The sequence below is a fragment of the Heterodontus francisci genome, unplaced genomic scaffold (assembly GCF_036365525.1).
Source record: "Heterodontus francisci isolate sHetFra1 unplaced genomic scaffold, sHetFra1.hap1 HAP1_SCAFFOLD_66, whole genome shotgun sequence".
Lineage (NCBI taxonomy): Eukaryota > Metazoa > Chordata > Chondrichthyes > Heterodontiformes > Heterodontidae > Heterodontus > Heterodontus francisci.
Window position 1 is genome coordinate 9,360,660 of NW_027140986.1, and position 144,179 is coordinate 9,504,838.

The 144,179-nt window shown below is 43.8% G+C and overlaps 4 protein-coding genes across 4 annotated transcripts; 1 reads left to right on the plus strand and 3 right to left on the minus strand.

Annotated features, from left to right (window-relative positions):
• Nucleotides 1–40,535: 40,535 nt before the first annotated feature.
• On the minus strand, nt 40,536–56,083 carry LOC137361652 (scavenger receptor cysteine-rich type 1 protein M130-like). The gene is made up of 8 exons (XM_068026361.1): nt 56,021–56,083; nt 55,615–55,932; nt 55,421–55,462; nt 54,910–55,020; nt 51,793–51,900; nt 50,724–50,775; nt 40,800–40,881; nt 40,536–40,712 (listed from the first exon to the last, which is right to left on the minus strand). Exons 2-8 carry the CDS (start codon nt 55,823–55,825, stop codon nt 40,536–40,538), a joined length of 783 nt encoding a protein of 260 aa, XP_067882462.1. The 5' UTR covers nt 55,826–55,932; nt 56,021–56,083.
• A 120-nt stretch (nt 56,084–56,203) lies between these two features.
• On the minus strand, nt 56,204–62,821 carry LOC137361661 (scavenger receptor cysteine-rich type 1 protein M130-like; the record flags this gene model as incomplete). Its single annotated transcript, XM_068026370.1, has 3 exons — nt 62,739–62,821; nt 57,634–57,948; nt 56,204–56,502 (listed from the first exon to the last, which is right to left on the minus strand). Coding segments are annotated over exons 1-3 (639 nt in total), but the record flags the coding sequence as incomplete, so codon positions are not given.
• A 2,488-nt stretch (nt 62,822–65,309) lies between these two features.
• LOC137361653 (scavenger receptor cysteine-rich type 1 protein M130-like) lies at nt 65,310–90,730 on the minus strand. The gene is made up of 5 exons (XM_068026362.1): nt 90,601–90,730; nt 83,440–83,472; nt 82,102–82,416; nt 77,377–77,691; nt 65,310–65,707 (listed from the first exon to the last, which is right to left on the minus strand). Exons 1-5 carry the CDS (start codon nt 90,644–90,646, stop codon nt 65,310–65,312), a joined length of 1,107 nt encoding a protein of 368 aa, XP_067882463.1. The 5' UTR covers nt 90,647–90,730.
• Nucleotides 90,731–123,853: 33,123 nt separating this feature from the next.
• On the plus strand, nt 123,854–126,520 carry LOC137361655 (probable G-protein coupled receptor 139). The gene is made up of 2 exons (XM_068026364.1): nt 123,854–123,920; nt 125,625–126,520. The coding sequence occupies exons 1-2, from the start codon at nt 123,854–123,856 to the stop codon at nt 126,518–126,520; spliced, it is 963 nt and encodes a 320-aa protein (XP_067882465.1).
• Nucleotides 126,521–144,179: the final 17,659 nt, after the last annotated feature.

Here is a 144,179-nt window from a genome sequence, read left to right on the forward strand (position 1 = left end):
AAAGAGGAGCTGTTCAGATCTTCAAAATTAAGTGAACAAAGTGTGTTGCATGGAGACGGGGCCCGTTTATGCACAGAAAAATCCCATGAGCACATCGTTCAGCTTTCCTTTTTTGCTGCTGGTGTTTTTTCTTGACAGCGTTAATGGGGAATTTTCTTTCTGAATCATCTGTTGTGCAGTTGTGTGGGGATTGCCAGCAAGGCCTAGCATTTATTTCCCATCTCTAATTCCCATTGAGAAGGTGGTGGTGAGCTGCCTTCTTGATCCGCTGCTGTCCATGTCGGGTGGGTACACCCACAGAGCAGTGAGGGAGGGAGTTCCAGAATTTTGGCCCAGTGTCCGAGTTATTTGATCCACCAGGACACTGGGGTCCCAGCTCGGTATAAGTGGAGCCCGTCCCTCATTGGAACAGCCCCCTCTTTCCCCAGTACTGGTGCCTGTGGCCCAGGAAGTGAAAGCCCTCCCTGTCACGCAACTCTTTCACTCTCACTTTTAACCTTCTAACCTGGTTCCCCATGGTGTTAATTGGCCACTTGCTGAGGCTGCGACTTCAGTTGAAAATGTCCAAACTGAGGTAGATAGATTTTTGTTCGACACGGGGATTAAGGGTGACGGAATGATGCAGGCAGATGCGTTCAAGATCCAGAACGGCTGACATGTCCTTGAATGGGGAACATGATCAAGGAGCTGAATGGCCTCCTCCTGTTCCGATAACAGAGAGAGAAAGAGAGAGACAGAGATAGTGAGACAGCAGCAGAGAGAAAAAGTGAGGTGGATAGTTGGAAGTGGTGGAATTTGTGTGTTTCTGCTGCATTGGGAACAATGTTCACCATTAATAAAGTGCTCTGTTCCAACACATTCCTGCTGATCAATAAACACGGATCTTAGAAAAACAACTGAAATCACGTCCCAGTGAAATGTTAATTTTTGACCTCTGCTTAAAAAGTACAATGCTGAAACCTGCAAGCTATGACACCACCATCCCTGCAACACCCTATTTCAATGTTTAATGTTTTTAACAAGAAGGTGCAATACATCTTCACAATGCTTCATCACCGAACAATCCAAGAATGATACCTTGCACAGGGAGACCATTCAGCCCAACCTGCCTCTACTGGCTCTTTGGAAGACTATCCAATTTCTCCCACTGGACTCGCTGTTCTTTCCCCATAGACCTGCAAATTCTTCCTGTTCACAATTTAGTAGTCAAGAAGGCAGACGGCATGCTTGCCTTCATCGGTCGGGGGATAGAGTATAAAAATTGGCAAGTCATGCTGCAGCTGTACAAAACATTACGGCGGCCACACTTAGAATATTGCGTGCAATTCTGGTCGCCACACTACCAGAAGGAAGTGGAGGATTTGGAGAGGGTACAGAAGAGGTTTAACAGGATGTTGCCTGCTCTGGAGGGCATTATCTATGAGGAAAGGTTGGATAAACTCGGATTGTTTTCACTGGAACGACGGAGCTGGAGGGGTGACATGATAGAGGTTTGCAAATTTGTGAGTGGCATGGACAGAGTGGATAGTAAGAAGCTTTTTCCCAGGGTGCAAGAGTCAGTTACTAGTGGGCATAGGTTTAAGGTGCGAGGGGCAAAGTTTAGAGGGGATGTGCGAGGCAAGTTCTTTGCACAGAGGGTGGTGAGTGCCTGGAACTTGCTGCCGGGGTAGGTGGTGGAAGCAGGTACGATAGCGACGTTTAAGAAGAATCTTGATAAATACATGAATATGATGGGAATAGAGGGATATGGGCCCCGGAAGTGCAGAAGGTTTTAGTTTAGGCAGGCATCAAGATCGGCGCAGGCTTGGAGGGCCGAATGGCCCGTTCCTGTGCTGTACTGCTCCTTGTTCTTTATACAGTTACCTTGTGAAACTTGCTGTTCAAATCAGCAATTCAGGAGAAACGTTTTTCCCCAGAGAGTGATGCGATCGAGGAACTCACTACCACAGGGAGTGATTGAGGTGAATAGTACCGATGCATTTAAGGGGAAGCTGGATAAACACAAGCGGGAGAGGGAATAGAAGATATATAGATGGGATGAGATGGCGAGTGGTGGGAGGAGTCTAGTGTAGAGCATTAACAACAGCATAGACCAGCTGGGCCGAATGGCCTGTTTCTGTGTAATTCCATTGAACCTGCTTCCACCGGCCTTTCAGGCAGCGCATTCCAGATCACAATAATTCACTGTGAAAAAAATCTCCTCATCTCCCCGATCACTGCCCCTTTGACCAATTATTGTCAAGAGCAGACGAAATAATATTTTTCAGCCAGCACGGACATGCTTCGATGCGAAAATGCTTGCATGTTTCTCTGTTCAATCTCTGTCCTCTCGTTGCTGAGAAAGGTGAAGGTAAGAGACAGAGAGATCTGGGAGAGATTGATGGAGAAATTGAGAGGATCATAGCTTATTACTCCCCAGTTGGCCGTGGAGCTGTTCAGTATTAAAATTGGAATAGTCAACTATTTGAAGATGAACGGAAAAACTGAACTAAACGCATTAAAGCTCCAGAGAGATCTGAAGGTAACACCACCAGTTTCCAAAAAACCAATACTCTAACCCTGCTCTATGCAAGGACTTAACTGCAGGAGCAGGACATTTCCCAGTTAGTGCTGTGTGGTGGAAGCATGAGATGGACGTCAGAGAAACACCGATTGCCAAAAAAATCAACGAATTCTTGCAGCGCAGAAGGAGGCCAGTCGGCCCATCGCACTTGTGCTGGCTAGCCAAACAAGCAATTTAACGAGTGCCAGTCCCCTGACTGCTCCCCAAAGACCGCCAGCATCTTCCTTTTCAAATAACAAACCAATTCGCTCCTAACTGCTTCGATTAAACCTGTCTGCATCACACTCTCAGGTAGTGCACTGTGGAGGTGCAAGAACAATAGACCTACTCAGTCACTTTCCCTGTTCAGATACTTTAATGAGATACCCACCCAGTTACTCTCCATGTTGAGATACTATAATAACAGACCCACTCAGTGACTCTCCCTGTGGAGATACCATAATAACAGACCCACTCAGTGACTCTCCCTGTGGAGATACGATAATAACAAACCATCTCAATGACTCTCCCTGTGAGGAATCTATAACAACAGACCCACTCAGTGTCTCTCCCAGCGCATATACTATAATAATAAACTCACTCAATGTCTCTCGCTGCGGATAGACTATAATAACAAAACAAATCGTTCACTCTCCCTGTGGAGATACGATAGTAATAAACCCACTCAGTGTCTTTCCCTGCGGATATACTTTAAGAACAGACCCACGCAGTGTCTCTGCCTGTGGATATACTGGAATAACAAACACACTCACTCACCCGCCTTGTGGAGATAATGTAATAGAGACCAAATCAGTTTATCTCCCTGTGAGGACACTAAAATAACAGACCCACTCAATGTCACTCCCTGTGGATATACTACAATAACAAATCCACTCAGTCACTCACCCTGTGGAGATCCTATAATAAGAGACCCACTCAGTCAACCGCCCCGTGGAGATAATATTCTAACAGATGCACTCAGTTTATCAGCCCGTGGAGATACTATAACATATGAACCACTCAGTGACACTCCCAGTGGAGATACTATAATAACAGACAAACTCAGTCACTCTGGCTATGGAGATACAAAAATAACAGAGGCACTCAGTCACTCTCCCTGAGGAAATAGCATAGTAACAGACCCAATCAGTGACTCACTCTGTGGAGATACTATAATAACAGAACCACTCAATGACTCTCCCTGTGATGATACTACACTGACAGACCCACTCAGTGGCTATCCCTGTGGAGATTCTACCAAAACGGACCAACTGAGTCACTCTCCATGTGGAGATAATAAGATAACAGTCCCACTCAGTGACTCTCCCTGTTGAGATTCCATTAAAACGGACCAGCTGAGTCACTCTCTGTGTGGAGATAATATAATTACAGTCCCGCTCAGTGTCGCCGCCTGTGGAGATATGACAATAACAGACGCACTCAGTCACTCTCCCTTTGCAAATGGGCCTCCTGCTCAACTGCAGCTTCTGACTTGCTACACAAACTCTAGCATTTATGCCGTGATGCAGACGAAGTTGAGAGGACATTTGAAGAACGTTCTGAAATATCCCTTCACTCCAATTGGTAAATTCATTCAATGAGGAGAAGAACTGAATCGCAGACAATTTCCCACCTTTTTTAAAGTTCTATATCACGTTAACGACAACGGGGCGCGGGGCCTGGTAGCAGAGCGGATATGGGGCCTGCCGATACGATTACAAAGCAGGAGTGGGGCATTCCGATATGGTGACAGACTGTGGGTGTGTCGCTATTGTAACAGATTGGTAAGTGTGGCCTGTTGCTCCAGGGACTGAGCAGGGACAGGGACAGTTTATCTGGTGACAGGGCGGGGGTGGGATCTGTTCCCCATGGTGATGAAGGGTGTCGAGTGTGGGCATTTTCCCCATGCTGATGGCAGAATGGGCAGCGGGCGGTCCTGGCGTCCAAAGGTACCATCCACCGCTCTCACCATTGCAACAGTGAGAAAGCATGTTGGACAAGTGTCAAAATTGCATTTAAAATATGTAACACTTAAAGGTCATGTTTGCTCTTTACAATTATGGAAGCATCTTCACAACACTTTATATAGAGGGCGAGAAGGCTGGAAAAGAAGCGTTCAAATCTCTGAGAATCAGATACTAGATATATACAGGAAGGGAGAGAGGGAAGCTGGATAAGGAGCATTAACAGTTCTGGGCTCCAGATATTAAATAGCTAGAGGAAGTGCGGGTGCAATGCTAGATGAGGAATGTTGCCAGCTCTGGGTATCAGATGCCAGATGTATGCAGAAAGGCAACGAGTCTGGATTAAGAGAGAGTCTCCAGGACTTGACAGCAAAATCAAGGCTGACACTCACGTGCAATACTGAAGGAGCACACTCCAAGAGTAAGAGCTGAGGAGTGCTGCACTGTCGGAAGTCAGAAATTAGAGGGCGACTCCTAGTCTGAGGTTCAGTACTGAAATAGTATACAAAATTGATAGAGCAACAAAGAACAAAGAACAGTACAGCACAGGAACAGGCAATTCGGCCCTACAGGCCTGCGCCGATCTTAATGCCTGCCAAAACTAACACCTTCTGCACTTCCGGGGCCCATATCCCTCTATTCCCTTCCTATTCATATATTTGTCAAGATGTCTCTTAAACATCGCTATCGTATCTGCTTCCACCACCTACCCTGGCAGCAAGTTCCAGGCACTCACCACCCTCTGTGTAAAAAACCTTGCCTCGCACATCCCCTCTAAACTTTGCCCCTCGCAACTTAAACCTCTGTCCCCCAATAACTGACTCTTCCACCCTGGGAAAAAGCTTCTGACTATCCTTTCTGTTCATGCCGCTCATAACTTTGTCAACCTCTATCATGTCGCCCCTCCATCTCCGTCGTTCCAGTGAAAACAATCCAAGTTTTTCCAAACTGTCCTCATAGCCAATGCCCTCCAGACCAGGCAACATCCTGGTAAATCTCTTCTGTACCCTCTCCAAAGCCTCGACGTCCTTCTGGAAGTGTGGTGACCAGAATTGCACGCAATATTCTAAGTGTGGCCTAACTAAAGTTCTGTACAACTGCAGCATGACTTGCCAATTTTTATACTCTATGCCCCGACCGATGAAGGCAAGCATGCCGTATGCCTTCTTGACTACATGATCCACCTGCGTTGCCACTTTCAGTGACCTGTGGACCTGTACGCCCAGATCTCTCTGCCTGTCAATACTCCTAAGGGTTCTGCCATTTACTGTATACTTCCCACCTGCATTAGACCTTCCAAAATGCATTACCTCACATTTGTCAGGATTAAACTCCATCTGCCATTTCTCCGCCCATTTCTCCAACAGATCTATTTCCTGATGTACCCTCTGACAATCCTCATCATTATCCGCAACTCCACCAAACTTTGTGTCGTCCACAAACCTACTAATCAGACCAGCTACATTTTCCCCCAAATCATTTATATATACTACAAACAGCAAAGGTCCCAGCTCTGATCTCTATGGAACACCACTCGTCACATCCCTCCATTCAGAAAAACACCCATCCACTGTTACCCTCTGTCTTCTGTGACCGAGCCAGTTCTGTATCCATATTGCCAACTCACCTCTGATCCCGTGCGACTTCAACTTTTGCACCAGTCTGCCATGTGGGACCTAGTCAAAGGCTTTACTAAAGTCCATATAGACAACATCCACTGCCCTTCCCTCATCAATCATCTTCATCACTTCCTCAAAAAACTCAATCAAATTAGTAAGACACGACCACCCCTTCACAAAACCATGCTGTCTCTCGCTAATAAGTTCATTTGTTTCCATATGGGAGTAAATCCTGTCCCAAAGAATCCTCTCTAATAGTTTCCCTACCACTGACGTAAGGCTCACCGGCCTATAATTTCCTGCATTATCCTTACCACCCTTCTTAAACAAAGGAACAAATTTGGCTATTCTCCAGTCCTCTGGGACCTCACCTGTAGCCAATGAGGATGCAAAGGTTTCTGTCAAGGCCCCAGAAATTTCTTCCCTTGCCTCCCTCAGTATTCCTGGGTAGATCCCATCAGGCCCTGGGGACCTATCGACCTTAATGCTTTGCAAGACACCCAACACCTCCTCCTTTTTAATAATGAGATGACTGAGACTATATGCAATCCCTTCCATAGGCTCATCATCCACGAGGTCCTTCTCCTTGGTGAATACTCATGCAAAGTATTAATTTAGCACATCACCCATTTCCTCTGGCTCCATGCAATGCATGCAATGCCGCGAAGATTGGCAAATGTTTAGAAACCAGGAAAGGGTGATGAAAACAAGAAAAAGAGGGATAATTTGGAGTATGATAGATAACAATCAATAAATATAAAAACAGGCAGTGTAATCTTCTGCAAGTATATGGTTACAGAGCCTGGGTAGCTAAAGTGCGCATTGGTGACAGAGTGGGTCAGAGTGGTGAATTAATAATGGGAAACGAGGAAATGTAAGAGGCTTTGATCAATGTTTTTATATCCATCATCACAGTAGAAGGCACAGAAAGCGTCAACGAACAGTTAAAAAATAGAGGCAAAAGAGAGGGAGGAACTTTAAAAATAAAGCATTATCATGAGAGAAAAAGTAATGATAATACTGATTGGAATAAAGACTGACATATCGCTGGATCTGAGGATCTGTACCCAAGGGTCTTAATTGAAGTGGTTGCAGAGATAGTGGATGCATTGGTTGCAATGTTCCCTGGAGTCTGGAAAGGTCCCAGCGGGTTGGAAATTCGCAAAGGTAACAACTCTGTTCAATAATGCAGGGAGACAGAAAACCGGAATTATTCGCTGGTTAGGCTAACATCTTTCATTGGGAAAATATTAGCATACATTATTTGAAAAAGGTATTAGCAGGACATTCGCAAAATCAGAATATAATCAGAAAAAGTCAACGTGGTTTATTGAAGGGAAATAGTGTTTAACAAACGTAGTATAGTTTTTACAGGAGGTAAGAAGCATGTTGCAAAAAGGGGAACCGATGTATGGATCTCCAAAAGGCATTTGATAAGGTGCCACATAAAAAGGTTACTACAGACGATATGAGCACAATGTGTTCATTGAATCACAGAATGTTTACAGCAACAGAAAACGGACACTTGGCCCCCGTGTCTGCGCCAGCTGAGAAACGAGCCACCCAGCCTAATCCCAACTTTCAGCATTGTTTCCGTAACCTTTCAGGTTACAGAACGTCAGCTGCATATCCAGACATCTTTTAAATGAGTTCAGGGTTTCTGCTTCTACCACCCATTTGGGCAGTGAGTTCCAGATCCCTACCACCCTCTGGGTGAAAATAAAATATACTCATATCCCCTCTAATCTTTCTCCCAATCACTTTACGTATATAATAAAAGCAAAATAGTGCAGATGCTGGAAATATGAAATAAAAACAAGAAATGCTGGAAATATTCCGCAGGTCTGGCAGCATCTGTGGAGAGAGAAACAGAATTAACGTTTCAGGTCAGCGATGAAGGTTCTGTTGAAGGGACACTGAGCTAAACATTTAACTCTGCTTCCCTCTCCTCAAATGCTGCCAGACCTGAGTATTTCCAGAATTTCCTACTTTTGTTTCACTTTACATCCATGCCCCCTTGACACTGACTTCTCTGCGAAGGTAAATAGGCCCTTCACATACGTTTATCCAGGCACCTCAAAACTTTGTAAATCTCAATTAAACCTGCCCTCAAACTTCTCTGTTCCAAGGAGAACAGCCCCAGCCTATCCAATATTTCCACATAGAAGCATTTTTCCAGTCCTGGCAACATCCTCATAAATATCATCTGTTCCCTCTCTACTGCAATTAAATCCTTTCTGCAATGTGGTGACCAGCACTGTACACAGTACTCAGGCTGTGGCCTAACCAATGACTTATATAGTTACAGTATAAGCTTCCTCCTATTCTGCACATCGGCTAATAAAGGAAACGTATGCCCTATGTCTTCTTAACTCTCTTAGAGACCTGCCCTGCTATCTTCATGGATCTGTGAATATTCACTCCAAGGTCCCACACTTCGTCTACACCTCGAAGGATTCTCCCATTAATTGCGCATTCATTTGCATTGCTCTACCTCCCCATATTCATCACCTCACACTTCTCTATGCTGAATTCCATTTGCCACTTTTCCGCCGACCTGACCAGTCCATTAATATGTACCTGCAGTCTGCAGGTATTCTCCTCGCTATCAACTACACGGCCATTTTTTGTATCGTCTGTAAACCTTTTGATCATGCCCACTACATTTAGGTCCAAAACCTAAATATATAGCGCAAAAAGCAGTGGACCTGATACCGAGCCCTGTGGAGCCCCATTGGAAACAGCCTAACAATCGCTATATCAGCATGAAAAGAGGATTGGCTAAATAACAAGAAGCAGAGAGTCGGGATCAATGGCTTAATTTAAGGGTGGAACGCTGTAAATAGTGGAGTACAACAGGGATCAGTACTGGAGCCTCAAAGTTTTGTGATTTATATTACTGACTTGGATGAAGTTACAAACACTCTTGTAGCCAAATTTGCTGAGGATGCAAAGATTGGTCGGAAAATTGTGAGGAGGGAGCAGATAGCCCGGAAAGGGAAATAGAAAGGTTAAGTGAATGGGCATAAATGTGGCAGATGGAGTATAACGTTGAGTACGACCTGAGGTTTCAACTTTGGTGGGAATCACAGAAAAGCAGAATATTATTTACGAGGTGGGAGACTGCAGAATGCTGCGGTATGAGAAACCTGCGTGTCTATGTGCAGGAATCAGAAAATGTCAGCATGTAAGTGCAGCAAGTAATTAGGTAAATGGATTGTTGGTATTCTTTACAAGGGGGGTGAAGTATAAAAGTAGTGAAGTATTGCCACAATTGCACAGGCCATTTGTGAGAAGGCAGCTCGAGTACTGTCTACAGTTTTGGCCACCTTATTTAAGGAGAAATATACTTGCAATGGAAGCAGATCAGAGAAGGTTTACTAGGCTGAATCCTGGGATGAGAGGATTATCTTATGAGGAAATGTTAGACCATTGTGCCCATACTCATCAGAGTTTGAAGATTGAGAGTTGATCTTACTGCGAAGTATAGGATTCGGAGGAGACCTGACAGGGTAGAAGCTGTGAGGAAGCTTCTTCTCGTGGGGAAATCTAGAACTAGGGAGCACAGTTTCATATTGATGGGTCTCCCATTTAAGTCAGACGTGAGGAGGAATTTCATCTCTCAGTCTGTCGTTAGTATTTGAAATTCTCTCTGCCAGCGAGCAGTGGAGGTTGAGTCACTGAGCCAACGCCAGCGAGCAGTGGAGGCACTGTCAGAGGGGCAGTACGGTCAGCGGGGAAATTTTAGTGGAGGGCCGCACTGTCGAAGGGCCAGTACTAATGAAGTGTTGCAGTGTCGAAGGTGCATTTTTTGGGATGAGGCGTTAAACTGAGCCCCCTCTCTGGATATAAAAGATCCTAAAGTACTACTTGGAATGCGAGCGGGGACTTATCTATGGTGTACTGGCCAATATTTTGCCCCCGATGATGATCTGTTTATTATCACCTTGCTGTTTGTGATATCTTACTGTGTGTCAATTAGCTGCTCTGTTTTCCACATTCCAACAGTGACTCCACATCAGAAACACTTACATCGCTTTAGGGCACTTCGGAACGTCCACTGGCTCTAAACAACGCAATGCAAGTGCAAGCCTTTCCTTCTTTCCTTTCCTTCATGCCACTAAAGAAAACTGCAGCAAATATCACTTCAACTGACCACCGCAAATATCTCTTACAATGGCCACAGCAAATATCAAAATATGATTTTAAATGACCAAAAATACATAGCACATAAAAGGGACTCAGGGTACGTCACTGAAAACTGCCACAGCAAATATGTTGTAATCACATTGACCTCAATATAACTGAAACCGCCACAGAAAATATCACTTAAAATGGCCTCGCCATATTTCACTTAAAATGACGACTATGCATGTCAGCTGAAATGGCTACAAATGATATCACTTAAAATGGCCGCAGTGCTTATCACTTAATATATGTACCTTGCATGCCACTTAAAATGGCTCCATTGCATATCACATAAAATGGCAGCCATACATATAACTTTTAAATGCCTACTGTGCTTGTCATTTAAAAGAGCCAATCGGCATATCACATAAAATCACAGCCGCCGTCATAAATCACTCAAAATGGCATGGTGCATCAATCGCATTTTCAAATGCCTGCTGTGCATTTCGCTTCACCACGGAACTCATTGAATTGCCCGAAAAACAAGCATTGTCCTGGAATTATAAGAAATCCTATCACTTCTCACTGATGACTAATCGGATTATAGGAAGTTGGAGCAGGAGTATGTCATTCGGCTGGCGAGCCGACTCTGCCATTCTAGCAGTGCCGTTCAAACTGATCATGGCTGATCATCTCCCTCTACGCCATTTTTACCCACTATCTCCATATCCCTAAATATTATTATTATCCAGAAATCTATAGATTTCTGTCTTGAACATGCTTACTGATTGAAATTCCACAGCCCGATGGGGTACAGAATTCCACAAATTCACCACCATCTGAGTAAAGAAATTCCTCCTCATCTCGGACTGAAATGGCCTACCCCTTAATCTGAGACTGTGTCCCTTGGTTCTAGACTCACCAGCCAGAGAAACATCCTCCCCACATCTACCCTGTCACACCCTGTAAAATGTTGTAACTTTCAATGAGATCACCTTTAATTCTTCAAAACTCTAGCGACTACAGGCCCAGTTTCTCCTCATAAAATAATCCCGCTATTCCATGGTTAATCTGCTGAACCTCCGTTGCACTCCCTCTATGGCAACGATATACATCTAAAAATGAGGAGACCACAACTGTATAGAATACTCCAGGTGAGTCTCACCAAAGCTTGCTGCAATTGCAGCACAGGGGCGCAGTGGTTAGCACCACAACCTCACAGCTCCAGCGATCCGGGTTCAGTTCTAAGTACTGCTTGTGTGGAGTTTGCAAGCTCTCCTTGTGACCAATTGGGTTTTCGCTGGGTGCTCCGGTTACCTCCCACAGCCAAAGGCTTGCAGGCTGATAGATAAATTGTCCCAACTATACGTCGGAGAATGGTGGGGATGTGGTAAGGAATTTGGGATTAATGCAGTGTTAGTATAAGTGGGTGGTTGTTGGTTGGCACAGACCCAGTAGGCCGAAGGGCCTGTTTCAGAGCTGCATAAATAAATATATATACAACATGTCTTCAAATGCTATTGTAATGGAGGGCAACATACCATTTGTCTTCCTAAATGCTTACTGCGTCTGCACACTAGCTTTTACTGAGGCATGAACCAGGACACCCAGCTCCCTGTGGACATCAACACTTCCCAACTTCTCACCATTTAAGAAATGCTCTGCCTTTCTGTTTTTTCTTCCAAAGTGGTTCACTCCACACTTATTCACATTATATTCCATCTGCCATGTTCTTTCACATTCACTAAGCCTGTCCAAATGCCCTTAAAGGCTCCTTGCATCCTCCTCACAACTTAATTTCCCACCTAGATTTGTGACATCAGCAAATTTGGAAATATTCCATTTGGGCCTCACATCCAAATCATTTATTTAGATTGTGAACAGCTGTGGCTGACGCAGTGATGCTTGTGGTACCCTATTAGTAACAGCCTGTCATCCAGACAATGACCCATTTATTCCTACTCTCTGCTTTCTTTCTGTTAACCAGTTCTCAATGCATCGCAGTATGTTACTACCAATCACATGTGCCCTAATTCTGCTCATAAATCTCATGTGCGGGACCTTATCAAAAGCCTTCTTAAAATCCAAATCTCTAAGATTGGGAATTAAATATTACTGGATACTTGAACTTTAAAAAGAAGAGGCACAATGGCGCAGTGATTAGCAACGCAGCCTTCCATTTCCAGCAATTCGGGTTCAGTCCAGATCAGTCTGTGTGGACCTTGCAAGCTTTCCCTGATCCGTGTTGGTTTCTGCCGGGTGCTCCAGTTTCCTCCCATTGCCCAAGACTTGCAGGTTGTTAGGTAAATTGGCCATTGTAAATTGCCCCTGGTGTAGGTAGATGGTAGGAGAATGGTGGGAATGTGGTAGGAAATACGGGATTAATGTAGGATTAGTATAAATTGATGGCCAGCACAGACTCGGTGGGTCAAAGGGCCTGTTTCAGTGCTGTATGACTCTATGACTATGAGCACACCCACTGTTTCTCCTTTCTCAATGCTACAAGTAACATCCTCAAAACATAACTCCAACAGGTTTGTCAAACATGATTTCTGTTTCATAACTCTACGTTGACTCAGCCCGATTGTACCATTTGTTCAACGTGTCGTGTTACTGCATTCTTTTTAATAGATCATAACATTTCCACTACTACTGACGTCAAACTAACAGGTCTGCAGTTCTCTATTTCTCTCTCACTTCTTAAATATTGGGGTGACATTTCCAATGTGCAGAAACCCTTCCAGAATCTGTAGAATTTTGAAAGATAACCACCGATGCATCTACTATCTCTAAAGCCACTCTTGCAATACGCTGGGATGTAACTAATCTAGTCCAGGGGATTTATTAATTTACAATCCAATTAATTTTGCAAGTACTACCAATTTCTTGAGACTAATTTATTTCAGTTCCTCATTTTTATGAGTCCCTTTGTTGGTTTCTAAATTGCTCCCAATCCTCTGGCTTGCTATGTTTCCTGGTGACCTGACAAGGCTTAGAAGTTTGACATAATGCAATCTTTAACTTGTTTTGTTAGCCACGGTTGATTCACCTTTCGCGTTGGGTTTTTGTTTCTTCTAGGAAAGTACATTTGTTGTCAACCATGAAATAACTTCTTTAACGACCAGCCATTGCCTGGCTACTGTCAAATCATTTAATGTATTTTACCAATACACCATAGGCAACTTAACCTTCATAGCTTCATAGTTTCCTTTGCTCAGATTTAAAAGCCTAGTTTCGGAATGAACTATATATTTTTCAAATGTAAAATTCTATCATATTGCAGTCACAATTTCATAATGGCTCCTTTACAGCAAGGTTATTAATTAGCCCTTTCTCATTATAAAATACTAAATCTGAAGTAGCTCAAACCCCAGTTGGTTCTCCAACATACTACTCCAGGCATCCATCTCGGACACTTACTAGGAATTCATCCTCCACAGAATTAGTGCTAATTAGGATAAGACAATCTATCTGTAAATTGAAGATGCCCATTGTTACTGTATTGCCCATGTTACATGCAGCTGTAATTTCCTGATGTTTACCGTGTCCAACTTTACCACTGTAGTTTGGTGGTCTACAAAACATCTCCCACCAATGTTTGCTGCACATTTCTGTTTCCTAGCTCCACCCAAACTGATTCTACATCTTGCTCCTTCAATCTAAGATACTTTCTCACCAATGTACTGTCTCGTCCTGCATTAACAGCGCTATCGCACCTACTTTTCCCCTCTGCCTATCCTTCCTAAATGATTGCATCGAGGATTAACATGTTCGTCTCGTAATGACGGGCCAGGCCCAAATTAACCAAAACTTTAATCCATTTAAAAAATCAAGGACCACAATACAACAGCTCACGTTGAAATGAGGGATCAAAAGCCAGACACAAATGCAGGTAGACACATTGAATCCTGCCTCTGGGTGAAGGACACTGTCCAAGGCGGATGGGCAGCGTGTCCAATAATATTCCTCATCCCATAAACTCTCTCACACTCTTCACATGTTGTCATGATAGCTTTCAAAGTAAAACAAATGCCCCCAGGGGTAGAGAAGTACAATAAATTAAACTGGATAATTCAAATCAAAAGATTCTCAAGAATAGGTGCAGCAAGTTCCCAAAACTGTTTTCTCTCAGTTGTACTGACAACCTCTCAGCAACATCCCAAAACAAACAAAAGCTGGTTGGAAAAAGGATCAAAAGTGATATCGATTGAGGCCACAATGCGAACACACAGCCTACACACACCAGACTGAGGAATATCCCTCCCCCTGGAGAGAGAGGGAGGGAGAGGGTTTGGGATTTGAACTGGGACTCCTTAACACCCAGTCACAACACAGCTCAGCAATTTGCTTCACCAGTGAATATGTTGCAGGTTGGGATGTTATTCGATCTGTTCCTCAGGGTCCTGTCATTGACATGTTTATTCAGCACAATCGAGGACAAAACCGGTTTGATCAGGGACCAGTTTTTTTGCTGTTAAACATTTAACTCTGAACCGTTGGCGGGAACAACCGTGGGGCGGCACAGTGGCGCAGTGGTTAGCACAGCAGTCTCACAGCTCCAGGGTTCGATTCTGGGTACTGCCTGTGTGGAGTTTGCAAGTTCTCCCTGTGTCTGCGTGGGTTTTCTCCGGGTGCTCCGGTTTCCTCCCACAAGCCAAAAGACTTGCAGGTTGGTAGGTAAATTGACCATTACAAATTGTCACTAGTATAGGTCGGTGGGAGGGAAGTATAGGGACAGGTGGGGATGTTTGGTAGGAATATGGGATTAGTGTCGGATTAGTATAAATGGGGGGGTTGATGGTCGGCACAGACTCAGTGGGCCGAAGGGCCTGTTTCAGTGCTGTATCTCTAATCTAATCTGATCTAAATCTATTACTGCAGTTTGAAAATGTCTGATTCCCCCTTACAGGACCCAGACAGGGATTGGAGAATGTTCGGGAGGCAAAGACACATGACAATTCCAACCGCAGCTCAAAACCCACATTGAACAAATACCGATCCATCTGCCTGTCTTTCTGTCCATGTCTGTCTCTCTCTCCCTCACGCACATTGTCCATCTCGCTCTATCAATCTCACTCGCTGTCTGCCTGTCTCTGTCTCTCTCATGCTCTGTCTGTCTCACAGTCACTCCCTCTCTTTCACTATGTCTGTCTCTCTCCGTGTCTGATTCACTCTCTCATTCCATGTCAGCCTCTCTCCCTTTCTTTCATGCTCTAACTATCAAACTTTCATTTGCCCTCTCTTTCTCTCTCTCACATTCTCGCTCTCTCTCGTTCTCTCTCATTGTCCTTGCTTACATGCCACTCTCAACCAATCACTCTCACTCCCTGCCGGTCTGTCGTTTTCCATGTCAACCGCGCTCTCTTTCATGCTGTTTGTTTCACTCTCACTCTCTCTCTCTCTCTGCCTCAATCTCTCATTCTCTCCCCTCTCTCTCTATCTTTCTCTCTATCTATCGATACCTCCATCTCTTTATCTCTCTTCTCTTGGGTTTGCACTCGGTCGGACTCAGTCTCACTTCCGTTCTCTTTCTCTCTCTTTCTCCCTCATTCTCTTTCTGTCTCTCGTACATGCTCCATCTACCTATCTCCCTTTTTCATTCTCTCTCTCCACATCTCTACCTCACTCTGTTTGGTGCTCCGTATCTTTCTTCTTCTCGCTCTCTCTCTCCCTTCATTCCTCTCTCACACTCCAGGTTTGTATTTCTGTATCAATCTGACTGCTTCTATTTTTCTCACTCTCTGTCACTCAATATCTTTCATTCATACAGTCTCGCTCTTTCTCTGTCTCTCTGTCTATCTATCTATCTATCTATCTATCTATCTATCTATCTATCTATCTATCTATCCATCTATCTATCTATCTATCTATCTATCTATCTATCTATCTATCTATCTATCTATCTATCTATCTATCCATCTATCTATCTCTTGGTTTTGTGCTTGGCTGACTAACTCTCACTCCGTTTCATGTTCTGTCCCTTTCTCCCTCTTTCTCTCTTCCTCTCTCTCTCACACTCTGTGCTTTTTGCCTTTCAGCATTTCTTCCTGGATTGGAATGTATTCTGAAATACTCAATTATTTAAAGCAAGTACTAATCACATTTTTTTTGTATTTTTAATGTCTTATATATTGCAATCGGGGAACAAATCGTACTGGAGCCTGGGAACAAAATCGTTTTTTTTTTTGTTACCCATACATTGCCACATTATAGATCTGCCTTTTCCCTGGGCCAGAGCGAGAAGCTCCTATTGTACAATGCACACTATAGAAGTTTACCACTCACCTTTTGGAACTGCGTGTTTTCTGGGCGAGAGAGAGCAGGTCGCATAGTTAAATGGAGATTGGGGATATGTTCATTCCCACATTGTGGAATTGTTCTGTTACTGGACAAGAGAGAGAGGCTGGGATGGCTTATTGGAGATATGGGAGTTGTAAGTTGTTCATTCCCGAATTGTGGAACTGTCTGTTATCTGGTCCAGAGAGAGGAGCTGGAACTGATCATTGGAATTCGATGTTACGTTTATTGTAACAAAGGTATTATTCTGGCTGGAGGGCTTAATATTAACAAGCAAACATCAGTTCTTGGCTAATTGATCTCAAACGTTGAATCATTGAAACAGAGTCATAGAAAGTTTAAGGCACTTGGCCCATTGTGTCTGTGCCAGCCGAAGAACTATCCATCTATTCTAATCCCACCTTCCAGCATTTGTTTCGTAGCCCTGCAGATTACAGCACTTTTGAAGGATCTGAGGGTCCCTGCCTCAACTGCTCTTTTAGGCAGCAAGTTCCAGACCCTCATCAGCCTCTGGGTGAAAAGGTTTTTTCTCATCTCCCCTCTGATTTGTTTTACAATCACTTTAAATCTATTACCCCCAGTCACTGACCTCTCCGCTAAGGCGAATAGAACCTTCACCTCCATTCTATACAGGCCCTCAAAATTCTGTACACTTCAATCAAATACGTTCCAAGGCGAACAAGCTCAGCCTATCCAACCTTTCCTCATAACTGCATTTTTCCAGTCCCGTGAGCATCCTATTGGATTCTTCCCCTACTCTCTCCACTTACATTCTTTCTATAATGCGGTACCAAGAACTGCACACAGTACTGAAGTTGTGACCTAACTAATGAGTTATACAGTTCCAGCATCACCTCCCTACTCTTATATTCTATACCTCGGCTAATAAAGGAAATGATTCCATATGCCTTTTTAAACACCTTATCGACCTGTCCTATTACCTTCAGGGATCTGTGGACATTCACTCCAAGGCCCCTCACTTCCTCTATACTTATTAATATTTTCCCATTAATCGTGCATTCAGTTGTCTTGTTTGATCTCCCCCAATGCATCACCTCACAATTCTCTGAGTTGAACGCCATTTGCCACTTTTATGACCATCTTACCAGATCATCAATATCTTCCTGCAGCCTACAACTATACTCCTCACGATCTAAGACAAGGCCAATCTTTGTGATGTCTGCAAAGCTCTTGATCATGCCCCCTACATTTCCATCCAAAACGTTAATATATACCACAAAAAGCAGGGGACCCAGTACTGAGCCCTGCAGAAGGCCACTGGAAACAGCCCTACAGTCGCTAAAACACCGGTCAACCATTATCCTTTGTGTCCTGCCACTGAGACACTTCTGTATCCACATTGCTGCAATTCCCTGGATGCCATGGGATTTTAATTTTTTAACCAGTCTGTCATGTAGGACCTTGTCAAAAGCCTTGCTAAAATTCTTGTCGACCAGATCAACTGCACCACACTCATCTATCTTTCTTGTTATTTCTTCAAAGAACTGAATCAAGTTGGTCAAACAAGATCTACCCTTAATGAATCAATGCTGACTATCCTTGATTAACCTTTGCCTTTCTAAGTGACAGTTTATCCTGTCTGTCAGAATATATTCCAATTATTTGCCCACTACTGAGGTTCGACCTACTGGCCTGTAATTATTCGGCCTATCCTTCGCTCTCTTTTTAAACAGAGGTACAATGTTGCCAGTTCTCCAATCCTCCAGCACCACACCCGCAACCAGTGAGCACGGGGAAATGATGGTCAGACCGACTGCTATTCCTCTCTTACTTCATTTAGCAGCCGAGGGTACAATTCATCGGGCCCTGATGAGCGATCCACTTTCAAGGATGCTCATTCCATTAATAGTTCCTCCCTCTCTATGTTTATCACATGCAATACTTCACATTCCACCTCCTTAACTGCAAGATCTGCATCATCCCCCTCTTTTGTGAAGGCAGGCGTAGAGTATTTATTACGAACCACACCAAAATATTCTGCCCACCACATAGGTTACCTTTTGGTCTTTTATGGGCCATACTCTCTCCTTCGATACCTGTTACTCTTAATGCATTTCTAAAACATCTTTGGGTTCACGTTGACTTTGTTTTCCAATATTCTTTCATGCCCTCTCTTTGCTTTCCCAATTTCCATTTTAATTTCATCCCTCCATTTTCTACATCCCTCTCGGCTTTCTGTCGTATGGACCAGGATTGAGACCAGTGAGTCTCACGTCAGCGGTAGGGAAACTATTGGAGAAAATTCTGCAGGATAGCATCTGTCACCACTTGGAGAGGCAAAATTTGATTAGGAATAGTCAGCATGGCTTTGTTAGAGGGAGGTCATGCCTAACAAATCTGATTGAATTTTTTGAGCATGTGACCAGGTGTGTCCAAGAGGGTAGTGTAGTTGATGTAGTTTGCATGGATTTCAGCAAAGCCTTTGACAAAGTCCCACATTGGAGACTGATCAAGAAAGCAAATGCACATGAGATACAAGGTAACTTGATAAGGTGGATTCAAAATTGGCTTTGCTGTAGGAGACAGAGAGTGATGACAGACGGCTGTTTTAGTGACTGCAGGTCAGTGTCCAGTGGCGTACCACAGGGATCTGTGCTGGGTCCCCTTTTGCTTGTCATTTATATAAACGACATAGATGACTAGGTGGAGGGTAGGATCAGTAAGTTCGCGGATGACACAAAGATTGGCCGAGTGGTTAACAGTGAGGTAGAGTGTCTTGGGTTACAGGAAGATATAGATGGGATGGTCAAATAGGCAGAAAAGTGGCGATGGAATTTAACGCTGAAAAGTGTGAGGTGATACACTTTGGGAGGAGTAATGTGACACAGAAGTATTCAATGAATGGCCTGACAATGGGAAGTTCCAAGGAACTAAGGGACCTTGGCGTGTTTATCCAGAGATCTCTGAAGGCAGAAGGGCAGGTTAATAGGGTGGTGAAAAAGGCATATGTGACACTTGCCTTTATCAATTGAAGCATAGATTACAAAAGCAGGGAGGTCATGTTGGAGTTGTACAGAACTTTGGTAAGGCCACAGCTGGAGTACTGTGTGCAATTCTGGTCGCCACGTTATAGGAAGGATGTGATTGCATTGGAGGGGGTGCAGAGGCGATACACCAGAATGTTGCCTGGGATGGAACATTGAAGCTATGAAGGAAGGTTGGATAGGCTTGGGTTGTTTTCACTGGAGTAGAGAAGACTGAGTGGTGACCTGATCGAGGTATACAAGATTATGAGGGGCATGGACAGGGTGGATAGGGAGCAGCTGTTCCCCTTAGTTGAAGGGTCAGTTACGAGGGGTCACAAGTTTAAGGTGAGGGGCGGGAGGTTTAAGGGGGTTTTGAGGAAGAACTCTTTTACCCAGAGGGTGGTGACGGTCTGGAATGCCCTGCCTGGGAGGGTGGTAGAGGCAAATTGCCTCACATCCTTTAAAAATTACCTGGATGAGCACTTGGCACATCATAACATTCAAGGCTATGGGCCAAGTGCTGGCAAATGTGATTTGCTAGACAGGTCAGGTGTTTTAATGCATCGGTGCAGATTCGAAGGGCCGATGGGCTTCTTCTGCACTGTATTATTCTGTGATTCTGTGATTCTGTGAGTTCTCAGCGCCAGACATAAGCTTTCCTTTTCTACCTTTTCTTACACTGTAGGCTCCCTGACATCCATGGGGCTCTAGATTTCTCACCTTTTGTCTTCGTTGGAACCTTTGCTCTGAACCCCTTGAATCTCCGCTTTGAATGCCTCTTACTGTTCTGACATCAATTTACCTTCAAGTAGCTGTTTCCACTCCACTTTCGCTAAATCATTCCTCAGTTTAGTAAATTTGGCTTTGCCCCAATTGAGAACTCTAACACCTGCTCTATTTCTGTCCTTTTCCATAATTATGTTAAAACTGACTGAATTATGATCACGACCATCCAAATGCTCTGCGACTGCCACTCCTTCCACCTGCCCAGCTTCATTTCCTAAAACGAAGTCAAAAACTTCATCCTGTCTTGTTGGATAAGCTGCATGCTGGGCAAAAACGCTGTCCAGAATGCGTGTCAAGACTTCTGCTCCCTCAATTCCTTTCACACTAAAACGATCCCAGTTAGTATTGAGTTATTTAAAATCCCCTACTATTGTTGCCCTATTGTTCTTGCATTTCTCAGAGATTTGCCGACGTAACTGCTCTTCTATCTCCCTCTGACTGTTTGAGGGTCTATAGTACAATCACAGCAGTGTGATTGCATCTTTTCAGTTCCTCAGCTCAATCCATATGGTCTCATTCGATATACCTTCCAACATATCATCCCCCTCGCAGCTGTAATAGTTTCTTTGACCAAAGTTGCCACCCCCCTCCTTTCTTATTCCCCTTCTTATCGCGTCAGAACACCTTGCAACCAGGAATGTTGAACTGCCATTTTGTCCCTCCTTCAGCCATATCTCTGTAATTGCTATGATATCATACTACCATGTGTCTATATGTGCCCTCAGATCATCTGCTTTATTTTTTATACTCCTTGCATTGATATAGATACCCTTGAATACAGTTTTTTTCGAACATTTATTTCCTCCGACTTCCAGTATCATCGATTAATATTCTGCCTTCCATTTTCATTTCTGATTTTGTCCCAACTGAGTTTATCTTCAGGTCCCGATCCCCCTGCCAAACTAAATTAACCCGTCCCCAACAGCACTAGGAAAACGTCCAGCAATGAACTTCATCCCGGCTCTATTCAGGTGCAACCCGTCCAGTCTGTCCAGGTCACATCTCCGCCAGAGCTGTTCCCAGTGTCCCAGGAATCCAAAGCCCGCCATCCTGCACCATCTTTCCAGCCACGCATTCATCTGTCCGATACTTCAATTTCTAAACTCACTTGTGCCTGGCACTGGGATTAATCCAGAGATTACTGCTTTTGAGTCCCTGCTTGCTAATTTCTTACCTAGCTCCCTAAATATTGACAGCAACACCACATCCCTCTTTTTACCTATAACATTGGTTCCGATGTGGACCATGACTGCTGGCTGTTCGCCCTTCCCCTTCAGGATGTTAAGGATGCCACTCAGTGACATCCTTGACCCTGGCGCCAGGGAGTCAACACATCATCCTGGATTCATGCCTGTGATCAGAGAAACGCATGCCTGTTCCCCTGAATGTTGAATCACCTGTCACGATAGCTCTTCCAGTCTTCATTATACCCCCCTGTGCAGTTGAGCCATCCGTGGTGCAATAGACTTGGCTCTGACCTCGCTCCCCAGGTGAAGAACCACTTTCCACAGTATTCAGAGCTGAATGCATGTTGGAGATTGCGATGCACTCAGGGGTCTCCTGCACAACCTGCTTGATTATTTTTGACTGCTTGGTGGCATCCCATTCCCTCTCTCCCTGCATACTATTTAGCTGTGGGGTGACTACATCTATAAATGTGCTATCCACGTTACTCTCATCCACATGAATGCACAACAGTGTCGGAAGCTGCCACTCAGGTTCCAAAACCCAGAGCTCAAGCTGCCGCAATTGACAACACTTCCAGCACAAATGATTCTCCAGAGTACGGGAAGTATCTTGGAGCTCCCACATGGCACAGGAAGTGCACTCTGGTGGTTGAAGCACCCCTGCCATTCCTTTATTTAATAGGGGACCATTTGTTACTGCCAAACAAGAACCCTTACTAATACTACCACACCTCAGAATTATTAATAAAACCTTACTAGTTCTGGTTAACCAGACTAAAATTCAATGCAGTACACTAAGTAAAATAAACCCTATTCAAAAGGATACTCACCAGCTACTTACTCTCTAACCCTTATATAATTTTAAAGGCCTCGATTAGTTCAACACTCATTCTTCAGTTATCGACATAATAGATCCACAACATATCCCAATAACTATAATCTCCCAGTTCTGGTTTTATTTTTGTGAAGAACACGTGCACCGGCTGGTTACCCTGGATAGCTTTATCATGTATAGTCCAGAAGAGTACACATTATTGATGTGTTTAATCACCACCTTTCTAATACGTTATTATGACACTTTTCTTTTAATGATATTCCTGTAGAAATAAATGTCTGTGCTTTGATCACATTTGCATTGAAATATGAAACTCCCTTTTCACTGTCACACAATTATACATCAGAGGGAGTGGTCCAAGATGTATGAGCGTCACCTATCCGAGGGACTGGTTCGAGTCAGGGATGGATTTCTTCGACCCCAGGGAGTGATTCGAGTCTGGGATGGGTTCCTACAGTGGGAGTGTTTGGAGAAGGGGTGCAGTTCTCCAGTCTACCCATTCTTTGGCTCCTAATTGCTACATTTGACGAGTTGACCAGCGTCCGGTGAGCAGGGTGCTGCATGTCCCCTTCCACAATTTGTTAAATCTGGAAGTGCTGGTGTTGGAGGCAGCTTGAGGTCATGGGCCCGATCTGACTGGATCCCAACCCACACCGTTTTCGTTCTGAAACCCTTCCTGCCTGGCTTAAGAAGTGGAGAATGTTTTTCAGTAATTTACAGCCACTTCTCCCTTCTCTACTTTGCAGTTAATTTAGTGTCAATTGTGATCCTGTCCAAGGGCAATTGCGGACTCTCCACCTGCACCACCCGCTGCCTGCTGGCCATGTCAACGTCGGATCTACTGGTCATTATCACTGAGATCATACTCCGGAAAATCAATAGGATTTATTTCCCATTAAATTTCCAGGACCTCACCTCTGTGTGTCGCTCTCGTTATTTCCTGATCCGTGCAGCCATCGACTGTTCCGTCTGGTTCACCGTCGCTTTCAAATTTGATCGATTTATCACCATTTGTTGCCAGAAGCTGAAATCAAAATATTGCACCAGGAGAACTGCGGTGGTGGTTCTATCAAAAACTGGCATTCTGCTCTGGCATTTCCCTTTCCTTCCTCGACCATATTGCCTCTATTTCATGGATTGGCTATCCACGAATATCTACAATAATCCAACCAACTCTCACAGCTACCTTGATTATCTTTCCATCCACCCTAGAACGACACAGTGTCAGTCTCCCAGTTTCTCTATCGCTATTCCATCTGTTCCTATGATGTTACCTTTCACACCAGTGCGTCATTAATCGCCATCCAAGGATTACCCTCCAGAATGGGTAACAGGACCTTTCATCGTGTCTATCCTATTTTCCGTGTTACTGCCTTCACCCATACCCCTCCCAGCCAAAACCATCATAATGTTCCTCTTGTCCTCAATTTCCACCCCACTCGCATCCGCAATGAACACACCATCCTCCAACATTTCCACCATGTCGGTTTAAGTCCAGCACTCAACATATATTTGGCTCCTCTTCTACCACCCTGTTCCCTGCACCAACGTCCGTTGCACAGTTAACCACAATATCAGATACATTTCCCTGTCACCTTCCCATGCAAGGGCAGGAGAGGCAACAACTCCCTTTTCACCTCCTCCCTTCCCTGTATCCAAGGCCCCAAACAATCCTTCCCAGCGAAACAATTTGCTGTACTATTTACCATTTAGTAATAGTATTCAGTACGCATGGTGAAGTCGGCTGGTCATTGGGACAGGAGCAAATGCAGATTGGGTGATTGCATTGCATGACTCCCTCGTTCAGTCAGCAAGCATAATCCTGACCTTCCAATCACTTATCACTTTAATTCTACACTTTGCTCCATTCTGACCTCTCTATCGCCGACCATCTAACCTCTTCCATTGCAGCTCAATTTCGAATTGGTGTTTTATTGCATCTCGGGTTCAACATGGAGATTAAAATATTCAGATAATAAATATTGCTTTCACTTTCTCGGACAGCCTGTGCTGTTACTGGGGGAAAGTGACACCAGAGTCAGTCAGAGGAGAAATGGTGTAGGGATTCTCTATTAATTCACAGCTGGTGGGTTTACACACCATTCTGTGTCACTTTTCCAGGCTCGTCTTTGCCAGATTTCGCAGGTTCCTCCCTCCTTTTGTAATCTGCTGTAACCATTTCAACCACCCACTTTTTTAATCCTCTCCCTTTTCTTTGTCCCATTCGCCATAATTTTGCTTTTCTTTGCATCATTCCTGCCCTGCAACTGATCACAGACCTTCCCCATTGTTCTTTCCTCTCCCATACCAGACTTTTCACAGACTCTATCATGACTTTAAAACTGTTCATCTCTAATTTGGCCGAGTACTGGAGAAAGCCTATCAGATTGAATCGTTAACTCCCTTGCTATATCTACAGATTTTGTCTGCCCTGCTGAGTGTTTTCTTTAATTCTTCCACGGGATGTGTGTGCTGCTGGTCAGGCCAGCATTGATTGGCCATCCCTTATTTCCCTCGACGACTGAGTTATTTGCCAGACCAGTTCAGAGGGCAGCTAAGAGTCACCACATTGCGCTTGGACTGGCGTCACATGTCGCCAGATTTCCTTCCCTAAAGGACATTAGTGAAGCAAATATTTTTTAGACAACAACAATTGCTAGTATCATTCCACCATTAACTTTCAATTCCTGCTTTTTGTTGATTGGCCGTCTTTATTAATTCCATTGAATTTAAATTCCAGCAACTGCCGTGGTGGGATCTTTATCGGTGACTCCGGGGCATTAGCCTGCCCCTCTTGACTACTAGCTTAGTGACACTACAACACCTTTTCCTCTTCAACATTGTCCTATTTTCAATCAGATTTACAGCTGTGTTAATATTTTGTTTTCTCTTTGGTCTGGATATTAACGGGTGAGTGACATAGGTGGGATAGGTGTTCCAGAGTTTTACCTGCATACATTAAGCTTTTAATCCTTGACAGGGACCCCGCCTGATGTCACACTAACAGGCTTTGCTTCCAATTGGGCAGGGAGGAGTGTCGACCAGATCGTAGGACCAGGGCTGTCCAAATACGGACCCCGGGGTTTGGGAGTAACTGCCTGACATTGGGGGCTCCAAAGGCTAACTCTAGAGCGGGACAGAGTATTGAAATGTCCGATCACTGGGTTGCCAATCCTGAAAGCAGGGGATGGGGCTCCTATCCTGAAGTGTGTTCTCAGGCCAGGGAAGGATGGGTACTGGAGAGTATGTTATCCAAGAGACGACGGATGGTCTGATCAAGGGAGAGGGGTCCAATCCTGGAGGGAATTCTGATCCCGGAAGGGCGGGTCTAATTCCGGGATGTGGTGTCTAATCTCGCCGTTCGGGGTCCTGTACTGGTGGGGGATGGTTAGAATGGCCCAACCCAACTTTCTTTGTACATGGCATTTCACATGCAAATGTTCCCGATAATAACAGGGAAAGCAGGCCGGCCAGAGTTAAACCTGTCAAACGCATAAAATGAGAAATTTCCAGCATCAGTAAAATATTCCAATTGCTAACCTGCCTCCATGGAGCGTTGGTCTGCCCATCCCCTGTCACAGCTTCGGTCAGAGGTGGGTTGTGATCGGAGTTGAAATTTTTAAAATTTTAACCTCTGTCACGCCAGCAACTCACCTATCTGAGGTGACAAAATCCTGCCCTTACTGTCTGTAAAATGTTGATCATTAATTCCCAGTCATTGTTCCCCTTTCTCTCTTCCAGTTAATTTAGTGGCGTTTGTGATCCTGGCTCGGGGAAAATGCGGCCTCTCCACCTGCACCACTCGCTACCTGTTGGCTGTGGCAATGGCGGATCTACTGGTCATTATCACTGACGTCAAACTGTTTTGGATCAGTACTTATTATTTCCCAATTTCCTTCCTGAAAATCACCCCTGTGTGTAGTGTTAACATTGTCCTGGTCTGTGCAGCCGCAGACTGTTCTGTCTGGTTCACAGTCACTTTCACCTTTGATCGATTTGTGGCCATTTGTTGCCAGAAGCTGAAAACAAAATATTGCACCGAGAAAACTGCGGCTGTGGTTCTAGCAACAAACTGCATTCTGCTCTGTTCACAAAACATCCCCTACTACTTTATCCCTGAACCTCTATGGATAATGGACAATGTACCGTGGTTTTGTGTTATAAAAGTAAGCTATTATACTGATAATGGATGGGTGGGATTTGACTGGTTTAATAAGCGTTTAACCTCATTGCTCCCATTTGCTTTAATTCTGTTGCTCAACGCTCTGACAGTCCGACACATTTTAGCGGCCAGTCGAATCCGTAAGGGACTGAGGCGTCAGAGCGAGGAGGAGAATCGCTGTGACCCAGAGATGGAAAGCAGAAGGACGTCTGTGATTTTACTCTTCACCATATCAAGCAGCTTCATACTTCTGTGGTTAGTGCATGTTGTACATTTCTTATATTATAAAATCACAGTATCTGATCCCAGGGATTACAACAGTTCTGAATCTATATTTCGACAAGTCGGATGGATGTTGCGGATTTTAAGTTGCAGCACAAATACATTTATTTATGGGGTGACTCAGTCCAAGTTCAGAGAGCAGTTCAAGAGCGCGGTGAAATATCCAGTACATCAATTATTCAACTAATGAATAAACATTACAACTGGGAGCAGTCCAAGGCAGGTCCAAGTATTTCCAGTACTTGAATATAATATTTATCCACCATGAAAAAGATGTGACTGACAGCGGGTTGACCCACAATACATTGGTGGGTTGGGGTTATGAAGAGACACTCGCCAAAGAGCAGTGCAGCAGCAGAGAAGAGATGACAGACAACTCGATGCCAAAAACCACTGGTGTTGGGGGTTGTCACACACACCAAAGGGCAGCTGGGCACTGTGCCAGAAGTGAACAGTTGGATACCGGAAATACACTGACCGGTTTTGGCGAGGTCGATGGTTGCACATGACAAATAATACTTTGCTGGTGGGCAAGAATTGACCTTCGGAGCACCGGACAGAAAAGGGGGAAGATAGAGAGTCAGAGTTCCCTCTGGAGAATATGAAGGGAAATCGCAATCACAGTCTCCCCTCAACTTGCACTAGTTCCATTCTCAGTTCATCAGTGCGACTCAGCAAACAAAACTTGGTCAGAGACCAGCAAAATGCTGCAGATGGTGGAAAGCTTTTTGTGTCAGTCATTGTTATGAATATTATTTGTTCATATTTTGTGAACACTTTCTTGATTCCAACTCCCTTCCATTCCCCCCAACCTGGTCACTGCTCTCTCTCTCTCTCTCACTCTCTCTGTCTCTCTCGCGGGAGAGATTAAACTGATAATATTTTTAAGAGCCACATGGGTTACACATTTACCCCAAACCCCGCTGAATGTGACATGCACATAAGTCCAAACGCGCAGTCTCATTCATAAACACCATCTCAAACACACACATACCAATTAAAACTCGCCATGTCATTCTCACGAGCAATTATACACGGGCAATGAATGCTGGCCCAGCTAGCCACGTCCACAGCCCATTAAAGAATCAAAGCACACTCACATTGACACAGACAAACACTCACATATACACACACGCACACACACAAATACACATGCACGCACCGCCCCCGCCAGACACACACAGACACACACACAATCCAGTGTGAGTCTTGTGGCAGCAGGAACTGACTTCTCGTGGAAAAAAAATGTTGCTGGGAAGAGAATGAGGGGAATTGAGGAGGAGAGGATGTTGGAATTAATGTGATAATCGTAAGTAGCAGAAAAATCTACTGTGAGGCTGCAAGTTTATCCAAAAATAAATGATTGTTCATCATTCCTTGCAAATAATAACGGGATCTTATCTTCTCAGATTAGTGTTCTTACTACTGGTATACATATAATTAACTGGAAGCCATTCAGCCCTCAAGTTTGAACTTCCATTTAGTGACATCATAGCAGATCTGAATCTGAACTCCATAACCCACCTCAGAGTTCATATTCCTCAATCCACTTGGCGAGAAAAAAATCTATACATCTCAGGTTTAAAATTATTCATTAAGCTCCAGCATTTCCTGAATTGTTTTCATGGGAGAGAGTTCCACACAATCAATATTCTCAACATGATGCACTGTTTCCTATCTTCCACCATCAATGGCCTGCCTTCGACTTTAAAGGTCTGACCTTGAATTAAACAGCAGCAGGAAAAGGCTAATGTCCACACAATTCTTATTAATTCCTTTCATATCTGATAAAACTTTAATCAAAACCTACGCTACTGCCCCTCCTATCTCTGTAAACTCCTTCACTCCTACAACCCTCGCTATGTCTGTAATCTCCTCCAACCCTAAAACGCTCCCTAACTCTGCAAGTTACTGAGGCCCTGAGCTCTGGAATTCCCTCCAGATCCTGCAACTCTCCGTATCTCTGAAAACTCCTCAAGTCCCTGCACTCTCCATATCTCTGAAAACTCCTCCAGCCCCTACACTCTCCATATCTCTTAAAACTCCTCCAGCCCCTACACTCTCCATATCTCTTAAAACTCCTCCAACCCCTACACTCTCTGTATCTCTGAAAACTCCTCCAGCCCCTACACTGTCCATATCTCTTAAAACTCCTCCAACCCCTACACTCTCTGTATCTCTGAAAACTCCTCCAGCCCCTACACTCTCCATATCTCTGAAAACTCCTCCAGCCCCTACACTCTCCATATCTCTTAAAACTCCTCCAGCCCCTACACTCTCCATATCTCTTAAAACCCCTCCAACCTCTACACTCTCTGTATCTCTGAAAACTCCTCCAGCCCCTACACTCTCCATATCTCTTAAAACTCCTCCAACCCCTACACTCTCTGTATCTCTGAAAACTCCTCCAGCCCCTACACTCTCCATATCTCTGAAAACTCCTCCAGTTCCTACACTCTCCATATCTCTGAAAACTCCTCCAGCCCCTACACTCTCCATATCTCTTAAAACTCCTCCAGCCCCTACACTCTCCATATCTCTTAAAACTCCTCCAACCCCTACACTCTCTGTATCTCTGAAAACTCCTCCAGCCCCTACACTCTCCATATCTCTTGAAACTCCTCCAACCCCTACACTCTCTGTATCTCTGAAAACTCCTCCAACCCCTACACTCTCCATATCTCTGAAAACTCCTCCAGCCCCTACACTCTCCATATCTCTTAAAACTCCTCCAACCCCTACACTCTCTGTATCTCTGAAAACTCTTCCAGCCCCTACACTCTCCATATCTCTGAAAACTCCTCCAGTCCCTACACTCTCCATATCTCTCCAACGTCCTGAAGCCCCAACAATCCTACCAATTTCTGTAAGATCCTCCTGCGCCCTAAAGCCCTCCCTATCTCTGTAACCTCCTCCAGACACTACGTCCATCGAGATTTCTGTAATCTCACCAGGCCTGAGAAAAATAATCCGACATCTGTCATCTGCACCAGCCTCTATAACCCTCCCTATCGCTTCAATAACGTCTGAAACCGCTAGCCCTGCCTATGTCGCTGACGTCCTCCAGTCCCTACAGCTGCTCCCTATCTTGATAACATCCTCTAGATAATACAACCCTCCCTATTGCTGGAACATCCTCTAATCCCTACAAGGTTTCTCCGTCTCTGTAATCTCCTCAAGATGCCAAAAACCTTACTATCCCTGTAATCTCCAATAGCCCCGACAACCCTCACTACTTCTGAAAACGTCTCCAGCCCCTACAAACCTGCCTAACTCTGTAGGCTCCACCAGCCCCTGAACCCTCATAAATCTCTACCTACTCCAAGCCCTATAACCATCATAACTCTGTAACCTCCACCAGACCCTGCAGCTCACTGAACCTCTGTAACCTCTTCCAACTCCTCCCATGCCCTGCAAAATCCTGCAGCCTCAGAAAACCTCCTTATCTCTGTAATCTCCAGCAGCCACTCAACCCTCCCTGTCTCTGTAACCTCTCCAGCCACTAAAACGTTCTCTATCTCTGTAGCATCCTCCAGCCTTCAAAAGGAGTCAACCGTTTCAATGGCCGCATCAAGGCAAAACCAGGGAGGGAAGTAATAATAAATATATATGTGTCATTGTTAAATTCATTTCTAGATACAGAAAAGAAGACTATGTGTTTGCAGGGCTGATGGAAAAAACAAACAAATGCTGGAGATGCTCAGTATTTCCAGCACTGTTTTTATTTCAGAATTCCAGCATCCGCAGTATTTTGGTTTTGTGTTTCGGGGGTCTGTGGATTTTTTACCACAAGGGAGGGGGCTGGAGGGAGCTCTGAAGCAAATAGTTTGGGAAGCGCTGCTCCAGAACAGTCAATGTTATCCCGTAGATTTCCCTCTCTCCATCGCTTGCTGCAACTTGTTCCCTGCACCTTCCTCCTTGTTCCTATCTCTGTTTCTTCACATCTTTAAATCCCAATCTCTGTATCTCAACATCCTTTCTATCTCTGCCCCTCTCTGGAGTCTCACAAGTTTTCATTTTCATTCTCTTTCTGCGACTCTCTGCGTCTTTATCTGTCTTTCTCTCTCAGTCCATTTCTTCATTCACTCACTTCCAAATACCTGAATCTTTCCATCTCTGCTCCTCCTTTCTTGCAAGATTAGCTCTACATTTCCCCCGACGCCCCGGGAAACCCCTCGCTTTTCTCTAAACACGTCTTACTTTGTATCTCTGCCCCTCCACATCTTTACGTCTCTGCGTCTCTCAATATTTACATCGCTGCTGTATTCGCTCTCTACACCTCCAACTCTCTCTCTGTCTCTGTCTCTCTCTCTCTGTGTCTCAATTTCTCTCTCTCTCTCTGTCCTTCTCGGTATTTCTGACCCTCTGTTCTCAGTTTCTCTCTCACTGGTTTCTGACTGCCTGCATGTCATTCTCCATCTCCCTTTCCATCTATTTTTCTCTCTCCATGGTCTGTCCTAACTCCGGATTCTGTTTTCTGTGTCTCTATCTCTCTGTCTGCGGGTGGATTTGAACTCGCTGCCTTGGTGTTGTACAGGGTGTTTGTGAACCGGGATCTTGCTTTTCATCTCTCCCCAGTTTTGCTCTCATTGATGTAAAAATAGGGCAGAGTTGCTGAACGGGCAGCCGATTCACAACCACCCTCCTCCCCACCACCCTGGTTTGCAACATTGGCACCAAGTCCGAGTCCAGCCCCGAGTTTCATTGTCTCTCTGTGTGCATGCTCCCCGACTGTCTCTGCCTGTCTTCTTGTGGGTCAATGAGGGAAGGGACAGATCAGCCATGATCTAACATGGGTGGGACAGGCTCAAAGGGCTGAATGGCCCCCTCCCGTCCTTGTGCCAGTCAGTGTGTGTGTCTGTGTGTGTCTTCCTCTGTTTCCATCCCTGAAGGTGACGGGGAGAACAGGTGAAAAGCCTTTCTGCAGAGAGGGATGTGTCTGGGCTGGGATCTTCCTGTGCGTTAAAGGTTCAGAATGCCGTTAGCCTCTGGGGTGTTGGTCATTGCTCTATGCCCGGCCCTGCCGTTGGCCGTACATGAGTTAAAGGTGCCGGGCGTCTGGGAGCCAGTTGATGGAATTCCAGTGGCTTACCCAGACCTGGAATTAAAGTGAATTAAAGATTGTCGGGAGACGGAGCCACACCCAGGAAAGGGATGGAAGTTGGAATTACACGGTGGGGGGCGTGGGGGGCTGTTAACTGGGATGGAGGTTACACGGGGGGCGGGGGGTGGGGATGCTCACGGGCGCGATGGCACAGGATGGGAATTAGTAGAGTGGAACCTTTACAGGACAGGCCGGGTATTTAGAAAGGGTTGGTGTTTACAGTTGGAGCAGAGGGGAGAAATAAAGGGCAATATTCACACAGGGAATTAGTTATGCTAAAATTGGAAAGGGAGGATTCTCCAGGTTTATAATTGGAGGGGGAGGATTCTCCAGGTATAAAATGGGAGGGGATGGGCAGATTCCCTAGTCTGTTCATGGATTGATTTGATGTGGGACTTTTGACGGGGAGGGGAGGGATTAATTACATGGGTGGACTGTTCACAGCAGGGGCATTAGATCGGGGTATTTTCACAGGGGGTTTTAGATGGGACTTTGTTCCTGGGGGTATTTAGATGGGAGTCTGTCTCTGGGAGTGTTTAGATGGGAGTCTGTTCACAGGAGGGGTATTTAGATGGGAGTCTGTTCCTGGGGGTATTTAGGTTGGAGTCTGTTCTGGGGGTATTTAGATGGGGGATCTTTTCTCAGGAGGGGTATTTAGTTTAGATGTGAGTCTGTTCCAGGAGGTATGTAGATAGAAGTCTGCTCCTGAGGGTATTTAGATGGAGGATCTGTTCACAGGACGGGTATTTAGATGTGAGTCTGTTCCTGGGGGTATTTAGATGGGAGTCTGTTCACAGGAGAGATATCAGATAGGGGCCTGCAGGCGAGGGGTAACTAGATGGGGGTGTCTATTCACGGGGTGGGGGGAGATTTGCCGTGCGGGAATTTTCCATGGGGAAATGTTGCCGTGGTTAAACTTTGAGTAGGGAGAGGAGGAAATTTGCGGTGGGAGAGAAATAATTTGCGGGGGTGGAATACATATTCGGGGGGAATAAATTTGCAAGGGGAAAATTGTGACGAGGGAATTTGCTGGGTGAATTTTCAGCATTCTGAATGCACATCTTGACTTACTGTTCCATCAGTAAAAACACCCACTCCCCTTCTAATGGCACCTTCCCATGCAAATACTGGAGATGCATCACCTGCCCTTTCACGTCCTCTCGTTCAATCATCAGGGCTCCAAGCACTCTTTCCAGATGAAGAAGTAGCTTATCTGTACTTGCACAGTGGTGTCGTCGTTAGCACCGCAGCCTCATGACTACAGCGATCTCGGTTCAGTTCTGGGTATTGCCCTTGTGGAGTTTGAAAGTTCTCCCTGTTACTTTGTGGTTTTCCGCCGGGTGCTCTGGTTCCCTCACACAGACAAAGACTTGCATGTTGATCGGTAAATTGGCTGTTGTCAATTGCCCTAGTTTAGGGAGGTGGTAGGAGACTGGTAGGGGATATGGAGTTTATATAGCGTTAGTATGAATGGGTGGTTGTTGGTCGGCACAGACTCATTGGGTCGAAGTGCTTCTTTCAGTGCTGTATCTCTGAACAAATAAATATCACATTAACAATCATTGTCCTTTACACTGAGGAAACCAAACACATATTCTGCTGCTGTTTTGTTGAGCATTTCCAATAAGTCTGCAAACGTGAAGCTTAGCTTCCGGTCACTTGCCATTATAATTCCCTGCCCCATTCCCATGCTGACCTCTCTGTCCACGGCTTGCTACACGGTTTCAATCTTCCGGAATCAGCGTCAACTTCAAAAACGCATGTGATAACTACTCCTCCATTTGTTTCTGACATCGAGCGTTGGAAATGATTCCGCTCTCCATTTAATCATTACTGCCTTCCACCCTATCACAGTTATTCTCTTTAGCTCTTTCATTCCTTTGCTCTGTTCCCCTTTTCCCAGCCTCTGTTCTTACTTGAATACTGCCGCAACAGAACACTGTGTAGTTCTGAAGAAAATTCAGAATTATAACTCTGTTCCTCTTTCTAAAAATGCTACCTTGCCTACAAGGTAGTTCCAGAACTTGCTGTTAATTTCCCAGCTTCCCAGCATCCGCAGGATTTTGCCTTTTTACAGAAGGAAATGTCATGAATAAATGAAGAAGTGAGGTTGCAATTGAATGTAAAGAGAAATAAATACATGCAACAGAAACATGACTTTGGAGAGGCTGGCAAAGAGGGGCTTTGAGGGGATGAGGAAAGTGATCTCTTTAGAAATACATTTTGTAACTTGCTGCCTTGATGTCGAGGGCAGCCACCTCGATTACCATTACCACCATTACCAGCAATCGAGCCATCACTGTGTTTGTTGCCCAATTTTGCTGTATAATCCCACTGTAGAGCGGCAATGTGTTTCTGAATCGTTCCTGTCAGAAATGCAGCACAATTATACTCCATATAAGCACTGTGTAGCTTTCGAGGGTAACTTGCCAAATCATTGAGGAAACGTGATCACTCAGTGAGACTGTCCAGAGAATCAGATCACAAAGACACACTGACTGGTAATCAGAAGTTCCAAACATTCACCATCGTTGAACTATGCAGGGAGGGAAGTGATGTGTTCTTTGTTAGGATAAAGGAATGCGTTTTATAAAAGGTGATCACTTGGAATCAACAAAGAATTTCCATTACCGAAATATATGAAAAGCAGCGCACAGAACCTCAGAACAGTCACTGTGTGTTTTGCTGTTCTGTTGAACTGAGAGGAAGCGCCTGACATTGTGATAATTTCTGTGATATCAACATACCGCTGCAGGACATTTCACCTCGGACTTTGAACCTAGCTGCATAAAATCCATAAGGACAAAGTATCGGGGGAGGAATGTTTGTGCAATATCGTTGATCATTGGAACAATGTGACAGCTCAGTGATTGCAAATAAACTGATCTCTTATTACAAAGACTGACTCACAGTACAAAGATACGGTAATCTGTGTACACTTTCCAAAATGTAAAACACAAAATATCAACAGTTCACGATAAATGACTAAGTTCAAATCAATCAGCAAAGTTAGGTACAGCAGGAGCATCAATTCTCCCTGTTGTTTTAAAGTAAAATAGATGAACTCGTGAAATGTTCAGGCTTTTTTCTCTACCTGCATATATAGGTTAATGAAACAGTAATACTGTTAATAATCTAGTCAGGCGAGTGAGGCTGTGTTACTGTAAACGGTCAACTCGTTGTGATCCAATCAACAGGAATTTAGCGTCTATCAATGTCAGTTATTAACTCACTATTATTCAATGCAAAGATGGGAGCTGAAGGTAGATGGTTGTTTCAATAAACTCTCCACTGTAACTCAATAAATAAAAATTAATGTCAGTCTGATACATCCGGGAGTGAAAGTAGAACTGGAGAATGAAAAGATCCTGAAGATCTAATGCTGATCAATAAATTAGCACAGTTGAGGTGTCTCAATAAAGTTGCCACAAGTAGAAAACCTTGAAATAAATTCATTCCCGGATGCAAAACAACAACTCTCCTGAAATGGACATTTAACCAATGAATTCACAAATTGTATTGGAACCAGGCTAATGACCCTTATAACTTTGCCATCCACTCACTGGTTTCTGCAGGGGTATCGGGTTCTGTCACAATCTGATAGGTTCGTCCCCCTGAGTTATGTTTTGCAGATATCAAACAGACTTACAATACAGTAAGTATGAGATATGGGTGTTGACAGCAACTTGAATTAGTCGTACATAACGATGGAGGTTTAAGATGTTTGGTGTGGGTCTCTTGTATCTGTGAGAAGCCGGCCAATCTTGTAAATCATGACTACTGGTACGTTATTCATTTAGAGATACAGCACTGAAACAGGCCCTTCGGCCCACCCAGTCTGTGCCGATCAACAACCACCCATTGATGCGAATCCTAAATTAATCCCATATCCCTTACCTAAACTCGGGGAAATTTATAATGGTTAACTTACCTGTCAACCTGCAAGTCTTTCGCTGTGCGAGGTAACCACCGCACCTAGCAGAAACCCACACGGTCACAGAGAGAACTTAGAAACTTCACACAGGCAGTACCTGGACCTGAACCCGGGTCACTGGAGCTGTGACGCTGCGGTGCTAACCACTGCGCCACTGTGCCGCCCTGCTTAGTCATGATCATCCTGAAAATGGTGCAAGTAACGAAGGAACATCCAGTAAGCACTGATATTCGGATGAAACGTATGCCATACATGCAAGATCCTATATAAACGTTGAAATCCGAGGATCTCCTTGTCAACACGGTAATTTCCGAGTATCTCTGTCAATAGATAACATTAACGGGACACAATAAATACTGACAGTTGCAAGGTCTCCTGTAACGAAAATCTTATGGACACAGAAGATATTACCAGACTCCCAGAGATTCTTTTCAAATGTTGCCACTTCAATGGACAAATTGTATTCATTGATAAGCAATCCCAGAACTGTCTGTCGATAACATAAATCCAGAGGTCTATTTGTAAATGCTGAGAATGCCCTACGATTCTGTGAAAACTAGTACATAGTCTCACTCCCAGTATTCTCTTGCAAATAAATTCTCGCACCCGAGGGATCCCCTGCACACACAACTCGCAATCCAGGAATGTCATGTAATTGTTCAAATGGCGAGATGCACTTACCGCCAAGAGCCGCGAATATACGTTGATAAATGATAAAACAAATACAGTAAAGCATGCTTCATACAGTTACTAACTGCATATCGTAGTGTTTTGAGAATTGTATTGTACATATTGTTCATTTGAGGCTACCATGCACACACGAGCCTGAAGATGGAACTGAAAGAGAAAGTGAAAGAAAACAGAGTAAAGAAGACTCCATTATGTTCAAGAGTTTGCTGACTCGGTCCTCAGTCTTTTCATCATATGTCTTACTAAACTCTGCTAAACCACAGGCCAGTCCAGAGACCATCAGAGCCATTGTTCCTTACAAGGAACAGGCAGCATTAATGAGGTTTTTAATGAAACAAAAAGACAGTAGTTTAAAGAATTAATAGTTGGAGATGGAAGCTCACCAGGAACAAACGAGCAGAGGTAGCACAACCTGTGGACACTCTGAACTGCCATATGTATCATAATTTCGATATATACTATATGGCAATTTGAATATACACATTGAAACTCCCAGATCATACGCTTCCAGGCTATTGTTTGCAGATGTTGATCCATTCTCTCCCTCTTTGTAAAGCTGCAGGTGACTGTCAGTCATTGACGCAATAGTAGAGTAACATTGCAAGGAGAATCTTATTGACATCAAAGAGAAACCTTGCAGTGGCACAAATAGGTCCCTTGGAAAGTGCCATGAATCACAGTCACTAAACAAACAAGTTCAGCAACATGCTTTCTTCTGAACACGCTATATGTCAAACAGTGTACTTGCCCAGATATTGCGCAGACATGAATTGAAACTTCCCAAAGCCCAGAATATAATTTGATTGACTGTTCCACTGTTGAAAACTGCACAGCGCAATAGTTATATTGGTATAATACTGTCCATATCTGCCTGTGGATTCTGAACGGTGTCATGCTTGCATTTAAACAGTACTGCCTCCCTCTGCTGGTGAATACTGCACAGTACAATTGTTGCATTGATACAGTAATACCTCCATTATTTTGTCGATATGACAGTGCAGTATTATATTTATATAGTAATGATGAGTGCAGAGGCTAAAATGATATAGTAAAGTCTACCTCATTTGGTGAATACCAGCTTACACCTCTGGTGGGGAAGAGTAAAGAGTGCACTGGCTACATTTTCACAGTGATATCCTCGTCTCTTTGGAATACAGAATAGTGCATTGCTTATTGTTACGATCAGGTGACGAGGGGTCACACTACACACCAATTGTCCTTCTTCTCATTTGACCGCAGCAGGGGTTATTCCTTTCTAAACACTGGATGTACTTAACACTCCAGTGAGTGTTTTATCTTTATCCTTTGTTGTGATCGCAAAAGAACCAATTGGACAAGTTTTCTTGAGTTTAAACAAGGAAGAGGTGAGTTTATTATACTTAATAATTAAACGTTTAAAGTCGGTTGCCAATCCATGAATTTAAAAAAAATCCCCTTTTTGTAGCAGGTTTTCTTGACATTATGTTTAATATCATAATGCTTACCACCACTGGTAGATCCATTTCCATAAACTGCACCAATGGCTCCAACTGATGCAATATGTGTTTATCCAGTATTTCATAACTGTTTCATGGTCAAGAAATTAAATGTGCACGGCATCTATAGAATGGCACAATGAACATCAACTGGCCACTAACCATAAACGGACAGTATTTTCAGAAACTGACCTCCTGCGGACAAACTGAACAAGTTCAAATAAACTGACCCCGACCCCACATCTAAACTATTCAGAAAATGCTGCGTGACTCACTAACTTAACAGGTCTCCAAAGCGGACACATCGCAGCAAAATACATAACCATCGACATTGATTTGTTTTGTGAAAGGTTCTCTTCTTTTCTTCTTGTGTTCGATATGCATCTCTTTAAGGGAACTACGGCAAATTGTAGTTGCCTCTCCACTCTGACAGATATGAGGTTGCTTAGCCTGCCCAGTACTCATATTTCGCTTTTACTGTCTCTGCTGACAGATTCTTCTTCACGACTAGGCCCTTCAGAAGCAGGAGAACCAAGCCAGCAATACCAATCTGAAGAGTCACCCCTCTGACTTCAACACGCACCAGTTCAGCGTTTAGCACAATGCATGGGAATGATGGTGAGATAGCACAGTCTGTGCAGGGTGAAGTTCACATTGCAAGTGAGTAGCACGGGTAGTGGTGAAAGGCACAGTAGAGGACAGAGGAGGCAGGCGAGTGCGCCCTGACCCAAACATTGCTGAAGAGTGTGGGGAATACCAATTCAATGCCTGGGTCTTCACGCAAAGGAAATTGGAATAGTACCAGCAGAGAACGGTTGTGTGGGTAACCTGTCAAATACTTTCAACATCATGGATGAGAACATGGAGGAGCCAATAGTCTATGAATGGCACCCAGACGTTCCTGTTCATGGAACGAGTTGCCTGTGTTCTCTTATGAAGAATGTGCTGTCCTCTACGGAAGCTTACTATGCTAGATCCCTGGTAACCACCAAGGCAAGCTTTGATTGAAACCCAACCTGCTGCTATTGGGGCTTTGGTTTCTACAGTGTCTTCCAGCCTCGAAAAGTAGAGATGCAGCGTTAACAGATTTAGTGGTTCGAATGGAGAGGAGCTTTGATCGGATCAGTGGTGTCCTTTAGTTTTCTCTCATGCAGCTCAGTGAGAGATAATGTGCAGCCCCATGGGATCAGACTGGCGTTACCGCAGCTGCAGATAGTGTCCTCTTTCAAGACGGAAGTACATCTGTGCCCTTGACAGACCCTCGTCCCATGCCCATGCAGGCACCAGCAATGTAGTCCAGATGCACCAACCTGAAGCCAGTCCCATTCTCGGTCGCACCGCCGAAAATGCCGGTTGTAAATATCTGCAGTGCCATTTTTACGACAGCTGCAAGCGTCCACCACGCTGAACTCAAAGGGGCAGCTCTATAATTAGAAAATACCAGCCTTCAAGGAAACACTATTAGGTGGCACATGAATGAATATTAATTTGAGTGCAATTTATTAACGTAATATTAGTCAAACATTTATCCATGTCAATTTGTGCAAAATGTTTGATTAATAACTTAGGGCCCTCACGGTGTGTGGGCATGTGAATGCCTCATGCAGGGATTTTCTCTGTCCAGGTGCAGTGCAGATTTGACCTAAATGTCGCGGAAGAATCATCTTCGTGGGTCACTTGGTGCAGGGGTGGGAGGAAGGGGTGTGCGTAGCATATCAATACAACCGATATTTAATCACTTGTGCTCAGACTTCACATGTTACTCGTTGCTTCACCGTGCAATGCCAGGCACCACGTGGTCAGCTTTCGGTGTGGTCTCCAATTCTGCTGCACAATGACAGTGCAGTGACTGACACGACAGAGCCATCTCTCAGTGTGGGCTCCAGGTCTGGCTGCTGATACATGGCAGTGGGAGGGAAATATGAAATAATTGTCAAAGAGGACCACATATCTGCCAATATGATAGGAAAGAGGAAGGTTGATTCCAGGGTAACTGCTACTATTGTTAGCCAATAGGGGATGCGGACACCGAGCACGAACCCATACTTCCTCCAATTCAAGTTGCTCGTCCATTACCAATACCCGCTATTCAAAAATACAGGAGCACTTTTAGGGCTGAAAAGTGCTGATAGAAAGTTGACGTGTTCATTGAAGCCTCATCGAATCGCCATTTGTTCTCAACAGAATAGACTACATCGTGAGTAACGAATACCATGTATTCAGTTCGAAGTAAGTACAATTAGATGCTTGTTTCATCCAGAAAGAATGTTTGGGACGCTCTCTGTGAAAAGGGAAGAGGGGAAAGAACAGGTGCCGCATCATTCAACACTTGCATGCGATATTTTTTGTTGCAAGAGGAGTGATTCTGGGATTGACAGAGGACTAACCAAGAGCTTTACAGAGGGAATAGTGCCTTTGGATTGTTGAAAGGGGAAGGGAGGGAATGATGCCTTTAGTGGTCACATGGCGCTCGCGGCTGAAATTGCAGAAACCTGTTGAATATGTAGGTGTTGCTGTGGCAAGTGAGGACAAGGCGAACTGAATCATGGCTCTGGTGGTGACGAGAAGGGATGAGGGCGGAATTGCAGGTTATGTGCCTGAAGAAGGGAACTCTTCAGCCGAGCAAAGACAGAGGCCAATTCGGAAATGATAATGTGGAAGGTGGCATCATTGGAACTGCTGTAACAGAGATGTAGATAACTGGAGAAGGCAATAGAGACCTGACGCGAAGCAGGATGGGGGAGTTAGGGGTGCATAATCGAGCTAGGTCTCTGGGTTGGTGTCTACAGATAGACATTGTGAGCTACCTGCCGATCCTCAGTTATGGAAATAGGATTTCGAGGAATCGAATTGGGGATGGGTCGTGTAAAGGTAAAGTAGGGCCGGCAACTAGAAGCAAAGTTAATTCCTGTCAGCTGAGAATGAGGTCAGGAGACTTCAATGAAATGGTCATCAAAATACCCAAACAAGATGTCGTGTGCTGGTGGGACGTAAAGGTGTCAAACGACTGGATGGCGAGGCGAGGGATAGCGATGCAAAGAAGCTGCACTTCCCATTCAGAGATACAGATGTAGGTGGAAGATACATCCTGGTGAAAGATGGACTGTAAAGTGACTGGACATCCCGGTGTGGGATGGAAAAGTACACACCTGAATATTTTGAATGGGCTAAGTTGTAGATGGTTTGAACATCCTGGTAAGAGATGGAAGTATTGAGGTTATGGCCGTCCTGATGAGGGATGGACTTGTCGGATCCGAATTTCCTGAATGGATTGAGTTTTAAAGGGATTGATCGTCCTGGTGTGAGATTGAGATTTAGCAGAATTACATGCTCCAGAGAGAGAAAGAGAAATATAAAGGGAATGAACATCTTGGTGAGAGATGTAAATGTAGAGTGGTTGGACGGCCTGGGGAGAGATGGAGTTGAGGGAGTCTACATGTCCTGTTTACAGTGTTGGACTGGATGTCCATGGTGAAAAGGAAACATTTCTGGACAGAAAACCAGAGCAGCTAAAATCGTGGATGGCTACAGAAGAAGACAAGGGGACAAAGTGCAATATAAAGAGTTAGGATCCATCGGAAAGGAACAGATTGAAATGTTGAGTCTAACGATATAGCCTTGTTTGTGGATGTTTGGAGGATTTAGAAGGGGCTGTGCGCGGTCACAGGCACGGGGTGAAGATCTCAAGAGGAAATGAGTTCAAAGATAGTATGGGAAAGGATGACATGATGTTCAGTGATGGACTCATGGTCTGGGGGAAGTGGAGCGATATGTCAGAGAGATCGTGTTTAGGCTCCCCAAGGTAGAGGTCTTTTCAACAAACAACAACAGCGATTCCATTGTCAGCAGGTTTAATGACAATGTCAGGGTTGAGAGAATAAAGTGCTGCACATCACAGGGAGATAGATAAGAGAGAGTAAAGGGGGCGGAAATCATTTCATAAAACTTGCCTCCATCTGAACACAAACCTTCACTCTTTTACTCTCTTCAGTCCCCCTTTTTCCGTGGTCCTGTATTTGCTAAAAGTAATTAATCTCGACGAATGTATATTTCTGAAGAAATCGCAATTACGTTCAAAGCTATTCCTGTGTCTCTCGCCACAGATGATATCTCAGCTGTTAAGTGTTTCCAGCATAATTCGTTTTCAATTCAAATGATGTTCGCCGTCTGCTGGTGGAAAGGGGTATTTCAGTGAGCCGACGAATCACAAAAATCACAATTTTCTGGAGAGAAATGCATGGTGTAGCTGCTCTCCCGGCAGTGTAACAATTGCGCCCTGCTGATGACTAACTGAAATGTTTAAAATTAACGGCAAAAACGCATAAATTTCTGACCAGTTTCTCCTGCTCTCTCACCATACTCTGGGATAGTGCAGCGCAGGAAAACATTATATTGTATCTAGAAATTGGTGTATATTTAGTACTTGAACCATAATACAGTCGTTAATATTGACAAAGGCACAAATTCCAAGTGCAACATTGAATAAATCATTTTAATTATTTTTGAAGGTTATTCCCATTGCACATCAACACTTACATTAGAAACTGCGGTAATTTGTCCATATCGAGTATGTGGTGGTGGAGGAAGAAGTTACAATAAATGCAGATTAAAGAGACAGACCATTTATTTGTCACCTGACGTGTTCTAAACCTTTTTTTTAACAGGATATGGAAAAGTGAATCGGTTACAAAACGAACTTTGCATAAACTCTTCATTAATAAGCAATGGTTTTAATCTCTGTAAAAGTGTTGGTAATTACATGCGGAGTAATATATCTCAGTATTTGTACAGACAGAGAAAGGATCCGAAATCAATTCTGTTTGGTATTTTAATTAAACAGAAAACAGGCACCTTCAGACAAAATAAAGAGTAAAGCCAAATCTAGTTATTTCAACACAATGTAAAATGATGGTTGATAAAAATAAAGTGATGTTGATATCGTAAAACAAAGTACAATTATCATGTTCACACTGTTGGGAAAGTAGATGCCGTTCCTTCAGATTTAACACAGAATAACACGTCAGTCTGTGATCCACCTCCAGACATCATACACTGGATTTGAGGCTGACTTTTACCTGAAAGGACAACAAAAACGACTTGAGAGGTTTACAGCAATGTAAACCACCAAACAAATACATCAAATACAGTATATGATCTCCTCAGAATATTTCTGCTTCAATAAGCCTCCTATTTTTTTAGTAAGTACAGAAAATGTTCTCTTTTTATTAGAGATACAGCACGGAAACAGGCACTTCGGCCCCCCGAGTCTCTGCCGACCATCAACCACCCATTTTTACTAGTCCTACACTGATCCCATATTCGTACAAGATCCCCACCTGTTCCTACATTTCCCTACCACCAACGTCTACTAGGGGCAATTTATAATGACCAATTTACCAATCAACTGCAAATCTTTTGGTGGTGGGAGGAAACCCAGCGAAAACCCAGACACAGGGAGAACTTGCAAACTCCACACAGGCAGTACCCAGAATTGAACCCGGATCGCTGGAGCTGTGAGGCTGCGGTGCTAACCACTGTGCCGCCCATCATCTTTCTGATACTTTGGAATCAATATCGATATTCTTAATATCGGAAACAGCTGGGACTGCACACTGTCAGCACAATACACGGAACAAATTATAAAACATTGGTCTGACCAAACTGATGGAGATGTAAGATGTTGAACCACACAGTCAGTGCCCATCTTTGGTGTAATGTCTGCTATTGTGAACGTGTCACAGTGAACATCCTCATTGTTTTCAGGAATGGAGGGAGGCATCAAAGCGGGATCAGTGCGGGTCTGAGAGCTGTATACTGCGGAGGGAAAGATCATGGATTAATGATTGGACTGAAAGCGGGATCAGTGCGTGTCTGAAAGCTGTATACTGTGGAGAGAAAGATTATGGATTAACGATTGGACTGAAAGCGGGATCAGTGCGGGTCTGAGAACTGTATACTGTGGAGAGAAAGATTATGGATTAATGATTGGACTGAAAGCGGGATCAGTGCGGGTTTAAGAGCTGTATACTGTGGAGATAAAGATTATGGATGAATGACTGGACTGAAAGTGGGCTCAGTGCGGGTCTGAGAGCTGTATACTGTGGAGAGAAAGTTTATGATTTAATGATTGGACTGAAAGCTGGTCCAATGCGGGTCATCTATATACGTATAACGTAAAGGGGACTGGAATTTGTTGGCCTCGGAATGTTTTCCATCTCCATTCACCGTGTTGTTTTTTTTTTACCGCTGGGTGATAGCAGATGAAATGGATCAGCTCAGCCTGAATCAGGGTGTTCAGATTGAGCACCTGGAAGATTTCCAGTCAAAGTGTTAGCAAGAGAGATATCACATACCGAATAACATAAGGGTGTCTTTTCTAAAATATTTCAAGCACTGTTTTGTCTAATTTCCTTTCATCACAACATGTATTTCCCGGCGGAGCAGCAGGAGAAGGTAGCGACTCTTCGTTGGGTGAGTGAAGGCATCAGGAGCTGTGTTTTAAAAGTAAGTACTTACTGTTTTACTTACTGTTTTCCTTGTCTTTGAGTTTCTTTTGGCGCCGGAGGAACCGGAAGCTGGTCGGCAGCGAGGACTCCTGGGTAGGTATTTTCCTTAAAGGTGCGGAGCTGAGTAAACCCGAGGCACTACACATGTAGTGTCTCCCACCCATCCTCCTCCTCTAACCTAATAATAAGACCCTTTTTACCCTCCTCCTCTAACCAAAAAGGACTGAGCAGGTAAGCTATTTACTGTTTTTGTTAATATCTATAGTTGTACTTAACTAAGGGGTAATTGAATAAAAGAAATGGCAGCCAGTGTAGTGTATTGCTCCTCCTGCAGAATGTTCGAGGTGAGGGGAACCTCCGGTGACCCTGCCGACTTCACCTGCTGGAAGTGCATCCGTCTCCAGCTCCTATCAGACCGTGTTAGGGAATTGGAGCTGGAGCTGGATGAACTGAGGATCATTCGGGAAGCTGAGGGGTTGATAGATAGAAGCTACACGGAGGTCGTTACTCCACAAATCAAAGGCAGCTGGGTAACAGTTAGAGGTGGGAAGAGGTCAGTGCAGGGATCTCCTGTGGTCGTTCCCCTCAACAACAAGTATACAGTTTTAGATACTGTTGGGGGGGACGGCCTATCGGGGGCAGGCTGCAGTGACCGGGCCTCTGGCACGGGGTCCTGCACTGTGGCTCAGAAGGGAAGGAGGGAGAATGGGAGAGCACTAGTCATCGGGGACTCGATGGTGAGGAGTACGGACAGGCGGTTCTGTGGGCGCAGGCGAGACGCACGGATGGTTTGTTGCCTCCCTGGTGCCAGGGTCCGTGATGTTTGTGATCGCGTCTTCAGGATCCTTAAAGGGGAGGGGGAGCAGCCAGAGGTCGTGGTGCACATTGGCACCAACGACGTAGGAAGGAAGGGTGGCACAGATGTTAGAAGTGAGTTTAGGGAGTTAGGCTGGAAGCTGAAAGCTCGGACGGACAGAGTTGTTATCTCTGGTTTGTTGCCGGCGCCACGTGATAGTGAGGCTAGGAATAGGGAGAGAGCACAGCTGAACACGTGGCTGCAGGAATGGTGTAGGAGGGAGGGCTTCCAGTTCTTGGATAATTGGACTGCATTCTGGGGAAGATGGGACCTGTTCAAACAGGACGGGCTGCATCTGAACCAGAGGGGCACCAATATCCTGGGAGGGAGGTTTGCTAGTACTGTTCGGGAGGGTTTAAACTAGTTTGGGAGGGGGATGGGAACCGGACTTGTAATCCAGGGACCAGTGGGTCCACTCAGAAAGACAAAGAGTGTAGTGAGGTATTGGGGAAGGTAGCACTGTCACAGAGGACAGATGGGCACGGAGAAGGGTTAAAGTGCGTATACTTCAACGCAAGAAGCATCAGGAATAAGGTGAGTGAATTGAAGGCGTGGATGGGCACTTGGGACTACGATGTTGTGGCCATCACTGAAACGTGGATAGGTGAGGGGGAGGAATGGTTTTTGGAGGTACCTGGTTATAGATGTTTTCATAAGATTAGGAATGGTGGTAAAAGAGGTGGGGGGGGGTGGCATTGTTAGTTAGAAATAGTGTAACAACTGCTGAAAGAATTTTCGAGGAGGATCTGCCGACTGAGGCACTGTGGGTTGAGGTCAGGAACAGGAAAGGAGCAGTCACCTTGATGGGAGTTTTCTATAGGCCCCCCAATAGCAGCAGGGAGGTGGAAGAGCAGATTGGGAAACAGATTTTGGAAAGGAGCAGAAGTCACAGGGTAGTAATTATGGGGGATTTCAACTTCCCAAATATTGATTGGCAACTCTTTAGATCGAATAGTTTGGATGGGGTAGTGTTTGTGCAGTATGTCCAGGAAGCTTTTCTGACTCAGTATGTAGACTGCCCGACCAGAGGGGAGGCAATATTGGATTTGGTACTAGGTAATGAACCAGGGCAAGTGATAGAGCTGTTGGTGGGCGAGCACTTTGGAGATAGTGATCACAATTCTGTAGCATTCACTGTGGTAATGGAGAGGGATAGGTATGTGCAACAGGGCAAGGTTTACAATTGGGGGAAGGGTAGATATGATGCTGTCAGGCAGGAACTGAGGAGCATAAGTTGGGATCATATGCTGGCAGGGAAGGGCACGGTCGAAATGTGGAACTTTTTCAAGGAGCAGATAGTAGGGGCCATTGATAAGCATGTCCCTGTCAGACAGGGAAGGGATGGTCATGTGAGGGAACCGTGGTTGACAAGAGAGGTTGAGAGTCTTGTTAGGAAGAAGAAGGATGCGTATATAAAGTTGAGGAAAAAGGGCACAGGCATAGCTCTGGAGGGATACAAGATGGCCAGGAAGGATCTGAAGAAAGGGATTAGGAGAGCTAAGAGAGGGCATGAAAAATGCTTGGCGGGTAGGATAAAAGAAAACCCCAAGGCCTTTTACGCGTATGTCAGAAATATGAGGATGACCAGGGGGACCATAGGTCCGGTCAAGGACAATAGCGGGAGACTGTGTGTTGAGCCGGAAGAGATAAGTGAGGTTTTGAATGAGTACTTCTCTTCGGTATTTACGAATGAGAAGGGGTGTATTACTGAAGAGGACGGTGTGAAACAGACTGGTAAGCTCGAGGAAGTGCTCGTTAGGAGGGAAGATGTGTTGGGGTTTTTGAATAACTTGAAGATAGACAAGTCTCCCGGGCCTGACGGGGTATATCCAAGGATGTTATGGGAAGCAAGGGATGAAATTGCAGAGCCGCTGGCAATGATCTTTTCATCTTCTCTGCTGACGGGGGTGGTACCAGGTGATTGGAGGGTGGCAAATGTTGTGCCCCTGTTCAAGAAAGGGAATAGGAACAACCCTGGGAATTACAGGCCAGTTAGTTTTACTTCGGTGGTAGGCAAGTTGATGGAAAAGGTGCTGAGGGATAGGATTTCTGAGCATCTGGAAAGACACTGCTTGATTCGGGACAGTCAGCACGGTTTTGTGAGGGGTAGGTCTTGCCTCACAAGCCTGATTGAATTCTTTGAGCAGGTGACCAAGCAAGTGGATGAGGGTAAACCAGTGGATGTGGTGTACATGGATTTTAGTAAGGCATTTGATAAGGTCCCCCATGGTAGACTTATGGAGAAAGTCAGGAGGCATGGAATAGTGGGGAATGTGGCCAGTTGGATTAAGAATTGGCTAACTGATAGAAGGCAGAGAGTGGTCTTAGATGGTAAATACTCAGCCTGGAGCCCAGTTACCAGTGGCGTGCCGCAGGGATCAGTTCTGGGTCCTCTCCTGTTTGTGATTTTTATTAACGACTTGGATGAGGAAGTCGAAGGGTGGGTCAGTAAATTTGCAGATGATACAAAGGTTGGTGGAGTTGTGGATACCGAGGAGGGCTATTGTCGTCTGCAGGGGGACTTGGATAGGTTGCAGTGCTGGGCTGAAAAGTGGCAGATGGAGTTTAACCCTGAAAAGTGTGAGGTCGTCCATTTTGGAAGGACAAACATGAATGCAAAATACTGGGTTAACGGTAGGGTTCTTGGGCATGTGGAGGAGCAGAGAGACCTTGGGGTCTATGTGCATAGATCATTGAAAGTTGCAACTCAAGTGGATAGGGCTGTGAAGAAGGCATATGGGGTGTTAGCGTTCATTAGCAGAGGGATTGAATTTAAGAGCCGTGAGGTGATGATGCAGCTGTACAGGACCTTGGTAAGGCCTCATTTGGAGTACTGTGTGCAGTTCTGGTCGCCTCATTTTAGGAAGGATGTGGAAGCCTTGGAGAGGGTGCAGAGGAGATTTACCAGGATGTTGCCTGGAATGGAGAATAAGTCTTACGAGGAAAGGCTGAACATTCTAGGCCTCTTCTCATTAGAAAGGAGAAGGATGAGGGGTGACATGATAGAGGTTTATAAGATGATCAGGGGAATAGATAGGGTAGACAGTCAGAAACTTTTTCCCCGGGTGGAGCAAAGCGTTACAAGGGGTCATAAATTTAAGGTGAAGGGTGGGAGATATAAGGGGGATGTCAGGGGAAGGTTCTTTACCCAGAGAGTGGTCGAGGCATGGAATGCCTTGCCCGGGGAAGTTGTTGAGTCAGAAACTTTAGGGACTTTCAAAAGGCTTTTGGATAGGTATATGGATAAAGGAGAATGATGGGGTATAGATTAAATTGTCCTTGACAGAGGACAAAGGATCGGCACAACATTGTGGGCCGAAGGGCCTGTTCTGTGCTGTATGTTCTATGTTCTATGTTCTATGTTCTATGTATTTAAATCAACCAGCAGTCTGTGACATCGCCGAGTGGAACGAAATTCAAAGTAGTGACAGAGAGCTGGTGACTGTGGGAGTTTAACTCACCGAGAGTGGAGAGATCACCGCCGGCACTTGTGAAGAGATCATCAGGACTACTGTCCAGCAACAAGTGACCATCCTGAGTGTCAATGGCTCCAGTCTCAACATCATCATAATCACCCGGAACCAGACCTGGGAGGAAGTAATGATTTTCACTGAAATTAAATGGTAATACTGAATACTTAGAATTATATTATTAGACGTCAGTCGACAGGGGCCAGCCAGGGTAAACTGTGATCTTCAGCCGTCGTGAGATTAGAGGCTGGCGAATGATGGGACCGTGTCGTGTCACGATAGGCGAGTCATAGCTCATGCTATGTTTAAAATGCAGCCTGTAATCGATTGAAAGGAAGGGCCAGTGTAGGATATTGGTTGGGAGACTGACAACCTGCATGTGTGGCAGATGGCAGCAGCCAGAGCAAGGTTGGCGCCCAGGTTTTCGCATGCCTCCATGGAAGTGCTCCACCAGGCAGCAAGGGCAAGGAGGGAAGCGCTTTTGAATCGCGACCGGAGGAGGAGGCCAGCGAGGCAGGTGGGGAGGGCATGGCAGGGGATTGAGCAGGGAGTGAGCAGCCGTGAGGTAGTCCCATGTAAGAGGTTTCAGTGCAGGAACGGGCTCAATGCCCTGATGTAGTATGACAAGGTGAATGCAGTGCCTAACATTAATTTGACAGCCTTAAATGTCACAAATGATAAAAATTAAATTAGAGAAGGGGTGCCCCACTCATTGGTTCAGATGTTCCTACACTATAGAGCACAGCTCAGTGCCCACCTTCTTGGAGAAGCACAATCTTCAGTGACACTGCTGTTCCGACATTTGCAGGAAGCAGAGCCTCTGATGGTAAGCCCTCTCTGGTGGGTAGCATCTTCTGCACTCAAGAAGCTGGTTGCGTGCGGCTGTGTGCCCTGCTCATCCACACTCTTTTCCAGCCTCATGATTATTGTCCCTGTCTGGGTGCTGCAGCCCAACTCCTGGGGACTGCAGCTGCTTCCATCTCTCATTCTCCTCCACAATGGGAGGCCTCAACACCGGAGTGGCTTAGACCTATTGTAAATTGCTGCACTCACTTTTCAAGGTCTCCATTCTTTTTACTTGGTGCAGGTAGGTTTCAAGTCGGAGAGGATGCTCATCCTAAATACCTCTGTTATGATCGCCAAGATAGGTCAGCCTCCAGATTGCCAATACCGCGATGCAGTATCTCTCCCCCTCTCTCCAGTGCCACAATGCTTTTCACAGCCAAAACTGACCTTCCTCTGACCTTCCCCCTCCTTATAGATGGCGAGTCTCTGAAAACTGATGTTCTGGCGCGCCTTTCGCTAAATTGTGAATGGTTTGGAAAATTGCCATGAATTTCCTGTTTATTGACTCAATTGCCTGCCCAGTGCCTTAAAGTGCAGCCTCCGCCCACCAGCTCGGCCGATTCCATGAATATCACTTAACAGAGTAAATACGTCGGGCTTCCTTTGCACTGCCATCCAGCGGCAATTTCCCTCCCAGTCTGTCGCCACTGTGTGACAAAATCCTGCCCTCCGTTTTAAAGTCACATCTGTCCCATTGAATCACTCATTCAACAAACACACAAATGTCACATTTCACCGCCCACACAACAGTGTCAGAAATCACAAGAATTGAATGTTTCATTCCATTAAAGTATTGGTTGCAATCGGTATTATTTTGCAGACATCCAAATTATTTCTCCTTTCTTAAAAACTAAAATCCCTCAGCAAATCCCCATGCATTCAGCAGCATCATTTCACAGCGATTAAGTTATGATTTATTTAGTTGTTGATTTTAGATAGCAGACTGTTTGATGGATTAAAAAAACGTGATGGTAACAAATAAAAATGTACCCACCCTGAATACTGGAGGAGTTCCCTTCAGGATTTTCTAATCCAGGATCCGTATCACCCAAACTGTGACTGGTGTAATATTCAATCTGATTGAGGGACTCAATGGAATCAGTAACTGTTAAACACAAACATGTATGGTTATTGGAGAGATCGATTGGGACGTTCCAGCAAATAACATAATACCGTCATCATCTGGTGACAATGTCCTGGGACTTTGTATCTGACACGGTTGTGAAACATTTATCACAGGGACTGCAATGGTTCAAGAGCAACTAGGAATGGACCATGAATGTTGGCTCATCCAGCGAGCAGTTAAAACAATGCACAGTACAGCTGGTGGGTCAGATTTCAAACATCAGAGCAGAAACAATAGTGTAAAACATAATCAGTTAGCACATTTTCTTAACCCAGAACCCTTCCATCCTGTCCGCGTTTCTTTCCATTTCAGAGTCTCAAACGGATGGTGGTGGCTTTAAAACTGAACCCAACCCCGGATAATGGGGCAGAAAAGTGTAAAGAGTGCAAGGAGACGAATAACGGATTTGTTCTTTCCTGGTATTTTTTGCAACCTGAGAAATTAATCTCAATGGTTAAATTGCCCTCCAAATATATCGCAAGACAAAACTTTTATCGATTAGCCAGTGTTGTTGCCCCAGTATTGTGAAACAGAATTTGTAGATTAATGTTAAACTTCAGAATACAAAGTGTTAGGATATGTTTTTTGGAGAAACCACCGACTTCAGTTTAGGAGTTCCTGATGGAAGCGTGTTTCTGATCCAGAAATCCAGTCACTTAGAGAAATAAACTCTGAGTCAATGTGACTGTCTCCTCCTGAGAGCAGTGACTATTTATGGTCTAGCTTAAATGGAATAAAATGACGTGATAGTTACAAACAAACAGAAATCACGTTCTTTAAGCAGTAGCAACGGGCGGGAATCTTCCCAAACCCATTGCTAATCTTGCGATATGCACAGATATAGACACACTCGCACTGTGATATGATTCCTTCACCTGGGGATAGCGAGCGGATTTCTGACAGTGTTCAGTCAGTACACTGACCATTAACATGGGGTAACTAAGTGGAAGTGACATTTGTCTTGTGAACATTCGGCATGAAATATAAAACACAGACCTGAACGCCGGATCTGATAGGAATCCTTGCCAGGTGGAATATTCCCAATCTCTTCATAAATTGCTTGGTATAAACCAGCCGGTGAACCCTTGCCACTCTTGACAGAACCTGTCAGATGGAGGGTGGGAAGATTAAAGTTTAGTTGCAACCCACGAGCGTTGAACAGTAAATTATCTGCGAACACATCCAAATCACAGAGACGGAGAAAGTAAAGGGACAAAGTCGGGTATAGTGAATGCGGAGTAGTTTTGTTGTGCGTATTTTCGTGCATGTCTGTGTGTCAATTTTACTGCATATCCTTATGTTCACCTGCAGCAGACTGAGGACAAATGTGTTGACAGAGGAAAAAATTTCAATCAAGTTTGTTAGAAACGATCTCTCCCTAACAAAGCCATGCTGACTGTCCCTGATTAATGCCTGCCTCTCCAATTGGAGATTAATCGTGTTCCTCAAAATTGTTTCAATATTTTCCATACCACTGACGTTAGATTCACCTGCCTGTAATTACCTGGTTTATCCCTGCTACCCTTCTTGAATAATGGTACGACATTCATTGTCCTTCAATCCTCTGGTACATCTCCTGTGGCCAGCGAGGATTTGAAAATGTGTGTCAAAGCCCCTGCTGGATCTTCCCTTACCTCACTTAACAGCCTGGGTCACATCTCATCTGGGCCTGGGGAGTTTTCCATTTTAATCCCGCTAAAACAACAAACACTTCCTCCCTTTCAATGCTAATTTGTTTAAGTACTTCACAACCCCGCTCCCTGATCTCTATACCGACATCGTCCGTATCCATGGTGAACACAGATGAAAAGTAATCCATTAAAGCCGCATTTACGTCCTCTGCCTGCACATTGCAGACGGCCATTTTGATCCCTAATCAGTCCCACTCTTTCCCTGGTTATCCTCTTGCCCTTGAGATACTTTTTAAAAATGCATTGGGAGTTCCCTTGATCTTCCTCACCAGTGTTATTGCATGCCCCCTCTTCGCTCTCCAAATTCAATTTTTAAGTACCCCCTATACTTTCTGTACTCCTCTCGGGAGTCCGCTGTTTTTCAGCGCTCTGAACCTGCCATAAGCCTCCTTTTTGCTCCTTATCCAATCCTCCATATCCCTTGACACCCACAATATCCCTGGACTTGTTCATCCTACCCTTCAGCTTTATTGGAACATATTAGCCCTGAATGCTCACTATTTCCCTTTTGAAGGTAAGAGCCCATGGGATCCAGGGCAATTTGACAAATTGGATCCAAAATTGGGTGAGTGGTAGGAAGCAAAGAGTAATGGTCGAGGGTTGTTTTAGTGAGTGCAAGCCTTTGACCAGTGATGTACCACGGGGATCGGTGCTGGGACCCTTGCTGTTTGTAGTAATCATCTAAACCTGAATATAGGAGGTATGAGGAGTAAGTTTGCAGATGACGCAAAAATTGGTGGTGTCGTAAATAGTGAGGAAGAAAGCCTTAAATTACAGGATGATATAGATGGGCTGGTAATATGGGCAAGGGAGCGGGAAATTGAATTTAATCCTGTGAAGGGTGAGGTGATGTATTTTCGGTGGAGTAACAAGGCAAGGGAATATACAATGGATGGTAGGACCATAGGAATTACAGAGAGTTAGAGGGACCTTGGTGTACTTGTCCATAGATCACTGAAGGCAGCAGCATAGAAATATAAGGTGGTTCAAAAAGCATATGGGATTCTTGCTTTTATTAGCCAAGGCACATAATATAAGAGCAGAAAGGTTATGATGGAGCAGCATAAAACGCTAGTTAGGCCACAGCTGGAGGACTGTGCACAGTTCTGGGAACTGCACTGTAGGAAGGATGTGATTGCACTGGAGAGGGTGCAGAGGAGATTCACCAGGATGTTGCCTGGGTAGGAGCATTTCAGTTATGAAGCGAGACTGGAAAGGCTGGGGTTGCTTTCTTTAGAACAGAGAAGACTGAGGAGGGAATATGATTGAGGTATACAAAATTATGAAGGGTATTGATAGGATAGATAGGAAGAAAACTTTTCCCTTAGTGCAGGGGTCGGCAACCAGGGGGCATCGTTTTAAGGTAAGGGGAAGGATATATCGAGGTGATTTGAGGGGAAAAGTACCACCCAGAGGATGGTTGGAGTCTAGAACACATTGCCTGAAGAGGTGGTAGAGGCAGGAACCCTCACAACATTTCAGAAGTATTTAGATGAACAATTGAAATGCCATTGCATACAACACCATGGGCCAAGTGCTGGAAAATGGGATTAGAGTAGACAGGTGCCTGAAGGCCGGCAGAGATACGCTGAGCCGAAGGGAATGTTTCAGTGCTGAATAACTCTATTAATCTATGACTCTGTGACCTGATCTCCTGCTTGTGATCGTTTGTAAACGACTGCCTGTCTAGTGAGGTTACAAGGCTCGATCTTATCAGCTTTCGGACTGTCTTGTTACAGAGCCTGTTCTGGTCGGGCCCTTGGCAGCGCTAGGCGCCTATGCTGTCCCAGCTACAGAATCTTTCTTTAGAGAGAGAGGTCTATTTCTATAGGAACTTTATATTATTATGAAAAGTGTCATTTATTCAGCGTCCCATTTCCTATAATAAATCAGGAGTGATTTGGATGGGTGAAATATGAGTGGAAGCGTCGTTTTGGAATGTTGAAGCACCGCAGGTGAAGACAGAAGGTCCTATACAAGTATCACCTGTCAAAATAACAGTCAGACACGGTTAGACAGCTCGATATTGGATGCCCAGAGCCGGAATCTGAAAGGCTGGAACTGATAACCAATGGATGAAGGAAGATTAACAGACAAATAAATAGTTGAATGCACAGCTTAAAAAGTTGAATTAAATTTCCGGATCCTTTGTTACAATAAGCAAATTCTTCCAGAGTTTCATGTATGATGTGCTGAACTCTCACAGTGAATGTGGACACTTCAAATCACTCTCCATTTTAAATGCCACATTTTACTAAATCCAGAGCACATTGAATGGAGAAAATCAGCAAAAAAAATAAAATGTGTTTCTAACAAGGCCACTTGACAGTCCATAGAAATCTGCAAGGAACGAGAGTTTTGCATGCATCTGACACAATATCTGGGACCTTTCGTTGGATCCGCGTGAAGATATGAACCTCACCTCTTCTGATTGACTTTTTCTGTATAACCACGATCAGTGAGATCAACACACAGAATAGCAGGACTCCGAAGCAGACCGCAACTAGGATGGAAGTAGTTTTATATCCCTGTTCTTAATGACAATAATACAGAAAGGTTTAACACATACACAGTCCGTCTTGCACAATAACATATTTACAAGAGGGAGTTAATAATTATATCCACTGCTTCCGGGCAATGAGTCAGGCTGAACATTCCGCAATATGTGTGGTGCACATTGCACCAGAGGGAAGTGTGAGCCAGTCTAAATTACAGAGACAGTGCCCCCATGTTTCTGATGAGAACACGACAGTTCAGATACAGCCAGAATGTGGAATTAGCTAAATTTCAACCAGACCATTTTAAATATGCGGTGAGGAAAATATATTCCAGTCAGTGAGAAAGTGCTCATCGCATCTTGAGAAAATGACTACAATACCAATTCAACTAATTCAAACCCTAACGCTGGCGAGGATACTAATAACGGTAAGTACCTGCAGATGTGGACGGGACAGCAATTGGAGGCACATCGAGCCCTGTGGAGCATATTGTACAAAAAGTTCAGGAGGATGAAATTTCAGCACTTTCCATTTAAATGATAAATACTGTTCTTAATTTCCCGAACTAGTGAGTCAATTTAACAAAACAATGAACCCTAACCCCACTCTCCAAACTCTGTCACCCTCACCGGAACAAATCACACTGGCATCTTTCTTGTGATCACAGTCAGACTGAGCCGGCGATGAAGAAGGACAGTCGGCCAGAGAAGATTCGCTTCCAGTGCATTTCACCTCATCCAGCCAGATAACACCGTCACCCTGGGAAAAAGTAGCTCCTCCTGGGGCCAAAAGAGCGTGACCACAATCCAGCTGTCTGCAGACAACATTGGCATCGGCCATATCCCAGGAGTCATCAAACACCGTGCCCCAGCTGTTATTGCACAATATCTCAACTCTCCCGGAGCAGTTGGTGTTACCTCCAAACAGGCGCAACCAATGTCCAGAATCTGGCAAAGAGAATCAATGGTTATTATTGATGTAGTATAAGAAAGGAGTACATGTCAGATAGTTGGTATAATAAAGAGGAAGTAGCACCTGGTGAAAGCCCACGTTTACAATCATATTCTCGAATGCAGTCCTTTGATCTGTGGTGCTGCTCCTTAGTTACTTTTGCTTCTGTTTAGAAGAGAAACATGCTGACTGTATCAGACACCAATGTTTGAAATGACACTCGCACATTTAGAGGTTTGTTGTGTTACCTGAACAAACAACACCAGCATCCTCCCTGTGTTCACAGTTGTGTTTACCCCACGGTTCTTTTTGACATTGCCAAAGGAACGATTCGTGTGAAATACATTCCATCCCATCAAGCCAAATGGGTCCGGATCCTTCTCCGAATGACTGAGCATAATAATCGATAGAACTGAGGGGACCGCACTCTAGCTGTTTGCAGATCACTTCTGCATCAGATCCATCAAGTGTATCCGAGCACACTGTTCCCCAGGTGCCATTGTAGAACACTTCCACTCTCCCCTCACAGCGATGCTTCCCATTCACCAGCCGCAGCTCTTTGTGCTCTGTCAATGACACAAGAAATATCCAGATAGTTAGATTGATAACTCGTTGTATGTTCATACTGCACAGCTCAACACATGCTGCACCGGTTGTGTTCACTGATTTCCGGTAATTATTTCAGAAAAGCGATAGAAAAACACCGACAGCCCATAAAGTAATAAAGAATAATCAACACGGATTTCACAACAGAAAGACAAACAACGTTATTGAATTCTTTGAAGAAGTTACAGAAAGATAACAGGGATAATGCAGTCGATGTAATATGCATGTTTTTTTTTCAGAAGGCCTCTGACAAGGATCATGACTGGGGTCAGAGCCTGTGAAGTCAAGAGATCAGTGGAAGAATGATAGGAAACCAGCGACAAAGCACACCGTCCGGGTACAATATGGTAACCCAGAATGGTGGAAGTTGGGAAGTGGTGTTCCACAGGGCTGGGGTCACTGCTGCTCAACATTTACATGAACGATTTGGATTTACACAAGGGAGACTTAATTTCAAAATTTAAGATGACAGCAATTTGGGGGTATAGGTAACACTAAGAAAGACAGAGACAAAATACGGGAAGACGTTAATAAACGGGCCGAATGGGCATACAATTGCCAAATAAGTTGAATAGAGATAAGTCTAAGGTGCTCAGTGTTGACAGGAAGAATAAAGAGGCCACGTACCTCTTGTAAAATAAGAGTGAAAATGATATAGATCAGCAAAGAGACCTCGGGATACAGAGGCACTAATCACTTCTGAAGTGACAGAGACCGAAGGTAGTGATCATAAATATAGAATAATCACGAATAAATCTAATAAGAAATTCAGGAGAATTTGGTTTTTTGTACCTAGGGAGTGGTTTGAATTTTGAATTCCGAACACATGCAATTGCTGAGGTGATTTGCACTGATGCCGTTAAGGTAAAGCTATACAGGTACATGAGGCAGAAAGAAGCAGGAGGATATGCAAAGAGGGTTAGGTGCAGTGAGGTGGGACCATACTCGTGGGCAACGTAAACACCACATTGACCAGTTAGTCCGAATGGCCAGATTCCGTGCTGTCCATTGTATGTAATTCGAAGTCATATCTTCCCTGTGAAACCACGTGCACAACACTACGGAAAATGGGCACATGGAAGCACCTTTACCTGAACATATGATCCTCACATCTTCTTTATGAGAACAGTCGTGGTTACCCCACGATGCTGAGGGACATTCCCAGAGAAATGATTCGTTACTGGAACACTTCAGTTCATCCAACCAAACTGGCCCGGAACCTGGTCCACAAGATGCAGGAAGTGCCAGGTCCAATGCCTTTCCACAACCCAGCTGTTTGCAAACCACGTCAGCGTCCGCCAGATCCCAGGAATCATCACAAACTGAGCCCCAAGTCCCATTGTAATAAATCTCCACTCGGCCATGACATGGGCTTCCACCGTCAGACAGCCTTAACTGCACGTGGTCTGTTGGATAACAGTACATGAGGATTATACTTTCAATAGACATTCACATCATCACTCAATACAACTGATTTTACCATCACCAGCTCAAAAAAAGAACGTTAAATGCACCTGTGGACAGGTAAATAAAACTAGACAACAGAATATCTGTTTACACTTACTTCTTACAAAGAATGTAAAGAACAGCAATGTTTCAGATATGCTATTACATCTGGCGTTGACAAGTTCTGGTCTCCAGTTCCCCTCTTATGTTTTGAACGCTGTGTACGGTGTTAAACAGGCAATCACTCACACGATTAACAGTTAATTTATACTCATGTTGTATAACTGTATCTGTTCTTTATCCATGTATGTTACCCTTATTTGTTATCTTGGTCAGACATTTACTGCCATCTCCTATTTCCCTCATCTTCAATTACAAGTGACTTGCATTTATCTAGCGCCATTAACGTAATGAAACATCCCAAGGGGCGATACAGGAGTGATATCAAAGAAATTTTAACACAGAGCACCGAAAAATATATTAGGTCAGATGACCAAAAGCTAAGTCAAAGAGTTAGTTTTTATGGAACGTCTTAAAGCAGGAAAGACTGGTTGACAGGCAGAGAGAGTTAAATCATGAGAGGTATAGACAGGGTGGATAGCAAGAAGCTTTTTCCCAGAGTGGGGGTTTCAATTACTAGAGGACACGAGTTCAAAGTGAAAGGGGAAAAGTTTAGGGGGGATATGCGTGGAAAGTTCTTTACGCAGAGGGTGGTGGGCACCTGGAACGCATTGCCAGCGGAGGTGGTAGATGCGGGCACGATGGAGTCTTTTAAGATGTATCTAGACAGATACATGAATGGGCAGGAAGAAAAGACATACAGAAGCTTAGAAAATAGGCGACATGTTTAGAGAGAGGATCTGGATCGGCGCAGGCTTGGAGGGCCGAAGGGCCTGTTCCTGTGCTGTAATTATCTTTGTTCTTTGTTCTTTTTTGAAGTAATTCTAGAGCGTGTGACCTTTGCAAATAAAGGCACGGCCGCCAATGGTGCACAATTAAAACCAGGAATGCTCAAGAAGCCAGAACTGGGAGCTGTCAATCTGGAGCCGATTGCAAAGACAGGAGCTGTGAGGCCAGGAAGGGATTTGAAAACAAGGATGAGAATTTTAAAACCGCTCATTGCTGGGAAAGGTAGGTCAGTGAGCAGAGGGCAGATGCCTGAGTGGCAAATGGTCGAGACAGCGGAGCTTGCAGAGGTTGAAACTCGTGAAGCCAGCCAGGAGTGCATTAGAATCATCGAGTCTGGAGGGAACAATGCTATCGACAAGACGAGATAAGGGCAAATGCGGGTGATGTCATGGAGGTGAAAATAGACAGTGTTAATGAGGATATGGAGATTTGATAGGAGGATCACCCTGGGGTCAAATATGACACCAAGATTACAGGCTGTCTGGCTGAGTGACAGACAGTTGGCATGGCGAGAAATGGAGTTGGAGACAAGGAAACATGCGATGGGGACTGATGGTTTCTATCTTTTCAATACTGAGTTGGAGGAATTTTCTGCTGATGCAGTACTGAATGTCAGCCTGGAATTCTGACAGTGTGCAGGCATTGGAGGGCTCAAGAGTGTTGAATGCGAGGTAGAGTTGGATATAGTGAGATACATGTGGAAACTGAGGCTGTGTTTGCGGATATCACTGAAAGGCAGCATGTAAATGAGTAATGAAGTGTCAAAGGATAGATCCTTTGGTGACACGATAGCTGACTTTGCAGGAGCGGGAAGAGAAGCCATTGCAGGCCACTTTCTGACCATGACTGTATAGATAATACTAGAACATGCTGAGTGCAGTCCCACCCAGCCGTGTGTTAATGCGGAGGAATTGGAGAAGTATTTCATGATCAATCATATAAAAATTTGAGACAAGTCAAGAAAGAGGAGGTGGAATCGTTTATGTTTGTCACAATCACTTCGGATGTCGTTTGTTTTCGTCCTGTGGTGTGGATAGAAAATTGATTTGCGGAATTGAAACATGCAGCTTCATATAAGATGAGCATGGATTTCGGAGGCGACGACACATTCAAGGACTTTGGCGAGGTACGAAAAGTTGGAGCTGGGGCAGTAACCTGCATGGACAGGTGGTCAATGGTTCCTTTCTGAGGAGTGGTGTGATGACTGCTGATTTGAAGGAGAGGAGCCTGAACATGTAGAGAGAGAGAGATAAAGAGAATCGTTAATATTGCCAGCTAACATGGAACCCAGGAAGGGAATGTTTGTGTTCAGTAGTTTAATAGAAATAAGGTGTAGACAGCAAAATGTGGATACCATCATCAGCACAGGTTCAGAGAGAGAATGAAGGATTCTAGGAGAGAAACAAGAAATGTGAATTCAGGGTGATCGTATGGGATGGGGGTGGGAACTGATAGGAAGTTAGGCCTGATGGGTTGGGGAAGAAAGGGAAGCAGTGGAGGTGACTGAACAGATGTTTTTGAACTTCGTGACAAAAGGTCTATGAGCTCCTCTCAATTATTTATGGAGTTCAGGGTGGATGAGGCAGGGGAGTGGTTCAGGAGGAAGATTTATGATGGAGAATATTTGCTGTGCGTTTTCTTTGCTTTCCTGGATAATCTTTGTCAAACAGGAGGTTTTAGTGAAGATGAAGAGGACCCAATGATGCTTTATGTGATTGATCCATTCAGGATTATATTACCAGATAGTTCCCCACATGTCACCGTGCCTTTCTGTTTTTTAATTATTTCAGGGAATGTTGGTGTCACTGTCAAGACCAGCAGTTTACTCCACGCTATTTATTACTTCATTATTACTTTACTACTTCATTTCATATTGGAGAATGTAAGGTCCACAAGTTCTACCCTTAAACATCAGCCTTGTAATATGCAGTATCTTCGTGTAGAACTACGTTCGAGGGTTGTGTTGATTATTACATTATCATAAATCAATTTAATATTAATAGCATAAGAGAATCACTTACCTTTGTAAGGATGGGACTCTGTCTTTGACAAGGAATATATTTGAGCAATTTTAGAGACATAAACCGCATGTCTGAACAGAGAATATGCAGACCTGTCTGTCCAGCCAGACTGCTGCAATTATGTTAAATGAGCAAACGAAACTTGTGAGGCACATTAGCAATTGCTATTGTCTGTAAAAAATCAATGAACTAAACGACTAATTCTATCAATATATGACTGTTGGACCGGACCAAAGAGGGCAGAAAACAGGATCTCTCTGCAAAATGTTGGACAGGATCAGGAAGCGCCTATGGGCAATTGAACTGTAGATGTGTAGACCTCCTGGCTGAACAGAAACCAGTATTTAATCTGGACTGGACAAAAATGATTGGACTAATTGCGTCAGGCACTTTGGAGAATAAACATCAGCGATGTGACCCATCAGATACAGAAGTAGAAGACAAGGAGAAGACACATGGCTTCTGAAGGTGGGCATAAATGTTGGGTGGAGCTTAACATCTACCTAACTGAAGAACAAGATGACATACTCTACTCTGTCCATTGACTGAGTGTGTAATAACCATTCAGCACTGTAAACTTCTGACGTGAAACGCTGGAATGTATTGATTTCCGCTGTTCCCGAAGAAATTATTTACTGTAACCAATCGGTATCAAATCTGAATCATTAACTATCTCATATGTTGTAAGTTCCACTCTGTCGTATGGAAATAAATGTTCATTGGAACAACCCGAAATCATCTGCCCACACTTACACTCTGCATAACGCAACATCCCCAGAACACATGCCTGCATTAACATGCTACACAATGAAACTTTAAAGCGTTTCGTCCAAAACATCTGTCTCCTTTTATACACAACATAATGAAACTTACACCAGAACAACTCCCACACAGCTACCTCCACTTATATACTGCACAGTAGAACTGATTGCAAGCTCGACGCCGGATTTGATACCAGAGCTGAGATTCCAATTCCGTATGCTCTTTTTCATAAGGCCGTGATCTTTCACCTCTATCATCATTCACCTCCCTTCCTGCCTCAGCCCATCTGCTGCTGAAATGCTCACCCATGCTTTGTTTCCTGCAGAACCGAATATTTTAATGTTCTCCTGGGCGATCACCCATCTTGCATCCTCCAGAAACATCAGCTCATCCAAAGTTTTGTTGCCTGCCCTACATGAAGCCCCTCTCAGGAACGCCATGGCACTCGACGATCTATTGGTTTCCCCGCCATCAATACCTCGTGTTTCCAATTATGATCTTCCTGTTCAGCCACCTTCATGCTCTCCCCCTGCATCAGTATAACCGTCTCCAGCCTGAAACATTTCAGAAACTCTGCTTTTCTCTGAATCCAGCTTCTTGTACTTCACCCACTTCAATTGCCCACAACTTTCAGATTTGCCTTTAACCATCTAACCCCCAGATCTGAATTTCCACCAGAAATATTTCCGTGTCTCCGGCTCTTCAAGTACAACCATCTGACTAAGAATTTAGTCACCAACTGTAACATCTCTTTGTTTGGTTCTGTGTCAGTTTTCTCTCCCTTTACATTCCTGTTAAACCCCTTGTGATGTATGTGTTGATTGAAATTTCTGTAATAAAAACGTTCTTGTTGTTTAATTGTGTCCGTGTCCTCTCTCTCTGCACGCCACCCCCATCCAGCCCCAGCTCCCCGACCACCCACCATCCTCACCCACTCTCCTCGAGTGAAATGACTGGCTTGAGACACCCAGGAACAAGTAACCTAGATTATCACTTTTCTCAGCAGATTAGACATTTCACTTCTTTGTTTTTGTAAAAGCAGTGAAGAATATGTTTACCTGAACACAGGACACCAACATCCATACTGTCAGTGAGAGACGAATTCAATGTGAATAAGCTGCAGTTCTGGAGCTGCAATTCGTTTCCTTCACACTGGACATCATTCATCCAGACGGGTCCTTCACTCTCTCCGTCCTTTGAATAGTTATAAGCGGCTGACGCTTCACTGCAACCCTGCTGTGTGCAGACTACGTTGGCATCATTCAGGGTCCAGTGTCTATCTTGCAATCTCCCCCAGCTGCCATTGTGGTAAATCTCCACTCGCCCATCACACCAGCTTCCCCCGTTAGTCAGCCTTAGTGACCAATTTTCATCTACAATATGAAACACATTGAGAATGTCGAAACTGAAGCAAAATATCTCAGAATTTACTGCCACCAGAAATGTCATTAATTTTAATGGTTGCTATTTCTGTCATCATTGTTCAGAAGGCTTGTTGAAAGATCTTCTTCACCATTACCTTTTCTCAGTAAATACATTTCAGAGACGTACCGAGCAGCTTACGGTTGCTGAAATGGGGACAGAGGGTAAAATGAACTGGGGGTGAGACCCAAGGGACTGAAGGTCGTCCTCCTGTCCACATGTACTGATATTTCCAGCTCTCGCCCTGTACTTGAAAATATCATCAACCTTTCTTCCAATTTATCCTCCTTATCTTCACATGGTCCATCTTCAACTCTTCTGTTCTCTTCTTCAAAATCTCTGTCTCTGATTCTGGGGATAGGTTATTAACTAATATAAAGAATAAACCAAGTGACTCTCACAGTTACGTGTCTATGCTTCCTCACCCCCCAATTATTCGAATGACTCTATCACATTTTTTCACTTGCACCACGGCAATGTATCTGTCTGGTGATTCAACCTTCCATACCAGTGGTTCCAGATATGTCTTCCTTTTTCCTCAACCGAGGACTCTCCTCACATCCTCATCCACCCACCATGGTTGACAGGGCCCTCAAGCACGACCATTCCATTCCCCATACTTCTGCTTTCACCCTTTCCCCCCCCCCCCAGAACCATGACAGGATCCTGATTCTCCTCATCTTCCACTCCATCAGCTTCCATATTCAACAGACCATCGTCCACCATTTCCACCACCTTTAATGTGATGCCACTACAAAGCACATCTTCCCCTTCCCTCCAATTTTAACGTTCTGAAGGGACCTTTCACGCTGTGGCACCCTGATGCCCTCTTCAATCATTGTCAGCACCCCTTCCCACAGGACCTTCTCATGAATGCGCAGGAGGTACAACCACTGCCCTGTTACCTCCACCTTTCTCACCATCCAAGCCCCCAAATACGGCTTCCAAGTGAAACAGCGATTTTCTTGTCCTGCTTTCTCTTTAGCATACTGCACTCACTGTATTGACTGATCATGATACCGTCTCCTTTACATTGGGGCACCAAACATAATTGAGTGCTTACTTTGCACAACATCTTTGTTCAGTCTGCAAGCTTTACCTTTAGCTTCCAGTTACCTGTCCTTTTCATTCTTTATTCCGCTCCCACACTGACCTCTCTCTCCTCTTTCTCCTACACAGTTCCAATGAAGGTTAACGTAAGTTTGAGAAACAGCACTTCCTCTTTCCACTAGACTCTTTACAGGCTTATGGAATGAACACTGAATTCAGCAATTTCAGATCAGATTCCCTCCACTTTTTTTCTTTTTTTGGACGATATTTTGCCTTCCAATTTGCAACACTTCTAGAAATGTGTTTTTTACTTGGCCCATTCCTGTCTATTTTTGCCTTGCACTGTCCCATTTACCATTTAATCTCTCCTGTCTTCCACCATATCACAGATTGTTCCTTTCGCTCTTTCCTTGCTTTCCCCTTTCTTTAAAAACTGTTAAATCTCTAAGTTACGATGAAAGATATGCAAACTGCAAGGTTGATTCTGTTTCTTTCACCATAGATGCAGCCAGAACTTCTGAGTATTTTCAGCACTTACTGTTTTTATTACCTATATTTTAAATTGTGAAACGTGGGAGCAATTTGCGTTGAGCAATGTCTCACGTACAGCGATCAGATAACAGAGCAGATAATCTGTTATAACAGGGCGCTGGTTGAGGGATAACTGGGAGAATTGTAATTTACATCAAGTTTGTGAAATAATCAAAGACATGGCATATTGGTGAAATAACGAGTTACTTCACTCGCTGTCATTTTAATGCCCTTGATGCAATGGAAATTAAAATTTATCTCATGTTATTTAGCTGGAAACAAGTTCACAGTGTTTTCTATTGTACAGCTGATCTTTGCAGAGACTTCCATGATAATTCATATTTGAACGGCCAACATTGATCACAGTTTCAATGCTCGAGCAACATTTCTATGCTCTGGCAGTGGTCCTGGGAGCAAATTGCTGATTCTATGCCCCTTGAATAATGCCCTAGATTTACCACAAAAGAGATATTATATGAGCGATTAGTACTAATCAATAGACATTGTATGTATTCAATGTTTACTGGAGTGAAGCTCTTTGATTCATTTGCAATTTAATTTAGACACTTAAACCCACAAACACATCTCGGAATCTTAGTGTCAAAGGAAGCATGGGATCAGCAAAACTAGTGAATCAGCGACCTGTGGAAATAGTCAATGACAGCAGAACAGCTGGTGTATTTCAGTTCAATTGACTGAGATGACTCACCCGTACAGATGACACTGGCGTCATTTTCATGTGAGCAGCTAAACTGATCCCAGGATGAAACAGGACACTCCCACAATCGCGTCTCATTCCCCCGACACCTGTAACTTTCCATCCACACTGGACCGGCTCCCTTCCCAAAGTGAGCTCCTCCCGGTATTGAGGTTACTGTCCCACACTGAAGGTGCTCACAGACCACGTTGGCGTCTTCCAAATCAAAGTAAACGTCACACACCGTCCCCCACTGGTCTCCATGTAGCACCTCCACCCGGCCTGAGCATCTGTTCGTCCCATCAACCAATCGAGGTCCATGTTTCCCTGTATTGAAAACAAATACAAATCCAAATAATTTATAAATCATCCTCTGCATAGAAACAGCAAAATAGAAAATGGGTATAACAGTTGAATCTTATGTACACGATTATCTATCCATACTTTACACAAATTATCTATCAAAAAACAATTAGAATTACCACAGCAACACAGAAGCAAAATACTGCAGATGTTGGAAATCTGAAATATAACAGAAAATGCTGGAAAATGCAGGGCTCGCAGCATCTGCGGAGAGATCAAGAGAGTTATGTTTTAGGTATGTGTCCTTTCATCATAATAATTAGTACAGGACCTCTTTATGAAGTTGGCTGAACACTCAAAAATTAACACCTCTTGTTGCAAATGCTAATCGATTGTTGGTCTTTATCTCTTGGATTTTGGAATGTAAACGATGAAGGATGTGATATTTCTGTTGTATCTGTTGTCACTTTTTGGCACTGCACTTCACAAAACCATTGCCTTTGGAGGTGGTTAAGGACAGAGTCACGAGAATGGCAACAATGCTTAAAGCGTTACATTATGAAGACAAGTTTCATAAACTTTGTTTGTAGTAGCTTTAGTTTTGAAGGATTACAGCTTATCTAGTTGATGTGTTTAAAATGCTTAAGTGGTTTGATAGATGAGCGATAGAAGATCTGAAGAACAAATACAGAACAAGCTCATTTGGGAGCTGCTTTTCTTTATGAGGGATGTGGACATCTCTGGCAGAGGTGGCAGTTATTGCTCAACTTTATTTGCCCTTGAAACCGGTGTCAGGACCGTCCTCTTGAACTGCAATTGCCTGCATGGGGAATGTTCTTCTGCAATTCAGTAAGGTAGTTAGAGTTAAGGCAAAGTGTGCAAGCATAGACTGTACTTTTAGGTGCATGTGTTGTAACCAGAGTGGGAAGTTTGGAATTTGGTAATTAGTGTCTAAGGCTGAAATCTAGCGTTAAAATTTAGCGTTTCGCTTGTAATTAAAAACCAAACTGCAAGGCAGTTCATTGTTAGCAGTTAACAGTGCAAGTCAGGTTAGCAGTAAGCAGTCAATCAGCTGTGCTTGTCCGAACTGGGGTAATTACTGTCAGCTGGAAACTGTCTAAACTGTTGCATCTTGAATGTGCCTCAAAAGGCATATAATACTGGACGTCATTGCAAGAGGATTTGAGTAAAGGAGCAATGTCTTACTGCACCTATACAGGGCTTTGGTGAGACCTCACCTGGAGTATTGTGTGCAGTTTTGGTCTCCTTATCTGAGGAATGATGCCCTTGTCATGAAGAGAGTGCAAAGAAGATTTACGATGCTAATTCCTGGGATGGCAGGATTCACGTATGAGGAGAGATCGGATCCACTCGGACTATATTCACTAGAGTTTAGAAGAATGAGAGAGGTACTCAGAGAAACCTATAAGACTGGAACAGTACTAGACAAGCTAGATACAGGGAGGATGTTCCCGATGGCTGGAGAGTGCAAAACCACGGGTCACAGTCTCCGGATACGGAGTATGCTATTTAGAACCGAGATGAGGAGAAATGTCTTCACTCAGAAGGTGGTGAACCTGCGGAATTCTCTACCACAGAAGGCAGTGGAGGCCAGATCACTAAATATATTCAAGAAGGAGATAGATATCTTTCTTAATACCAAAGGAATCAAGCGATATGGGGAAAAACGGGAACAGAGTACTGAATTAGATGATAGGCCATGACTTTTTTTGAATGGTGGAGCAGGCTCCAAAGGGCTGACTGGCCTACTCCTACTCCAATTATCTATGTTTCTATTTTTAGACTTCTAGTAAGGCAGAGTGTAAACAAAGATTGCAATGTTAACTGAATACATTATGAACATAGTGGGAAGTTAGAGTTTGCTGAGAGTAAGAATTCGGTTCAGAGTGGGAACAGGAGGTATTTTTTTATTATTTCACAGGGGGTGGGACTTTCGGGCTAGGACAGCATTTAGTACCCATCCCGAACTGCCCTTGCAAAGATGGTGGTGAGCCGCTTTCTTGCACCACTGCAGTGCATGCGCTTTCAGGGCACTCACATTGCTGGAAGGAAGGGACTTCCAGGATTTGACCCAGCGACAGTGAAGGACCAGTTATATAGTTCCAAATTAGGATGGTGTGTGCTTCGGAGGAGAACATGCAGATGGTGTTCCCATGCATCTGCTGTCCTCGTCCTTCTAGGTAGTAGAGAGTGAGCGTTCGGATGGAGGTGTTCTGTTGTGTCTGTTAAACTGGAGTCAGTGACGCGAGCCACCGGTTTAAAAGAGCGTCACAGCCAGCAGCAGCAGAGCCTATTGGAAGGGGCTGAGGGACAGACACCAGGCAAATAAAGGGAAAAACTCACTCAGTGAAACAATTGTCAGGTCAGGGTGTGAGAGGGCGTGAGTAAGTTGTAAATACGTATTAAGTTAATTGATGAGTCCTTCGTGTTTCGGCGTTAGCTAACCAGTGAAATAGCGTTAAAGCAAAAATGCATCTAAAAATAATTTTACCTCAAAAATAAAGACAGACTAAGTTCTGGCAGAGCAGTTTTTTTTTCTGGATATTGGAATTTGTAGATAATGGAACTGCCGCGAGGGAACTTGTCCGTAGTAGATATCTCAACCTGGAATCTCTCTGGCTCAGGATCATAGAGCTGTTGTGGGAATTGGAGAAACGCCAACACATCTGGCAGCAAGAAGAGTATTTGACAGTTTGCTGCAGATTTCAGTCACACCTTGTAGAGAGCTGCAGGATCAGAATGAGGTTGTTGCAGCTTCTTGTGCTCAGGAATGGAAATCCAGATGTAATGGAGAACGAGGATATACAGAAGTGAACAGGAACAAAGTCCTGGCTATTTGTGAGGATAAGGATGAAGTCTGTCAGAAGGACAGCCAGAATGTTGACCGTGATACCTTGGAATAGGAAGCTGTTCAAAAGGAGGAGGAGTGGAGCATAATGTGATACCTTTAAGTGATTCAATAATTAGGGCATTAAGAGTTCCACACAGTATTTTCCCAACTTGTGCGAAGTGAGGGTTATCTCAAATCAGATTGCAAGAATGGAGGGGAAATATCCAGTCGTTGTGGACCATGGAGGGATAACCAACATAGCAAAGTGTAGGCAAGAGGTTCTTTTCAGAGAGTACCAGGAGCTGAAATATAAAATAAGTTCTCAAGGATTATAATCTCTGGATTATTATACAAGCCGCTTGCACTTTGGCATCAGAAAAATAAACGATCAGGGAGATGAACATGTGGTTGAAGGTTATGATGTTGGAAAGAGGTTTTACCTTTCATGGGACCCTGACACCTGTACTGGGATATTAAAGAACTATTCTGTTGGAATGTGCAGCACCTGAATCGGGTTGGGATCAGGGTCCCAGAATAACGGATGAATAGGGTTGTTACAGGAACCTTAAACTAGTAAATGGGTGAGGGGAGGCTGGTGGGGGGCGGGGTGAGGGGTTAGAGCACAGTTGTAAATGTAGCATATCTAGGTGCTACAGGGAAATGGAAAACTAAAATATGCAACATTTGAGTCAGACCATTTTACGGTTTTACATCACGTGCCTTTGCGCTGAAAACAGCAGTTGCTTTCTTGAAAAAGCAGTTGTTCGAAATACTGACAGACCGTGACGTTTTGGGCCATGTACTCTGCCCATTGTCTGGAGAAATAATTGTAATTGGTGGAAGCTGTCTGTTTATATGTAGTGCAGAACGGGAATGCGGGCAGGATCTGACTACTGTTAGGTTATTTCATGTTCCTGTTCTGGCTGTTATTGGTCAGTTAATTATATTCCATGAGAGGTCAGTAGATGTCATTATTCTGGCTGCTGATTCGTCAGTTATTGTGCATTGTGGCAAGTCAATTCATGCTACTGTTCTGGTCGTGGGATGTTGGCTGCACAACAGGTGCTTGTGCGTTTCTCGAGGAGGGAAACCCTGATATTCACTGAGGAACAGGCCACTTTTAGGTGGAAGGTCTTGTGTTTATCGATCTCCATAGCTTCCCTGACGCAGTGAACGGCACAAGCCTGCCATCAAAGAAGCTCAACTCAATGACCACAGCATTGAATGGTCCAATTCCAAACTCAACCTCATCTATGATGGACTAGCTTGCAAGACACGGTAACATCATAAGTATAAAAGAGACCAAAAACATGCAAAAATGCAAAAAATAATGCACAGATCTTCCTGAATGGCAGAGATACAATGAATAGCAAAGGATGACAAAACAGTTCGCAAGAGCTCCAAAGTTTTTACAATAACTTCAGAAATATATTGTCATTAAAAGCAATGTGGTCTCATTACGATGACAGTTGTGATATTATAAATGAAAATAAGGATATGGCAGGAATTATGCATAATTACTTTGCATCAGTATTTACATGCACACAACTTTTATTAAGGTTCTTTGTTGCCACAGTCGGCCAAATGCTGCCCTGACATTGAGGGCAGTCACTCTCATCTGGAATACAGCTATATCATACATGTTTGTATAAAGTGTGTGATGAGGTCTGAAGCTGAGTGGTCCGAACAAACCCAAACTGAGCATCACTGAGTAGTTTATTGGTAAGTACTGCTTGATAACTGATGATAGAGCCTCCCTCAAATGGCTCGGAACGCATACTGTCCATCCGACTGCTCACCACCTCTGGTCCAGTACACCTACTCAGCATCTATGCTCCAACACTCTGTTCCGCACCTGAAGCTAAAGACCAGTTCTATGAACAACTCCATAACATCATTAGCAGCATCCCCAACACCGAACACCTATTCCTGCTGGGGGACCTTAATGCCAGGGTTGGGGCCGACCATGACTCATGGCCCTCCTGCCTTGGGCGCTATGGCGTTGGAAGGATGAATGAGAACGGGCAGAGACTGCTTGAGTTGTGTACCTATCATAACCTCTGCATCACCAACTCGTTCTTTCACACTAAACCCTGTCACCAGGTTTCATGGAGGCACCCAAGATCACGTCGTTGGCACCAGCTAGACCTCATTGTCACAAGGCGAGCCGCCTTAAACAGTGTTCAAATCACACGCAGCTTCCACAGTGCGGACTGCGACACCGACCACTCCCTGGTGTGCAGCAAGGTTAGACTCAGACCAAAGAAGTTGCATCATTCCAAGCAGAAGGGCCACCCGCGCATCAACACGAGCAGAATTTCTCACCCACAGCTGTTACAAAAATCTCTAAATTCACTTGTAACAGCCCTTCAAAACACTCCCACAGGGGATGCTGAGACCAAGTAGGGCGGCACAGTGGCGCAGTGGTTAGCACTGCAGCCTCACAGCTGCAGGGACCCGGGTTCAATTCTGGGTACTGACTGTGTGGAGTTTGCAAGTTCTCCCTGTGTCTGCGTGGGTTTTCTCCGGGTGCTCCGGTTTCCTCCCACAAGCCAAAAGACTTGCAGGTTGGTAGGTAAATTGGCCATTATAAATTGTCACTAGTATAGGTAGGTGGTAGGGAAATATAGGGACAGGTGGGGATGTTTGGTAGGAATATGGGATTAGTGTAGGATTAGTATAAATGGGTGGTTGATGGTCGGCACAGACTCGGTGGGCCGAAGGGCCTGTTTCAGTGCTGTATCTCTAATCTAATCTAATCTAATCTAAATCACATCAGAGACGCCATCTATGAGTCAGCTTTGACCACCTACGGCAAAAGTGCGAAGAGAAATGCAGACTGGTTTCAATCTCATAATGAAGAGCTGGAACCTGTCATAGCCGCTAAGCGCATTGCACTTTTGAACTACAAGAAAGCCCCCAGCGATTTAACATCCGCAGCACTTAAAGCAGCCAGAAGTACTGCACAAAGAACAGCTAGGCGTTGCGCAAACGACTACTGGCAACACCTATGCAGTCATATTCAGCTGGCCTCAGACACCGGAAACATCAGAGGAATGTATGATGGCATGAAGAGAGCTCTTGGGCCAACCATCAAGAAGATCACCCCCCTCAAATCTAAATCGGGGGACATAATCACTGACCAACGCAAACAGATGGACCGCTGGGTTGAGCACTACCTAGAACTGTACTCCAGGGAGAATGCTGTCACTGAGACTGCCCTCAATGCAGCCCAGCCTCTACCAGTCATGGATGAGCTGGACATACAGCCAACCAAGTCGGAACTCAGTGATGCCATTGATTCCCTAGCCAGCGGAAAAGCCCCTGGGAAGGACAGCATTACCCCTGAAATAATCAAGAGTGCCAAGCCTGCTATACTCTCAGCACTACATGAACTGCTATGCCTGTGCTGGGACGAGGGAGCAGTACCCCAGGACATGCGCGATGCCAACATCATCACCCTCTATAAAAACAAAGGTGACCGCGGTGACTGCAACAACTACCGTGGAATCTCCCTGCTCAGCATAGTGGGGAAAGTCTTTGCTCGAGTCGCTCTGAACAGGCTCCAGAAGCTGGCCGAGCGCGTCTACCCTGAGGCACAGTGTGGCTTTCGTGCAGAGAGATCGACTATTGACATGCTGTTCTCCCTTCGTCAGATACAGGAGAAATGCCGTGAACAACAGATGCCCCTCTACATTGCTTTCATTGATCTCACCAAAGCCTTTGACCTCGTCAGCAGACGTGGTCTCTTCAGACTACTAGAAAAGATCGGATGTCCACCAAAGCTACTAAGTATCATCACCTCATTCCATGACAATATGAAAGGCACAATTCAACATGGTGGCTCCTCATCAGAGCCCTTTCCTATCCTGAGTGGTGTGAAACAGGGCTGTGTTCTCGCACCCACACTTTTTGGGATTTTCTTCTCCCTGCTGCTTTCACATGCGTTCAAATTCTCTGAAGAAGGAATTTTCCTCCACACAAGATCAGGGGGCAGGTTGTTCAACCTTGCCCGTCTAAGAGCGAAGTCCAAAGTACGGAAAGTCCTCATCAGAGAACTCCTCTTTGCTGACGATGCTGCTTTAACATCTCACACTGAAGAATGCCTGCAGAGTCTCATCGACAGGTTTGCGTCTGCCTGCAATGAATTTGGCCTAACCATCAGCCTCAAGAAAACGAACATCATGGGGCAGGATGTCAGAAATGCTCCATCCATCAATATTGGCGACCACGCTCTGGAAGTGGTTCAAGAGTTCACCTACCTAGGCTCAACTATCACCAGTAACCTGTCTCTAGATGCAGAAATCAACAAGCGCATGGGTAAGGCTTCCACTGCTATGTTCAGACTGGCCAAGAGAGTGTGGGAAAATGGCGCACTGACACGGAACACAAAAGTCCGAGTGTATCAGGCCTGTGTCCTCAGTACCTTGCTCTACGGCAGCGAGGCCTGGACAACGTATGCCAGCCAAGAGCGACGTCTCAATTCATTCCATCTTCGCTGCCTTCGGAGAATACTTGGCATCAGGTGGCAGGACTATATCTCCAACACAGAAGTCCTTGAAGCGGCCAACATCCCCAGCTTATACACACCACTGAGTCAGCGGCGCTTGAGATGGCTTGGCCATGTGAGCCGCATGGAAGATGTCAGGATCCCCAAAGACACATTGTACAGCGAGCTCGCCACTGGTATCAGACCCACCGGCCGTCCATGTCTCCGTTATAAAGACGCCTGCAAACGCGACATGAAATCGTGTGACATTGATCACAAGTCGTGGGAGTCAGTTGCCAGCATTCGCCAGAGCTGGCGGGCAGCCATAAAGACAGGGCTAAATTGTGGCGAGTCGAAGAGACTTAGTAGTTGGCAGGAAAAAAGACAGAGGCGCAAGGGGAGAGCCAACTGTGCAACAGCCCCAACAAACAAATTTCTCTGCAGCACCTGTGGAAGAGCCTGTCACTCCAGAATTGGCCTTTATAGCCACTCCAGGCGCTGCTTCACAAACCACTGACCACCTCCAGGCGCGTATCCATTGTCTCTCGAGATAAGGAGGCCCAAAAGAAGAAGAACTGCTTGATAACGCTGTAAACAACACCTTCCATCCCTTTGTTAATGATAGAGAGCAAACTGCTGGATCAGTAATTAGAAAATTGCAATTGTCACACTGCTATTTAAAGAAGGTTTTCGAGTGAACCGAGGGAATTATAGACTGGTTAGCATAACAGCAGTTGTCAGGAAATTACTAGAGTGTACATTTAAAGATGGAGTGTCTGATCACCTTGAAAAGTTACAGCTAATCAGAGAGAGCCCGCGTGGATTTGTAAAAGGTAGATCATGCTTGATGAACCTGATCAAATATTTTGTGGCGGTAACTGAAGTAGAGGACAGGGGAACCTCAATGGATGTTACTCAGATGAACTTCCAGAAAGCACTCAACAAAATCCCTCGTAACTGATTGTTGGCTAAAGTTGAAGCTCATAGAGTTTAGGGAAAATTATTGACCTATTTAGGACGTTAGTTTAGTGGCAGGAGATAGACAGCAGGGATAATGGACAGATCATCTAACTGGCAGGATGTGAAGGCGCCGTCCCGCAGGAACCTCAACTATTCACCATATTTATTAATGGTTTAGATGACTGGATAGAAAGCCACATATAATTGACATACTCAATATTGCCATTAAAAGACACCATCAGCCATATTGTAATCATGTATATTTTAAGCATAACTTTACAAAAAAAAAGATTCAGTGACTGTGTAAAACTATTTCAATATTGGTGAGTGTGAGGTGTCCAATTTGGACTTTAAAAGATTACAGTACTTTATAAATGGTGAAAAGCCGGATGCAGCACATGGAAAAGAGAATTCAGGGTCATGGGCAAGTACAGGAACGGAAAGCAAAACAGCCAATGGAATGCTGTGCTTTTTATCTGGTGGAATGGAATACAAGGGGCTAGAAATGATGCGACAGCGAAAAAAAGAAAACAGGCCAGGCACCATCTGGTGTAATGTTCAGCTATGGGCAATATGCGTTGGGAAGGATATGTTGACCAGGGAGACTGTGCAGCATAAGAGATGCTAGAATGATTCATCGGCTTCAAATGTTTCTGTTTTTTATTCATTCATAAGATGTGGGTGTCGCAGGCAAGGTCAGCATTCGTTGTTCATGCCTCGAAACCTTTCACAACTGGGTGACTTGTTAGGCTATGTAAGAGGACAGTTAAGAGTCAACAACATTGCTGTGGGTCTCTTGTCACATGTAGGCCAGACCAGGTAACAATGGCAGATTTCATCCCCTAAGGATATGACTAAACAAGATTTTTTTTTAATGACAATCGACAATGGTGTCATGGTCACCATTACTGAGATTAGTTTTCAATTCCAGATTTATTAACTGACTTTAAATTGCACTGACTGCGATGGTGGGAATTGCACCAGCGTCCCCAGAATTAGCCTGGGGCTCTGGATTGCTAGTCCAGTGACATTAACACCACGCCACTGCCTCACCTCACTATGAAGTAGGATTACACAAACTGTGGCTGGGTTCCCTGAAATTTGGAAGAGACTTGTCTTGATGTACAGAGAGATTTGGGTGTTCAGGTCCATTGTTCCCTGAAGGCGGCAACGCAGGTCAATATAGTGGTCAAGAAGGCATCCGGCTTGCTTTCCTTCATCGGACGGGGTATTGAGTACAAGAGTTAGCAGGTCATGTTACCGTTGTATCGGACTTTGGTTCGGCCACATTTGGAATACTGCGTGCAGTTCTGGTCGCCACATTACCAAAAGGATGTGGATGCTTTGGAGAGGGTGCAGAGGAGATTCACCAGGATGTTGCCTGGTATGGAGGGCGCTAGCTATGAAGAGAGGTTGAGCAGATTAGGATTATTTTCATTAGAAAGACGGAGGTTGAGGGGGGACCTGATTGAGGTGTACAAAATCATGAGAGGCATAGACAGGTTGGATAGCAAGAAGCTTTTTCCCAGAGTGGGGGATTCAATTACAAGGGGTCACGAGTTCAAAGTGAAAGGGGAAAAGTTAAGGGGGGATATGCGTGGAATGTTCTTGACACAGAGGGTGGTGGGTGTCTGGAATGCGTTGCCAGCGGAGGTGGTAGACGCAGCACGATAGCGTCTTTTAAGATGTATCTGGACAGATACATGACTGGGCAGGAAGTAAAGAGATACAGACCCTTAGAAAATAGGCGTCATGTTTAGATAGAGGATCTGGATCGGCGCAGGCTTGGAGGGCCGAAGGGCCTGTTCCTGTGCTGTAATTTTCTTTCTTCTTTGTTCTTTGTTTTCTCATTCCCAGCCTATCTCTTCCAGCTGCTGAAAAGTCTTTGGGAATTCTGCAGGTGAGCTACTTGCCACAGAATGCCGATCATCTGACCTGCTCCACTCGCCATAACATTATGGTAAATGGTCTAGTTCAGTTTCTTGTCAATGACAACACTCAGGAGGATTTGATGATGGTAGTGAATTCACTGATTATAATAGCTAGGGGAGATGTTGTTGTCTCTCTTGTTGGAAATAGTCATTACCTGACATGGAGGTGGTGAGTGTGTTACTTTCTGCCCATCTGCCCGAGTCTAAATAATGTCCTGATCTTGATGGAAGTGGGCATGAACTGTTTCTTAATCCGAGGAATTGTGAATGGAACTAAAGTCCATGCAATTACCAGCTAAAAGCCCAACTTCGGACATTTTGATGGTGGGAAGGTAACTGACCAAGCACCAGAAGACAGTTGGGCCTCAGAGAACAATTAGAAAACACATTTTTCTATAAAAACCGTGGAAATCTGGAACATTCCCGAAAGTAAAGAGCGGTGGATGTTACATTTAATCTAAATTTTCAGGACTAATATTGATAGATTTTTGTTAGCTCGGTGTATCAAAGAATCCGCTTCAAAGCGAGGTAAAGAGACTTGAAGAACATATCATCTATGATATAACTGAATGATCGAACAGGCTAGTGCAACTGAAAGCTGTGTACTGATAATGTGGATATGTGTCCGGTCCTGTCATATTTCGCGGGTAAAATGCACACATTCTATAAAATAACTTTGTAATCTTTCACTTCTGGCCTGATTGCACTGAGCAGTGCTAGAGTACAGCCGTTATTTTATACCCTGCCGTTCAGTAAGTGTTAACGTGGGCACAGTGGAACAGTGGTTAGCATCACAGCTCCAGTGACCTGGGTTCAGTTCTGGGTGCTGTCTGTGCGGAGTTTGCACGTTCTCCCTGTGAATGCGTGGGATTCTGCCTCGTGCTCTGGTTTCATCCCACAGTGAAAGACTTGCAGGTCGAAAGTCAGTTGACCATTGTAAATTACCCCTTCTGTGGGTAGGTGCTAGGAGAATGGTAGGTAATGTAGGATTAGTATAAATGGGTGGTTGTTGGTCGGCAGAGACTCGGTGGGCCGAAGGACCTGTTTCAATGTTGTATGATAAGAATAATAACGTGAGCAGGAAGGGTCAGAAGGCTATTGTAATGTCGGATCATTCGTGGTGTTCAAATTAAAGTATCGAAATAGGCCAGTGCATATTCATTTAGTCAACGCCCAACTGTTGCAGCCAATATTCAATTCTAAATATACATTCGGTGCAGTGGTAAACAAACTTGCGAAAATTCTGCTTCTTGCAGAATAAATGTTAAGATTTGGAACCATCTTGTTTACCAGTAATTGCGGGTATTTTTACCACGTTACACCAAACCTATAGCAGTGATAGTAAACTATAATGACTAGTTTAGATATGAACCTTACAGACAGAAACATGGGAATGCTACCTTCCTCAGTTTTCCAAATATTAATCAGGAAGTTGTCTGCTTTTCAGTAAATCTGTACTCACCGGAACAGATCACACTGGCATCGTTCCTGTGGCTGCATTCCTGCTGAGTTCCTTGAAAAAGATGGCAGTCCAATAAACTGGACTCGTTTCCAGTGCATTCAAAGACATCAGTCCGTACGAGCCCAGAGCCCTCTCCAAAATGAGCATAACTTGGCACAGACACGGCGACTCCACACTGAAGCTGACTGCAGACCACATTGGCGTCTTTCAAATCCCAGTCAAGGTCACACACTGTTCCCCAGGTTTCACCGTACTGGATCTCCAGTCTGCCTGAGCATGGAGAGTCTCCGGATATTAGTCTAGGATATCTGTGATCTGAACAAGCATATTATATCATAATTAGCATAATACATTAATAATCACAATAATATAAATATTTATATTTCAATATGCATCTGATTAATCACAGATCTGGCAACATTCGTTCTCAGATTCTGTTCAAAACTGATTATGCTGGATTTCCTGTATCACTACTGCTTATAATGTGACAGAACTGTCATGTTTAAAATGTTCCTTTATTTATTTATAACTTCCCCAGTCGCCGTCACTGTAACTGAGAAACATGCACTGTATCAACAGTTAGAACTGGGCAAGAAGTATTGTGTGACAAGAACTGTTGCTAGGAGTACTGTTGTTCATATTTAACATAAATGATTTCGAGTCAGAAAAGGGACGTACAATTGTAATATTCACTAATTACATCGACTTGCAACAATAGTTCATACAACGGCAGATTGTGAGAAAAAGACTTTACGTTAACGAAATTGGAAATGAATTTTAATGCAGATAAATGTACATTGACACATTTGGGTTGGAAGACTGAGAACCCATATTCCTTGGACAATGATACTGTAAATTGTGTCGAGGAATAATGGGACTCAGGGGTACAGATATAAAAATCAATAAAATAGCAATACAGGTTAACAAAGCTCTCGAAAATACAAACAAAATTGAGGTTTATTTATGAGAGATATGTTGAAAGGAGAGTCACACCCAGCACAAGGAAAGATTTGGTGTTGGTTGGGAGTAGGTTGATTGGGTGCTAACCAGTCAGTGTTTCCCGACTTATCTGGGCAGTGTGCAACTGAGCAACTTTACACCATATCCGTTGAATGCTCGTGCTGTAACTGCTGTCACTGTACTGGATCAGCTTGGCTAGAGTTGTCGCTAGTTTTAGAGCACTGATCTGCGCCACTACAGCTGGAGTGTGATCGGGCCCTTAAATTTTGCTTTGTGCTGTGTGCTCAGCCGCTTCTTCATGTTCTGTGCCGTAATCTTCGGAATGGACCAAACAATGGAACGCATTTGCACAGCGCTAACCCATTGACATGAATTGTCACACAATACTTCTCACCTTTTGTGAGTTTGAATAACTACCTTTAACTCACTTTGTTGACTGTTTTGTAGCCAGTTTGCTACAGTCTGTCATGATCACCCTTCAAAGCCCTTCGTATGCAATTAATTACCTTGAAACCACATTCACAGTTTTAAGTTTAAAACTGGACAGACAGTTTGACACCAACAAGATGCAGCAGTCAGCATATAATCATAGAATGTTTACAGCACGGAAGGAGGCCATTCAGCCCGTTGTTTCCATGCTAGTTATCTGTAAGAGCACCTCACTAGACCTGGTGCTTGCAATTTTCTTGAGTTCCCCCTCCCTTCCATTTCCTGACTAACAGCTAAAGCTGAGATGTTACTTTTATCCTCAATAGTGAAGACCGATGCCAAATATCTGCTCAATTAATCTGTCATCTCCTTATTTTTCATTATTAATTCCCCAGATTCACATTTTATAAGTTCAACGCTCACTTTGTTACCTCTTTTCTTTTTTTAATGTATATATATATACAGGTAACATTAGAGGACGAGAGAAGGCCAGATCGATATAGAAGGACAGATAGTAAGAGTTTATACATATATATATATATATATATATATATATATATATGTATAAACTCTTACTATCTGTCCTTCTATATCTATCTGGCCTTCTCTCGTCCTCTAATGTTACCTGCCTAATCAATCTTTTTGTCATCATTTGCTTTTTTAAAAATATTTTGTCCAATCTTTTGACCTGCCTCCCATCTTTGCGCAATTATAGGCTGTAAGCTTGATACGACCTTTGGCTGTTTTACTTAACCACGGATTACGGGACCCACTCTTGGAATGTTACTAACTCGTTGAAATATGTGAAATTGTGTATTCTGAATTATTCCCTTAAATGTCTGCCATTGCATCTCTATGGACCTATCCCTTAACCTGATTTGCCAGTTCACTTTAGCTAGCTCTGCATTCATGTCCTCATAATTGCCCTAATTTAAGTTTAAACTATTAGTCTTGGTCCCACTCTTCTCTCCCTCAAACTGAATGTAAAATTCAATCATATCATGCTCGCTGCTACCAAGGGGCGCCTTAACTGTGAGGTTATTAATTATTCCTACCTCATTGCACAATACCAGGTCGAGTATAGCCTACTCTCTGGTTGGCTCCACAAGGTATTGTTCCAAAAAAATGTCTCGAAAATATTCTATGCAGTCCTCATCTAGGCTACCTCTGCCCATCTGATTTTTCCAGTCCATATGTAGGTGAAAATACCACCCCCTTCCCCCCCACCATAATTATCACTGCACCTTTCTGATAAGCTGACATTATTTATTGCTTTATACCCCGGACCACAGTGTGGTTAATGTTAGGCAGCCTGTTAACCACGTCTTACATGTGACTTCTTGCCTTTATGATTTTTCATCTCTCCCCGAACATATTCTACATCCTGGTCTCCTGACCTTCAGTCATCCCTCTCTGTTGCGCTAATACCGTCATTAATTAACAGAGCTACCCCTCCACCTATTCCTGGCTTCCTGTCCTTCCTAAATGCCATGTATCCTTCAATACTCAGGTCCCAGTCTATATATATAAAAATGACCCGGACCTTGGTTCACAGGCACAATTTCAAAGTTTGCAGATGATACAAAACTTGGAAGCATTGTGAACTGTGGGGAGGAAAGTGCAGATCTTCAAAAGGACATTGACAAGTTGGTGGAATTGGCAGGCAGTTGGTGGATGAAGTTCAATGCAGAGAAATGCGAAGTGATTCATTTTAGTCGGAAGAACATGGAAATAAAATATAAAATGAAGGGTTCAATTCTAAAGGGGTTACAGGAGTTTAATAGTGCATCAGTCATTGACGGTGGCAGGCCAGGTTGAGATAGCGTTTAATAAAGCATACACTGTCCTGGGCTTTATTAACAGATGCATAGAATACAAGAGCAAGGAATTAAGTTGAACTTGTATAAGACACTGGTTCGGCATCAGCTGGAGTATTGTGTCCAGTTCTGGGCGCCGCAGTTGAGGAAAGATGTGAGGGCATTGGAGATAATATAGAGACGTTTCATGAGAATGGTTCCAGGGATGAGGAATTTCAGTTCTGATGATAGAAATAGAAAAGTTAGGACTGTTTTCCTTGGAGAAGAGAAGGCTGAGAGGTGATTTGATAGAGGTATTCAAAATAATGAGGGTCCTGGACAGAGTAGATGGAGAGAAATTGTTTCCACTGGTGAAAGGACCGAGAAGGAGAGGGTACAGATTTAATGCATTAGGTAAAAAAAGCGAAAGTGACATGAGGAAAATCTTTTTTCATGCAGCAAGTATTTAAGATTGGGAATGTTTGTCTGAGAACGTTGTGGAGGCTGGTTCAATTGAAGCATTCAAAAGGGCATTAGACAGTTATATAAAAAGGAAGAATGTGCAGAGTTATGGAGAGAAGGCAGGGGAATGGAACTGAGTGAATTTCTCTTTCAGAGAGCCCATGCAGACATGATGGGCCGAATAGCCCCCTTCTGCATTGTAACAGTTCAGTGATTCTGTGATATTGCCTCTCCTGCTTGTTCCAACCAGAATGTACCAGTTCCCACTTCTCTGCATTCAATTTCATCTGCCAACTGTCTCCCCATTTCACCAGCCTCTCTTTGTCTTCTTGATGTCTATCACTATCCTCCTGACAGTAACTGGTCAGGATTTCAGGAAAACTCGGCGCTTTTCTTCCAATAGTTCAAAGATGTTGATTAAACAATCGTTGCAACTGCTTCCTGAACGATCTGAGCTCCTTTGTTTAATATTCTGTGCATTTCACTTTCTCAATATTTGCCAAAATGTAAATGGCAATGCGCAGGCAGCTGTGGAATCTTACAGAGCAGTTATCTTTGTGATACCCACAATAACTGCGCACCCATTACTTCTGCTCCCCGAGGCTGAGGAACGTCCCTCCCTTCCCTGCTCCTCACTCACAACTTCACAATCTGTGTGACATATCAGATCTGAGGCCAAGCGATCATTGTAGGTGGACAGCTGGGCTGACAGTACATGCCCGGCAGCGGCTGCTGGGTTGATGAATGGAGAGTTGGATTGAGATTGAGACATTTCCAGCCGTTCAGATCATTCACTTCGGATTTAGGGAAAATCTCAATAGAAACTGCTCTGTCTGCATTGTAAATGTGCTGAGTATCAGGTATTGGCTGCTCACGGTGGAGAATGTTTATTAAATATAATACTAATGATATAATTATAAACAGTGATCCTAATATTAACAATAATTCTAACCGGAGATTACTGGAATTATTATCATCTGACTTTCCGGGTACGGACCGTCCTGGATTGTTTTACTTCCACTTATTCACAGAATCTATCTGCCGCAGCCGGAGATGAGAGACTGAGAAAGATTTTTACCTGAGCAGATGACGCCGGCATCAGAGGAGTGTGGGTAAGGATAGTGATCCCATTGAGCTGACTTACAGTCACGCAGAGCGGCCTCGGTCCCGCTGCACTGTACATAAATCGTCACAATGGGTCCGGACCCTTCCCCAAAGTGAGCCCGGACCGGTGCAGAGACCGCTGTCCCGCAGCCCAGCTCCCGACACACAACAGCGGCGTCCGGCAGGTCCCAGAAACTGTCATACACAGTCCCCCACTGTCCCCTGTAGTGAATCTCCACTCTCCCAGCGCACCAACTGCCCCCATTCACCAGTCTCAGCTTCACCATCTCTGTAAAATATCAGAAATATCATCAAGCGGTTATACTGTGTTAAACCCACAGGTTCCCAGCGCACAGACCCTCTCCATTCACCAGTCTCAGCTTCATCGTCTCTGTAAAATATCAGAAATATCATCAAGCAGTTCTGGTGTGTTAAACCCACAGGTTCCCAGCGCACGGTCCCTCCCCATTCACCAGTGTCAGCTTCGCCGTCTATGTAAAATACCAGAAATATCATCAAGCCGTTAGAGTGTGTTAAACCCAGAGGTTCCCAGCGCCCGGACCCTCCCCATTCACCAGTCTCAGCTTCACCGTCTCTTTAAACTATCAGAAATATCAAGCGGTTCTCGTGTGTTAAACCCACAGGTTCCCGGTGCACAGACCCTCCCCATTCACCAGGTATGAATTGACAGGAATATCAGTCTGCACTCAGAACTCTAATAAAACTTGGAGTATATATTACACTCGAAAAAAGGACAGGGAAATACTAATACACAGTGCAAACGAGCAGGGAACCGGGAGACAGCCGGATATTCACACCAACACAGCGGCTCCAATGAGAACTGGGTGGGGACAGGCTCAGAATAGTTTGAACCTGCAGAAGTGTGGAGATGGGCGTGGCTGTAATGATCACATGATTACGCGCTCAGAACTCATTGGACGAACACAGTGAAACCCCAGCACCAGGAAAGAGCAGAGGAAATTGCACCCACACCCAGTACAGCCAATGAAGACAGGGCTAGATGGTGATGTGATCTGGATGTCAGCAGTGTCAGTGGAGCTGATCCTTCACACTTTGCTTATTAGAGACCCTCAGTTATTGTCCCTCTGCATGAAGGCAGCACTCATCTCTCAGCTAAAATTAAATATCTTTAGTCACAGTATGAGGGACACCCTCCCTTTCTGACTCTCAACTGGGCAGCGGGTTAATCCGTGATCAAAGAAAATGCTGAGATTGTTGCCCAAGCTTAATATTTAATCGGATGGATTAGTTCAGAGAGATAGCAGACAGTGTGAAAATAAAGGGCGATTACCTGACGGGTCAGCCTTACTGTTCCCAGGTCTGCCTGAAATGAGAAGTTAACAATTAGAGTTCACTCGGGCAAGAAATGAATGAAAATGTCAGAAAGAAATAAAGACAAATACAACTAACTGCAGGGTCATTATTCCCGTGCCTTGCAGAAGAAATTAGATCGGGATCTGTGATTTCACTCCTTAAAACCGAAAATACAGTTTCTGCAACACATTAATATTGGTAATGGGATAAAATATATCCAGAATTGTTTTCACATAAACACACACTGACATCCGGATACACTCTCTCCTTGTGCTGATGGTGGGTGGGCTGCATGTATTACCAGTGTGAAGGTGCCTGAGAAGGCGATGGTGATGATCCTCTCCCTGATAGAATCTTACAATGAAACAGCACGGAGGGACGCCATTCCGCCCATGGTGCCGATGCTGTCTCTCAGTAAGAGCTGTCTAATTCGTCCCACTCCCATTCCCAAATCGCCCTGTAAATTTGTGCTGATGGTGCTCTGATCATTGATGACCCGTCTGTAGATGCCCTGAGAAGAGGGTGGTGATGGATAGCCTTTTAAACCCGCTGGTGATGGCACTGTCAGTGAATTCAGCTTCCCGATCTAAAGTTAGAGAAGGGATGGCAACATAAATTAAAGATTTTCCGATCCTGTGGTAAATTTCAATGCCTTTTAATTTAGTGCAAATTCTTCCACCTGTAACTTTCAAAGTTTCTGTAAACGTGTAATTGGGCTATTCTGTCGTTGAATAAATTATATAGCTTCCTCAAACGAAACAAAACAAGATGAACGGTCTGTCAGCCTGCTGACTCCGTGCTGACTGTTTCTTACTAAGCTCCTGCTGTTCTGATTCTCTTGTCACCTGCCCTCGCCGACGTGCCCGATTCGTTTACTCGTTAATGATGTTCGATCAATGGTGCTCCCATTTACTGGTTCAGCATTTCTGCTTTTCAAAAATTCAGTCAGTCAGTTGACCTGTACCCAATCCCCCTGATCACAATGTGTCTCACAGATCTCCAGGTGTTTTTCTATTCACAACATTAAAAACTATAGACGGTGTGTGGACCTGCTCTCCAACTGGTGAAAATATATCTCCCATGTATCATTGTCTCTTTGTATACTCTGGTGATATATTATGGACAACAGGACACCGATTCCTGTCCTCAGCTGTGCTTACCGAGCAATCTTGAATGTGTTACTGTTTCCCAACTACAATCTCACTGGTCTCTTTATGATCCTAATTCTGTAATGTAAATACTGTGTGACTTCCTCCCAGTCCTGGAGCCTTAGCATTCCTACCAACTTTCCCTGGTAATTGTCAGTTCCCACAAATTCCCCTTTTCCAGTGGCCCAATGACAGACGAGGGGGAATAACCTTTCAGTATTTACTGAAAAACTGTTCCAATCTCAGTATTTCTGGAGAGTCCGTGAATCGTCTTCAATCCATTCAGTCATTTCCCCTACTCTTCATGCATTTATCATTTCAGCCTGTAACCATCCATGTCACGTGGGATTTTTTCTCCAGATAATCCTGTGGTTCAAGGAGAAAGCCCACGAAAACCCTCTTAGGGAAACTAGGGATAGACAATACATGGATGGAGGACAACATCGCCAACATGACGACAGTGGTTCAAGAAAACACCCCGACATCCCGTCTGGCTAAGGAGGGTTGTTCAGTAAATTCTGCCTGGTCAGCGAGCTCATATTCCGAAAATGAATCGAAACAATCTGTAACTGAGATTCCCATATTTGTCTATTAGGCAAGCTTATCTCTTACCGTCTCAGATAATGTCCAGTCCTTCCCCTTTCTCAATCATTACTATTTTACCATTTATCTACACTGCTCCTCATATCTGCTGATACCTCCATTTTGCTCTCAGATCCTTCCTCGCAGTCTCTAACTGCTCTCATTATTGCTCTTGAAAAAGTTTGAATGCATTTCTGTGTACGTTTTGCAAATCTCCGATATATGCAGAGAATATACCCACTATTCCAACACTCTTCTGGTCGGCCTCCTACCCTAGGGAAACTTCAGCTGATCGAAAACTCTGCTGCTGTTATCCTGGCATGGACAGTCCCGCTGTCACTGACTCCAGGATGCCAACGCCTTAGATTTCAGTGTTCGCACCGTTACCTTCCTGATGTTTAGACTAATGGGTTTGGTGCAAAACTATTAAGTTATTTTAACATTTTATACATATGTTAACTTAATATTGTACCGTATTACTGCAAACAGTAACATAGAAATATTAATTATAAATAACAATAAACTCAAAGGAGGTGAACTGAAAGGGGACAAACGTGGGAAATTCAAAGCCCAGAATTTAAACTCCTGAATGAGTTACAAAACCAGGGGCAGCGGTGGTTTAGGGGATACAAAATACAGTCAATGCAGAGAGTTTATGAGTTAATGCTTCGAACGGCAGACTATTAGATGGGTCAAGAATCAAAATAATTATATTATATCCAACTATTTTAGGTCCAATTTGAACTACTTCCACAATTAAATGAGCTCTTGTGGATTTCAGAAGCAAATTCATTGATAGAATTACAGTTATTGTAGCTTACACTCACAAGTAAAGCACCGGACAGAAGGAACACATATCAAACAATCCGGATTCTGTGTGTCAATACTATTATCAGTAACGTTTAACAATCTATCTCCATAACACATCAACTAGTGTCTGAAGAAACGTTACCACGGTTCGAAATAACCAAAGACACATCGAACATTTACAGTACCGAGACAAATTGCTCTGGGCACTGTCTGTTGAATTTAAATACGCAAACAAATTCAGGATTTGTTCCACAAGGTGACCAGAGTATGGCACATGTAGAAGGACATTAAAGAATTTAATAGGAGTAGGATTAGGCCATACTGCCTACCCAGCCTACTCCGCCATTCAATAAGATCATGGATGATCTCCTGCCCCAGATCAACTTTCCCACCTTTTCCCAGAGATTGGGAAACAACTCTGGATCTTTCATTAAACGCTGCATCACACCATATATAAAGTATGGGATATGTGGAACGAGATTCAGAAATACTGTTAGATATTAAATACTACATCAAATGTATGAATCATGTCGAAAGAGACTGAGAAACACTAATTATTACACAATACCGTGCATATAAATGTATGAAATAGAAATCATGATTTAATGTCAAAAGACATAGTTTTGAAGATTGTCGGTGACGAAATAAAATTGTTCATCCGCCAAATCCCCTGAAAACAGTAGCATAATTTCTGGAGGGTATAATCGATAACACTATTAATAATCAGTACAAATGAAGCAATATGGATTCAACCTCAAGCTAATATATTATACAATATTTATTGTCCTTTCTGAATATTCCAAATGCTGGACAAACTATTTAATCTAATTCTCTCCAGCTGATGGCACTTCACTGAGACATTGCGGGGACAGAAATCTCAATGTGGGATGGGTCGACTGGATGCAGATCCCGGTATTCTGCAGTTCTGACTCCCATACACTCGATTGCAACACTGACTACTTTCTACTTCCAGGAGTCTCCGTTTTAAACGTCTGATTAGAATTTTAACTGCAGTCTGCTGCGTCCATACGAGAGCCATAGGAAACAATATAAAACCAACTCTTGCCGCATTTCTGTTCGATTTTGGTAATAAAACAAAATGTAACTCGTATTTCCTCTGGAAATGCAATTAAATATTAATCAGATGACAAATATTAGATTCGTTTTTGCTGTTGGCGACACAAATGGATAACAGTTCCTTATTTGAATTTGATGAACTTAAAATCAAACAGGACAGAATTTATTCAATGACAAATTTATAAATTAAGGAAACTGTTTCAATATTCACTTGTACGATTTCAATAAATGACAAATCAAAATAAATATGCACATTCCCCAGAAATTGATTTTGATCTGGGGCCAATAGCTAAAAAAAAGTTTCAGGGAGTCAGATAGATTTCATACTCTCTCTCTGTTCTGTGGCTTGCAGAAAATATTCTTAAATTACCTTAAATATCAGTATTTTTGAATGCAATCCCTTTTACAAAACCAAAAGAAAATTAATCATGGAAGTCTGTAGTAACATTAAAGGAGCGTTTCCTTGTCGTGAATCAGCATTTGCTGTCGATGGACATTAACAAATGTAACCAAACCCGCACTGGAAACAGTGAGAAACGGAATCGAATCATCGACAGAAAAGCTCTGCAAAAATATTGAGTAGGTGGAAGGAGACTATTCATGATATCTCATTAAACACTTCACGATGCTTCACATAAAAGGAGCTTGTGGAAGGAGACTTTGTCACATTAATTATTACTTGACGCTGTACATACGATATGTGAAATAAGTTGAGAATTTGTAATACAAAGTTCCAAAGTTCAAGGTCATCATTAAGTAAACAATAATAAATGGAAACTCTTCCGGAGATTTTGGAATATTCAGTAACATTATCTTTTGGAGAGGCACTTCACAATTACAGTAATAATGAATGCTCATTGAAATAATATTAGTTCTGCCTCTAGTTTATATATTATACAATATTTATAGATCATGTACAACACTCTAACGTGGAACAAACTATTTACATTATTTCAGTTCCATTCAATATATAACACAGGGTCAGACAGCACTTCTGCTGTGAAATAACTGGGACAGAAATGCTTGTTTGGGTTCAGTCGGCAGTAGATTTAGCTTTGACTGCTGTTCTATAATCCCTGCATTACCATCGACCCCAGACCCCGAGACCTTCTATTCTCACTGTGATCACTTTCTACTGCTAGATTGCTGTGTTTAAATAATCTGCTTAGAATTTCAACTTCAGTCAGTTGTGTCGGTACAAGTGCCGCAGAGGACCAAATAACACAAATTGCCACGATATTTGTTTTCAATTTTGCATTTAAATCAAAATTCTGCACATGTCCCACCTGGGAATTTGGAAGACGTGTTAATAAGATGCAAGATATTATAAAAACAATGTTTTTTGATAGCGAAAGAATGGATAATTGTTCCCTATTTAATATTGATGGAATGTAAAATCAAACCAACAGCCCAAGATTCGTATTCAACGTGAATTCGACAAATGAGATAAACTATTTCAATATTCGCTTCATATGATAGCAATGAATCACAGTGTTTTTTGTCATAAAGCATGCCTGCTTTTTAAAAAAAGATTCTGAGCAACTAGCGTTTGGATAAAAGGATACAGGGAGTCATGTGCAATTCATTGTTTATCTTTTCTGCGGCTTGAATAGAATTTTCTTTAAATAATCCACAGAACAGGCTTTTACGATCCAATTAGTTAATATTCACGGAAATACAATTCGTTAAACACATAAAGTATCTGATAACACTGGGACCAAGCTGGCCTGTCAGTAAACCAATAAAGTTTGTAACAGACAGAGATTGATAAATGCAACCAAACACACACGGGAAATAGTGAGAAACAGAATGGAATCATCAATGGAATAAAACAACAAATATCGAGCCGTTGGAACAATCAAAAAGAACAATATCGCTAACTCTTTACACACAACATGACACTGTGTGAAAATATGTGATTGGGAAAACTTAACTATCTTCAGGCATTGAACAAAAAATGGAGGCAATAGAATAATTAATTTAATATAAAAGATACTAATTTTGAAGATCATCACTAACTGATCAATAATAAAGACCAAATTCCCCAACGATTTAGGAACTTTTAGTAACAACATTTTTTGCAGAGTGCTCTTGATAATTATACTAATCATGAAAACGAATTGAAAAAGATTGGTTCCACCTCCAGTTGAGTGGTTATTATAGATTGAAGGTAACACTTCAACATTGAACAAATTATTTTAAAATATTTAGTTTCATGAACTGTATCACTAGGAGAGCAGACAACACTTGTGTTGAGAAACATCTGTGACAGAAATGTGTGTGGCAGTTCATGTCGGCAGTAGATGTAGTTTTGACTGGTGTTCTACACTCAGTGAGATAACTTGCACCTGACTCTGATACACTCTATTCAAACAAAGACGGCGCTCGACTTCTAACAGACTCGCTTTAAATACACAGATTAGAATTTCAATTCCAGCTGGCAGTGTCAGTATAAGAAACACAGGAGGAAATATAAAACAAACTCCCGCAGTCTTTGTGTTCGATACAAATTCAACTGGGAATTTAAAATACCTGTTAATTAGATGTAGAATATTCCAAACTCATTTGCTGTAACCAAAACAATATTACTGTCAGCAATAGCTCAATTGCTCGCACTCTCGCCTCTGAGTCAGGAAAGGGTGGGTTCAAGTCTAATTCCAGAGACTTGAGCACCGAATCTAGGCTGCCACTCCAATGCAGTACTGAGGGTGTGCTGCACTGCCCAAATGCTTTCCATCGGAGGAGAAGTTAAACCGAGGCTCCGTCAGCCCTTTCAGGTACACTATTTGGAGGAAGGGCAAGGGAATTATCCCCAGTGCTCTGGCGAATGTTGATCCCTCAATCAACATGTCACACACACAAAAAGTATTCTGGTGATTATCACATTGCTGTTTGTCGGCGCTTGATGTGTGTAAATTAGCAGCCACGTTTCCTATATTACAGTATGGACAACATTACAAAACAATATCGAATTGACCGCAAAGCCCTTTGGGACGTCCTGACGTCGTAAAATGCGCATTATAAGCGCTAGGCATTTTTATATAAATGGAAGTTTATTCCTATTTGTAGTTGAAAGAACTTAAAATTGAAACATTCAATCCAAAACTTGTCGTAAATGAAACTACTACAAATTATATTACACATTATCCATTTCAGACCATCCCAATGAATGACAACTGTAAACAAAATTGATCCGTTTTCCGTAAATTGATCCCAGACACTGCCATATTCTATTCTAACAGTGAAGTGTCTTTTTTTCTAACAGACCCTGCTTAAATCGAACCATGAGATTTTCAACGCCAGTCTGCTCTGTTCGAGCGGCTGGTAGAAGGCAATAAACAAGTGCCGATATTTCATTAATCTCAACACAACAAATTAAAATGTATAAAGCATTATTTACTTTCTACATCTCCTAAATGGGTTCTGTATTCAAGATGATAATTAGATTAATAATATACATATTGTAATAATAATCAGTGTATCAGTAAATAACATAATGCATTCAATAATCTGTAACTTACAGGTCAAAAGCTGCAGTAGAGACAGGGTCAGGAAGGACCGCAGCATCGTTCTGGCGCTGGGTACAGCGATGAGAACATAACATTACCCGAACGCTGTTCTCAGACACTAAGAGCTCCTTACAGCAGCTTCTGATACTCTGGCAGTTGTGGAAATTAATTCTTTGAGAGAAGTTTCTCCTGAAACCAATGTTTCCTTTCAAATAACCAATAGATTTTGACTTGTGTGAACCGTGAATTACAGGATGGTAAAATAAACCAATGAGAAGAAATGTGACCATTAATGGATAAAATGAACCCAGGTTCCAACTACCAGCCTATCCTGCGAGGATAATGACGTGTGACAGTGTGAAAAGTAAATGAATCACTGATCTGGCGTCCAGATCATAGATTCATAGATGCACAGGAAAGGCCATTCGGCTACTTTAGTCAGAGTCGTCCCTTTGAAAGAGCTGTCTAATTTGTTGTCACATATGCAGCTTTTTCTCATAACCCTGCAAATTATTCCATTGCAAGCACTTGTTTAATTGTCTTCATAAATTCCTCTGGAATCTGAATTCATCAATCTTTCGGGTCGTGCTTTCCAGATCTAAACAAGCCTTCGTGTGAAGAAATGTCTCTTCACTACCTTTCCAGTAATTCTGCCGGTTCTACAGAAGGTCTCGGACCCAGGCCCATCTCTGGAACTGCAGAGAAGAGGTAGATGAGGCAGGGTCACCAGAGCCAGTACGCATGGCCCCGGTGAGAGGGCCTGGGTGGTTTTCTTGTGGTGCAGGAGGAGGGAGGTCCCGGGGAATGAACTGATTCCTGGTGGGGATGCTCTGTGCGTCACGCATTGGCCATGAAGGAGGCAATGCCCCATCCCACCCGCAAGGCCACAGGGAGAATGCTTCGTTTTACAAGGTGTCCTCTCCATATGGTGGAGGACATCTCTGCTGGTAAGATCCCAGCGGCGGTGGAATGATCCCATAATTGTCCCTTAATAGGCCACTTAAGATCCTCAATCTGCCATTGGGCAAGAAAGCTGTTGTCGGCCTATCCTGCCTCCGGGATCACTGGACGATGGGGAGGCTCTGGGATCCCCATCCTGCCAAGTCCCTTGCCACACACTGCTTTTCCCTGTGCCCCCTGCCCACCCCTCCTGGCTTCCAATCACGCCTCTGGAGGCCAGTAAAATCCTGGCCATGATCTCTGATGACAAACGCCGTCATGATGGGAAATAATTTCCGCATTCTTACTCTACCATAACCCCTCATTATTTTGAACTCTGTTAGATCTGGGACGGCGGGACTGACGTATGAGGAGAGATTGAGTCGGTTAGGATTATATTCGCTGGAGTTCAGAAGAGTGAGGGGGGATCTCATGGGCGCCTACAAAATTCTAACAGGACTCGAAAGGGCAAATGCAGGAAGGATGTTCCCGATGTTGGGGGATTCCAGAACCAGGGGTCACAGTCTAAGGATGCAGGTAAGCCTTTCAAGACAGAGTTAAGGAGAAATTTCTTCACCCAGAGAGTGGTGAGCCTGTGGAATTTGCGAGCAGAGAAAGCAGTTGTGGCCAAAACATTGTATGTTTTCAAGAAGGAGTGAGATACAGCTCTTGGGTCTAAAGGGTTCAAAGGGCATGGGACGAAAGCGGGAACAGGTTACTGAGTTGGATGATCAGCCATGATCATAATGAATGGCGGAGCAAGTTCGAACGACCGAATGGCCTACTCCTGCTCCTATTTTCTATGTTTCTATCCCACTTAACTTTCCCTGCTCCAATAAGAAAAATCCAAGCTCCTGAATTCTCTCCATGTAAATGAATTCCCTCACCCGTGGTGCCTTCTTGATCATCCTCATTTGTACGTTTTGCAGGGCCTTGAAGTTCTTCCAAGGTATTCATGCCCGGAATTGCACATAGGACGCCAGCTGAGTCATAACAATTGATCTATAAAGTAGAAGCTTGATGCCCGTTATGTTTGAATTCAATAACCCCATTTTCAAAGCAAATATCTCGTACACTTTCTCAATGAGCTTCTCTACTTGCCCTGCAATCCTTAAAGATTTATGAACATGCATTCCCCTGTCCCTCTGTTCTTGCACCTCCTGAAAATGGTACTATTTATGTTATTTTGACATGATGTTTTCACAATGAACATCACTTCTGACTTGACTACAATAAGTTGCATCTACCGTTGATCTGCCCATTTCAGCAGACTTTCTACCCTGAAGTCTGCTATTATAATATTCACGATTTAATGCAGAGCCATGTTTTTCACCATCCACAAATGTAAAAATTATACATTCTAAACCCAAGTCTATGTAATTTGCATGTCGAAGGAAAAACCAGTAGTCTCAAAACCAACCCCCGGGCAACAGCCACTCTCGCCTGTCAGAAGAACATCCATTCACCACTGTTCTCTACCTCTTATCTCTTACCCAATCGACTACTCGAGCTGACATCGTCCCTTTAATAATATGCATTCCCATTTTCTGAATAAGTCTGTTATGAGGTACTTCGTCAGCATTGGATGCCCAAATACACAAGGCCTACTTCAGTCTCTTACTTGATTAAAGAACTCAATCAGTTAAGTTACACGCGATTGGCCTTTTATAAATGCGAGATGTTTTTCTCATCTTACCTCATGCTTCTGCAAGTGAGAATTAATTTTGTCCTTGATGAAGGCCTCTAGTAGATCTCTCAACTTTCACTGTGGTTAGACAGATTAGCGTGTAGTCACATGGTTTACCCTCTCCTCTCGTTTTGAAAAGGAGTCTAACGATTGCCAAATTCCTGTCCTTTGGCCCCAGTGCGAGAAACAAGGAGAATTGAAACATTGTGGTTAGGGCTGATCTTATCTCTACCCAGCTTCCTTTATCTCCCAGAATGCTTCCCATCTGGACCAGGGGTGTTGTCGACATTTACTGACAAACTGTTTTGCAATGCGTTCCCATCTATTTTATCCGATGCAGGATATCTACATCCCTCTCCTCGATTGGGACATTAATTTCAGCCTCTTCTTTTTTGAAGGCAGTTGCAAATTACTCATTCTGTTCCTCAGTCACGCCCTCTGCCTCGACAGGAATATTTATTTGCTTCTCCATAATCGGCTGCACCTTTCCTTTATTTTTACTTGTTTCTGTTTTACAAGATTTCTGATCCCATTTACTGTTAGCTGCTAATCTCTTCTATGCTTTCCCTTTGTTTGTCTTGTATTCTTTTCCAATTCTCCCTGTACACTCTGCTTTCTATTTGGTTTGAGATTATATTCTTGAATTGGAATTTGTAATGAATCTCTTCTTTCTCTTTTCCTTTAACTGACAATTCATTTTTCATCCAGAGAGTGCAGCATTTAATTCCCCATCTTCACCTCTAGATTTGAGCATTCCAATGCATTCCTGGCCAACCTCCCTGTTTGCATCCTCAGTCATCCTGAGTACATCCAAACCTCTGCTGCCGATATACAACTCTCGCAAGGAGACGTTCATCCATCACCTCTGCACTCGCATTCGCTTCTGGTCATGCACCTTAACAATATTGAAAATCCCACGTTTCTTTTATAATCTCCCCATGAGCTCTTCTCTCCCTATCTCTGTAATCTCTTTCAGCCCTGTAAGATATTTGCCCTCCTTCAATTCCTGATACCTGAGCATTCACAAATTTAATCGCTCCACCGCTGGTGGTCTTATTTTCATCTGCCAAGATCCGAAATTCTGGAATTCTCTCCATAAACCTCTGCCTCTCTACATCTTTTTCCTCCTTTAAGATGCTGCTTAAAACTTACCACCTTGATGAAGCATTTGGTCATCTGCCATAATATCTGTTAACGCTGCTCGCTATCAAATTGTGTTTGATAATATGACTTGGAAATTTTAACTATGCAAGGGCACCTCATCAATAAGAAGTTGTTGATCTTGTTTTCCACCTTCTCCTTTACTCTTCTCCAGTTAGAAGTGTGCTTCAGAATGAAGTGTATTTAGCTCTTTGCCACCGTGGCTGAAAGGGCCTTTGAACCTCTCCATTCCAGTTCCACTATCATTCCTTCCATCCTTCCTTAACTATAATGAAGTTGCCCTTACCCTCAACATTCACTCCACCAGACTCTACATTCAATGAAATATCCTCCATCACTTCTGCCAACTTCACCACAATGCTACCACCAGACATCCTCTACTCCATTTTCAGCATTCTGAAGGTACAGCTTGACCCACTCTTCCTTCACTCAAAACACCCACTACTCTTCCAATGTCACCTTCCCAGGCAAGTGTTGGTGCTGCCCTTTCACCTTCTCTCCTTCAACTGTCAGGACCACAAACAGTGATTTATTTGTATTTTTGTTTTTGTTTATCAATGCATTAATTCTTAACAATTGTCCTCGACACCATGGAGATGAAGCATACATTCTGCAATTGCTTTGCTGAGTTCTTCCATTATATCCAGTAGCTTCCATTCACTTGCCATTATAATTCGCTGTCCCACTCACAGATGAACCCTCTATATTCAGCCTCCTACATTGTTTCAATTTTTATGACTCAGCATCAACTTCAAAAATAAACACATGGGAACTATTGCCCCCCATTTGTTTTTGACAGCAGGTGCTGGTAATGATTCTGTTCTTCATTTAATCACTACTGCCTTCCACCCCAGCCCAGTTTCTCTCTTTATTTCCTTCCTCCGTTCCTCTATTCCCAGCCTCTGTGCTTACTGAAACACTGTAACAGCACAACATTTTCTAGTTCTGAAGAAAATTCTCCAGCAGGGAAGGGTTAAGTCTGTTTCTCTTTCTCAAAATGCTGCCTCGCGTACTAAGTAGCTCCAACATTTTCAGATCATGTTTTAGATTACCAGCATCTGCAATATTTTGACTTTTTAAAGAAGTTGATGTAATGGAGAAATGTGGTGAGGTTGCAATTGAATGTAAATACATACACACAATAGATAAATAACTTCGTAGAGAGTGGCAAAAGGGAATATCATGGGATCAGGAAAGTAATCTCCATAGGCACACACTTGGTCAAATGTTGACTTGTTGCCGAGGGCAGCCACCTCGATTACCATTACCACCATTACCATCAATACAGCAATCACTGCTTTTCTGCTCAGTTTTGCTGTATTTGCCCACTGTAGAACAGCAGAGTGTATCTGAGACATTCCTCTCAAAACTGCTGCACTCCATATAAGGACTGTGCAGCTTTATTGGGAAAACTGCCAAATATTTGAGGAAATGTGATCTCTAATTGAAACTGTCGAGAGACGCAGAACACACTGAGTCACTGACTGGTCGTCATAAGTTGTGAATATTCACCATCGTTGAACTATACAGGGAGGGATGTGATGTGTTTCCTCTAAAACAAAGGAATCTGTTTTCTGGAAGGTGATCACTTGGAGTCAGGAACGGCTTTCCATTGCCGAAATATGTGAAAAGCAGCTCAGAGTCTGCAGAGCCTCGGAACAGTCACTGCGTGTTTTTCTGTTCTGTTGAACTGAGAGGAAGCACCTGGCGTTGTGGTGATTTCTCTGCTTCCGTTTTTCTTGCCTGCTGCTCTGTAATGTCAAGATACTGCAGCAGCATATTAAAACTCGGAATTTGAAATTACGTTGTTTAAAATCCAAAAGGACAAAGTATTGGGGGAAGCATTTCTGGGCAATATCATTAATTCATTGGAAATATTTGACAGCTTAGTGTCTGCAAATAAACGTACCTCATATCACAAAAACTGAATCACAGCACAGAATATCTGTAATCTGTGTACAATTTCCAAATGTATAACACACAATATCAACAGGCCATGATAAATCACTCTGAGTCCAAATCAATCAGCAACGTCAGATACACCAAAGCATCAATTCTCGCTGTGGTTTTAATTTAAAATAGAAGAACCCATGAGATGTTGCCTGTATAGGTTAATGAAGTAGGAATACTGTTAAGAATCAAATACAATCAGGAGGATTGAGCCTGTGTTAATGTAAAGTGTTAACTCGCTGTGATCCGATCACTGGAAATGCAGCCTGTGTCAATATCAGTAGTTAACTTGCTGCGATTCAATTCAAAGAGGGGATCTGAAGGTAGACAGTTGCTTCAATAAACTGTCCACTGTGCCCCAATAAATAACATTTAATGTCAGCCTGATTTCTCTGGGAGCGAAAGTAGATCTGGGCAATGAAAAGAGTCTGAAGAACTTAAAACAGATCAATAAATGAACACAGCTGAGCAGCCACTATGGAGTTATCACAGATAGAAAATGTTCAAATGATTAATTCCTCTGGATCTCACATAGAATGAAACAAAAACTCCCCAGAAATGGACATTTAATAAAATAATTCCACATACTGCATTGTCAATATAGACAAAAATGATTTGAAACAAGGTAAAGCCCCCACAACACTGCCACCCGCTCTTTGGTTTCTGAGGATATGTCCGGTCCTTTCCCACTCTGATAGACTTGTCCCCCTGAGGTGTGTTTTGCAGAAATCACAGAATGACAATTTCAGTATGAGCCATGGGTGTTGACAGCAACTGGTTGTCAGAGAAACTTGAAACACACGCACAGAATGGTGGGGATTGAAGATATTTGGGTCAATCTCTTGTATCTGTGAGGAGCTAATCGATCCTGAAAACAGTGGCACTAACACATGAACATACTGAGAAATGGTAGGACTAACCAAGGAAATTGCAGTAAGCACTGATACTCAGCAAAGAACCTAGATAAATTATGTTGCACATGCAAGATCTCCTCAGACTTTTTCAAATACTTAAGAGAATGCAGTATGAAAGTAGTGATCTGAGGATCTCTCTTCCAATACTGTCATTTTCTGGGATCCCTGTTAATAATGTGACACTCAGGCAACCTAACAAACACTGACCTTAAATCAGAAAGTGCTGGAAACACTCAGCAGATCTGACAGCATCTGTGGAAACAGAGTTAGCATTTCAGGTCTGTGACCTTTCATCAGAACTGGAAAAGGTTAGAAATGTAATAGTATTTTTTTACAAAGTGAAAAGAAGGCGGCAAGCAGAAATAAAATTAAGATGTGTGATAGGACGGAGGGCAGGAGAGATTTTTTGTTGTTATTATTCATTCATGGGGAGTGGGCGTCCCTGGCGAGACCAGCATTTATTGACCATACTTGATTGCCTTTGCGATGGTGTGAGTTGCCTTCTTTAATTGCTGCAGCCCTTCGGGTGTAGGTACACCTACAGTGCTGTGGGGAAGGGAGTGCCAGAATTTTAATCCAGCGACAGTGAAGGAACGACGATCTTGTTCTTAGTCAGGATGGTGAGCGGCTTGGAGGGGAATATTAAGGTGGTGGTGTTCATATGCATCTGCTGCCCTTGTTCTTCTAGGTAATATGGGTAGCGGCTTTGGTAGGTGCTTGGTGTGTTGCCACAGTGTGCATTGTTCTTGATACACGCTGCTTCCACTGTGTGTCGGTGGTGGAGGGAGTGAATGCTGGAGGTTGTGAATAGGGTGCCAATCAAGCGGACTGCTTTCCTGGATGGTGTTGAGATTCTTGTGTGTTGTTGGAACAGCACCCATTCAGGCAAGTGTAGAGTATTCCATCATACTCCTGACATGTGCCTTGTAGATCGTGGACAGGCACTGGGGAAACAGGATATGAGTTACTTGCGGCAGAATGCCTAACATCTGACTTGTGTCTGTAGCCACAGTGTTTACCTGGCTGGTCCAGTTCAGTTTCTGGTCAACGGTTACCCACTGGGTATTTATAGTGGGGGATTCAACAATTCTAATACCAGTGAACATCAAGGGGAAATGGTTAGATTACCTCTTGTTTGTGATGGTCACTGACTAGCACTTGTCTGGTGCGAATGTCACTTGCAACTCATTAGCACAAGGCTTGATGTTGTCCATGTCTTGCTGCATATCAACACAGGCTGCTTTAGTATATTATGAGTCACAAATGGGGTTGAACATTGGAGAATCATCAGAAAATATCCCCACTTCTGGCCTTATAATGGAGGGAAGGTCATTGATGAAGCAGCTGAAGATGGTTGAGCCGAGCACACTGCCCTGAGGAACTCCTGCACTGATGTCCTTGTGCTGAGATAATTGACCTCCAACAACCACAACCAACTTCCTTTGTGCTAGATAGTACTCTAACCAGTGGAGAGCGTTCCCTCTGATGTCCTTTGGTTACAGTTTTGCTGTGGCTTCTTAATGCCATGCTCAGTCAAATGTTGCCGTGATGTCAAGAGCAGTCACACTCCCCTCGCATCTATCATTCAGCTCTTTTGCCCATGTTTGGACCAAGGCTGTGATGCGATTAGGAGCTGAGTGGGCCTGGCGGAAACTAAACTGAGCGTCAGTGAGCATATAATTGCTGATCAAGTGCTGCTTGAAAACACGATTGATCACCCCTCCCATCACTTTGCTGATGTTCGAGAGTAGTCTGATAAAGCCAGTTTGAATTTGTCCTGCTTTTTGTGCACCGGACATACCAGGGCAACTTTCCACATCGCCAGGTAGATGTCAATGTTGCAACCGTAATGCAACAGCCTGGTTCGGTGTATGGCTAGCTCTGGAACACAAGTTTAGATTAGATTAGATTAGAGATCCAGCACTGAAACAGGCCCTTCGGCCCACCGAGTCTGTGCCGAACATCAACCACCCATTTATACTAATCCTACACTAATCCCATATTCCTACTAAACATCCCCACCTGTCCATATATTTCCCTACCACCTACCTATACTAGTGACAATTTATAATGGCCAATTTACCTATCAACCTGCAAGTCTTTTGGCTTGTGGGAGGAAACCGGAGCACCCGGAGAAAACCCACGCAGACACAGGGAGAACTTGCAAACTCCACACAGGCAGTACCCGGAATCGAACCCGGGTCCCTGGAGCTATGAGGCTGCGGTGCTAACCACTGCGCCACTGTGCCACAGTACTATTGCCAGAATATTGTCAGGGCCCAGAGCATTTGCAGTATTTTGTGCCTTCACTATTTCTTGATATCAGGTGGAGTAAATAAGATTGGCTGAAGACTGACATCTGTGATGCTGGCGACCTCAGCATGAGACAGAGATGGATCATCTGCTCTGCACTTCTGGCTGAAGATGGATGTAAATATTGCAGACTTGTCTTTTGCACTGATGTGCTGGGCTCCACTATCAGTGAGGATGTGGATATTTGTGGAACCTCTTCCTCCTGTTAGTTGATCATTTGTCCATCAGCATTCGCGACTGGATGTGGCAGGACTGCAGATCTGTTTCAGTTTTATTGGACCTGCACTCATCCAGGCAAGTGAGTGGGGACAGTTTCAAGAATGATTTTTTTAACTGTTAGCTTGCAGGTTGAAGAGCGTCCACAAAACTTGTGGGAGGGGTGGGGGGGTGGTGAGGAGTTTTATATGAACTGTGGGAAAAATGGAGTTCATCGACCAAAGGACTTACCCGTTTTCTCTACAAGTTAATTTATCTGGTGGTCATGTGGCTGGAAGCCTTCCCTGATTCAACAGGCTGAATTTTTAAAGCATTTTGGAGATAGCCTGGGAGTCAGGATGGTTGGCAATACTCGTGGGGAATGCATCGGGTTGGGAGCTGATCTTTGTGTTGTGGAATTATTTAACTCTGTCTATCACATGTTGCTTCCTCTGCTGGGCATGCAAGTAGTTCTGTGTTGTAGCATCACCAGGCTGACACCTCATTTTTAGGAATGCTTGGTGCTGCTTCTGGAAAGCCCTCCGACACTCTCATTGAACCAGGGTTGATCCTGCGGCTTGATGGTAATGGTAGAGTGGGGGATATGCCGTGCCATGAAGCTACATATTGTGGTTGAATATAATTCTGCTGTTGCTGATGGCACAAAGCGCCTCATGGATACCCAGTTTTGAGTTGCTACATTCGTTTGCAATCTATGCCATATAGCATGGTGGCAGTGGCAGACAGCACAATGGTGGGTATACCTCAATGTAATGACAGGACTTTGTCTCCAGAGGGACTGTGCGGTGGTCAATCATAGAGTCATAGAGTTATACAGCACAGAAACAGGTGCTTCGGCCCAACGTGTCTGTGCCAGCCATCAAGCACGTAACTATTCTAATTTCATTTTCCAGCACTTGGCCCGGACCATTGTATGCTATGGCGTTTCAAATGCTCATCTACATAATTCTTAAATGTCGTGAGGGATCCTGCCTCTGCCACATTTTCAGACAGTGCGTTCCAGACTCCAACGAGTTCAAATTCGTTCCCTCAAATCCCCTCTAAACTCCCTGCCCCTTACTTTAAATCTATGCCCCCTGGTTATTAACCCTCAGCTAAAGGAATAAGTTTCTTCCCATTTAACCTATAAATGCCCTCAGAATATTGTATACCTCAATCACGTCCCCCCACAGCCTTCGCTGCTCTATGGAAAACAACCCTATCCTTTTCAGTCTCTCTTCATATCTGAAATGCTCCAGCACAGGCAACATCCTGGTGAATCCCCTCTGCAATCTCTCCAGTGCAATCACATCCTTCCGACAGTGTGGAGACTAGAACTGTACACAGCACCCTAACTATGGCCTAAATTACATTTTATACAGCTCCATCATAACCTCCCTGCTCTTATATTCTATGCTTCAGCTAAAAAAAGCAAGTATCCCATGTGCCTTCCGAACCACATTGTCTACCTTTGCTGCTGCCTTCAGTGATCGATGGACAAGTACACCAAGGTCCCTCTGATCATCTATTTCCAAGGGTCCTACCATCCATTTTATAGTTCCTTGCCTTATTAGCCCTCCTATGCATCACCTTTTCAGGATTAAACTCCATTTGCCACTGCTCCGTCCACCTCACCAGCACATCTATATCGTCCTGTAATCTCAGGCTTTCCTCTTTCATTATTTACAATGTCATCAATTTTAGTGCCATTTGCAAGCTTACTAATCATATTTCCTATATTCACGTCTGAATCATTAATGTACACTACAAACAACAAGGGTACCAGCACCAATCCCTGCGGTGCAGCACTGGTCACACGCCTGCACTCCCAAAAACAACCCTCGGCCTTAAGCCTCTGCCTCCTGCCACTAAGCCAAATTTGGATCAAATTTGCCAAATTACCCTGGAACCCATGGGCTCTTACCTTCTTCAACAATCTCCTATGCGGGATCTTATGAAAAGCCTTACTGAAGTTCATGTAGACTACATAATCTGCTGGACCCTCATCTACACATCTAGTCACCTCCTCAAAAAATTTCAATCAAGTTTGTTGGACAGGAAAATCCTCTGTCAAAGCCATGCTGTCTTTCGCTGATTAATCTCTGCCTCTCCAAGTGAAGATTAATCCTGTCCCTCAGAATTTCTTTCCCAATAGTTTCCATACCACTGATGTAATTATCTGTTAGATCCCTGCTCCCCTTCTTGAATAATGGTACCACATTCAGTGGCCTCCTGTCCTCTGGCAACTCTCCTGTTTCCAGAGATGATTGTTAAATTTGTGTCATGGCCTCTGCTATCTCCTCCCTTGCCTTATATAACAGCCTGGGATGCATCTCGTCTGGGCCTGGGGATTTATCCACGTTAAATCCCACTAAAACAGCTAATACTTCCTCCGTTACAATGCTAATCTGTACAAGTATCTCACAATCCCCCTCCCTGATCTCTATGCCTACATCCTCCTTCTCCATAGTCAAAACAGATGAAAAGTAATCATTTAAAACCATACCTATGCCCCCCGGCTCTACACACAGATTGACACTTTGGTCCCTAATGGGCCTAATCTTTCCCTAGTTATCTATTCACTCTGAATATCCTTAAAAACGTCTTGGGGCTTTCCTTTATCTTGCCCAGCAGAGTTTTTTATGTCCCCTCTACGCTCTTCTAATTATTTTTTTCAGTACACCCCCTTACACATTCTACAGGCTCGGGGGGCCGAATGGCCTACTCCTGTTCCTATTTTCTATGTTTCTATTCTCCTCTATGGCTTCCACTGTTTTCAGCGCTCGAAATATGCCACAAGACCCCATTTTACCTCATCCAATCCTTGAGATCCTTTGACATCCAGAGTTCCCTGGACTTGATAGACCTACCCTTCATCTTCACGGGTACGTGCCAGCTCTGAACTCTCACTATTTCCTCCCTGAATGACTCCCAATGGCCTGATGTAGACTTTCCTTCAAGTAGGTGCTCCCAGTCCACTTTAGCCAGATCCTGTTTTTCATATTGATATTTGCCTTCCCCCATTCGGTGCTTTTATTTCCGATCCCTCCTGACCTTTTTCCATAGCTATCTTAAATCTTACAGAGTTATGACCACTAAGCCCGAAATGTTCCCCCACTGATACTTCTATTACTTGTCCTGCTTCATTCCCTAGGATTAGGTCCAGTACTGCCCTTTGTCTTGTCGGACGTTCTGCATACTGGCTCAACAAACTCTCCAAGATGCATTTTTAAGAATTCTGCCCACATTAAGCCTTTTGCACAAAGAATATCCCAGGTAATATTGGGGGAACATGAACTCCCCTACTATAGCCCTATCAGTGCTACACCTGCCTCAGATTTGCCTATGTATCTGCTCTCTATCTCTCTCTGACTGTTTGGAGGCCTGTAGTACACTCCCAGCCAAGTGATTCCCCTTTTTCTGTTTTGAATTTCTACCCATATGCCCTCATTTGAGGATCCCTCTAAGATATAATCGCTCCTTACTGCAGTAATTGACTCTTTGATCAACAGTGCCTCCTCTTTTACCCCCTCTTCTGTCTCACCTGAAGATTCTGTACCCTTGAATACTGAGCTGCCAGTCCTGCCCTTCCCACAAATATGTTTCTGTGATTGCATTAATATCATAATCTCATGTGTTAATTAACGCCCTCAAATCATCTGCCTTGCTAGTAAGACTCCTCGCATTAAAAAGATAGATGCAATCCATCCTTGCATTATTCGCTCGCGCCTTAACAGGTCTGTATTTGCTCTGCCTTCCAAACTGACTTAGATTTACTTCTTTATTTGACTGTGCATCACCCCGACTGTACCTCCAGTCTTATACCATTGCGCTGCCAAATTAGTTTAACCCCAACAGCCCCCCTCCCACCCCAACAGCACTGGCAAATCTACCAGCAAGGATGTTGATAAAACACACACACAGGCAAACACACACTGATCAGACCCCAGGCACTGAGCGAGACAGATATACAACCACATACACAGCCAGACAAAGATAATCATACACACACACAAACACACACACACACACCGATCATACCCCAGATTCTGAGCCAGTCAGATATACAAACGCACACACACAAACAGAGATACACACACACACACACGGAGGGAGGGGAACTTTTGCAAAGGGTCAGAGGAGGGATGATCAAAGACAAGGACAAAAGACAGTAAGGGGGCTAGGAAAAGTGAAAGGCAGAGAATTCAAGGGCCAAAATCAAACAAGGCCGCAGTGAAAAATAGTGGAAAGGGGCAAAATAATGTTAAAAAGACAAGCCTTAAGACTGTGTGCCTTAACGCGTGGAGCATTCAAAATATAGTGGATGAATGAATCGCGCAAATAGATATAAACGAGTATGATACAGTCGGGATTATGGAGACATGGCTGCAAGGTGATCAGGGATGGGAAATGAACATCCAAGGGTATTCAGTATTTTGGAAGGACAGACAAAAAGCAAAAGGCTTTCGAGTTGCATTGCTGGTTAAAGAGGTTTTTAATGCAATAATGAGGAAGGATATTAGCTCTGACGATATGGAATGTGTATGGGTCGAGCTGAGAAAATCTAAGGAGCAGAAAACGTTAGTGGGGGTTGTATATGGATCCCCAAACTCTAGTGGTGATGTTCGGATTGGCACTAAACAGGAAATTAGAGACGGATGCAATGCAGGAACATTTGTATTTTCGGTTGTCTTTAATCAGCCTATAGAGTGGGCAAATCAAATCAGTCACAATACCGTAGAGGAGGAATTCTTGGAGTATATACGGAATGGTTTTCTGGACGTTGAGGAACCAACTGGAGAAGAGGCCATCCTAGACTAGGTATTGTGTAATGACAGAGGAATATTTGACAATCTGGTTGTGAGAGACCCCATGGGGAAGAACGACCATAATATGATGGAATTCTTCATCAAGATGGGGAGTGACATAGTTGACTCTGAGACTAGGGCCCTGAATCTTAGTAAAGGAAACTATGAAGGTATGAGGTGTGAGTTGGCGATGATGGATTGGGAAACGTTACGTAAAGGGATGATGGTGGAAAGGCAAAGGCAAACATTCAAAGTGCACATGGATGGACTGCAACAATTGTTTATTTCTGTCTGGTGCAAAAGTAAAACGGGAAAGGTAGCCAATCAATGGCTTGCAAGGGAAATTAGAGAAAGCATTAGATCCACAGAAGATGCAGATAAATTCGCTGGAAAAAAACAACAAACCTTAGGATTGGGAGCAGTTTAGAATTCAGCAAAGGAAGATCAAGGGATTGATTAAGAAGGGAAAATAGAGTACGAGAGCAAGCTTGTGGGGAACATAAAAAACTGACAGTAAAGGTTTCTATAGGTATGTGAAGATAAAAGGATTAGTGAAGACAAATGTAGTTCCCTTACAGTCAGAAACAGGTAATCTATGATGGGGAACAAAGAAAAGGCTGACGAACTAAATGTATACTTTGGTTCTGTCTTCACAAAGGAGGACACTAATATCGTACCAGAAATGTTAGGGAACACAGGGCTTAGTGGAAGATGGGAACTGAAGGAAATCGGTATTAGTAGAGAATTGGTGTTGGGAAATTGGTGCGATTGAAGGCTGATAAATTCCCAGGGCCTGATGGTCTGAATCCCAGTACTTAAGGAAGTGCCTAGAAATGGTGGATGCATTGGAGGTCATCTTCCAAGATTCTGTGGATTCGGGAGCAGTTCCCACAGATTGGAGGGTAGCTAATAGAACTCCACTATTGAAAAAGGGAGGTCTAGAGAAAGCAGGGTATTATAGACCAGTCAGCCTGACATCGGTAGTGGGGAAAATTCTAGATTCCATTATTGAAGATTTTACAGCAGAGCACTTGGAGAACAGTGGTTGAATCGGCCAGAGTCAGCATGGATTTACGAAAGGGAAATCATGCTTGACAAATCTACTAGAATTCTTCAAGGATGTAACTAGTAGAGATGATGATGGGGAGCCAGTGTATGTGGTTTCTTTGGACTTTCAGAAGACATTTGAAAAAGTCCCACATAAAAGACCAGCAAGTAAAATTAAAGCGCATGTGATTGGGGGTATTGTATTGCGATGGGTAGAAAATTGGTTGGCAGACAGAAAAAAAGGAGTAGGGATAAATGGGTCTTTTTCCGAGTGGCAGGCAGTGACTAGTGGGGTACCTCAGGGATCGGTACGAGGACCCCAGCTATTCACAATATATATTTATGATTTAGATGAGGGAACTAAATGTAATATCTCCAAATTTTCAGATGACACAAAACTGGGTGAGAGTTGATTGAGTGGGCAAATGCATGGTGGATGCAGTATAATGTGGATAAGAGTGAGGTTATCCACTTTGGCAGCAAAAACAGGAAGGCAGATTATTATCTGAATGGCTATAAACTGAGAGAGGGGATTATGAAATGAGTCCTGTGTGTTCTCGTACATCAGTCGCTGAAGGCAAGCATGCAGGTCCAACAGGTGATTAAAACTGCAAATTGTATGTTGGCCTTCATAGCGAGAGGATTCCAGTACAGGAGCAGGGATGTCTTGCTGCAATTATACAGGGGCTTGGTGAGACCACACCTGGAATATTGTGTGCTGTTTTGGTCTTCCTTTCTGAGGAAGAATGTTCTTGCTATCGAGGGAGTGCAGCGAAAGTTTACCAGATTGATTCCTGGGATGGCAAGACTGACGTATGAGGAGAGATTGAGTGGGTGAAGATTATATTCGCTGGAGTTCAGAAGATTGAGGGGGGATTTCATAGAAACCAATAGAATTCTAACAGCGCTTGACAAGGTAGATATAGGAATGATGTTCCCGATGGTGGGGGGGTCCAGAACCAGGGGTCATCGTCTAAGTATACGGGGTTAACCTTTCAGGACTGAAAGGAGGAGAACTTTCGTCACCCAGAGAGTGGTGAGCCTGTAGAATTCGCTACCACAGAAAGCAGTATGTTTTCAAGAATGAATTAGATACAGCTCTTGGTTTTAAGGGGTTCAAAGGATATGGGGCAAAAGCGGGAACAGACGACTGAGTTAGGTGATCAGCCAAGTTCATATTGAATGGCGGAGCAGGCTCGAAGGGCCGAATGGCCTACTCCTGCTCCTACACACATACACACACCGATCACATCACAAGCACTGAGCCAGACAGATATACACACACACACATTCACTGATCAGACTCCAGGCAAAGAGCTGGAGCGATATGCAAACACACACTCACAAAGAGAGACAGACTGACACAAACACACAGCATGCACACACATACACTAACACACACACGCACATGCACACATCGATCAGACTACAAGCACTGAGCCAGACAGGTGTACACACGCACACACGCACACACAAACACACACAAGCAAACACACACAAGCACTGATCAGACTCCAGGCACTGAGCTGGAGCGATATACAAATAAATGCACACAAACTGAGGCAGACACCACACACCCACAGCCACACACCAATCAGACCCCCGGCACTGAGGCAGACAGTTATACAAACACTTAGACACAAACAGAGAAAGACACAAACATACACACACCGATCACACCACAAGCACTGAGCCAGACGGATATAGACACACACACACATGCACTGATCAGACTCCAGGCACTGAGCTAGAGCGATATGCAAACACACACTCACAAAGAGATGGAGAGACACAAACACACAGCACACAGACATACATCAACACACACACACGCACAGGCACACACCGATCAGACCACAAGCACTGAGCCAGGCAGGTATACATACACACACACAAATAGACACAAGCACTGATCAGACCCCAGGCACTGAGCTGGAGCGATATGCAAATAAATGCACAAAAAGAGAGAAATACACTACACACCCACAGACACACACCAATCAGACCCCCGGCACTGAGGCAGACAGTTATACAAACACTGAGACACAAACAGAGACAGACACAAACACATACACACCGATCAGAACACAGGCACTGAAACGGACAGATGTACAAACACACACTCACAAAGAGAGACAGACAGGCACACACACACAAACACACACGCGCACACAAACACAGATCAGACCACAAGCACTGAGCCAGACAGACACACACACACACACACACACACACACACACACTGATCAGACCCCATGCACTGAGCGAGACCGATATACAAGCACAGACACACACCACACGCCCACAGATGCACACCGATCAGACCTCAGGCACTAAGCCAGACAGATATACAAACAGACACATGCACGCATACACACACACAGACACACGCACACACACACACAAACATAGACAGACAGACAAATACTCACCATACACACACTAATCGGACCAAAGGCACTGAGCCAGACAGATATGGAAACAGATACACATAAACACAGACACACATATACACAAACGCACACACACACACTCTTATCAGACTCCAGGCACTGAGCCAGACAGATATACAACCACATACACATAGACACACAGAGAGACAAACACACCGAACAGACCCCCAGCTATGAGCCAGACAGATATACAAATATACATATGTAAACTGAGATAGACAGATGCAAACAACACACACACACAGACACAGACACACACGCGCGCGCACACACACACACACACACACACACACAATCGCACCAATCAGAACCCAGGTTCTGAGCCAGACAGATATACCAACACATAGGGCCTGTACTGCGCTGTAATGTTCTATGTTCTATCGTGTAGGTCAGATGGTTTCACAGGTCGGCGCAACATCGAGGGCCGGAGGGCATGTACTGCACTGTAATGGTCTATGTTCATACATACAGACACACAGACACACACACAAACACACAAACACACAAACACGCACACAAACACACAAACACACACAACAATGAGACCCCAGGCACTGAGCCAGACAGATATACAAACACACACACACACACACACAACAATCAGACCCCAGGCACCGAGCCAGACAGATATACAAACGCACACACACACACACAAACAAACATGCACCAACCCACACAGGCCAGATTTGATTAAAGCCTAACCTGCTGCTGTTGGGGCAATGATTTCTACAATCCCTTCCAGCCACGAAAAGTAGAGAGGCAGCATTGACAGATTTAGTGGTTCGAATGGAGAGGAGCTTTGGTCGGATCACTGATGTCCTTTAGTTTTCTGTCATGCTGATCAGTGAGAAACAATGTACAGCCCCATGGGTGCAGACTGGTGCTATGGGAGCTGCAGACGGTGTCCTCTTTCAAGAGGGAAGTGCATCTACGCCCTTGACAGACCCTCGTTCGATGCCCATGCAGGCACCACCAAGTTAGTCGAGATGCACCAACCTGCATTCAGTCGCCACTCTCGGTCGCACTGCCGAAAATTCAGGTTGTAAGTATCTGCAGTGCCATTTTTACAACTGCAGCAAGCGTCCACCACGCTAAAGTCAAAGGGGCAGCTCTAGAATTAAAAAAATACAAAGCCTTCAAGGAAACACTGTTGGGTGGCACATGAATGAATACTCATTTGAGTGCAATTTGTTAACATAATAGTAGTCAAATGTTTATCCATGTCAATTTATGCAGATTGTTTTGTTAATATCTTTAGGGCCATCACAGCATGTGAAGGATTTTCTCTGTCCAAGTACAGTGGAGATCTGAGCTAAATCCAAGAGAAGAATGATGTTCGTGGGTGCAGGGATGAGAGGAAGGAGTGTGGGTAACATTTCAATACATCCGATGTTTAAACACTTGTTCTGAGACATCTCTTGTTACTCTTTGTATCACCGTGCAATGACAGGGACCACATGGTCAGCTCTCGGTGTGGTCTCCAATTCGGCCTGCACGATGACAGTGCAGTGACTTGCTCGACAGAGCCATCCCTCAGTGTGGTCTCCAGGTCTGGCTGCTGTCACAGGGCAGTAGGATGGAAATATGAAATATCTGTCAAAGAGGAGAAGTGCTCTTGTCATCCCCCACTGTGGTCGGAACGAGGAAGGTTGATCACAGGGTAACTGCTCCTGTTGTGTGTCGATAAGGGATCCCCACACCGAGCATGAACCCACACCTCCTGCAATTCACCTTGCGCATCCATTACCAATACCCGCTATTCAAAAACACAGGAGCGGTTTTCAGGCTGAAAAGTGCCAATAGAAAGTTGACGTGTTCATTGACGCCTCAAACAATCTACCTACCTATCCTCAGTTTGGTCTCTGCAAAGCAGACTGTACTGTGAGTAACGAATACCATGTACTCAGTTGGAAGAAGTACAATTATATACCTGTTTCATCAAGAAGGAATGTTTGGGAGACTCTCTGTGAAAAGGGAGGAGAGAAAAGTATGTGGCATCATTCGACAGTTGCATGAGATGTTTTTGTGGGAACAGGAGTGATTCTGGGATTGACAGAGGATTAAACTAGAGCTTCACAGAGGGATTAGTGCCTTTGGATTGTTGAAAGGGGAGGGGAGGGAATTTTGCATTTGATGGCCGAAATTGCAGAAAACTGTTGAATGTGTAGGTGTTGCTGTGGCAAGTGAGGACAAGGCGAACCGGATCATGGCTCTGGTGGTGGCGAGGAGGGATGAGGGTGGAATTGCAGGTTATGTGCCTAAAGAAGGGAACTCTTCAGTTGAACAAAGACAGAAGCCAATTCGGAAACAATGACGTGGAAGGTGGCATCGTTGGTACTGATTTAACAGAGACGTAGATGCCTGGAGAACAAATTATTGACCTGGCACGAAGCAGGATGTGGGAGGTCGGGGAGCATATCAAGGGAGGTCTCTGAGTTGGTGACTATAAATTGACGTTGTGAGCTACCTACCTGTCCTCAGTTATGGCGATAGGAATTCGAGGAATCGAATTGGAGATGGGTCGTGTAAAGGTACGGTGGGGCTGGCAGATAGAAGCAAATTTAATTCCTTTCAGTTGAGAACGAGGTCAGGAAACTACACTGAAACAGTCATCAGTGTAGCTAAACAAGATGCCATGGGCTGGTGGGAGATAAAGGTGTCAAAGGAATGGATGGCGAGGCGAGGGATAGCGAAGCAGAGAGGCTGCACGTCCTGGTAAGAGATACAGGTGTAGGTGGAAGACATATCCTGGCGAAAGATGAACTGTAAAGCGACTGGACATCCCGGTGTGCGATGGGAAAGTAGAGACCTGAATATTATGAATGGGTTAAGTTGTAGATGGTTTGAACATCCTGGTAAGGGATGTAAGTGTTGAGGGACTGGCCATCCTGATGCGGGATAGAGTTGTCGGGACCCGAATTTCTTGAATGTATTGAGTTTTAAAAGGATTGATTGTCCTGGTGAGAGACAGAGGTTTAGCAGAATTACATGATGAGGAGAGAGAGAGAGAAGTTTACAGGGAATGGACATCTTGGTGAGAGATGTAAATATAGAGTGTTTTTTTGATTTAGAGATACAGGACTGAAACAGGCCCTTCGGCCCACCGAGTCTGTGCCGACCATTAACCACCCATTTATACTAATCCTACACTAATCCCATATTTCTACCACATCCTCACCTGCCCCTATATTTCCCCACCACCTACCGATACTAGGGACAATTTATAATGGCCAATTTACCAATCAGCCTGCAAGTATTATGGCTGTGGGAGGTAACCGGAGCACCCGGAGGAAACCCACGCAGACACAGGGAGAACTTGCAAACTCCACACAGGCAGCATCCAGAATTGAACCCAGGTCGCTGGAGCTGTGCTAACCACTGCGCCACTGTGCTGCCCTGTGGAGCTGTACGAGTCTAACTGTCCTGTTTACAGTGTTGGACTGGTTGCCAATGGCGAAAAGGAGACTGTTCTGAACAGGAAACCAGAATGGCTAAAATCATGGATGGCAACAGAAGAAGAAAAGCGGAGAAAGTAGTATTGTGATAGGAAGAATTAAGATCCATCGGAAAGGAACAGGTTGAAATGTTAAGTCTATTGAGGTAGCCTTGTTAGTTGATGTTCGGAAAGATTTAGAGGGGGCTGTGTGAGGTTGGTAGACAGTGCGGTTGCAGGCTGTGAGGTGAAGATCTCAAGAGGAGATAAGTTCAATGATAATATGGGAAAGGATGACATGATGTTCGGTGGTGGGGTCATGGTCCAGAGGGAGGTGGGATGATATGTCAGAGTGTTAGTGTTTAGGCTTCCCAAGGTATTGGCCTTTTCAGCAAATAACAGCAGCGATTCCATTGTCAGTAGGTTGAATGACAATGTCAGGGTTGAGAGATTGAAGTGCTGTAGATCACAGGGGCAAAGATAAGAGAGATTAATGAGGGTGGGGTTCATTTAATCACACATGCCTCCATCTTAACACAAAATTTAACTATTTCATTCTCTCCAGACCCCCTTTTCCCTGGTTCTGTATTTGCTAAAAGTAGTTTATCTCTTATATTATGTATTTCTGAATAAATCGCATTAACGTGCAAAGCTAGTTCTATGTCTCTCTCCACAGATACCTGACCTGTTAAGTGGATGCAGCAGTATCTGTTTTCAATTCTAATAATGGCCGCCCTCTGCTGGTGGATACGGGTATTTCAGTAAGCCTACCAATCACAAAAATCACAATCTGCTGGAGAGTCATGTACGGAACTCCATAATATCATTAGTAGCATCCCCAACACCGGACACCTATTCATTCTGGGGAACTTTAATGCCATTGTTAGGGCCCACCATGACTCGTGGCCTTCCTGCCTTGGGCGAAATGGCATTGGAAGGATGAATGAGAATGGATAGAGACTGCTTGAGTTGTGTACCGATCATAACCTCTGCATCACCAACTCATTCATTCACACTGAACCCTGTCACCAGGTTTCTTGGAGGCACCCACGACAACGTCGTTGGCACCAGCTGGACCTCATCGTCAGAAGGCGAGCCTCTTTAAACAGTGTTCAAATCACACACAGCTTCCAAAGTGCGGACTGCGACACCGACCACTCCCTGGTGTTCAACAAGGATATACTCAAACCAAAGAAGCTGCATCACTCCAAGCAGAAGGGCTACCCACGCATCACCACTAGCAGAATTTCACATCCATAGCTGTTACACAAGTTTCTAAATTCTCTTGAAAATTCCCTCCACAACACTCCCACAGGGGATGCAGGTACCATTGGACCCACATCAGAGACGCCATCTATGATTCAGCAATGACCACCTATGGCAACTGTGTGAAGCGGAATGCAGACTGGTTTCAATCTCACATTGAAGAGCTGGAACCTGTCTTAGCCGATAAGCACATTGCACTGATGTACTACAAGAAAGCCCCCAGCGAGGTAACATCCATAGCATTAACGCTGCCAGAAGCGCTGCACAAAGAACAGCCAGGCGCTGCGCAAATGACTGCTGGCAACACCTATGCAGTCATATTCAGCTGGCCTCTGACACAGGGAATATCAAATGGCATTAAGAGAGCTTTTGGGATAACCGTCAAGAAGATTGCCCCCCTCAAATCTAAATCAGGGGACACAATCACTGACCAACGCATGCAAATGGAACAGTGGGTGGAACACTATGTAGAACTGTACTCCAGGGAAAATGCTGTCACTGAGACCGTCCTCAATGCAGCCCTGACTTTGCCAGTCATGGATGAGCTGGACGTACAGCCAACACAAACAGAACTCAGTGATGCCATTGATTCTCTAGCCAGTGGAAAAGCCCCTGGGAAGGACGGTACTAAGCCTGAAATAATCAAGAGTGCCAAGCCAGCTATACTTGCAGTGCTCTGCGAACTGCTTTGCCTGTGCTGGGATGAGGGAGCAGTGCCACAGGACATGCGCGATGCCAATATCATCAACCTCTATAAGAACAAGGGTGAATGCAACAACTACCGTGGAATCTCCCTGCTCAGTATAGTGGGGAATGTCTTCACTCGTGTCGCTTTAAACATGCTCGAGAAGCTGGCTGAGCGTGTCTATCCTGAGGCAAAGTGTGGCTTTCGAGCAGAGAGATCCACCATTGACATGCTGTTCTCCCTTCGCCAGCTACAGGAGAAATGCCATGAACAACAGATGCCCCTCTACATTGCTTTCATTGATCTCACCAAAGCTTTTGACCTCGTCAGCAGAAGTGGTCTCTTCAGACTACTAGAAAAGATTGGATGCCCACCAAAGCAGCATCACTTCATTCCTTGACAATATGAAAGGCACAATTCAGCATAGCGGCACCTCATCAGACCCCTTTCCAATCCTGAGTGCCGTGAAACAGGGCTGTGTTCCCGCATCTACACTGTTTGGGATCTTCTTCTCCCTGCTTCTCCCACATGCATTCAAGTTCTCAGAAGAAGGAATTTTCCTCCGCACATGATCAGGTGGCAGGTTATTCAACGTTGCCCGTCTAAGAGCGAAGACAAAAGTACAGAAACTCCTCATCTGGGAACTCCTCTTTGCTGACGATGCTGCATTAACATCTCACAATGAAGAGTGCCAGCAGAGACTCGTCGACAGGTTTGAGGCTGCCTGCAATGAATTTGGCCGAACCATCAGCCTCAAGAAAACGAACATCATGGGACAGGACATCAGAAATGCCCCATCTATCAATGTCGGCGACCACACTCTGGAAGTGGTTCAAGAGTTCACCTACCTTGGCTCAACTATCACCAGTAACCTGCCTCTCGATGCAGAATTAAACAAGCGCATGGGAAAGGCTTCCTCTGCTATGTCCAGACTGGCCAAGAGAATGTGGGAAAATGGCGCACTGACACAGAACACAAAAGTCCAAGTGTATCAAGCCTGTGTCCTCAGTACCTTGCTCTATGGCAGCGAGGCCTGGACAACGTATGTCAGCCAAGAGCGACGTGTCAATTCATTCCATCTTCGCTAACTCCGGAGAATCCTCGCCATTTGATGGCAGGACCATCTCTCCAACACAGAAGTCCTCGAGTTGGCCAACATCCCCAGCATATACCCCCTACTAAGCCAGCGGCGCTTGAGATGGCTTGGCCATGTGAGTCGCATGGAAGGTGGCAGGATCCCCAAGGATTTTGCAGCGAGATCGTCACTGGTACCAGACCTACCGGCCGTCCATGGCTCCGCTTTAAAGACGTCTGAAAACGCGACATGAAGTCCTGTGACATTGATCACAAGTCGTGGCAGTCAGTTGCCAGCGATCGCCAGAGCTGGCAGGCAGCCATAAAGGCGGGGCTAAAGCGTGGCGAGTCGAACAGACTTAGCAGTTGGCAGGAAGAAAGACAGAAGCGCAAGGAGAGAGCCAACTGTGTAACAGCCCCGGCAGCCAATTTTATCTGTAGCACCTGTAGAGAGTCTGTCACTCTAGAATTGGCCTTTATCGCCACTCCAGGCGATGCTGCACACAACACTGACCATCTCCAGGCGCTTACCCATTTTCTCTCGAGGCAAGGAGGCCAAAGAAGAAGAAGATTTACTGTGAGACGTTCCCCCGTGCCCTGTGTTTTATCTTGTGAGTATTCACTGTGCAGCATTCCCGCTCGCCCTGTGTTTAATCTTGTGAGTGTTCACTGTGCAGCATTCCCCCTCGCCCTGTGTTTAATCTTGTGAGTATTCACTGTGCAGCATTCCCGCTCGCCCTGTGTTTAATCTTGTGAGTATTCACTGTGCAGCATTCCCGCTCGCCCTGTGTTTAATCTTGTGACTATTCACTATGCAGGATTCCTCCAGGCCCTGTGTTTAACATTGACATGACTGACTGTGCAAGATCCCCCCGGCCCTGTGTTTAAATTTGTGACTATTCACTTTGCAGGAAATCACCGGGCCCTGTGTTTAAACTTTACACGAATCACTGAGCAGGATCTCCCCGGCCCTGTGTTTAAACTTGTGACTATTGACTGTGCAGATTCCCCTCGGGACCTGTGTTCAAACATGTGACTATTCATCCTTCCGGTTCTCCCGGGCCCTGTGTTCGAGATCCAGCACTGAAACAGGCCCTTCAGCCCACCGAGTCTGTGCCGAACATCAGCTACACATTTATACTAATGCTACACTAATCCCATATTCCTACCAAACATCCCCACCTGTCCCTGTATTTCCCTACCACCTACCTATACTAGTGACAATTCATAATGGCCAATTAACCTATCAACCTGCAAGTCTTTTGGCTTGTGGGAGGAAACCGGAGTACCCGGAGAAAACCCACGCAGACACAGGGAGAACTTGCAAACTCCACACAGGCAGTACCCAGAATCGTACCCGGGTCCCTGGAGCTGTGAGGCTGCGGTACTAACCACTGCACCACTGTGCAGCTCAAGTTTAAACTTGACACAAATCACTGAGCAGGATCCCCCCAGGCCCTCTGTTTAAAATTGTGTCTATTCACTATGCACGTTCCCCCGGGCCCTGTGTTTAAACTTGTGACCATTTGTTGTGCAGTATCCCCTGGGACCTGTGTTTAAACTTGTGACTATTTACTGTGCAGTATCCCCTGGGAACTGTGTTTACACTTGTGACTATTCACTGTGCAGGATTCCCCAGGCCCGGTGCTTAAACTTGTGAAATTCACCGTTTACGTTCTTCCCGGGCCCTGTGTTTAAACTTGTGAATATTTCCTGTGCCGTATCCCCTTGGGACTGTGTTCAATCATGCGACTATTCACCTTGCAGGTTCTCCCTGGGCCCTGTGTTTAAACTTGTGACTTTTCACTGAGCAGGATCCCCCGGGCCCTGTGTTTAAACTTGCAATCATTCACAGTGCAGATTCCCCCCGGACCCTGTGTTTAAACTTGTGACCATTCATGGTGCAGGTACCCCCTGGCTCTGTTTTAAACATGTGTCTATTTATTGTGGAAGTTGCTCCTGAGCCCTCTGCTTCAGCTTGTGTCTATTGTGTTCAGATTCCCCTCGGCCCTGTTTTTAAACTTCTGACTATTCATTGACTATTCATAGTGCAGATTTCCCCCACGGTGCCCAGTGTTTAAACTTGTGGTAATTCACTCTGCAGGTTGTTCCGGGCCCTGTTTTAAAAATGTGTCTATTCACTGTGGGCGTTGGTCCCGAGACCGTCTCTTTAAACTGATAACTTTTCACTGTGCAGATTCCCCCAGGCCTTGTTTTTAAACGTGTGCATATTCAATATGCAGACATCCGTATTTTTTGCAACCATATTTTTTGCAACCTTGGTCATTTGGTTGACCTCGGTATGAGCTTACAACCACAAGCCTGCGCCATCTCAATGACCCATTCCTCGTCCCCCGTTTCACCTCAAATGCTGCTGAAAACTCATCAGTGTCTTTGCCAGCTCCAGATTTGAATGTTCATACACACTCCTGGCCGACCTCTCACATTCTACACTCGTATTGTTTCCTCTATTTATTTGGAGGAATCATACTCACTGTGTCCGCTGTCAGAACCAGCTGCTGCCCACGTTCACTAAAGCTCATGAATGCTAACCAGGGAGGAAATCTGATCACAAAGCCAGGAGCCAATCAAACAGCAGCCAGCACAAGTTGCCCCAACTTCCAGTAAGTCAGGGTCACATGACCAGGCTCTGCTCCTGGTCAATCCCACCAGCCCTGTCTCCGACTCCATTTTTTGTCTATTCACGACCAAATCAGGAGCACAGCATGAACAACAGGTATCCTGAATGCCACAACTCAAATCCTGACCAGGAATAAGACCCCAATCCCTGTCCCGTACCTTTCCACCAAATTCCCCTTGTCCTCATTGCTCCACTGAAATAATTTGAAGAATAGTGTACGACCATATCAATCCTATTGTAGATGACACCCTGTCAATCACAACAATCTGCCAAGATATAAATCCTTGTGAACTTATTCCACTCCTCCCTTGTCATCTGTTGTCGAACAGTATTTGTTATGCATCACTGTTTCTGCTGCGCCGTAACCAAGTGTTTCCCAATAAACTGTACCCAGGGCATCGGAAACTCCAGCACACCATCATTTCAACTCTCTTCTTGTCTTCAAAACTCGCCTGGAAGTCAATATCTCTCACTACGTGCTCAACAATCTCGCACTCTCTCTATTTTTCCACTTGCTCTTGATGTCACGCTGTTTTAAGCTGCTCTATTCTGTCTTCTGAGATTTCTATTTGGATGTGTGTAGCACTTTGTTAATGTAAATTGTAATGGTTGTGGTCGGCGACCATTTCGCTGCAGGTCACCACCACCCCATACTGTACGGTCTGGGTTCACCCACTTCTTTCCTCATTGCAGTGGAATGCATGCTGCAAAGTGCATACGTAAAGGAGGAGAGGAACCATCACAAGTCGAGTGATACTGGTGAGCTGTCCTATAACTGCAGGAGCCTGCTTAGATTGGAGGATCTGTGCAATGGGATTTGTGTCTCTTTATTTCAATATATTTTAGCACTAATATCATTTGACACAATTACTTTAATATTATTGCCATGCCCAGTGGAGTCATGTCAAATTCATATCATTTAAAATAGAATTTCACTGAGTGTGTCGCATTTTCTAACTGACCTTTCTTTTAAAGTGGACCATCCGAGCCGCAAATGATGGCCACCAAAGGTCATCTGACCTGATCAGTGAATTTTTAAACAGCCATACTGTCTCGCAAGGACGATATGATACATCCCAGATTAAGAAGTGGCGACTCCACGTATCCTGAGACAATCCAAAAGGCAATCCTGAACTGAATGGGTCTTTCTGAAACAAAGACCGTAATCAAGCAATAAGCCAGATAATAAATAATATGCCTAATTCCAACATCATGTTTGGGAAAGGGAAATGTGATAATGCACATAGTAAGGTAGCCATATTGGTTTATTTTTATTCTTTAAGTGCTGTCTGAAGAAAGACACGACAGCAACAGCAGAAAGGGCAGCAGAAAGGGCAGAAAAATATATGCCTTAATAATTGGAGACTGGAACATGGTGAGGATTCCAAGCCTGTTCCATTTCGAGTCCACAAGTACTGTAAACTGACCACGTGGTAACGAGACGACAAGCAACCAAGTTTGTGGCCTGCAGAAATTCTATCCCTTTAATAGAATCTTTAAAGCCACTTCAGCACCTGAATCTGGCTGTTGAAATTAGCGAAGCTACACTTCAGGAGTGAAGACGTATTTTTCATAAGGTCTGCAACGTGTCTTTTCGAGAATGAGCCATTTGAATTATGAAGTATTATTTTGCTTCTAAGCTGTAAAAGTTCACTATTCTTTTCAACTGTACTTTCCTTAAGTGTGTTTCTGTGTGTCGCTATGTGAGTGAGTGCCGCAGCGTTAGATGTCGGGGTGAGAGTTGAATCAACAATTCAGAGCTTGTGCATTCATGCAATGCGGGACATGTGAAGAGCAGTTCTGTTCTTCAAACGGAGCTGAAACGCTCACATGTGGCTTGTATATTCGAACAGGAATCACAAGAAAAATAATAATGTACAATGGACACATTGATGGACTGCTAGCAAAATGCTGCGAATGAGCCAATGTTGCAAATGATTTGTCAATTGAGTATGTTCTAACTGTGATTAAGAGCAGCTGATAATAATTGTGGAAAGAGCAGAGTCCACATGGAGCACTGTGAATAAACCTATGTGGAAGAAAGACCGGCTCCTGCTTTGTCCTTTGGCAGATGCATGTTTACCAAATTAACAGAATGGTCCTGCATTTTGCGCCTTCCCAGGATCTGATCTTGTAATTGGGATGTTTTATGCTCCTTCGTTGATCTCTGTCAGGGCGTGGGATTTACCTGGTTTCAGGCCTGTGCAGGGCAGGTGAACGAAATATTCTATGGGGCTGTCAGTCACGCCCTCAGGGTAATTCAAACCAACACGGAACTTCCTCACCACAAAGTAAAAATCTGCAATAATTGCAATTTATGTGAAGGAGAGGCAGAAGGAGGTGGACATGCTTTTGTTGGTAGATTTGCCTTGTAGATTTTTGGGGGTTTGTTGAATGTCAAGTTAGTAAGTGTAGAACTGATCCATCCTGATATTGTGAGAAATGGAACATGCAATCACGTAAATATTTGGGAACAAAATGTAAAATTAGGATGTCAGGGAGAAATAGATCTTCCCAAGAATGGAAACGAAATTATTGAAACAGGCAAATGTTTGTATTTACAAAGGATTGAATCTGATTTACCAGAGAGTCCGTGTGCTTGATTCCTGCTTGACATGAATGTGAAATCTGTGGCAGATTTGCCTTTATGGACAACTGGAATAGACCTCGGGATTAAAGGTTTCTTGTTCCTGTGTTTAGCTAACCCAGAAGATACAATGAATTCCTAGGGCTGGAGTTGTATTACTTACTTTCCGTGGAACACCTTCAACCTGTTGTCAATCACATTCAGAACTCTGAGCCAGAGCTGTGCTGTTAACATCTTCCTCCATCACCTCCCAACTGGACCCTCAAGCTACAGATCCATATACAAGAAGGTAACGAAAGGCCTCCCATTACCCCGACCCTGCACCACCGCATTTCCCCCTGTTACTACGACGTCCCGCCATGTAGTGGGAAGGGACGGTCCATCTAATACCCCAAAGTAAGGTTTGCAAGCCCACTGGTTCGATGGATAGCAGCATAACTCTCCATAATGTGTACTCCCCTTGACAACATGTAACGAAGCATTAACGGGGAATAAAAGAGCTTGTATCAGATCCAATGACCCCTCCGCCTGTCCATATATGATACAACCCTGCGAATTGTCCTCGTTTTTAGTTTAGTTTTAGCTTAGTTTAGAGATACAGCACTGAAACAGGCCCTTCGGCCCACCGAGTCTGTGCCGACCATCAACCACCCATTTATACTAATCCTACTCGAATTTCATATCCCTGCCACATCCCCACCTGTCCCTATACTTCCCTACCACCTCCCTATACTGGGGGCAATTGCTAATGGCCAAGTTACCGATCAACCTGCAAGTCTTTGGCATGGGGGAGGAAACCAGAGCACCCGGAGGAAATCCACGCAGACACAGGTAGAACTTGCAAACTCCACACAGGCAGTACCCAGGATTGAACCCGGATCGCTGGAGCTGTGAGGCTGCGGTGCTAACCACTGCACTACTGTGCCGCCCACCTGATTATTACAATGTATCTATTCGAAATTAGCAAAGCCAATCACGAAGCTCGTGCTTGCTTCAACAAATAAATCAACGACAGTTTATACTTCCTCCATCTACCTTATAATTTGCCTCTTGCAATTATTCGGTCGAACACTGAGGCCAGGATGAGATGAAGTCTACTCTGGTTGAATGGTGGACAAATTGAACCTTTCTTCCTTCACTCACGCAAAAGCACATCACATTTTTTGCATTGTTTGCATCCGGCTTGTGCTGATAAAAGGAAGCTAAAAATAGCATCACACATTTTCCAGGAAATGGCCATGTCCAACAAGAGAGAATATAACCACCACCCCTTGATTTTCATCATCGTGGTCACTCCCCAGTTACCACATTATCAATATCATAGGCGTTACCATTGATCATAACTGGGACAGACAAATAAATGTTGTTGCTCCAAGAGAAGATCGGACGCTGGGATTTATGCAGCAAATAACTCCTCCACTGACATTTACATCGCAATCTACAAGGCATAAGTCAGGAATAATGGAATGCACTCCACTTTCCTGGATCTGTGCCACCACCAAAAACACTCAAGCGCCTCAGCAAGATCCAAGCAAATGGGTTTGCTTGATGTACATCTGATGCACCATACTAACACTTAACTGCTTCCACCACCAGCACACAGTGGCTGCTGTGTGTACCATATACAATATCACACCGCAGGAAGTTACTAAAATGTATTTGACAGCTCCTTTCAAGCATGAGACCTCGAACACCTAAAAGGATAAAGGAGGCAGATGCATGGAAACATGAACACCTGAAGGTTCCCTCCATGCCACAGACATCCTGAGTCGGAACGACATCGCCATTTCTTCATTGTCTTCATTTTCTTCATTATGGGTCAAAATCCTGTAACTTACTTTTTAATAGCACTGCGGGTGTACCTAAAGCTGATGGAGTCCAGCGTTTCAAGAAAGCGGCTCCCCACCTCGTTTCCAAGGAAAACAAAAGATGGATAACAAATCCCAGCCTCGCCAGCAATACCCACATCCAAGGAGCAAGAAGGAACACTCTTCACCTTGCTAACTCAGTCTAATGTACCGTTGTGGTACATTGGTGCCCTGCCCGGCCCTGAACTCAGCACATTCTCCACCATTTATGAATAAGCGGTCTCTCAATTAAAATCGTGATGAGGAGGAATTGCTTCTCTTGAAAGTTCCATCGCATTTGGAATTCATTTTCCCAGAAGTCAGTGGAGTCTGGGCCATTGAATATATTCAAGGCTGGTTTAGACTGACTTTTCATTTGAGAGGGAGTGAAGATTTACTGTTCTCTGACGGGAAATTGGAATTACAGCCATGGTCAGGTCAGCCATTATGGTATTGAATGCAGAACATGATCTATGGGCTGAATGGCCTACTCCCACTTTTATTCCTAAAGACTGTATCTTCATAGGTGAAAGGGAAACTGTTGCATCTCTTGCACTTGCATGCAAAGGAGCTGCGGGCAAGCATACGACAGCTTGGTTGTGATTGAAGAGTGAATACAGATATTTTGTTCGCGATTTTAGTTGGACATGGTGGAAATGGAGGAGGATGATGTGTTGAAGGTGGAGGAAGTTGGTATGGAAAGTGAGAATAAGTGAATTAATATCATGGTTCTAGAAGGTAGGGAAGCGGTGAGGACAGTCACTCGGGTGATGGAACAGATACAGCTGAGGCCTCTGCAAAATTAATGTGAGGAATGCACGGTTAATGTGAAATGAAGAGACTACAGAAGCTCTGGTATGGAAGATGGCATCGTTGGGATAAACAGAAGGATGAGGAAACTGAGAGAATGGAATCTATTATTTATGCAAAGTGGAGTTGGAGGAAGTGTGGTCAAGATAACTGTGGAAGTTGGCGGAGTATAGCAAATATTTATGCAGTATCCGTCCACTTAAAATGAGAGAGGGAATTCGTGGAAGAGAAGTGAAATGTCACAGGTGGACCGTTTTCAGGCGAAAGAGGTACAGATTTAAATTCCATTATGATTAAAGTTTCAAACTCGATGTGAAAGAAGGGTTTGACACAAAAACAATCATCGATGTATCAGATAAAGAGATTGAAAAGGGAAATAGAGGAGCTTGGACTGTGTGAGGGACAGAACGATATTGACATTCCTACCATTGTGTCCAGTTCTGGGCACCGAACTTTGAGGAACAATGTGTAGTCTTCACAGCGGGTGTAGAAAATGTTCAAAGAGAAAATCCCAGGGCTCACAGATATTTTATGCCGATAGATTAGAAAATCGGGGTTGTTCTCCTTAAAGAGGAAATTGAGAGAAAGCTTGATAGAGTTTTTCCAAACCATGGCGGTTTCAACGGAGTAGACACAGAGAAACCGTTCTCATTGGCAGAAGTGCCGAAAACCAAAGGACACAGGTTGAACGGATTGGCAATAGAATTCTTGGCGACATGAGGGAAACGTATTTCTACACAGCACGTGTTTAGGATATGAAATGAACTGCCTGAGAGTATGGTGAAGATAGATTCAATCAGAAGCGAATTGAATAAACAACTGAAGAGAAAAACAATGCAGGTCAGTGATGTGCAGCTGTGGGAGTGTGATTAGTTGAGCTGCCTGTGCAGAGAGCAGACACGGTCAAGACAGACTAAATGGCCAAGTGCTGTGTTGCAACCATTCTATGTTCCTTTTTGTTTGAATATATGAATTGTTGAACGGAATTGCACAGATAAAGAGAGCATCCAAAGGAGAGACGAACATCCCTTCGAGGCTTCCCTGACGTTAGGAACTTAATTTCTGAACAGTCATGCAGAGTGAAGGCAATCACTAAAACAACATGAGATCTAAAGCTAGGGCTCAAGATTTATGTAGGACTTCCTTTATTTCTGTTTAACACATTTTCCAGTTATGTGTATTTGCTAATTGTGATCAGATTTGTCCAGTCTTGGGGGTGGGGATGGGTGAAATTCAATTTTCGTGGAAAATACATTCCATCAAGAGGGAATTAACCCAACTGTCGTCATCTGTTTGTTCAAGATTTAAAAAAACTGTTTGAACAATGTTGCAACCTCAGTATCCCCTTGGCGATCCGGGAGGCTATAAAGTTAATGCACTGGGAATGTGTCAGCTCAGAATGTACTTTAAAGATATTACCTGCAGCACGAACAGACCGATCACTCCAAGCAGAAAATGCACCGACCAATGCAATGGGTGCGGAACATATTCTATGTGATTCTTGCTATAATTGGTGTTCCTGGTAAGGTTCTATAACCAATGAAGTTTTGTAAATCTGCGTATGAGCTGGTTTCTTCCCTTACCATGGGAATAATAATAGTACATGAGATCGAACGGTTGCAGTTACACAGACACACATTCAATAATTTAATTGCATAATTTTCCTGAATTATCTGTGCAGTTTTAATCTGTTGTCTCAATTGTTTCTAGCTCAAGGCACTGTGCATTGTAAAGTTATTGAATTGTGTGGAATGTTGTATTCTGTAGAATCAGAGCTCAAAGCAGGAATATCTCAGAGGGGAAGGATGACAGCAGTTATTTGTTAATGTAGAACTTAACTGTGTGTGCACACGAACTGGAGTGGAGCACCTGACCTCAGCGATCATGCATAACTGGGAGTCTCTGTCACTCCAGAATTGCACTGATTGTGGCTGACTAAATGATGTGGACCACGCAACACTAGGGACCATGTATCTCCTGGAGTATCTGTCATTATATTCAATGCGGGTCCCCATCTTACTCTTACTCTAAGTAGAGTTGCTGACAGCACTATCAGGTGCTGATTAATTTCTTTCCCGAGCACGGCCCTGAGAAGCCTTTGGTCATGAGTGACTGCAATAATAAATAAGCCTCTTCAATATTACGAGAAACACTGATGGCTATGACTTGTTAATAAACATGTTACCGATTCTACAGCACAGAAACTGGGCATTCGGCACAACTAGATCACAACTGTCTTCCTGCTCTGTATGAAGACATTACAGCTCATCTAATGCTATCAGCATATCCTTCCAATCCTGTCTCTCTCATGTACTAACCTCGCTTTTTCATTTTTTCTTGCATTACAACTACTCCAAGAGGTTAAATTCCACTTTCTCAGCACTCAGAGTAAACAGGTCTCTCTTGAATTCCATCGTGAATTTATTGATGACCGTCTTATTTTGAGGAAATGCAAAACTGGCCACCAGCAAAGGTGGAAATATCAGATCTGCGTTTTCCCTCTCTAATCCCTGTATACTTTTGAAGGCCTCTATTAGTTCAACACGCATCATTCTCTTCACGACAGAATAGAGCCACAGCATATCCTAATAACTATAATCTCTCAGTTATGGTATTATGTTTGTGAAGAATACGTGCACCTGCTGGTTACCCTGGATATTGTTCATCATGTGTAGTCCAGAAGAGTACACATTATTTCTGTGTTCAATAACCATTTTTATAATAGGTTATTATAAAACTTTTCTTTTAACGATGTTCCTGTAGAGATGAAAGCCCATGCTGTGATCACATTTGCATTGACTCAGTAAATTCCCTTTTCAAAATAACTCATTTATACATCAGAGGGAGTGGTCCAAGACGTATGTGTGCCTCCAATCCGAGGGACTGTTTCGAGTCAGGGAGGGATTTCTTCGACCCCAGGGAGTGATTCGAGTCCGGGATGGGTTCCTACAGTGGCAGTGGTTGGAGACCGGGTGCAGGTCTCCAATCTACCCTTTTTTAGCTCCTCATTGCGATGTTTAACTTGCTGGCCAGCGTTCGGTGAGCGGGGTGCCGGACCTACCCGTCCAGGATTTGTTAAATCTGGAAGTGCTGAGGTTGGAGGAAGGTTGGGGTCATGGACCTGATCCCAATCCACACAGTTGTGGTGCTGAAATCCTTCCTGGGTTGAGAAGCGGAGAATATTTTTCAGTAATTTACAACCACTTTTCCCTTCTCTCCTTTACAGTTAATTTAGTGTCAATTGTGATCCTGTCCAAGGGAAATTGCGGACTCTCCAGTTGCACCACCCGCTACCTGGTGGCCATGTCAACGGCAGATCTACTGGTTATTATCACTGATATCATACTCCGGAAAATGAATGATTATTATTTCCCATTAAATTTCCTGGACCTCACCTCTGTGTGTCGCACTCGTTATTTCCTGATCCGTGCAGCCATCGACTGTTCCGTCTGGTTCACCATCGCTTTCACATTTGATCGTTTTGTCGCCATTTGTTGCCAGAAGCTGAAATCAAAATATTGCACCAGGAAAACTGCCACTGTGGTTCTATCAACAACCAGCATTCTGCTCTGTCTAAAAAATATTCCCACCTACTTTAGATATAAACCTAGACGGGTAATCGACAATGTAGAATGGCGCTGCTCGAATAAGCCAAGCTATTTTACTGACCCTCGATGGATTGTATTTGCAATGTTTGAAAAAGCTTTAACACCATTACTGCCATTCATGTTAATTCTGTTGCTGAACGTTCTGACGTTCAGACACATTTTAGTGACCAGTCGAGTTCGTCAGAGACTGAGGGGTCAGAGCAAGAAAGATAATCACAATGACTGTGAAATGGAGAGAAGAAGGAAGTCTTTGATTTTACTCTTCACCATATCTGGCAGTTTCATATTTTTGTGGTTGCTGTATATGTTATATATTTTTCGTATTGGTGATTTCTTAGATGATGAATCTTACTATATTTTTGGAAAGCTTGCATTTCTGCTGCGGAATTTAAGTTGCTGTACAAACACATTTATTTATGTGGTCACTCAGTCCGATTTCAGAGAGCAGTTAAAGAGCACGGTGAAATATGCAGTTACATCAATTATTAAATTAATTAATAAACAAAACAACTGAGACCAGCTTAAACATCCAGTGGTTAATGGACGAGAGGTAACCGCTGGAGGTCCAGAAGAGAATGGCCTGTTGGAGTAAAGACAAACAATAGAGCCGTCAGTGACGGGAAGAGGGGGTCGAGAGCAAGAGGATCGGATGTAAATTAGCAGAAATCAAAAAAGATAACGGGCAGTGAGCAAAGGGAAAGAGATGACCTTCGTAAAGGGGTCAGAAGGAGAGTGATTACGCTCCCTAAAGAAACTGCTGTGAAAGAGGCTTGAACTGGATATGACACCTTTCATTAAACAGGAACCAAGTAGTTGTAATAAGTATGCTAACTGACTTGATCAATTAAATATATCTGCAGAAGAAAACATTTATATTTAAACGCATAATTTTTCCTGATATTTCACTAGACACATTTATTATTAATTGCTTTGCCACCCTGGAAATTTTGAGGTGAATTGTTTACGATAGTTGACATTGTTGATGAGAAGATGAAACGTTGCTTGTCCAACTGCTTTGTATCTACATGGATGAAATATTTGTTCACACAATGAAATGTTAACTCTCGGAGCCTAGGAAATAAGAGATGGACATGCTTTTAGCATACACCACTCTATTTACAGAGGTGCAGTGACAGCAGATGAAACTCACGTTAAATTAATGGAAGAGGTAATTCAAAGGATTTCATAATAAGGAATCGGAATCCCAAAAGTTGGAAACTCAGAGTCTTTGCTCGCACTGTTTACAATGGTGTCTTTGGTGTAATTATTCTGAAACACAGTTCAACGTAATGTCAATTCAGAGACAGGAGAACAAAGGGACCGCCTGTGCTGACAACATTCAAGAAATCCTGGCCTTGAAGGATAAGAAACTTCCATGTTGTCTTCAGTGCTTTTTTTGTTAAGTATTTATAACATCTTGTTTCATAAATTATACTGGATTCATAAGTAGCCATTATTTGTAACTTGTTAGGTCAGGCACAACTGAGGACCCCAGTGTAATAAATTGAAAATTCAGAACTGAGAATTTTTAAATAAAAGTGTTTTAAGCCTCAAAACCCCAAATCATACAATGGTGCAACTTGGGGCCAGACGTTGAAAAAGGCTAAAACGAAATGACTGGTTGTGAATTTGAGTGGAATCTTGCTCTGATTAGTCTGACCAGCTTTATTCATTCAAGGAAGGGAATCCATAAGAGGAACAACCAGACATAGATCCGCAAGACCAGGGAGTAAGACGCCATTTGAATTACGAGGTAAAAGATTGGTCAAAAACATAGAACGAATATCAGCAGAAAAGAGGAATAACTTAGCATTTTAAGCTTGCAAGAACCATCGAATCATAGAAACAGAGAATGTTTAAGGCACAGAAAGAGGCCATATTGACCCATCGTGTCTGTGCCAGCCGAAAAATGATCCACCTATTCCAATCCCACTTTCCAGCATTTGGTTCTTCGACCTGCAGATTATGGTAGCCGAGGTACATATCCAGACGCCTTTTCAATGAGTTGAGAGTTTCTGCCTCAACTACCCTTTCATGCAGTGAGTTCCAGATCTGTACCAACCTCTGGGTGAAAAATGTTTTTCCTCATCTCCCCTTTATTTTTCTAGTAATCTAATGCCCCCTCGTCACTGACCTCCCTGCTAAGACGAATATATCGCTCACCTACACTCTATTCAGGCTCCTACTGATTTTGTACATTTCATTCAAATATCCACTCAGCCTTTACTGTTCCAAGGTGAATAACCACAGCCTATCCAATTTTTCCTCCTACCTGAATTTTTCCAGTTCTGGCAACATCCTCGTAAATATCCTCTGTACCCTCTCCAGTGCAATTACATCCTTTCTGTAATGACGTGACCAGAACTGCACACAGTACTCAAGTTGTGGCCTAATCAAAGAGTTATGCAGTTCCAGCATAACCTCCCTGTTCTTATATTCTATACCACAACTAATAGAGGAAAGGATTCCATATGCCTTCTGAACCACATTATTGATCTGTCCTGCTACCTTCTGGGATCTGTAGACTTTGACTCCAAGATCCCTCACTTTCTCTGCACTTCTCAGTATTTTCTCATTTATCGTGTACTCCTTTGTCGAGTTTCACCTCCCAAAAAGCATCACCTCTCATTTCTCTGGTTGGAATTCCATTTGTCACTTGTATGCTCATCTGACCATACCATAAATATCTTCCTACAGCCTATCCACCAAACAGCCAATCTTCGTCTGGTCTGCAAACTTCTGGATCATGCCCCCGACATTTATGTCTAAATCGTTAAGATATACCATATAAAGTAGGGCCCCAGTGCTGAGCCCCACGGAATACCACTGGAAACAGCCCTCCAGTCATCAAGACACCCGTCAACAATTACCCTTCGTTTCCTGCCACAAAGTCAATTTTGTATCCACCTCGGATTTTGTGATAATTACTTAAGGGCATTTAAGTGGTCATTGGATCGACATATGGATGAAAATGGAATAGTGTAGGTCAGATGGTTTCACAGGTCGGCGCAACATCGAGGGCCGAAGGGCCTGCACTGCGCTGTAATGTTCTAATTCTAATTCTAATTACTGTTTCTGAATTACCACATATTTCTGGACGGAATTAGAATTAGAATTAGAACATTACAGCGCAGTACAGGCCCTTCGGCCCTCGATGTTGCGCCGACCTGTGAAACCATCTGACCTACACTATTCCATTTTCATCCATATGTCTATCCAATGACCACTTAAATGCCCTTAAAGTTGGCGAATCTACTACTGCTGCAGGCAGGGCGTTCCACGCCCTTACTACTCTCTAAGTAAAGAAACTACCTCCCACATCTGTCCTATATCTATCACCCCTCAACCTGAAGCTATGTCCCCTCGTGTTTGCCATCACCATCCGAGGAAAAAGACGCTCACTGTCCACCCTATCTAACCCTCTGATTATCTTATATGTCTCTATTAATTCACCTCTCCTCCTCCTTCTCTCCAACGAAAACAACCTCAAGTCCCTCAGCCTTTCCTCGTAAGACCTTCCCTCCATACCAGGCAACATCCTAGTAAATCTCCTCTGCACCCTTTCCATAGCTTCCACATCCTTCCTATAATGCGGTGACCAGAACTGCACGCAATATTCCAGGTGCGGTCTCACCAGAGTTTTGTACAACTGCAGCATGACCTCGTGGCTCCGAAACTCGATCCCCCTACTAATAAAAGCTAACACACCATATGCCGTCTTAACAGCCCTATTAACCTGGGTAGCAACCTTCAGGGATTTATGCACCTGGACACCAAGATCTCTCTGTTCATCTACACTACCAAGAATCTTCCCATTGGCCCAGTACTCTGCATTCCTGTTACTCCTTCCAAAGTGAATCACCTCACACTTTTCCGCATTAAACTCCATTTGCCATCTCTCAGCCCAGCTCTGCAGCCTATCTATGTCCCTCTGTACCCTATAACATCCTTCGGCACTATCTACAACTCCACCGACCTTAGTGTCATCTGCAAATTTACTATCCCACCCTTCTACACCCTCTTCCTGGTCATTTATAAAAATGACAAACAGCAGTGGCCCCAAAACAGATCCTTGCGGTACACCACTAGTAACTAAACTCCAGGATGAACATTTGCAATCAACCACCACCCTCTGTCTTCTTTCAGCTAGCCAATTTCTGATCCAAAGTTCGAAATGAAGTCATCTGGCTCCAAGCCGAATTGACCTTGTGTTCTTTATTTCTCTAAATATGTGGACCGTATGATCACAGAGATCAATCAACTTCAGCAGCTTCAGACTTTTGCTACATTTATGACAGCATGGTAATATTTTGATCTGAAGGCTTCGCCTTCTTTTTTTAAAAAAAGTCATGAATTGGCGTTAATTTATTCCTACATTTGTTTCTATTTGTTATCTTTCTCGAGAAAGCCTTTGTAATTATTTGCAGTCAGCTTCCATAACAACTGCAGACATTACTGTCTCCGATAAATTAATCTGAAACCACGAAACATGGAAATAAATGTTCATGACTTTTAAATCAATAATAAATACATTAATATAGTCGCTATTCCAAGCACTCAAAAGGAAATCTACCTGAGTTTAAAGGGATATAAACATACGTCAATTTCAAAAAAAGGTTCAAGGGAATACCGTCCAGGGGGTTGCTGAGTTTTGAAGGAATTTTTTTTTTTGAAGATTAATAAATGAAAGATATTATCAACTGACAACACCATTATTTGAATTTGGGAAACAGATGAAAAACAAATCAGCATAATTCGATGCATTTCCTATCAACAGGAAAGGGGTATCTGAGGTAAATAATAAGCCAGCGTGCATAATCTGTTGTTTTCATCGTATGTACATACATGATAATAGTTTGGAATTAACAGCACTCCTGTGAAAGGATAGTGACTGTCATCGAGTGAGGTGATCAGCAGATCGGGTGTCAGTCTTCAATCTGAGGAGTGTCAATGAAGTTTTAACAGATAATAACATTCTTCATCATCAGTAGTCATTTGGGGTTATGATATTTTAGAAGGTAAGAAAATGTAAAATTTGTGCCGATCGCACCACTCATGAGCTTGACAATAGAAAGAGTGGTCAACAACAATAATGATATTCAGGAGGAGGCAGATTTTGTCCTGTGGGGAATTGGAGATTCTTGGAATGGTGTTTTAAAATGACTAACGTTATTTAATCCTCATAATAAATAATAAGTGGACTCATTAAGAAAGGGATGAGTCAATGTCATACTTTGTGAATGATAATATGATTAGTAAATAGTTTGCAACTTTTCCTTGGATTCACAATTAAACATTTATCTACAATATAAATGTGCGAAGATGCAGTAAAATCAGTTGAGCTACATTTATCTTTAAATAGGCAACTATTGTGTAGCAACTTGCAATAAATGATTTGAGTTATAAGAGAATCCAGTTTCTGTTTTAACCTAAATGATATCAAGAAAATGGGGGAGAAATTATTTCAGGATGACTGCTGGGATTTAGAAGTGCAACAACAGCTGAGACAAAGACAAAGAAATGATTATTGGAGGAATCAAATGAATAGACAAACAAAACATGGTAAGGCCTGGAATCAAATGGAATGTTGATTCTTGAAAAAAAAGAAGCATTTCAAGTGTTGTATAGGATAATAAAGTTTCTTCAACGCTCATCAGTTGGTGAGTAACAGTTGTTAGAGAATTAATGCAAATAGCTGGGTTGGTAACGAGAGGTAAAGGGTAAGGTCTACAGTTTTCTTTTAATATAACAGGTAGTTTTTGGGGGGAATCAATGTCCCTAGTGTAAATAATCTAATTGTTGGGTAATTTAAGGGTATAAATTAAGGGTAAGTCGTGGAAGGGCAGCTCGGCAATCTATATTGCTCCTCCTGTGCAATGTGGGAAATCAGGAACACTTCCAATGTCCAGGGCGAACACGTGTGCAGGAAGTTTCTCCAGCTGAAGCTACTCGAAATCCGCGTTTCGGATCTGGAGCAGCGGCTGGGGACGCTGTGGACTGTCCGTGAGGCTGAGATCATCGTGGGTAGCACGTACAGGGAGGTGGTCACACTGCAGTTAAAGACTGCTCATGCACAAAGAGAATGGGTGACTGCCAGACAGAGTAGAGGAACTAGGCAGGTAGTGTAGGAGTCCCCTTGGTCCATCTCCATATCTAACAGATGTTCAGCTTTGGATACTGTTGGGGGAGATAGCTTCTCAGGGGAACGCAGCAACAGCCAAGTCTGTAGCACCACGGGTGGCTCAGCTGCACAGGAGGGGAGGAAAAGGAGTGGGAGAACTATAGTGAAAGGGGATTCTATCGTAAGGGGTACAGACAGACGTTAATGTGGCCGCAAACGCGACTCCAGGATGGTATGTGCCTGCCTGATGCGAGCATCAAGGACGTCAAGGAACGGCTGCAGGACATTCTGAAGGGGGAGGGTGAACAGCCGGAGGTTGTTGTACACATTGGTACCAACGGCATAGGTAGAAAGAGGAATGAGATCCCGCAACAAGTATTTAGGGTGCTTGGTAGCAAGTTAAAAAGCAGGACCTCAAACGTTCTAATCTCTGGATTACTCCCAGTGCCACGTGCAAGTGAGCATAGGAATAGGAGGATAGAGCAGATTAACGCGTGGCTGAAGAGATTTTGCAAGAGGGAGGGCTTTAGTTTCCTGGTTCACTGGGTCTGTTTCTGGCAAAGGTGGGACCTGTCCAAGATGGACATATTACACCTGAACCGGAATGGGACCAACATCCTTGCTGGGAGGCTTGCTAGTGTTGTTGGGTGGTGGTTAAAGTAATTTGGCAGGTGGATGGGATACAGAGTGGAGGTGCAGTAGGTGGTAATTTCTCCACATCTCTGTCCTCAATGATTGGCCCCTTATCCTGATACTGCCCTCGCATTCTAGATTCCACGACCAGTGGATCAATCTCTCAGCATTTACCCTATCAAGCCCTTTCAGCATCTTGTCTCTCTCAATTAGATCACCTGTCATGCTTCTAAACTCCAGAGAATATAGGTCCAATGTACTCAGCCTCGCAACAGAGGACAACCCCCTCGTCCCAGGAACCATTTTAGTAAATCTTCACTGAACGCCTCCAGTGCAACTATATCCCTTGTCAAATGTGGAGACCAAAACGGCACGCAGTATTCGAGGTGCAGTCTTCCTTGTACAATTTTAGCAAGTTTTCGAAATTACTTACTCCAATCCCCTTATAATTCAGGCCAACAAGACATTTGCCTTCTTCATACCTTGCTGCACTGCATCTGCATGTTAACTGTGTGTGTTTCCTCTAGAAGTGCCCTCATGCCTCTCGGATCATCAACACTTACCAGTTTCACACTTTAAAAATAAAAATAAAAACATCTGCTTTTCTATTTTACGACAAAGTGAACAACTTCACACTTCCCTACATTATGTTTCATTTGCCATCTTGTTGCCCACTCATTGATCTTGTCCGTATCTCTTTCGAGCTCTCTATCTCCTTCCCTCAGCTTACCTTGTACCGATCTTTATGTCATCAACTAACTTGGATACATTGTTCTCTGTCTCTTCATCCAACTCATTAATATGGAGTGCAAATAGCTGAGGCTACAGCATTAATGCTTGCGGCAGAACACTATTCACTGCCTGCCAACTTGAAAATGCCCCATTTATTCCCACTCTCTGCTTCCTGTCTGTTAACTAGTCCTCCATCTACGCTAATATATTACCCACAACACCATGCGCCCGTATCTTGCCTATTGATCTTTTGTGTGGCACCTTATTGAATGACTTTTGGAAATCCGGGTATACTACATCAACAGGTTTCCCTTTATCTACCCTATTAGTTACATCCTCTGAAAACTCAGATTTTTTTCGAAACAGGATTTCCCCTCAGTTTTACCATGCTGACATTTTTCTAATCATGCTGTGCTTTCCCAAGTGCAATGATAAGGTTTATTTAACAATAGTTTCTAGCATCTTCCCAACGACTGTTTTTCCCTGTCTTCTCTTCACCTTCATTCATGAAAAGCGGTGTAATATGTGCCAACTTCCAATATGATGGGACCATTCCAGAATCTAAGTAATTCTGGAAAATCATAGCCTGCGCATACCTTATCTCTGCAGCTATCTCTTTTTGAACACTAGGGTGTAGGCCATCTGGTCTCGGAGACATGTCACATTTTAGTACCTCAAGTTTCTCCAATTTCTCCATGTTTCTCGGATGATATCAACTTTCTTAATTTCCTCACTCTTATTAGCCGTTAGGTTACTGCCTATTTCTGGTATGGAACCTGTGTCCTCTACTGTGAAGGCAGATACAAAATATTTGTTCAAAGGCTCTGCCCTTTCCTCATTCTCCATGATGATTGCTCCTTTCTCAGCCTCTAAGGGAACAACGTCCACTTTAGCTGCTCTCTTCCTTTTTATGTACTTATAAAAGCTCTTACAATATGTTTTATATTACTGGCTGCTTTGCTCTCACGTTCATTTTTTTTCTTGTTTTATCAACTTTTTGATGGTCCGTTGCTGATTTGTAAAACACTCCTAATCCTCAGACGTGCTACTATTTTTGTAATAGGGTAATCCTCTTATTTTAATCTCATACTCCCTTTAACTTCCTGAGTAAGTCAAGGATGAGCTACTCTTGACGAGTTTTTGTTCTTTTAACGGAATGCACTTTTGTTGAAGCCTGCGAATTGTTTCTTTAAATGTTTCTCACTGTTCATTTACCACCATACGTACCTTCCAGTCCATTTACCCAATTACCTGTGGCCAGTTCTCCTCTCACCCATCGATATTGGCTTTGTTTCAGTTTAAATTTGTTTTTGATTGAATTGTGTCACTTTCAAACTGAACATGAAATTAAATGGTATTGTGATCGTTATTTCCCAGTGGATCTTTTACTATGACATTAGGTATTAACCCGTTCATTGCACAATACGAGATCTAATATACATCCTTCCCCAATTTATTCTACAACGCATTTCTCCAAGAAACTGTCATGAAAACATTGTACAAACTCATCTTCTACACCATTGCTGCTAATTTCACTGTCCCTGCCTATATGCATATTAAGATCCCCCACAATTCATACATCACCTTTTTTACACGTTCCAATAATTTCCCATTTAATGTTCTGTACAAGAATATAACTACTGTTTGTAAACTACTGCTGCCAGTGTTTTTTTCTGACTCCTGCTGTTCCTAATTTGCACCCAAACTGATTCTGCATCATGATCTTCTGAGACCAGATCTCTTCTTATTAATGTCCTTATGTCATCCTTTCCTATCAGGGCTACTCCTCCTCCTTGGGTTTTCCGTCTGTCTCTCCGAAATATTGTTCACCCTGGAATATTCGTTTCCCAACTTGATCTCATTGTAACCATATGTCACTAAAGTCAATTTGATCTAGATAATATACCTCTATTCGTGACAGTAGTTCATCTATATTATTAGGGATGCTTCATGCATTCACATAAAGGCACTTTAATTTATTTATTTACCTCCATTGTCTGCAATGTCGGTATTTGCCAATATACATATTTTGCTAAACTCTCCGTCCCTTGTTACCCCATTCTGTTGGCATTTACCCACATCACTAACCTGCTCTGATACCCTGACCTCTCTATTTGAATTTCTATATTTGCCTTTACCCAAACGCGCATGCACCTTCTGTTATTTTAAAGCCCTGTCCACATCCCTAGTTTTTGCCACCGGCACTGGTTCCACCTCGGTTCCAGTGAACCCATCGCAACGGAATATCTCCATCTTCCCTGATTACTGAAGCCAGTGCACCAAGAATCGTAACCCCTTCTTCTCATACCACGAATTCCCCGTTTCACTGCAGTTACTGCCCGCTCTCACCATCCCCATCTGCTGGTGTCCCTGTCTCACTACAGTTACTATCTCCCCTCATCATCTCCATTTGCTGTTGTCCCTCTCTTACAGCAGTTACTGCCCTGTCTAACAATCTCCATCTCTAAACTTAACTTTAAGACTACATCTAACAGTTGCACTTTTTTCCTATTCATTCATGGAATGTGGGCGTCGCTGGCTAGTCCAGCATTTATTGCCAATTACTAAGTTCGGTTGCGAAAGTGGTGGGAGGCTGGCTTCTTGAACCATGGCAGTCCGTGCGTGGTCGGTACACCCACAGTGCTGTTAGGAACGGAGTTCCAAGATTTTGACCCAGCGATAGTGAAGGAACGGCGATATAGTTCCAAGTCAGGATGGTGTGTGTCTTGAAGGGTAAGTTGCAGGTGGTGGTGTTCCAAGTATCTGCTGCCCTTGTCCAAGATGGTAAAGGTTGCGGGTTTGGAAGGTGTTGTCTAAGGAGCCTTGGGGCATTGCTGCAGCGCATCTTGTAGATGATACACACTACTGCCACTTTGATTCGGTCATGGGAGGAGTGAATGATTGTAGATGGGGTGCCAATCAAGTGTCCTGCTTGGACCTGGATGGTGCCGAGTTTCTTGCGTGTTGTTGGAGCTCTACCCATCCAAGCAAGTGAAGCGTATTCCATCAAACTCCTGGATTGTGCCTTGCAATTGCTTGACACGCTTTGCAGAGTCAGGAGGTGAGTTACTCGATGCAGGATTTGTAGCCTTCGACCCGCTCTTGTAGCCACAGTATAGCTGCTCCAGTTCAGTTTCTGGTCAATGGTAACCCCCCGGACGTTGATAGTGGGGGACACAGCGATCGTGATACCATTGAATGTCGAGGGAGATGGTTAGATTCTTTCTTGTTGGAGATGGTCATTGCATGTCACTTGTGTGGCGTCAATGTTACTTGCAACTTATAAGCCCAAGCCTAGAGATTGTCCGAGTCTTGCTGCATTTCTACATGGACAGCTTCAGTATCTGAGGAGTCGCGAATGGTGCTGAGCTTTGTGCAATCATCAATGAACTTCGTCACTTCTGACCTTATGATTAAAGGAAGGTCATTGATGAAGCAGCTGTAGATGGTTAGGCTCAGGTCACTACCCTGAGGACCCCTGCAGTGATATCCTGGAGCTGAGATGATTAAACTTCAACAACCACAACCATCCTCCTCTGAACTAGGTATGACTCTAACCAGCGGAGAGTTTTCCCCCTTATTCCCAGTTACGCCAGCCTTGACAGGGCTCCTTGATCCCATACTCGTTCAAATGCTGCCTTGATGTCAAGGTCAATCACTCACCTCACTTTCTGAGTTCAGCTCTTTTGTCCATATTGGTACCAAGGCTGTAATGAGGTCAGGAGCTGAGTGGCCCTGGCAGATCCCAAACTAAGCGTCATTGAGCAGGTTATTGCTAAGCAAGTGCCACTTGATCGCACTGTCGATGACACCTTCCATCGCTTAACTGATGATTGAGAGTAGACTGATAGGGCAGCAACTGGCCAGGTTTGACTTGTCCTGCTTTTTGTGTACGTGACATACCTGGGAAAGTGTCCACATTGCCGGCTAAATGCTAATGCTGTAGCAGTACTGTAACAGCTTGGCTAGGTGCCTGGCAAGTTCTGGAGCACCGGTCTTCAGTACTATGCCAGAATGCTGTCAGGGCCCATAGCCTTTCTTCAGTCATTTCTTGATATCAAGTGGAGTGAATCAAATTGGCTGAAGATTCGTTTCTGTGATGCTGGGGACTTCAAGCGGAGGCCAAAATGGATGATGCCTCCTGCCCCTTCTGTCAGTTATTTAATTGTCCACCACTACTCAAACCTGGATGTGGCATGAATGCAGACCTTAGATATTATCCGTTGGTTATGGGATCACTTCCGCTATCTATCAAATGCTGCTTACGCTGTTTGGCACGCAAGTAGTCCTGTGTTGCTGCTTCAGCAAGTTGACACCTGAATTTGAGATATTCCTGGTGCTACTCCTGACATGCACTCCTGCACTCTTCATTGAACCAGGGTTGGTCTCCCGGCTTCATGGTCATGGTAGAGTGGGGAAATGCCGGGACATGAGGTTACAGATTGTGCTTGAGTACAGTCCTGCAGCTGCTGATGGCCCACAGCAGCTCCTGGATGCCAAGCTTTGCATTGCCAGATCTGTGCGATATCTATCCCATTTTACATGGTGGTAGTGCCACATAACACGATGGAGGGTATCCTCAATGTGAATATGGGACTTTGTCTTCATAAGGACTGAGCGGTGGTCACTCCTGCCATTTCTGCCATGCATCTGCGGCAGGCAAATTGGTGATGATGAAGTCAAGTATATATTCTCTCTTGTTGGTTCGCTTACCACATGCTGCAAACATTTTCTATCAACTATGTCCTTTGGGACTACGCCAGCTCAGTCAGTACTGGTGCTACCGAGCCACTCTTGGTAAGGGGGATTGAAATCCCCCACCCAGAGTACATTCAGCGCCCTTGCTACTCAATGATTCCTCTAAGCGCTGTTCAACATTGAGGATTACTGAATCATCAGTTCAGGAGGGCGGCAGGTGGTAATGCGCAGGAGGTATTTTTGCCCATGTTTGACCTGATGCCTTGAGACTTCATGGGGTCTGGCGTCGATGTTGAGGACTCATCAAGGCAGCTCCCTCCCGATTGTACATCACTGTGCCGCCAACTCTGCTGGGGCTGTCCTGCCGGTGGAACAGGGCATACCCGGGGATGCAGTGACTGGGGCTTTGCCTATAAGGTGTGATTGTAACCATAACCAAAAACTAACTGTAAACCTAACCCTAACCCTATCTGTGGCACAATTGTTAACCCTATATGTCGCCCAATATCCTTCCTAACACTAAATCAAACGACAGCAATACTAATCATGTGTCAATCCTTGCATCAGCTCTAACCCTAAAGCTAACTGTTACTCTAACCATAAATTTGTCCTCATACTAAGTGTAACCATAACAGTAACTCTAAAACCACACCTTGGTTTAACAGGATCCAAAACATTCACCCAACCAGTACAGCTAACCCGAAAACTGATTCTAATGCTAACGGTAAATATAAACCTAAACATAGCTGCAACTGAAATGCTAACCCTAACTGTATTCTTAATCCTAACGCATAATATATCTCAAGTCCAAACTTTTACACTAAACCGAAACTTAACCTGAACCCTAAGCCTAACTTTGAAGCAAAGCCTAATGCCAATATGAGCTGTAACCTTAACCCTAACTCTAACTCTAACTGCAACCCTAACCAAAAATGCAAACCTAAACCAAACTCAGGCCCTTATCATAACTATAACTGCAACTCGAACCATAACCTAAGCCTCACCCGAGGACTCATCCTAACCCTAACTGTAACCATAAACCTTACCCTAAGAAAAACACCAATATCAATTCCTTTCCTAAACCGAGCCCGAGCTGTAACCTTGACCCTAACTCTAAACCTAAATGCAACCCTAACGATAAATCTTACTCTAAATTTATCTGTATCCAAAAATCTTACCCTAAACATAAACCTAGCAGTGACCCTAACTGCAAGCATAACACTAATCCTAACCCTAATCTCAACCTAACTCTCGTTCCAAATGCCAATTTCCAAACTGGCTGGAATGGAATGTAATGCTAAATCAGGTCTGGTGAAAGCTGACTCTAAGCTAAACATTGACCCTTCACTCACTCCTGAAGTTCTGGGAACTAGGGCCATGAATATCCTTGAGCCACAACTTTAGCTCTTATTTACCCTGTGCCAATTTGCTCGTGGTTCAGACGTAATTCAGAAATCATTACGTTCAGTCATCTTCAGCACAGGAGTACATTCGGACTATAGAGTTCATGACGGCATTCTAAGGAGCAATCGAGGTGGTCCTATTCCCCCGCTCAATCTCCGTAGTTCCTGCAAGTGTAGTTCCTTCAAGTGGCCATCCAATTTCCTTTAGATGTGATTGTCTCTGTTTCCAATCCACTGTGATCAATGAGTTCCAGGGCATTACCATGCACTGCCTAAAAAAAGGGTTCATCCTCATATCCCCCTACATCTCTTGTGCAAAACCTTCAATCTCTATTCCCCCTACTACTTTCATCATTAGTCAATGGGAACCAATTTTCCATGTCTAACTTATCTGAGCCTGTCATAATCCTGTACAGCGCTATTTGATCTCCGCTCAAACTCTTTTGCCCTCAGGAGAACAAAACCAGCTTCCCAAACCTTATCATGCAAGGAGAACCCCCATCCCTGGAACCATTCCTGTAAATCTCTTCTGCACCCTCTCAAGGAATTTCACATCCTTCCTAAAGTGTGGTGACCAGAACTGCATGCAAGACTCCAGTTGGGGGCGAACCAGAGCTTTGTAGATGTGCGTTTTCAGTTGAACCCTAGCTGATCATACGCCCACGGAAGGAAATCTTTCTTCGTGTCCACTATGTCGTTGGTACCCACAAAGACCATGACAACTGGATAAGCCCTCTCCCTTTCTATATTCCTCCCCAACCCCTAAGAGATGTCCTGGAATGGCTTTGAATCTCCAGGAATTGAAGATTACCTAATATTTGCTTGAATGAAAACGATCTGACACACCTCCACCCCGAGGGAAACAAAAATCATCGAGGTCTTTAAAAAATTAATAATTTTCATTCTAGTTTTGTTTCTTGATACTGATAGCGATGGTAATGGGAGGTGGCGTTAAAGATCAAGCCTGTTTTATTGATAGCCAAGAATAATCAAATTGCAAACCCTGTGCAATCAATATGCAGTAGCACGAGCATGGAAACGTCGGAAAAATAATGGTCGAGGTAAAATGCTGGGGAGGAGGCAGTTGGCAAAGCCAGTCTAGGGTGGAATTTCATGCAATGTACCTCTGGCAGCAAATAATACAAATAAAATGATTGCGAGAGAGAAGAAGACAAAAAGAGTCTGATGGTATGGTGCAGGGAGAGCTCTACTCTGTATCTAACCCGTTATATACTTGCCCTGAGAGACAGAAGGCAGTCAGACCTCTTAGGATAGCGTCTTCTGATTTGGTTAGTTGTCAGAAACAGAAGGGTATGACTGTCAGTAAGACAGGTAAGGGATCAAGAGGGAAGAAACAGAGGAGCCTGAGCCCTTGCAACTGTCCAACAGGTCTGAGGTTGTTTCAGCTTGTATGGATGAGAGCGAGTGCCACAGTATGTATGAGCATGCAGCGGGAGTCCAGAGGCAGTGTTGCCTGCTCAGTACCAAGGTGTGAGATATCTGCTCAGTGCTGGAGAAGGACTTGCATTGGGAGGGGGAGGATTCAGTTGGTCCAGGTGGGTACCAGCGACATTGAAAGGACTGGAAAGGAGATTCTGCATTGAGATTACGTGCAGCTAAGGGCCAAGTTGAAAATGCAGAATCTCAAAAGTAATAATGCCTATATTATTACCTGAGGCACGAGCAAACTTGCAGAGGTTAAATAAGATTAGAGTCTTCAGTGAGAGGCACAAAGAATGATGTGAGAGAAATGGGTTTCGATGCATGAGTATGGGGGAAAGTGGGAGCTGTAGCGTTGGGATGGCCTTAACCTGAACCTTGCTACGACCAGTGTTCTGGTGAGTCATATAACTAGGGTCGTAGAGAAGACTTTAAACTAAATCTTGGGGCAAGCAATCATGTGAGGGTAGATGTGATAATTTACAGAGAATGGAAAAGTCAGGAGGGCAAGCTGAGGGAATGGAACATCTGAGTGTGGCAGGAAGGGAAGGTCGGAGGGAAGCAAACATGTTAACAGGAAGTAGAAAAGTGGTGAGCGGAATTTTAGGCCACATAAAGTGGAAGAAGGCATCAAATAGGCTCATAATGCGGAATATTGTTAAAAAGACCAAGGTAAGGTCACTTTATCTGAATATACGCAGCATTCGCCACAAAACAAATGATTTGAAGGCACAAAAAGAGCCAAAGGAGTATGATTTAATAGTCATTAGAAAGACTGGGAACTGAATATTCAAGAATATTCCTAATTTCAGAAGGATAGTCAAAGAAGTAAAGGAGGCCGGGTAGCGCACTTAACAAGGAGTGAGATGAGTACATCAGTGAGAGACGATTGAAAATCAAACGATCAGGATTTCGAATCAATTTGGGTTCAGTGCAAAAACAACAAGGGGCCGTTTTTAGGCAACTAAACAGTAGTGGTAATGTTGGGTATGGTACAACTCAGGATATTAGATGTGCATGCAACATGGGTTAAACAGCAATAATGGCGTCTTCAATTTACGTATAGACAAGGTAAACCTAATTAGCGCCAGCGCCATGGAGGATCTATTCCTGGATTGTATATGAGATGGATTTTTGCAGCAAAATGTCGAATCACCAACTAGGGATCTGGCTATTTAGGATTTAGCACGATGTAGTGAGAAAGGGCTAATTAGTAACCTCGCTGTTGAGGAGTCTTTGTGAATTCGTGACCAGAATATGATAGGATATTGCATTGAGTTTGAAAGTGATATCGTTCATTCAGGAATTAGGGGTTTTATCTGAACAAATGAATCTATGAAATTATGAGGGGCTGGTTGGCTGGTGTGGATTGGGAAAAGTCACTGAAAGATTTGATGGTAAACAGACAATGGGTAGTATTTGAAGAAGTATTATATGGACTATAATAAATATACATTCACCCGAAGACACTAAAACCAAACAGGAAAGGTGAATTAACAGTGGCTAACAAAGACGTTAACGTTTGCATTCTGTCAAAGGAAGCGGTTATAAGGTACGGCAGAAAAATTTGCAGGCCGGAAGATTGTGAGCAATTTAGAATCCAGCAGAGGATGATCAAGAACCGGAAACAGGAAGGGAAGGAGAATAAGAATACAAGCTAGCGAGAAATATAAAGGCGGACTGTAAATGCTTCTTTATATATGTGAAAGGGTAAAAAGTAGCAAGGGGAAACATGGACCATTTCAGGCGGAGACAGGAGAACTTATAATGAAGATCAAGAAATGTTGGAGTAACTGAAAGAAGTACTGTGCTTCTGTCTTTACAGAAGAAGATCTAGAAAATCTCCCAGAAATACTAGGGAATCAATGGACTTACGAAAATTAGGAACTGAAAGAAATTTGTGTTAATAAAGAGCTAGCACTTGAAAACTTAACTGGTTGAATATTGATAAATTCCTTGGACCAGATGAGATACATCAAACAGTGCTGATGGAGTTGGCTATAGATATCATAGATGCATTGATGGTTATCTTTCAAAACTCTTGAGATTCTGGAAAGCTTCCTGCAGACTGGAAATAAACAGATGTGACCCCACTATTGAACATAGGAGGGAAGGAGAAAGCGAGGACTACTTATCAGCTACTTATCAGGGTATCAGCTGCTTACAAATTACCATTTAGTTAATGGAGATTCATTTTAGCTTTGTTATTATAATAAAAGTATTCAAACTTGAAAAGTTGCCTTGTAATTCTTTAAATTGGTCTAGGGGTTCTTATATCATATTTTTCTCGTCAGAAATCTTACTGATATAGTAACTGCTGTCTTCTCTAAGCCAAACAATTAGGATGAGATCAGTGTGGCATGAGGAGATATTGAATAGAATGGGCATTATTCCCTGTAGATTATAAACATGAGAGGTGATCTGATTGTAATGTATACAGTTCTTGGAGGATTTGTGAGGCCATATGTTGGGAGGCAGTTTTGTATGGCTGGAGAGTTCAGAAGCAGGGTTCATGATTAAACGAGGAGAAATGTCTTCGCAGAGGATGGTGAATCTTTGTAATTCTCTACCACTTAGAGCTCTAGCTGTTCATTCTTTGAGTATAGTCAAAACTGAGGACGATTTGATTACTAAAGTAATCGAGGGTACTGTGATACTGCAGGAATGTGGCGTTGAGGTACAAAATCAGCCATATCGTACTGAGTAACAGAGCAGCCTCAAGGAACCAATTACCTCCTCCTGATCCTATTTCTTATTTTGCCATTTATCTTGCAGTTACATGGAATCTGTATGGTAGTAAAACGTCCCACCGTGCATCAGATAAGGGATTATTCAAAGTCATATCGAGCCAAGCAGGGAGGTATTGGGACTGGTGATCAGAAGCTTGGTCAGAGACATAGGTGTTAAGGTGGATATTAGAGGAGGAGAGAAAGAGAGGACAGAGAGATTCAGAGAGGGAATTCCAGAGCTTAGGACCTAGGTGGCTGAAGGAAGAACCGAATTCTATCCCTTTTTCGAGGCATCGGAAGAAACATATATTTCAAGTAGAGTGCCTTTCACAATCTCAGGGCATCCCAAAGTGTTTCACATAGAAGTACATAACATTTACAGTGCAGGAACAGGCCATTCAACGAACAGGTCCCTGG

Excerpts from the sequence above, each read along its gene's own strand:
- LOC137361652 (XM_068026361.1), bottom strand. The coding sequence starts at position 55,825 with ATGGCCGATGCCAATGTTGTCTGCAGACAGCTGGATTGTGGTCACGCT. Across the intron at positions 55,021-55,420 it reads TGTCCCGTCCACATCTGCAG|AACAGGGATATAAAACTACT; the intron begins GTACTTACCGTT and ends ATTGTCATTAAG. Across the intron at positions 40,713-40,799 it reads CCATAACTGAGGATCGGCAG|GTCTCTATTGCCTTCTCCAG; the intron begins GTAGCTCACAAT and ends GCTTCGCGTCAG.
- LOC137361653 (XM_068026362.1), bottom strand. The coding sequence starts at position 90,646 with ATGCTGCGGTCCTTCCTGACCCTGTCTCTACTGCAGCTTTTGACCT. Across the intron at positions 82,417-83,439 it reads CAGTAAGGCTGACCCGTCAG|AGATGGTGAAGCTGAGACTG; the intron begins GTAATCGCCCTT and ends GATATTTTACAG. Across the intron at positions 77,692-82,101 it reads TGCCGGCGTCATCTGCTCAG|ATCACAGATATCCTAGACTA; the intron begins GTAAAAATCTTT and ends ATGCTTGTTCAG.
- LOC137361655 (XM_068026364.1), top strand. The coding sequence starts at position 123,854 with ATGCACCGACCAATGCAATGGGTGCGGAACATATTCTATGTGATTCTT. Across the intron at positions 123,921-125,624 it reads TGCTATAATTGGTGTTCCTG|TTAATTTAGTGTCAATTGTG; the intron begins GTAAGGTTCTAT and ends TCTCCTTTACAG.